The sequence below is a fragment of the Micrasema longulum genome, unplaced genomic scaffold (genome assembly GCF_059751315.1).
Source record: "Micrasema longulum isolate JH-2025_06_02 unplaced genomic scaffold, ASM5975131v1 h1tg000402l, whole genome shotgun sequence".
NCBI lineage: Eukaryota > Metazoa > Arthropoda > Insecta > Trichoptera > Brachycentridae > Micrasema > Micrasema longulum.
Window position 1 is genome coordinate 346,578 of NW_028277602.1, and position 144,179 is coordinate 490,756.

The 144,179-nt window shown below is 30.7% G+C and overlaps 1 protein-coding gene across 1 annotated transcript; it reads left to right on the forward strand.

Moving 5' to 3' along the window:
• The first annotated feature begins 19,786 nt into the window (after positions 1–19,786).
• Positions 19,787–78,944, forward strand: LOC148281876 (zinc finger protein basonuclin-2-like). The gene is made up of 2 exons (XM_088225968.1): positions 19,787–19,908; positions 74,434–78,944. The coding sequence occupies exons 1-2, from the start codon at positions 19,900–19,902 to the stop codon at positions 78,058–78,060; spliced, it is 3,636 nt and encodes a 1,211-aa protein (XP_088082094.1). The 5' UTR covers positions 19,787–19,899; the 3' UTR covers positions 78,061–78,944.
• Positions 78,945–144,179: the final 65,235 nt, after the last annotated feature.

Below are 144,179 nucleotides of genomic sequence, written 5' to 3' on the forward strand. Positions count from 1 at the left end.
TATGACTTTTCACACAAACACAATTAATTGGTTTTTTTTTTTTTTTTAATGCGCAATACACCTATACTGCCAATTACAATGAATAATATCATTCAACAATGTTTGAGTATGTCCAAATGCTTGCAGACCGGCTGGATTTCCTCCCTAGGGAGTCATTCATATTTAAATCCATGTTAACGGAGGGAAAACATTGTTGAGAAGGGAATATGGACGTCTAGGCATTTACAGGGCTTATGACCTGTCATTGGTTGTTTTAAGTGGCCACTTTACATACTGTGTAACATTCACTATTATGCCAATGTTTAAACACCCACATTTCCTCAACTCTTCACAAAAGTCAACAGATGGAATATAATGGAAATAAGTAGTTGAAGGAAAGTTATGAGGAGTGGTGGAGGATAAATGAAGGAAAGTAGGAGTGAAAAATTGCTTTTGATTTGATGACGAGAAATAAAGAGCAAAAAAAGACAAAACACTGTTTCCATGTTATTCTGAATCAAGCATGTTAGTTCTCTTCTGTACCTATTGTATGAAGTGTTCAATACATCTAGACTATTTTTTTTTTTACATATACGAGAGATGGTAGAATGTTTCCGATAATTTATTTTAATATTAGGAATATAGAAAAAATCAGACAGTATTGTTGGTCTGGAGGGGACACGGTAAGCAAGTAGAATAATTAGTTCTGGGAAATCAAACAAAGTATATACAATTTGGTAAAGCAAGATCTGGTCAAAGATATTTCTTCTGTGTATTAATGAATCAAGGTTATGAAATTTTTATGTAGCTACATAATTTGGAAAATGCAAATGAAATTTGTATTTTACTTAAAATACTGTAGAATAGAGAATATTACACTTGCAAAGTGACTTAAATCAACCAACGACAGAGCAAAAGGCCTGTAAATGCCTACATATCTACATCCCTAACAATTTTTTCACCTCTCTTGAGAAATCAAATTATTTTAAAATATGAAGATAGCTAACTCTCTACCCTTTTTGCGCTTTGTCACTTGCATATAGCAAGTATGGCCAGCAAAAAATGGCTTTTATGTTAAGCTGTAAAAATCCTGTCGAAAAGCTGTCCGAACATCTGTTTCGCCGTTTTACCTTTGTCAAACAATAATAACAACTTAATGAACTTTCATTTGATTGGTGAATAAATGTTATTCTAACGGAAACGAGAGGTTTTTTCATAATTAAAACTAATAAAAGGACCCGAAATGCACAATAAGGATTACAAAGCTCTCTTTTTATCTGCTGCCGACTGTTGTCACCACCTGTTCCATAAAATATAAAAGGTGACCCAGTGTCATTCTAATTTATTTCGATTGTGAAAAAAAACTAAAAACACAGAGATTCCCAACGTTATTTATATAAATAAATTATTTTATTTTCAGAAAGGTTTATATATCGTTAATAAAACCGTAAAACCAAATACATTTTTTTTTTCAGTTTGTTTTTTTTCGGTTTAAGTTTTTTTCATTTTAATGGTACATTTATACATGCATATAGACTGTAACCTTAAGAAAATATAATTAGTTATCTGATTAATATAGCCTAATATTGACAACACAATATTTTAATTTATATTTATTTTAACACTATTAACGTTAGTGTACACTTTTTAACTTTCCCCAACCAACCAAACCATCACGCCGTTTCCCCGTAAGGGTAGGCAGAGAGGATAGAACGCCACAACACTCTATCTTTGCATACAGATCTCGCTTCCTCTACATTCATACATCTTCTCATGCACGCGCGCCGATTATTCCGACTTTTGACATTTTAACTTTCCAATTCTATAATTCATAATTTTACCATTGTTTTATATGTACACTTATATTAACTTAGTTACATATGATACTTTAACACTTTTCTCATTATTTATATTTTCCGGGAATTCTTCAAACAATTTTTTTTCCTTTGTACATAAGGCATTTCTGGGACATCACTTTTGATTTCTTTTCCAGTCTTGTATTTTTATATTATCTTATTGCCAAGCTATGAAAAGTCTAAAATATTTTAGTTTGTTTTGAAAATATCTTGGAAGTGTAACTTTAATAATTTTGTTAATTTCAGTAGCAAAATGTTTATTGAAATCTTATAATCATCTTTTCCCCACCCGCACCTAGTGATGCAAAAGGTACTGCAATGGTACCCCACATGTTGCGTATCTTGATCATTTGATAAATAAAGGCATGATGACCAGTCTTACGCCTTTGATTCAGTCCAGGGTATTTTATGTCAACCTAGACGGAAATCTTACTCGAGACTTATTTACTGTAGGCATTAACTCTAATCAACTACGAGGCGGGCTTATCTCTATTCGGATTTATTTAGCTGAATTTTAAACTAAAAGTAGCTAATAAGTTATTAACACTCGTCCAATCATTAATGTCATTATAAGTTTACAGAATGTCGACTCTGGGATTACTGGGATCATGAACTTCAGAATGTGGCCTTTATTTCTACACAAATGTATCAAGATCTTAAAGAACGCAATATTTGTTTTATCTTATTGATATATCTGTAGCGTGGATCTATGCCATGTTGTAAATCGTAATATTACAGGAGAGTACCTAATTATTAAGCCATTTTTTGATCAGTTTGTGTAATGAACTGTTTGACGTCTTTCATAACAGATGTTAATAAAAAACATTATAATACCTGTATGTGTTTATAAAAAAAAAACATTTTTTTTTTTAAACTGTCATCGACCCTCTACAAAAAGGTTGCTTGAAAAATATGAAATCTGACAATGGCCCTTCTAGACCCAAGCCACAGATATATCTGCACACCAGATGCAAAACTAAGCACCCGTATTGTGTTCCATTTAACTGAGGCTTCGGAACTTATATTTTATTAAGTGGCAAAGTGTTTTACGCGCAGCGGTCAGTAAATGTGGAGCAGCGTAAAAGGATGCGACACACAGATCTGAATACACAGTTAACTAGCATAGACAGTTAGTCTATTTTACTCTACCACGCGTTTAGCGCGGCAATTGCGGCATGACACGACAACGCTCATTTTTAGAACATAATTTGAACCTATCGTTCTATGAAGCATCATCTCATTTAATTATACCTCAGTGCCCTGTATATAGAATATATTTATATACATTAAGAAGAGATATACAAATTATACGCTGAAGTTCTTATGATGAGCATATTTGGATATGAAATAGTCATCCCTCTGCTCGGGCACATAAATAAATTACAAGGGCAATAAATAAAATCATTATTTATGTTCCTCCCTTTAATACCACATTTGGACAAGGATCCAAGGATTTTTTTTCCCAAATTTTTTAATATGTTTCCACACAAAATAAAGTTAAATGATGACAAACAATAATTCAAATTTGAAATCAATATCTGGCTGAAGAAAATTAGGGAAGAAAAAATAAATAAATAAAATATTTATTACATGTGAAATATACTTGAGAAAATTAAATAATAACATTGTACAGTCTCTTAAACTAATTTCGGCTAAAACAGTATTTTTAACGTAGCATATTAACAAAAAATAATAAAAATATAATGTTTATTTATACGTGATACATCGTATTAAAGTTTGTTATTCGAGGTTTTACCGACTCGTAAAATATTGAACGATTCTATTCTATATTTTCAACAAAAATAAAACACCCCGGGGCTGATATGATAAATTATATATGTAATACGACCGAATAAATACCAAAAAATGACAATTATGTCCCCCCGTGGCGCCTTTTGTTTCCATTTTAAAAAACTTTTATACCTTGTTCGAATGTGGCACGCTTTTAAAAAAAATCTAGAACAATATGTTCATCGTAAACCTTTAAAAAGAGTTAATTAATCAAAAAATATTTTTACAAACAATACGACCTTAAATTATTTGAAGAATTTTAATATGTTTTATTATAATAAATGTTGGGAAATATTTGTATGCAGCCACTTACCGATTTTTCTATGTCTACTGATTTTGAGACGTACCCGTCTCTTCTTCAGGACACTAATTACTCTAATATGCTAATTTAACTATACACCTTCATTATTGTAGATGCACAAAAATATAAAACCAACGTGCTGAAAAGACTCATTTTATTAGTAGCTAACACCAACTTGCAAATATTTTTTTAACATATATGTTTTATTGATATAATTTAATTGACCAAGTATTTCAATTTTGGGATCATTTTCGTCTAGTAAATAGTCGTGATAGAAAATGTGAAACTAGTTATTTAAGAACAGGTTTCGAACCTCAGACCAATGATTCATCAGTTTCGCGACGGTTCCACGGGACCACAATATCTCTACATTACAACAGTGAAACAGAAATCAATCTAAATCATATTTTAATAAATATGGACAACATTTTTACCATCCATGCGCTCTGTAGCTGCAAGACGTGCTGAGATGTGTATTTATTGTACAGCACCCTTAAGAAGATTTTTACAAAAATTGCGCTTTATAAATTATCCAACTATAATAATTATTATAAATCATATTTAAATATCTACGTAGGTACTAAAACTTGATTGATAAAATAACCACGAGAATCACCATCTCCTGTAAATACACTGATAATATATTAACGGAGTTTGACAAACATTTATATTTTATCTATTAAAGAATACGGTTCCGCGTGTGCAATAGATCCAGAATTCTGGACGAGTGCTTTCGACTCGATGGCTGCTCTCAGGTCCGGGGTTCAATTCTTAAGAGGGTCAATATGACATAACTGTTTACAAGTTGGTTTTTGCTTAAGTATTTAATTGTTCCTGGACTTCACTGCATCCGGGGGCGGGTATGTCAAAATATTCCACTTGTCTCCGCGTTTCGGTAATCTTTGATTGGACCAACCCTTAAGTATTTGTGTAAAAAACTCTTCATCTCTATGAATGCTGATCTGTTTTGTTTAATAACTTTGTAAATATTTATGGTGTTTTATTTTTAAATATGTTTCAATAAAACTGTGAGGGAGACATTGATGAAGACTACGGTTGAGAAAGCTGGCTATTCATTGATTACCCGCTCTTTCTGTCCAAGTTTTTTTATTAAATTGTCTAGTAAAAAATAAATTAATGTATATTGAAACTAAATTAAGTCCCCGAGGAATGCAGGAGAAGGTTGATTTTCTCCCTCAGTATGTCTCTGGACTGATTCCTGAAGCGTAAGACTGATTACCTTACCTTCGTGTAACGCATAATAGAGATACAATGCATGTACTTTACCAATGCTGTGGCCATTTGTATGATCAGCGGTGCTATTCTGAACCGCTCTCGCGGCCGGAGAAAACACTTTTATCTCGCGTATTTTGTATGTAAAAAAATATATTTGTCTACGGCCACGAGAGCGTTTGGAATATCACCCCAGGTGCGTATTAAAGTTCGGTAAAAACGATGAATATTTACATATATTTTTGTGACATAATACTATATTACGTTGTTATATAATTTTATATGTAACATTGTTCTAGATTATAAAATATACCGAATTATTTGTGTGGTCGGGCCCTTTGTGAAAAGGGGGCCGACAAAACCGAGGCCCCCCATGGGTTATGGGCATTGGGTCTTTTCGTCACTTGTTCTCAAACTGTTCAACCCTCAACATTATTGTAAAATTTCTCCGCTCCATTGGCAAAACATTTTGTAAATAATGATTTTTTAATATACTTGAAAATATTTAGTATAATTTCCTATAATGTTGATGTTTTTGTACATAATATACTCTCTATGAAATTTTACTTATTTTGGTGAAAAAATTATATCTGTAATCTCTCTATGATAAAAAAACGAATCAAAAATATTTTTAAATTATGCACTTGTGTTCATAAATATTTTTTTTTTAAATTGGCAATTTAGATTTTTCGTATTATGTAAATGAAAATTTCAACACCTTAGTTTTATTTTTCATTTAATTTTATTTTATTTTATTCAGAAAACATACAGTCATACAAAATAAGTATTAAAAACAACATTTTTTTAACATAAAAAGACCAATTAAGACCAATTAAAAAGATATAAACATCAAATGTGACAAAAAAAAAGAATTTTAAGTGAGAAAAGAATAATTGTTGACATTTGCGTTTTCCATGGAGGTAATAAATTAAAATAAATAAAAATACCGAATATACACTCCGAGCCATCCACGCACACACATGAACGCACATATAAAACATACACAAACATATACATTACATGCGGCACATATACATAGCATAAACCACTCAAGATGCACATTCAGAAACTATCCCAAATAATCGACCCCATGAAGAAATTTTTTGTACAAATGCAACGTGCAGTTAAAAATGTCTACATCAATACTGAGTCCGTTATAATTTCTACAGGTACGTCTAATGAATGAATTCGAGGTATATTTTTTTTACAAGTTGGTACATAAAAAAGGGAATTTAATCTAGTATAGCGAAGAGGACAACGGAAACCAATATTTTGTAAAAGATACGGCGAATCAACTATATTATTGAGAATTTATAAGTAGTATTTTGAGTTAAAATTTATGAAGATCTGGACTGGATTCAACCTCCCGGGGAGTTGCCTAGTATGTAGGTGAAATAACTCATCTATCTTTTTCTTTAGCCTGTAGCCGTCTTCTCTTGAACGAACGCCTCCTCCATCCTTCTCCGTGCCAAACGGTCTTGGTTTATTTGGATCCGCGCTGTTCCCGAATGCTTAATAACATCGTCTCTGCAGCGGAGCTGCAGTCATTCCGGGTTGCTGCTAGTAGTTCGAGGACGTGCGACATGAGGCGTTTTGTCCATTAATTGTCTGAGCTGCGAGCAACATGACCAGCTCAGCGCCATTTCAACGTTGCAACTTTTTTCATAATGTCCAGCACTTCTGTTTTGGTTCTTATGATTTCATGTATTACTTTATTTCTCTTACTAATCCCCAGCATCGCTTGCTCTATAGCTTTCGGTTTGTTTTTAAATTTATAAGCACTTTTGTTGGATAGTGTGATGATCTCAAACCTACTATATGTGAGTGCTAGCAAAACACGGGAGTCAAACACTTGTCGTTTAAGATTGATGAGGGTTCGGACTTAGTTTTCCGAAAGCTGCCCATCTGAACCTAACCCTTCGGTTGATTTTTTTGTTTGATTTTCTTTGCCGAGTACAATTTTATGGCCTAGATATATATATTTATTTATGGATATATTATAAAGATAATATCATTTTAGTTTTTTTTTAGTTCATGCGCATTGCCACTTTTTTGGAGGCCATGTTCAGCTCTTTTAGCATGAGAGAGAGTTGCTCAGTATCCCCACTTATTAAAACTATGTCATCATTAAACCTAATATGATTAAAGTACGCTACATCCGCTAATATCTCTTTATTGTCGAGTTCTTTGAATATATAATATTCTTTGAAATAACTTAGATGATCTACACCCGCATCAATTAAGGTTTCAAATGCCTTCTTACTTCACAAAAATCAACAATTAGAAGAATCGAAGAAAAAAATCAACATAATGATGATTAAACATTTTTATTTGCTTGGTAAGTTCAACCAGTAAACAATTTTCTCCTGTGTATCGTCAGACTTGTGTGATATAAATAAATAAATAAAAAATGATCAATCAGGAAATCACACCTACATCAATAAAAACTTAATATCTTTAACTTCACTAAAATCTTCTCCGTAGTCACCGTGGCTTCCGTGGTGCAGTAGTAAAGACTCACGGACGGAAGGTTCTGGGTTTAATTTCCGGTGTCAACATAAAAAAAATTGTGATTTTTCTCAAGCCTGGATGTTCTGTGCTGTAAATTCCCACTGTAATTGGACCCCTTGGCCTGTTGTGGTGCAAAAAAAACTCTTAGGAGAACAAGTAATATGAATATTTCAATTTGGTCAGAATGATGAATTTTAGATGCACAGTGTGTAAAATTGCTACTTAAACCAGTCAATGACAGGTTGAGATATCTATCTGTTTAGTTGAATAGAAATCTTAAGAGCATTAAACTCTAATATTTGCATGGTTTTACACTGCATTATTCAGCTGTCCCTGGACTGGCACATGAAGTTTTAGACTGATAACCTTCATATGCCAAAAATAATCAAGATATGCAGTCGATGTTCCTACCAATACAGTGACATATGCAACATAGTTGCGAAAAACGGATGACGAAGATTATAAGTTTTTCCTAAAAAACCGTATAAAATATTGAAAAAGATTCCAGTGTTTTTTCTGCCCCTACTAGTTTCAGAACCACTGATATGGCAGAGGGGGGCGGCGCTATGCCCTCTCAGCGGGGCCCTGGGGAAAAGGGGCCCGAACATCATTATCGTCGATGTATCATTTTTATATATTTATAAGCTGTTCCCGCCATGCATTTATCTCTCGCGTAAAAAGTGTTTTTGTGATTCTATTGTGTGATTTTGATCACATGTCTCTTGTATCATAACGTTATCAAGCACATCTTTTAAGATCACTTAAAAAATACATTACTAATTTAAATTAATCACTAATAATTCGTTTTTGTATCAATCATATAGGTCAATGTTTATTACAATGTTTCACTAAATCTTTTCAAAATTCATTTTGTAAATAGAACCTGCAATATGTGTAATCATAAATTAAATTATGTTGATATTAATAACGTATCTTTAACTTCCTTTAAAAATTAAATTTCCAAAAAAATATTATGTCTGTACTCTTTTATTTGATTATTAATTAAAACTAATGTCTGAGCACCCGGTGACAAACTATTATTGAATAGTTCATCGAAACAAAATATTTGTCAATACTTTGTTTTCTTTATAATGTATTAATATTGTAATAATGTGTATATTTTATTAAATAAAGACACTTTGAAAAAAAAAAACTATTTTAATGTTATTAACTGTTATCATTTTGTAATATTCATCCCTTTAAATTGTATTAATGGACAATGTTTGAAATAAATAAATAAATCAAGTAAAAACAACCATCCATACTTTAAATCCTGTACCCTTCAAATTCATACATTATTATTCATACATTTTATACTTAAAGTTAATCATATTATTTATTGTTTCTTCATTTACTCCGTGGAAAAACTTTTTTAAATAAAAAAAATTACTAATTTTATTTTATTAATATAATCATTGCCCCTTCCACCCTACCCTATCAGTAGCTAAGTATTAATTTGCATATTTAAGTTTAGTTTATATTTACACCTGATGATGGATAATTCAGAATACCTGTAACCAGAAGTGCTATTATGTTAAGCTCGTATATGATAAAAAATTACAGTGTTTTATCTTTATATGGATAATTCCTCTGTACGTGTGATGTCACCGTACTCCTAAACGGCTTAACCAATTTACGTGCGGTTTTCAGAGAAATATAGATTTTTGCGCTGTGCGTGTTCGTAGATATTAAAATCTTCAATCGAATACGTAAAAAAGAAGTTAGGAGCATAAATAGAGAAAATGCATTTGCAAAAAAATGGAAAAATGTTTTTTCTTTGTGTATAAAAATAGTTTGTTTTTGAATGTTTACAAATAGCATTTGTTTTTCGTGGATCTCGATCAGATTCTTTACTGAAATTCTTTATAATTTCTTCCCATTTATTTTTTTTACTGGATTTTTGGTAACACTAAAATAATATTAAATTTAATTTTTTTTTTTAAATCGTATTCCTACATAAATAAGTACACCCTCCCGTTGGTATAAAGACCAGAGTTTGACATTTGCAAAAAGAATGCCATGTTTGAAAAAATATTTATTTTATGTTTTGGGATTCAACCATAAACAAGTTCCTACTTAAATTTAATATTTGAATTTAAACTATTTATAGTTTTGGAATTTAATCAATAACAAGTACCTAGGTATCTACTTATCAATATAAAGTATTTTTCCAAGGCAAGCCAACGTTCGGGCAGGACAACGTCTGTCGGGTCAGATAGTTTTAAATAAATTTAAAGTCAATAAATTTATTTATCAAAACAGGATGCTCGCGTTAACAATTATTTATTTGTAATATTTAAAACTCAAATTTCATATGATTCTTTCATTTGTATTTGAATACTTTTAATTTCATATCGAGATTCTTGTTCCCCGAGAACGACAATATATTTATTCATTATTTATTTATTTATTTTACAGAACCAAGCATTCGACACTGATATAATAACATTAAAAAAATACGGTTTAAGGACGGACCAGCGAAGTTTCTAAATAAAAATCATACATACTAAATTGTGGTACAACAAAAGGGTGTGTTTATGTGTATTTGTATGACAGTAAGTGTTTGGGTGTGTTTGTTTGTATGTGGGGGTAACTGTTCAAGTGTGTGTAAGTGTTAGCATAATTAAATAGTAAGTGGGATCGTATCGCAGCCAGAAAGAATCAGTCTTAATTTATTTTAAAATAAATAAAGGGGCGTGTTAAATATATCAACGGATGAAAAAAAAGCATTATATGTACAGGGTGTTCATTAAGCCCTGTCGCATCCGAAACCACGATGATCAGTATGAGCAAAAAGACATATTGGCACATTAAAATATTTTTTAGAACGAATAAATTTAAAAAAATAAAATATCAAAAAAAGCAAATGGTTGCTTACTTCTGCAGGGGTGAAACGACGAGAGGGAAGGGAGAGTCTGATACTGCGCCGCGCTCCCCTCACTTCTCCCCTGCATAAGTAAGCAACCATTTGTTTTTTTTATATTTTATATTTAAAAATTTTCTTTGTTCAAAATATTTTTTTAAATATGCTAATATGTCTTCTTGCCCATACTGATCATCGTGGTTTCGGATATGACAGGGTTTAAAGAACACCCTGTACATATATAAAAATTTAGGTTCCGTATGTTTGTGGCCGCAAATTTCGGAAAGTAATCGATGGATTAACGCAAAGTTTTTACAGAACATTACATTTAAGTAGAAAAGTGTTTCCATATACTAATATTTGGAAGTTGTAATGCAAACGAAACATTGTATGCGTTTTAAATTGACTCATAATTTGTCATAGTTAACAAGTACTGAATGACAGTTCTACTCAGTGCTGCCATTTTACCTATTTTAGCCAAAGTTACAAAGCTTAAGTTTCCGTACAATTAAGAATAAAAATAAATAGATAGGAATTAAAAATCAAATAAGGTTTATCTGAAAAATGACATTACTATTTTCAATAACTTGTTTTTTTTGCCACAGGGCCAGCGATGCGTGGCCGAGTTCAGCTAGTGATAAATAAAACATTACCAAATTTATTTTCCATTTTCTGAAATTATTATTTTTTACAAAACAGATGATAGTGGACTCGCCATGGTGTGAACGTAATTGAACGAGATTTGTTTACGCTATTAATTTAGCAGTATAAGTGAATAATTGCATACCTACTGGTTGGGCGGCTCAGTAGTTACGTGCGAGCTTTAGGCAGACAAGTACTTGGGTTCGCATCCCCGCAGGGCATCGTAAGTCTTACGAGAAAGGGTGACCAGACTTCATTTAAAGACCACCCGATTTAAGAATTTAAAATAAACGTTTACGGCCGACTCCAAGTGCAGTGGTTAGCGCGTTTTCTTACCATTCAGAAGGTTATATTCTCAACATGGTTAAAATGAAGCATTTACTTTCAATATATATAAATAAATAATTATCACAGTTTTTTATAGTTAACAAGTAACTTGCTTTTTTTAAACTCAGGTCTCAACATGCTAGTAAAAAAAAATAGTATGAATTCTTAATTTATAGATCAAAAGAAAAAAATAATATTTATCCACATTGAGAAAATTGAGATACATCGCAATTGAGATACATTGCAATTGAGATACATCGCAATTAAGATACATTGCAATTGAGATACATCGCAATTGAGATACATCACAATTAAGATACATAGCAATTGAGATACATAGCAATTGAGATAGATCGCAATTGAGATACATCGCAATTGAGATACATCACAATTAAGATACATCGCAATTGAGATACATCGCAATTGAGATACATCGCAATTGAGATACATCACAATTAAGATACATAGCAATTGAGATACATAGCAATTGAGATAGATCGCAATTGAGATACATCGCAATTGAGATACATCACAATTAAGATACATAGCAATTGAGATACATAGCAATTGAGATAGATCGCAATTGAGATACATCGCAATTGAGATACATCACAATTAAGATACATCGCAATAGAGATACATCGCAATTAAACTACCTACCAATACAGTACTCAGTGTGCGAATACGGGAATTTCTATGCGGAAAAATTATTTGCTAAATTATTTTTGAAAAAAAAATTGTTGATATCTACCTAACTTTCCTTTCTCGGAAATCGTAAATGTGTGAATGACAACAACAACACTACCGCATTCAAAAATCAAGAACCAATGCAGGACAGTAAAAAATACAATACAATGGACTTGAACACTACAATGACTTACCTGACTACTGAAAACTATATCGGAGACAAATGAAAGGTACAGGATATAAAGGATGGATGTTATTTTTTTTATGTTTCAAACGAATAATTGCATCTGACTGCAGTTCACATGATCTAAATTTCTGTTGATTAAAATTTGACTTAACGGCAGTATTATCCAAGATAAACGAACAAGAATAAAAAAATGCATGCAGAGGATAAAAAATAGATGTTAGTTAAATACTGGAAATAAAGCGATAATTTTAAAGTAAAGAATTCCATTTTAGATGATACAAAACAGTATTGGCTATTAACATTAACCGGGTTCGTTTAACCATTAAATGGTCGAAGAGGTTTAAAAACATAAAATTGTTATATCTCAAAACTTCATTTTTTGACATTCATCCTTTGTATCTTATACTCTTTAAATTGTAAGTGAACATTAAATCCACATGTTGACTATATCTAATACTAGCCACAAGTACACAACATGACTTCACTTTATAATATTTGTATCTCAATAAACCTTAATGGGCTTTTTAAATAATTAATTAACTAATTAAAAAATTAAGTCTTAAAATTCCTATTGGAATCCATTATATCTGACTATCCGACAGGACTTATAAAAAGCCCAAAAAAAAACGAGAAGCTTCATTCTGATTATGTATACGTATAACATAATTGTTTTAATTGAATATTGAATTTATTTATTTTTTGAAATGTATTATTTTAAACCCTTTGACAAATTTACTTATTGAAATTGTTCTTTTTTTAAACTATCTCAGCTAAAAACAAAAATCTGCTGACAAACCTTTCGCGTGGTTTAGATACTGAGGTATAATCAAATAGAGGTGATGCTTCTTTTTTTACATTTAAGTCAAGATTGAAATGTCCCAATATAAATATTTAATTTGTTCCTTTTTCATTCATCTTTCCTTCCCATCTCCGCACCTCTTTTCATAATATAGTGTTAATTTCATAATGTATTTTTATTTTCTAATCTTTGTTTTTAATTTTTGTCTAATATTGTTAGATTCAATATGTCCATGTACTTGTGATTTTCTCAAACTGAACGGTTTGGGTAGGTAGGAAAAAAATACCTTAAGCCAATATGCCCGCCCTTATATGTACGAGTATATAAACTGTATCTGTATATAAAGTGTTAAAATAAAAATAAATGCTTCATAGAAAAATTGTTTGAAATTGTGTTCCGAAAAATGAACGTTGGCGCGTAAACTTTGCCATGCAAAACGCGCAGTAGAGTAAAAAAGACTAAATGTCTAAGGCAGTTTATCGTAAATTCAGAACTGCAGTCACGCCTTTTTACGCTGCTTCACGTTTACTGACAACAAGTTAGGTTCCGGAACTCATGTTGAATGAAACACAAGACGGGTGCTTAGTACTGAATCTAGTGTGTACATATATGTGGCTTGAGTCTAGAAGGGACACAACGGAGTTTTAGTTCCAACACTTATGTATGGAAGTGAAACATGGAACTGGCAGAGGAAGGATGAAAGCCGAGTGAACGCGATTGAAATGCGATCTCTTAGACGAATGTGTGAAATATATGTATGACAGGGTTACGAATGATGAAATCAGGCGAGAGTGTAAATCTGAGTCAAGTATAATTGATAAGATTAAGAAATGGTCTCTGGGATGGTTTGGTCACGCAGAACGAATGGACGACGAAAGAATGGTAAAACAAGTATATATGGCAAAAATGAATGGCAATGTGAGACGAGGACGACCAAGGAAGACGTGACATGATCAGATAAACTAAAATCTTAAGTCTGGTCATGTCAAAAGCAGACAGAACCGAAGGGCATGTATGACAAGATGTATGAATGTGGAAGAGGCTAGGATTGTATGCCAGGATAGACGTGTGTGGCGGTCCATTCTCATTGCCTACCCCTACAGGGAAATGGCGTGATGGTAGTAGTAGTATTAGTAGAGTCTAGAAGGGACATTGTCAGATTTCATATTTTACACGCCACCTTTTTGCAGAGGGTTGAAAGTAAAAAAAACACACGTGAATCTATTTTATATAGGTCCACGTAAATGTCTGGTAATGTTTTTTATAAATATCTGTTATCAAAGACGTCCAACAGTTAAATATAGAGCCACAAGATTACTAAATAATTCTTGAAATATTACGTTTTATGACATCGGCTCTTATTGATCCACGACACAGATATAGGTATCAATGAAATAGACCCAATATTACGTTATGTATTTAAAGTTGGATAATTTATATAGCGCTGGTTTTGTGAAAATCACCTCAAGGGCGCTGTACAATAAATGAATATCCCATCCCGTCTTGCAGATACAGATCGCATGGTTGGTTGGAATTTTAGTTCGTCCCAATTAAGAGTATCTTAAATTATAACAAATAGGAGCTTGATTACAGCACGTCTTGCAGCTACAGAGCGCATGGACGGTAAGAAATCTAGCCTAATATTTTTTAAATTGACAAAGAAATTTAGTGTATTAATGATATTTAAAAAAAGGAGCAAGATTACAACACGTCTTGCAGCTACTAAGCGCATAGACGGTTGGGATTCTAGACCCTATTTACAAAATTTAGGTATTTTACAGTTGATAACATTTATTTATTTATTTAACTTTTTGTACATAATGTTATTTGTACATTGGCGGGCTTATTACAAAGGGCAATTTCTTCTAACCAACCAATAAAATAAAAGTTTTATTTTTATAATTCAAGTTATTAAAGATATATAAAAATAGAAATAAACGTATGTGTTTATAATTTACCTTAAATCAAAACTATTACTCAATTGGGAAAAGGAAAATAGAGGAAAGAGGAAAGGAGGAGAGATTAAGGAAGAGAAAGAAGATGTTTCTTCAGACGTGATTTAAACAGAGATAATGTAGTAACATCTTTGATGGTGGATGGGAGATGATTCCACAGTCGAGCCGCATGGACACTATATGAGTTAGAGAAGAAAGAGGAATTGTGGATGGGTATTAAGAGAGTGCCTTGAGAATTAGAACGAAGAGGTAAACCATGAACTGATAAGCGTTGAAATTTTTCACGCAGGTGTATCGGAGCGTTAGGACTATGAAGTAAATTGAAAAGAAGTGAGAGGGAGTGATAGTCTCTCCACCGTCTAATTTTGAGCCATTTCAGTTGCCTACGATAATCAGAAATGTGGTCATATTTCCTAAGACCAAATATGTACCTTATGCATGTATTCTGAAGTCGTTCAAATTTATCGAGTTGCTCACAGCTTAAATCAGTCATGGAAACATCAGCGTAATCTAGAATGGACAGTAGTAATGCTTGTACAAGGGTGCATTTAGTATTAATGGGTAAGAATTTTTGCAACCTTCTAAGTAAGTGTAGACTGAAAAATATTTTGCGGCTTGATTCATTAGTATGAGCTCGCCAGCAGATATGTTCATCCATTTGTACTCCTAGATTTTTTACGGATTTTACATTTGCGTATGGAAGCTAGATTACCAATCGTCCTGCAGCTACAAAGCGCATGAACGAGTGGAATTCTAGCAAGTTAAAACGATATCAATAACTTTACAAAAAAATAAATAAACATTGAGCCTAGTAGTAAATTTGTCAAGTGTTCATGCCAAGAAGTAAGCGATAAAAAACTAAATAAATAAATTACGGTTAACAAAATAAAAATAGATGTCCAAAGAGTAGCATTTGTACATAGCAGGTTGATACCGCTTAAGATCACAGAACATTAGTGTAGAAATAAAGGCCATATTCTGAAGTTCATGATCCCAGAAATTCCAGAGCCGACATCTTGTAAACTTATAATGACATTAATGATTGGACGGGTGTCAAAGACTTATTGACTATTTTCAGTTTAAAATCCAGCTAAATAAATCCAAGTGAAGATAAGCCCGCCTCGTAGTTGATTGGAGCTAATTCCTACAACAACTAAGTCTCGGGTTGGATTTCCGGCAAGGTTGACATAAAATACATATTAAAAAGAGTAAGTTTTATCCTTGTCTTTCATATTCCGTGGACTGGATCTAAGACGTAAGACTGATCACCATACCATTATTTATCGAACGATCAAGATTCGCAACATGTGGAGTATGAATTCAGTACCGTATGCACCACTGAGTGCGAGTGGGAAAATAATAACAACGAGTTTTCATTACAAATTTTGCTACTGAAATTAACAAAATTATTAAAGAAATAGTTCCAAGATATTTTCAAGACAAACGAATTTTTTTTATTGTATCTTAGTTTTTTTTTTGTGAATAAAAAAATCTCTAATGGATGTTTTTTATTAATTATGCAATAACACAGCACTGTTAATTATTTGAAATAGGCAATGAAAATTGAGTGTCTTAATTGATGCATGCGTGATACGTAGGTATTTAAGTATGTGTTTCTGCTTGTACTTTTGCTTCCTTATCAAAATAATATACAAAACACGTAAATCGAACTAGTTACCTTGTGTTTGGTAGTCGAGCGTGTTATCCGCTACACCGCGGCAGTCGTCACGCATAGTGCCTTTCATAATAATGTAAGGATGTAGGTAATATATTTACATATAACTATACGCACACAAAACAAAAATCACAATTATTATTTAATCACTCATCACTTCTAAGCAGGATATTATTTTTGTCAAATAAAAAAAAAAGCAACTCCATTGCGAAACGAAGCTTTTATTAAAAATTTAAACAAAAATATATTGGTGCACAAATTGTCGTCCATCTTTCAAAAAGGCGTATCTCAAATTTGTTAATTTTTAAGAATTTGTTTAGAAAATATTCGCCCTTAAAAAAATATGTCTAAATGTATTTTGTTGTTTTTTTAAACTATTTTGAGACAATATAATGCTTATTTATTTCACAAATATAACTTATTTTTGATTAAAATATTCATAACTACATTTCGACAAAAAACAAAATACGCCCGTTTGAAAGATGGACGATGAAATGTCAAGTCCATACAGCCATCTATTATCTATATAAATAAATTACAAAAAATACAGACATATAGGTTTTGTAATATCTAGTTTTTTCAACAGAGATAAAACTGTTGAGAACATTTAAGTCTAAGCCTTTAAAAAGCTTATGATATGGCTGGGTTTTTTAATGTTTTTAAAAATATTTCTTAAAAGTGTTTTCCAAAAATCTGTTTTCTTATAATTACATAGGTTTACATGTGTATAAAAATAAAACAAAATGACAAGAAAAGAAAAAAACCCACAAGCGGGATAGCCTGTGTGTGGATATACTGATTTGATCAACTTTACGTGACAGCATGATTTCATGAACAAAATAACACAAACATACTGATACATACTTGCACACACATCCACCCTCAACGTACATGTGCATATACACATTTTTTTTATGCACATATAAACAAAATGCACAATATAAATATTTTTGTTGAAAAAACCAAAAAGTAAAATATTTTTCTAGCAATTATGCTAATGTAATCAAGAACATCTCTTACCATGACCTATTTTTTAGCATTCACCCTTCTTTCTAGATTTGAACATCGATATTCCTTTCATTATTCCATCTGTTTATTTTCGTGAAGTCAAAGAGCTGTTATATCTATTGATTTGATTGAGATTCATCTAATTGAATTATTACTCCTAACGCCTCAAATCATAAACAATTATTTCAGTCTAGGCATTTAAAGAGCTTCTGACATGTCATCGGGTTGGTTAAGTGATCACTTTACACACTGTCACATTCACGATACAAAGTTTTCGGCGTTGTAATCAAAACATGAAGTTTGTTTGAATTCACATAAAAATTTTAATTAATTTGCCGTTGTGTCAAGACCTTATTAAAAATAATATTATTTTACTTTAGCCAAATAAAAATATATTATTTTACTACTGTGCGTTCAAATGTTTAATAAGCCTATGTTTATGTGTGAGTGCCCGTTCGTGAACTGATTCAACATACAATTTTTAATTAATATTAGTAAATATTTACATTTAACCGATTACCGACGTTTATAAAAAAATAAGTATCTCCCTATATTTATTCTATTCATTAAAAAAGTTAAATTAAATCTTGTTTTTTAATGCATAATTTCGACAAAATTTTGAATTCAAACAAATTCAAATAATTCAAAATAAAATAATAATTTTCCTAATAAAAGACATTGGACAGTTTTGGAGCTATGAAAAATGAGTATCTTTGCGTAAGTCTCGATACATTTAATATGGAACCCCCGGGCCCATGTAACGAGCGTAGATTGTAAAAAAGGAAAAACGTATTTCAAATAAACGCACACATTTCAGAAGAACGTAAATTTGATTGTATTTTTATACTATAATATAATTAAGAACAATTTGATTTGAAACTTAGAATTTTTCGACATCTGCTTTACTAAATTAGGAAAACATATAGAGGGTCCATATTACCACCTACTCCTCTATATTTTAAGTAATTTGATCAAGACTTGTCCCTAATTTATTAAGTATTTTTTTAGGTAGTTCTAAAAAAATAGCATCTAGGCGCCATCTATTTAAAATTTGGATCAAAGTGTGAATTTTCCCTACCCCAGCCCCTTCCTACCCCGCTCCGGTGTTCTTTGTTCACACATTTTGCTAAAAATCTCACCAGCATCCTACCCGACAAGGACACAGCAATACACGCATACGTCTTCCCGCTCATGCACGTAGCGAATTCTGTCCTTTGTCCGGGTCACACTGTTCCATATTATATAAAAACACTCAAACGAGACGGCGCTATACAGGCGGCGAACTTCGAACTGTGTCCCGAGAAGTGCGTCCCTCTCCCGCCCGCTATAAAAATGTCCAACCTTGTCTCCTCAGTTCAGACTACCGACGACCTTCTTCTCTCCCTCTCGCCGGTTATTTGACGCGTCGCATTTTCTCTTTCTTTCCTCACCCGGGTCACATACACACGCGCGAGTCAGCTCCGTCCCTCTCTGTCACTCGCCCGGACAGTCCTGTGTGTGTCATCTCCTTAACGACACCGCGACACGTTGCCGTCTCTTTCCGTCGCGCGGGCATCGCGGCATCGCGCGGCGGTGCCGTCTCGCTCTGTGTCGCGGCGATGTCCTCGCAGGCGACAAAACGGTACCGCACATAGTCGTCCCACTCCCGCGGGCGGGAAAATTCCTAGATGTCATCCCGTATCGTTATCAGAGAAAAAAATGGTTATGTTTTTGTAATTTACACTTTTTGCAAAATACTTTCAGATTCGTGGAATCGATATGTGGCACGCTTGTGTAAAAATGAGGTAAGAAATGCAGTTTTTGTTTAGATTTTGCTGTAAAAACAGCACGGTTCATTCGGTCGTCTTTATCGGTTACACTTTTCGTCAGTCGCGTACGGTTGTCTCGTTCCTTTTCGCTGGCTTTCGTATAGTCCGGCTCGCTCTGTCGCCACGGGAGGCGGGGGCGTCGTTGTCCGCGATGGTTTTGGCTCAGTCGCGCCAAGCGCTCTGTATCCGAACGTCGGTTTTCGCGGTAAACTATTGTAAAATTTTCTTCTGTACAGTTTTCTAGTGACCCTCCATAGAGGATTATGCGACATCACACATGATCCAGGTCAGTGCAGACATGTTTTAGAACGAAAGTTCCGACAAATTCCACAAAAAACACGATCGAAATTCAAACGGTTTACCCGCCGATTTTTCCTTCTCATGCCATCTGTCAAAATTTATTGGACTTTTTGTTTTCTTATTAGAACGGTACTCCACAAATCTTATGAGAATTTACTGGCAATATTCTAACTACAGAGAACTCATTTATTTATTAGAAATCTGCTGATAACGGCTTAAACATCAATTTAATAACAAAAAAAGTAGTATGAAAACAGTGAACGTTGTAATTTTTAAAAATCTGCATAGCGTTATCACTTCAAATAGTAATGATTTAGGTATTTTTTGCAATATTGCATAATTATTGACGTTGATGACACGTATGGTTGTTTGACGTAGTGATAAGCGCATTAGACCATACATAAGGATCCGCGCTCAATTCCCAACTAGGATAAGATGTATTTATTTTTAGATTTATAAAAACATTCGATTTTACAACAATGTTTCATACGCTGCACTTGTCAAATTTGACTAAGGATGTTACATCCATTGAGAGTACGTCGCAACTGTTATTTGCAGTATCCTGAAATCTGCTGATGACAGCTTAAACATCAATTTAACAACAAAAAAAAAAGTTTTATGAAAACAGTGAACCTTGTAATTTTTAAAAATCTATCATTATTTAAATAGTAATGATTTGGGTATTTTTGTGCAATATAGCATAATTATTGACGTTGATGTCACGTTTGGTCGCTATGACGTAGTGATAAGCGCATTAGACCATACACAATACATACATAAAGATCCAGGCTCAATTCCCTACTAGGATAAAATGTATTTATTTTTCAATTCGTAAAACATTCAATTTTACAGAAGTCCATATGCCACGCTTGTCAAATTTGACTAAGGGTGTTATATCCATTAAGAATACGTCGAAACTGTCAATTGCAGTACCTCATGCTCTTTTAATACGAACAGTTAAAAGGAAAAGAAGACTAAAACAACATCACACCGTTACGATTAATTTTTCAACTGTTTTTTTGGGTTGAAATTTCCGATACAAAATATGTAGGTAAAAAGCTTTCATCGGGTAGGCATTTAATTTAAAATAAAACAAATCAACAGATTCATTAAATTAATCATTATGGATTGGTACGTAAACAGTTATTAATTAACAATATGTATAAAACATGTTTAAAAGATCATTAATTATGAACCACCAAAATATAAAACATTCATTTTTGTTGGTGAAAATTCTTGGTGGAAGTTCATTGTTATTTACTACAAATAAAATATATAATAGGCTGTAACCGGTTTCATTTGTTTGGCGACATCCCAGTCTCGAAGACGTCGCGAAAGCGATGAAACCGGCCACTGGCTATTTAAAATTAGCGGAATAAAGTATAACTCGTCTTTTATTTCTATAATAAATGACAAAAACATTTTTTTTTCTCCAGAGAGAAAAGATACAGGTATTTCCTTGTCGGCAAGTTTCATATCTTTCGAAAAGCAAGCTAATTATTGGTTGTTTTTATAACTGTCCTCGCTGTAAGAACACATCAGTTACGGGTTTTGCAAATAAACCTACTTGCGAAACATTATTTAGGAACATGCGATTTCTAGTCAAGCTAATTTTACAATCGGTAACATAAAAAAAAGAAAATGGATAGTGAATTAATCAGCGATCGGTCGCAATTTGCAATGTGCCAGTGCGGTCGGAATGACGAATCATATTTCACACGACATTCCTGGCAGCGGAGCGTTTCGTGTCAGTTTCCTGGTGTCGTCTTCAAGAAAGCAGTTTTTCTTGTTCGGCCCGTATCAATATTGCGGCGTGAATATATCAGGAACCGGTTGCAATTATTATTATTGAGCGTACTCGAACACCCATAGCAGCCTACAACTTGCCGTACTTATGAATAATATAATTCCGTGACAAGGAATCATTAGGCGGTTACAATGTCTCGTAAAATCACGCTGGACCGTGGCTGTTCATTATGAGTTGTGGTTGCGTTCAAAACTCTTGTTTGACCAAAGTGACGATTATCACCGATTACTATTTTTTACTAGTTATAAATGCAGCGGTCAGACAACGCACATTTCAAGTATTGCCCTACATTTTTTCACACTGATTCATTTGTGATATTTGCAAGATTCACTTTTTGATAAAATTGAGAATTAATAACAATTGTTACTTCTAACTTGTTATCAGTAATAAATTTTATGGTTAGCGTCGCACTTTTCTCAAAAATGTTCACATTTTTTTCACAAAACTGTATGCCGTTCCAACAAAAAATCTCGTTCAAAAAAACTGTCAAATATCATCAATGACTATTTTTTCCATCATTTTTTACTAGTTATAAATGCAGCGGTCAGACAACGCACTTTTCAATTATTGCCCTACATTTTTTCACACTGTGCCATTTGTGATATTTGCAAGATACACTTTTTGATAAAATTGATAATTAATAAGAATTGTTACTGCTAACTTGTTATCAGTAATAAATTTTGTGTTTAGCGTTGCACTTTTCATTTTTTTCACAAAATTCGCCGTTCCAAGAAAAAATCTTGTTCGAAAAAACTGTCAAAATCAAAAATCAATAACTATTTTTTACAACTCGTCACGCAGTAATCAGACATAAAAGAAGGTAAAACTTTGCATTTTTCAAATGATTATGCATGTTTATTCCATTGCTTAACTGTGTAAGTTACAGTTAACATAATAAAATCTTTTTTAGAATTATCACCCATTTTTTATTTCAAAATTCGTCCTCAATAATCAATGCAGCAGTTAGACTTTGCGGTGTTACATTTTAACCCTTCATTTTTTTTCCTGTTAAGCTGTTTGTAATATATTATTATTGCAAAAAAACAGATGATTAAAACGGCAGACTATTTTTAAACCATTTTCTGTAACAAATACAGCGGTCAGAGACTGCACTTTTCAACGAATATCCTGCATTAATATATAATGTGCCATATTTAAACTGTACCTATAGTAGTTGTATCATAAAAAAATATATAATTCATTCGAATAATAATTATTGTCACCAATTACTTTTTATTCCCCACTTAGTAATGAATGCAGCTGTCAAAAGTCATCCATTTCGGTATTACACTGCACTGGTATTATTACGTTTAATGTGGATACTTTACATTATAAAACCAAGTTAGTTCAGACTGATGATACATATCACCAGTGACTATTTTTAACTCGTTCTCAGTCATAATTGCAGCGGTCAGATGTCAAAATAAAAAATAATTACCACTCATTTATTCACACGTTGCCATCGCTAAACCGTGTGCAGTACAATAACGATAAAAAGTCTAGTTGGATTAAACTAATACATGCGCTTTAATTATCATAATAAAAATACCCTATAATTTTTTCACTCTATGGCATCGTCAACCTGTACGCAGTGCGGTCAGAATATGAATACTACGGAACAGAAAATTAATAAATAGATATCACTAACTACTTAAAAAATAATGCATATTGGGACTTTCAAAAAAATTCTCACTGTTCAATTAACTTACTTTTTATCACTTTGACCATCGCTAAAATGTGCAAACTAACATTAAAGTTCTTATTGATTGATTTGATGTTTATTTTGTAGAACTCCATATTTAAACTTGTAATTAGAAATCAAACACTGATTTGAGTCTACTGAACACTGGTCAAACTGGGCGCTCTTTCTTAACTAGATATTCAGAACACGTAAGATCCTTTAAAAATAAAAATCAAGATTCTTAATTTGCCAATCACTAGATTGAAAATAATCAAAAAATTCATATCTCAAATAAAACAATTTCATTACATGTAGAAAGCAAAGGGCGTTAACTTAATATACTCGAACAATTGGAAATTAATATATATTTAAATCACCCTAATTTTAAAATAATAAATGAACAAACCAACCTCATATCTTCACCACTATTAAACATATTTAAATAGACTGGTTTTCTTCACTTTGTCCCTTTATGTACACGCTTACATGACGCGTAATTTATGTTTTATAAATTTCTTCATAATATTTCAATCATGTTTTAAAATTAAAAAGAACAGCAACCTATTATAATATTATTGATATATTTTCGACTACAATTATCTTAAGTTATAAAACTATAAAGTTTCATTGATTACTTCACAATACATACATGTATGTCAATAAATACTTAAGTTAGTTATATTTTATTCCAAAATTCAAATATAAATACCTAAGTTCCCCGTTACTTATTAAACACTTAGCCTTGCCCTTAACTATTGGTTTTTCCCTTAATTATGATTAATGTACATGCTATAGTTCATGAGATTATTTTAATTTGTTACTTAAGTACCTTGAATTATATAACTTTATAAGGACATGCAATCCATCTAATCTTCACATTCGTTTGAACATCCCCTAACAAGGCTAAACAATTGACACGAAATTTTTGTTTCTATATTTGTAAAAATAAAATAAAGTGTTCAGTAGACTCAAATCAGTGTTGGATTTCTAATTGTTTAGTGAAACCGATTCCACAAACTGACAATTATTTATCATATTTCTTCTTACTTTATAACTGCAGATTATAACTGCAGTTATAACTGCAGTAGTCAGCTGACGCTAAAATCATCATAGATTACCCTACATATTTCCTATTGGGCATCTTTTTTACTGTTAATTATTTTAATCAACAAATCGAATGGCGCTATCATTTACTGGATCAGATACTAAAAATTAGATTGTATATTACTAAAAAAATTATGCAAATAGGTAATCAGATATTTTAAACGAGAAAATAAGAATCTTCCGAATGACATCGTACTGTATTGTTTTATTATAGATGTTACAAAAATATATTTGTATTTACTTTACCAGGGTCGTGACTACAAACGCTACCTTCATCTTTTTATATTGAGACGAAATAAAGTAAAAATCTATATTTATGTACGAAAATGGGTAAAATTGTATGAAAATGTAAAGCATTTTCTTGAGTCACCTGTAATTGAACATGTTTAGAGATAAAACAATACGTTTATATTCAATTTTTTATAGAGAACACTATATTTTGTTTTGTAGATAAAATTGAAGATGGGTGTTTATTTTATTTTGTAGATTAAAAAAACATTAAACTTTGAAAATTGAAATGTGCTTCTAAGCAGTTGCCAGTAAGTGATATAATTCAGAAGAATCTCTCATACATACATACATCAATAAAGTTTAAAATGTTTAAATTAGAAATATCGAAAGACGGAAAATTTTAAGAAAAATAGATCTTTAAATATAGAGTGAATGTTACACAGAGTGCAAAGTTACATTTGAACTAGTCAATTACAGGTCATTAAGTTTCTAATTGCCTACATATTCCATTCACAAAATTTTTCACTATATTTATTGAATATCTGACAATTTGATTAAATCCCGTATTCCGTCTTCAATAATTTAAACATTTTAATATATACTAAAAATACTTATTTGGGGGTTTATTCAATGAAGGCGTGGTATTAGGGCATTTTGTTGTGATTTGTGGGACATTTGATTCCAAAATTTGATCAATTTTGAGTTAAAACTATGCCATAAAAATTCATTTAATAGCTTAAAAAAAATATATATGAACCGTTTTAATATACTGCTGTTAAGAAAAAACCAAACTGTCAATACGTTAAATGTAATTATTATTGGAATGAATGTGTATGACGAATTTAAGACCAAATATTTAATATAATGAGATTTTTTGGAGTTTCTAAGTACGCAATATTGAACACTTGTGTTTTTTTAATGTCTAATAACAGTAGTAGAAAAAAAAATGGAGCTGGTAGAACAATGCTTTGTGACACCTAGTAAAAATATTTACTAAATAGTTAGTCTGTGTAAAATTAGTTTCCATAGATAAAAAAATCATTATTTATTATTTTGATAAATATTTTTGTGCACTATTTTTAAAATAAAGGTGTTTGGTTTGATGTTATTATTAAATCACAAGTGATGACTGGATTTTTTTATATTTTTTAGAAAATAAAAAAAAAATTGAAATTTTAAATGGAATTTCCCATAACGCTTTAAATCAGTCAAAGAAAACTATTAAGCTTCACATTTTATTTGAGCACACACAATCTGCTTTATTTTGATTATTTTATTTTTACTTTTTTCGAACGAAAATTCAAAGTAATAGTGTGTCCTCTTTGGGGTAACCCGTGCCGAAGAAACTTTACAATATACAGATAAAAAACACTTTATATACAGAAAATTTATCGTGCAATATTTATTTAGGTACAAAATATCAAAACCATAATAGGTACCAACCACTGTTTTAAAACTCTTTTTTTTAATAATAAATCCTTATAAATACACAACACAATAAAACAAAGGCATACATGGCTAAATCGTGGACTTATTGCCACTGGAAATCTCTTCCAAACATAATATTCGCTTGAAAAATATTTACTGAATAGCGTTTTCCAAATATTAATTAAAAATATAACATGTTTTTTTAATAATACCACTTTTATCGGATATTTTTTTTAAACCTTTATATAAATATTTCTAATGGAGTAAATAATTCAAAATCGGTAAATTTATTTATTGCGAAGATAGATCTATTTCTTTATGTTCATCCCCTACACACTTTAGTCCCAAATTCCAGCTAAATCTCTTTAATTTTTAAGCTCTCAGACATGCCAAGGACTCTCTAGAAATGTTTTCAGACATCCCTTGTATTCTTATTCCGATCACACGCTCCCCCATCTTTTCTTTTCTTTTCTTTTTCCAATCTTATTCCCACACCACTTCTCCCCAGACACCCTCCCCTAACTAGCTAACAAACCACACGAACCTTTTTTTATTTTTTCTTAACCTTGCGGATAACTCCTGTTTCGAAGGTTATTAAAACGGTTTTAAATTTCGCAATAAAAAATAGCGTATTCTTGCGTTCAGGGAGATTTTAAATCAATAATTTATTTATAAATAAATGTTTTGACAATATTTTATGTCAACCTTTCTTAATTGTTAACCAAATGCAGCGTGTTTTGATAATCTGTTATATGAAGGTACGGTTATCAGTCTTATGCTTCTGGTGGTAGTCAATGAACAATGAAATATTAGAGTTCAAACAACCTTCACAATCAATATTTCATGTCTACCCTGCTAGGAATCAAACCCAGGACCTTGAGAATGGCAGACAAACGCGTTAATTATCAACCAGAGAGCAACTATTGAGTTAATAACACTAGTCCGTGTATAAATAAAAAGTTATATTTATTTCAAACTCTCATTTATGTAAATTTTCTGTGGGACCTAACACAATTTTTTTTTTTAATATTTATAATTTTGTTATTTTAATTTTAAGATCTATGTATTTTACAGTTGTTTGAGGTTTTTTTTGTTTTTTTTGCCTTGTTTTTGAAACATTTGGAAATATTGCACGTTTCTTACTAATTCTACCACGAATGGTAAAAGCCATAATAAATCAAATTTAAAAAAATTGTTAAAATTAAAGAAAATATGAAAGACGTCCAGATGTTTTTCAAGCGAGTTTTTTGATGGTTGTATCAATTCTCATATATAAACAAAGCGTTGTAATTCATAATTACATTGCCACATTACTACGTAACATTATAATAATATTTACCTCAACGGATTTATTCAATTTAATATCATTTTTCAAATGGATATCCTTAATGATAACCTTGTTTAGCTTAACCTAGTTAAATTTAGGATACTAACTTTAATTAAGATCAAACACGTAATCATTATTTAAAAATATGTAACACCCTGCGAAGGCGAAAAAATATTTTTCCGTACCGTTACTGACACCTAGCGGTCGTTTCCCGAAACAATAATCTTCAAGCGCTGAAAATGAAAATATTTATCCTAACCTTATGCATGTATCTACTCAAATCTTTTTATTGAAATTAAAAGCTTTTAACAATTTTGACTTCAACTGTCATTTCAATTCCTGTATTTTCGGAAAATATTTTTTTATTTTTTTATAATTACGTATACCAACTTGCAATATAAATACTTGACGTTCTATCGACCATTCGTCAGCGTAATTTTTTATGCTAAAAATAAGTTGTAGAAATTTAATATTATCAACAAAAATTTCATTTTAAAAATAGAAGAAAAAAACGTAGTTCTATAAAAAATTATTTGAACTAAAATGTGATATTTGAAATTTTACTCAGTTTAAGAAAAATATCACAAAAGGTGTGTGATTTTTCAAAAAAAAACTTGCATTATTGCATTCTTTTCAACAATATATATATATATTTTTTTTCAATCACTTTTTTATTTAATTTTTAAATCATTGGAATTTTTATAATTGAATACTTCTGTCTTTATATCGTTTATTTAATGCTGAACTATCCTAAGAGCTAATTTTTCGAAATGTTTTTTTTTGATAATAACTAAAATAATATACTTTCCGTATAATCTTAAATGTCAAAAATGCAATACGTTTTAAGTTATGCACTAATCTCCGTTTATCCTTAACAATAAACACTAAAAATCGTTCATTTAATGTATCTCAAATCCCTAGGATACTCTTGAAAGGCGATTATACTTTGAATTCTTGGGTATTGTTCCTATAGAACAATCCTTTTGAACTTTTTCAAAGATAGTGAATGGTAATTATATTTATGAATTTATACGTTTCTTAACATATACCATTTTTGTTCACTTTGCCCAGCTGTATTAAATAGTACTTACGATTTTCTTGTTATATTACTTTAAAATATTTTATTATTCTATTTGTTTTTTCATTTATTCGTAAATTGTTTAAAATTTCTACTGAATATGATACATAATTTTTAGGTTCATTTTTTTAAAAATAAATTCCGTATAATTTTTAGGTTTAATATTTTTATAAATCTTGGGTAAAAATAAATTTATGTTTTTTTTTTTTAATACTTAGCTAAATATGTAAGTATTTTTATATTTTTGTAAAAGGCAGAATTACCGTTTATGTTATTAAAATAAATAATCTCTTGACGGGATTTTCTCGCTTTTGATAATTTTATAATAAACATGCCGATTACAATACTCTGGAACGTACCGTTTGTGAAGTCGAAAAAATCGCTCTCCTGCACATTTTGTTGTTCATAATAGGAAATGTGAAGTTAGATGGATACGATCTTTAAAACTAGATATTAATGGACCAAAGGAAATATTGTTTATTTCAACTTTTTTCTTATTAAGACACTCACTCACATACGTACATATATCCTTAAATCAAACTTTTTATCTTTACAAGAACAATATGACAAAAAGACTTGATTTATTACTTCCATATGTTCGATGTTTTATTTAGCAATCACTTTTAAAATAAAGTAGGATAGAATTCATTAGTTAATTATACCTTGATAAAGAAGCTTGAGTAGATATGAATCCAATCGGTAGAAAAAAAAGTGGTTCAAATCAAAGTTGTTTTTTATTTATTTTATATTATTATGAACAACCACAAAGTAAGTGCTTCAAATATAAATTTTATTTTATATTTTGGTTAAATAAAACTTTATAATTTTTATCAGAAGTACCTTTAAAAAATATTGTTTTAGTATAATGTTCATTTGCTTTATCTATTAATGGTGCGAATGTGTAAAAACGACGTTTAAAAATTGCAAAATCGTATGATTTCCTTACTTTTTATTATACTACAGCCTCTAAGAATTTTAATTTGTCCAAATCTCTTAGATAACGAACTTTTTTATATTTTTATTAATTTCTCACGCCCATAAGGCTTTTATATACATGGAAGTTATATAAAACATGAGTGTATAAACAACATAAAATTTAAAAAATACAATATAAAGCCATAAAAGATAAAACAGTGTTCACAAGTAAATTTGGTATAAAAAAGAAGATGAGTATATAAACAACATAAATTTAAAAAAATACAATTTGAAGAAATTAAAGATAGAATCAGTGTTAAAAAGTATAGCTGGTATAAAAATAAAAATAAAATGGAGAGTGTATAAACAACATTAATTTTAAAAAATACAATATAAAGAAGTTAAATATAGAAGTGTGTTTAGAAGTTTAGTTGTATTTAAAAAAAATAAAATAATAATAATATTTTATTTTTTTCAAAAAAAGCTAAAGAAATGCAGTATGTAACCCTCGTGAAATTGCACAAAAGAAGAGAACTATCTGAACAAGGACAAATTATGTTGTACTTATACCACAATCCGTTCTCACTTTCCTTCTCTGTTGAGATATTAATTTATATAATATCTTTCTCACGCATAAAGTTTATTATTTGACGTAAGACTTTTTATTGCTTTATATGTCAGATTTAAATACACGTTTGAGAATAATTAAAATGTCGTGTTTTAAACATGAAATGAATATAATGGGCCATTATAAAAGCTATTTTTTTCATTTTCATTTAGGTACTTGCAGCAGAAAACAATTATTACCATAGTAAGTCCACACATCCTGTTATTTAATCACGACTTATGTATATAGTTTATGCATAGTTTACTAATAAATTAGACAATATAGCATAAACCCATAATTTAACCGCCATGATCAATTGAGTTTTTTTTGAAAATGTCACGCTCGCTTGATTCGCGCCAATAGCAGGTGTAAATCTTTTCAAGAAATTCAAATTTGTTCTAGAAACTAATTTCAAATGAGCCAATAAAATTATGTCGTCCCGTGACACGATCTTGCGGTTGGTGAGATTTTACTGTCGCCGATACTTTAAAAAGAGAAAGTAAAAAAAAAAACCGACAAGAAATATTTGAAATGCTGAAAACAAAGGAAATCTGTTTAAGGTCACTTTATCCTTATTCCTATTATTTTTTTCTTTCTGAATATGAGCTTAAAAACATAGGAATCAAGTTACGGTAGAGCAGAATTCGAATTTTGGACCTTTGATCCGTGAGTGCGCAACACTACCACGAGGTCACAATTCGGTTTATTAGAGTAACACTAAAAAAAGGTCATATTATTTCATAATAATGCGAAGTGAATGCCTATTCAAAAAATACAGTATTTGTGTGTTTAGAGGATCATTACCGTACAGTAATTTAAGTTTACTTTTTGCAATTTAAATAATGAAAATAATATCTTTTAATAGTTTTTTAACTTGAATAACAATTCCGCGGGTTTCTGGCACAGAAACTTAGTTGGTGGAAGTTGGTGACTTAATTTTACTAGTTGTGATTTATTGCTCTTTTAACGTTAAAGGCTTATCCCAAATCTACAATGAAAAAAAAACTTCAAACTGAATATCATATAAAAAAATATAATTCTTTGTTTTAATAAAATATGAGACATTTTATTTATTTTTTAAATAAACATTATTTGATGCGATTTATGAAGACATCTCATTTTTCCGGAATTTTAGTAGCCCACTAGTGCAGACACCCGATGAATTTCTTAATCAGCATTTTTTTGGTAATTGATTTTTCTGGATTATGTATAGTTTTCTTAACTAAGTACAACTTGTTTTAAGAGAGACATTTTTAAAAACAGTGCAAAATGACAAGACATTACTTCCTACTAGTAAATTTATTGTACAGTTTTTCATTTATTTATTCATTGAAAATTACACTCGTTCAAATATAAATGATCTTACTAAAGCTTTCTAGGCTGTGCCCGTGTAAAACCATATTTTTTTTTAAAAATATACACATATATATATATATATATATTGACATATGATGCACTAGAAAAAAAAATGAAAAATCAAGGTATTAATAATAAATAATGAAATTCCAAAGAAGACAATGGGAAAAAAATAATCAGATATAAATAATAAATTTTAAATTATACAAATTTAGATTCATACATAATCAATCAATACAAAATAAAAGTATCATTGAAATCAACAGAAAAAAAATACAAAAACACAATTGAAATTATAATTGAGATATAGTTTTTATAAATTCGCTCTATACTATAGTGAAAAATTCTCTTCATTATTATTCATAAATGTGGTTTAGTAATTCTTAAGACTTTTCTCTACCTGAATCGAGTTACCTTTTTTTGCAAAATTTAATTAAAAAACCTTGTTTTGTTTATTTAAAAAGTAAAAAGAATAATACTCGAGCTCTTATTATTTAATCAAATATTTATATTTTTCATACTATTTCCTAAAAGTCTTAAATAACTTGTACTGGAGAACTGGAAGGCGAGTTGTAGTAGAGTGAGATTTGAATCTCGAACCGGCCCGTGAGTCCACAATACTACGGGACCACAACCCGGCTATATATTGTCATTTTGTAAAATACAATTGTGCCATTTGAAACAGTGGAAATATCCGTTCCATGTTATTGTTGTCTCTTAACGTTTGATAATTGATTGGGAAGAAATCCGCGTTATCGTCACTCGGAATTGATTGAATGTAAAAGCCATAAAGGTCCATTGTAAATCTGCCCAAAGTGATTGGTATATGATATCAATGGATGAATATTTTTATAAGGCCAATACGTGTTTATTACAGCGATCCATTTTGCGACACGATTATTCAAAAGATGTTTGACCATGCTGATTTTATTATCTCGAAAATTAATACTTGTGAAATATCATCAAAACGTCAATTTTATTACGTCTTACTCATTTTTATAAATATTGATGTTTTTTCTAAATATTTATTTTTAAAACGTAAAAGCTTTCCACCACATACCGCTCTGAGGACTTAAATCTTATTGGCTATGCTCACTTACAAGAAAAAATAGATTGTTACCGAACGAGAAAATCAACCAGAAGGAACTCTCTGTGATCTAAAATGCCTTGACATATTTGCGCCGAAAGAAGTTATCTAGAAGTACATATCGTCTGGTTTCTGGCACAATTTGATAACTATAAACTGTCGATAAATGAGATTTCTTTATAACTGGCATCAATTAATTTTCGTTTAAAAAGTAAATGAGAATATGCCAGATTTTATAAATACAACGGTCAAACAATAAGGAGAGATCTCAGCAAAATGTTCGTGCGAGGTTTTTACAGAGCATGAATTATGTCATACCCAAAACCCGTATGACTTTGCTCAGAGACATCTCTCCTTCATCGCATCGAGAATTTTTAATATTTTGGAAGAGCGAATTAAGCTCTCCAAGACAAAAACAATTTTTAAGATATTAGTTAAGGACTGGATTTTCTTTAGTGGGAGGTATTTGAGTGGGAAACTCCTTGATTTTCCGAATTGAGTTTACTTTTTACCATACTGATGTGCCATTTATTTGTTTTTTTATTTTTATTATTATTATATTGTGTTTCCGGTCCTATATAATATTTGTGATGATATACTCACGTGTCTGTGTCAACTAGTTGCTCGTCCCAACTCAACACAGAACTTTTAGCCCTATGATGTTGTGACATATGTCTCAAATAATGAGTAATAAACTGTCTGTGTAAATAAAAAAAATATTTTAAAATATTCAACTTATGGTTTTATTTGAATTGTTTTCGGGTGGGCTTTTAACTTTAAAAGAGCAATATCTCACAGCTCGTAAAATGTTAGTTACCAAAAACTCAATGATATTATGTACTCTCTTAGGTTTAGGAAAAGAGGGAAGTGAATTTTTCGCTGACTGGAATAAAATGATCTACAATTTTTTTTTAACACTTTGTATCCCGAAGCCGTGTAAACACGTGATTATATAACCACGCGTTGTGTCCCGGTCCCGTGTTTCCACGCGTTTTACCAGCTGTCTATAAAAATGCATTTTGTTGACATCTAGTGACTTTTATTAGTATTTTTTTGCTGCTGGTAAACTACGTGAAAACACGAGACCGGGACACAACGCTTGGTTATTTTAATCATGTGTTTACACGGCTCCGGGATACAAAGCACAATAAAAGGAATGAGGCCCTGTATAAGTGCGAACATTGCAATGTGGCTCTCCATAAAGGCCAATATTAGCAAAACTATGATACAAAAATGATTTATTAAATTATTTTAAATAAATACGAGAAGTTTCAATTGATTTAACTTAATATTTTTATAATTATGACACTTTTAAGAAACCCTTCACAAAGCATAAAATTTCACAAAAATGGGCCGGGCACAGGGTAAATTCCATGTGTATTTTGCCGGTGCTTAAAGTGTTAAAAGCCTTTTAAATTCAATGTGGAATCCACCAAATCTTTATATATGACTGAATCTATAAAACAACCACGGATAGTAACAAGAAGCTTCATTTAGAAGGTTTTTGTTGTGAAGGGGAAAGAAACAAGACCACAGAATGTGTTCTGACGATTGATTTGTATCAACACAAATGGAAATCAATAATAATTAAAACAAGTGTTTTTTAATGAAATTTACCATTACCTGATGAAAACTGGGTAGTCCAGTGTTCAGGGATAACCCAAAAGGAATCCAAGCGCTGGCAAAAAATAAAAAACCCCTTCGTAGCGTAGTGGTTTACGCTCTTGTCTACTATGCTAGAGGTCTGTGTCTCGATTCCTAACAAGGTCAAAATAAAATAATGATTTAAAAAGCGGTTTTGCACTGCAAAATATATCTGTTCGTGGACTGATAACCGAATCATAAGACTAATTACTTTAATTAAATTTAATAGATGAACAAGGCACAATGCATATGCTTGTCATAAAATCGGGTTGTGGTACCGTGACTAGTTTTTTAGACTCACGAATCAGGGGTCCGAGGTTTGAACCCCACTCTACTCCAACTTGGTTTCCATTTTCTGATAGTAAGTTATTAACAACTTGGTTGGTTGGAAGAAATTGCCATTTGGCAATAAGCCCGCCAATGTACAAATAACATTATGTACAAAAACTTAAATAAATAAAATAAAAATGGTCACCTAAATTGAAATATTTGAGGAAATTTAAAGAACGCTCATATTTATTTTTATTTTTTTTAATCAAAAAAATATCAATGCAGTGCCCTGTACGCCATCAAGTGCTGATAAGTGAATGATGATGATCATCATTGTGAATCGAACCCGGAACCCGCGTGCGTGAGGCAAGCACCTTAGCCACGACATCACGATTGCCGCTAACTGGATCACAATAGATTCATCGTATCTTTATTCATAGTTTATGAGTCAAGGTTGTTTAGCATATTTTAATGTATGATGGGTCTGATGGGATTTATTTGTTTTAAAAGGAAACAACGGTAAATGTTTACTGATAGCTTCCGGTGTTTGATGAAAATGATATAATAAGACCGGAAGTGTGCATGTGAATACAGCACAATGTTTAAACACGCTCCATCTTGACACGTGTGCTTAAGTATTTGCATTCAATTTTCTAAATCAAGAAATATTTATTATTCTTGTTTTTGATGAAAAATATATGTTAACAAACAGTACGTATGAAAGCTTATTTTTAAAATTTTCAACCTAACCGAACCCAATCGAGATTCATCCAAAGTAATATTTTCCAACTGAAGATGCGTTTAAGAGAGCAAAAGTCATGATAGGTCAAAGAAATTACATTTTTTTTTTCATAAATCATAAATTCAGTATTTGAAAGAAATAAAGCCTAACTAATATTTTGTTTTTGTCGTTAAAAACAGTGTTGTTTGTTTATCATTTTTGTGTTTCTTATTACTCAAAAGGACTACATTTAATAGTTTATTTTTTAAATTTTATTTTGTTGTTTATATTTGGTATTGTTTGTGTTGATTAGGATTTTTATTTTTTATTTAGTTCAATAATTAACGTAGTTTTATACAATATTTACTTATTCTAACATTATTTACCACAATTGTACACTTATTGTCCTAATCTATAATACTTTACGGCCTCCGTGGTGTAGCGGTCAAGACGCTTGACTCACACACGAAACTTTCCGGGGTCGATTCCCGGTGAGAACACAAAAAATAATTTTTGATTTTTCTCAAGCCTGGGTTTCTGTGATGTAATTCACTTCTGTAATTGGGCTTCCTGGTCTGTTGTGGTGCAAAAAAATAAATGATAATAATATATTTCTTTTAATATTTAATCTGTAGCATATAATAACTTTCGTATTTAATATATCTCACCTAGTTTTTTTTTTACATTCTCTTTACATTTTATTTCAAATACACCGTTTTTGTTTACATTTAAAGAGAAATTTGCGTTTTGCGCCGTGGCGTAGTTGGTTAGTCGGCCAACTGTGAAACTGGCGTCGCGGGTTCGATTCCCGCCAGTAGCAAAAAAAAAAACCCAAAAAGATTTTTTTCTCTGGTCTGGGTGTTGTGGTGTATTTTTCATTACCTCCTTCCAAATCCTCAATCCCACCTGCTGACAAGCCTCAATAAAGAGGCTTAGCGGGTTATTCATTAAAAATAAAATCAAATATAAATTTGGCGGAAATTCGAATAAAATAAATTTTTCCAATAAAAACAAGCGATTAAATATCCAAAAAATAAAACAAATTTGCGAAATTTAAAATTCTTTCACCAAAGGTCAATATCATTTTTAATTTTTTTCTTAAATAAAATCATATAGTTTATGCGTCTCAACTATTTTGGTTTATATTTCAGGCAAGTGATATAAAATGTCCTACATGCATAAAGCTAACAAAAGATGTGAGGTCAAAACATACGAGAAAAAATGTAACAAAGGTGACAATTACTTACTCGTATATTGCTACCGTTAGCTGTAACCACAATTGAACGTAGTTATGCAGAAAGCAGCCAGTCCACAATTTTGGAAAAATATACGAAACGCATTTTGCGCAAACGCAAAAATTAGATATTGGTATTATCGGGAGCAGTAAGGTCAGTTAGGTTCAGGTCAGTAGGGCTGTTTTCTGCAAAGCGTACATCTCGGGTGGTGTGCTCAGCCAGCTTTTAAAAATCATAAAAACTGATCAAATACATAATTAAATTCTTTTTTGTATCATTGAAAAACGAATACTTACATGCATTATTTATAATTTGTCAAAGTAAAAACCTTTTCAACTGTTGTGTAGATTTGATTATTCACTTTTTTCACAAGAGCGTTTTTTTTTTAGTTTCACTTTCCTGTGGCGAGCTGCTTTTTGCATAACTAAGTTCGACTTGCCTTACCAGAATTTAATGATACTCATTTGATTAGATATTTGTTTTTGTTCGATTGCGGGTGTACCTATATTGATTAAATCATCAAAGAACCATTTTGTATATGTGATTCTATCTATATCATTCCCTTTCTGTACCCAATGGTGCATAGAGCACTGCATTGGCGCACCAACCGCAGTGTTTCTTTATCATTTTTGTCTTGATGTCCCTTTTATGTTTGTCAATGCTTCTTTTTTTTTTTTAAATGTTTTTAACTATTATTTTATTGTCATATTTAAACCCTATAAATTGTGTACATGGACAATGTGCGTTAATATTTTTTTTTTTTAAATTACATGAAGGTAAGATGATCGTGGTGTAATGGTCAGTGCAATTTCCTACCATGCAAGAGGTCTCGGGTTCGATTCCCGACAGGGTTAATATGAAATATTTATTTAATAGGGTGTTTTTACACTAAAATATTTCATAGTCCCTGGACTGGTACCTGAAGCGTAAGACTGATCATCTTACATTCATGTAACAAAAATGGTCAAGGTACGCTGTGATTGGTGAACCAATGCAGTTCTCTATGCAATATTAGGTGCAAATAGGGAATGATGATGGATGATATTGTTCAACGCATAGATAGCTCTTTCAGCAGAAATAACCATTGGCAGGTTGTTCTGTATTGAACAATCTATGTTTATTTATTTATTGACGGTTCCATGAACCTTTTACATAATTACAATAAAACCAGTGAAAAAAAATAATACAAAAAATAACATAATATTAAAAAAAGAACAAAAACCTCGGGAAGAGTAATGGTAAACAGTATTTATATATAAAAAAGAAATATTACATCTGTAACAAATATAAATATTTACTTTTATAAAAGAAAGGTAAATAAAAGAAAATACCTCTACGTAGTAATAGTAGAAAATAGTAATATGTTGACAAAAACATTATTAAACAAGCATCTCCAAAAATAGAGATTACTATACCTACTTTTATTTGAGATAACTTATACTAATTTAAATGAATTATGAAGCCGTAAATTTTAGTCATAAAATGCATTAGGGAGTTGATATCAAATATCTCTTTGTTCACAATATAAAAGTCATTTGTATATTTTTCTTTGCATGTAGGTATCAATTATGTATTTATCTATCATTCCAAGACTGATTGAAAACAAAATTTCGATTATAGAAGTGTCCACAAACAATACTTTATATTATCTAGGAAAAAAAACCTATTATTGTACTTTAAAACCAATTATGCATTAACATTTGACACAATTTGTAAAGAAAATATCACAATGGTACTCATAACTAAGGCATTTCATGATCATATCCGCTATGTTGATAATACAAATAGGTTGAAGCGAATTTGTCGAAGTAAATTCGACAAATAAAAATTTTCTTTTCGAAAATAAATTCACCCAAATACACTTTATAAAATCAATAAATAACATTTGCATTTACTGATTTATTTATTTTATTTTTATTAATAAGTAAAAATATATTAACAGTTAGTGGTAGAGAAAATTTTAAAAATCCATTCTTAATCTAATGATGCATAATAAAGGAAAGAGTTTTCTCAATTTACATAGTTTACATAATAATACAACGTTGGTCTTGTGATGTAATGGTCAGCGCATTTGCCTACCATGTGAAAAGTTTTGGGTTCGATTTTCGACATTGTTAATAATGAAATATTTATTTGAAAGGCTGTTTTCACACCAGAATATTTCTTAGTCCCTAGACTGGTACCTGAAGCGTAAGACTGATCATTTTACCTTCATGTAACAAAAAATATCAAGGTTCATTTCGATATGTGTACTAATGCAGTGCTCTATGCACCATTAGGTTCAGAAAGGGAATGCTAATGATGATGAATATTTTTATAAAAAAGCTTACCAAATGCTGGGCTTCATTTTAAGATTTTCCAAACCTTTTAAAAAACCAAATACATTAAAAACTTTATACAGTACGCAGTAATTTGGAGTTCACATTCGTTGTGTGGAGCCCACAATACATAACAAACATAGAAAGGATTGAAAATGTTCAACAAAAAATTTTAAAATACCTAGATTATAAATACAATAAAACGCTTTATTTTTACAGCCAATCTGCCAAACAAAATTGATTTTTTACCCTTGAAAATAGACGCACTGTATCTGAATTATGCTATTTATATAAATTATTAAAAATAAAGTAGACTCTTTTAACCTACTATCCAAAATTAATCTCAATGTCCCCTTTCGCGAGACAAGAAATCAGTATTTGTTCCATCTGCCAGTCTGTAGCACTAACTATGCACATAGATATATTTTACATGCTCTTTAATTTATTTAAAAATAAATTAAGACTCGTTATTTCTGGCTGCAATACGATCCCACTTACTATTTAATTATGCTCACACACTTACACACAACTGAACACTTACTCCTACACTAATACACATAAACACACATCTACACTTACTCTCATACAAATACACATAAACACACCCTTTTGCTGTAAACACAATTTAATAATATGTATGATTCTTATTTTGAAACTCTGCTGGTCTGTCTTAAACTGTTTTTTTTTTTATGCTTCTATATCATTGTCCACTGTTTGTTTCTTTAAAATAAATAAATAGGCAAAAAAAAAATTAACTCTTATTTTCGGTTATATCGGCTATCGATTTTCGACGAATTTCCAAGCCCCTGAAATATAACTGAATTGGTTCACCAGAAAAACACTACAACTTCAAAGTTTTTTTTATTTCTAAAACATAAATACGCTATATGTCAAGTATGTAAGACTTATAACGCCGTCAGTAAATCTCAGCACGCGATCCGCAAATTATTATTATTAAAGTACATAATATAAAACGAACGTAATAAAATCCCTCTTCTAGCATAGCGTGTCACGTTTTCGTCCAAATATAATTGCATCAACTCAATTAAATCTGAATTATTCTACTTTTCTTCAAGTCCACGATTTCGTTCCTTTTGCATTTGATTTGAATCCATATTAATTAGGTTTTCAGATACAAACATAAAAAATAAAACAATGTAATTTATATTGTATGTATAAAAAATTTTCACTAACCAAAAATAGAAAAAAAATAACATCGTAAGACGTAATTCCCTTTAATGTTCAGAAGAATAGCTTTTTTTATTTTACGTAATGTGAAACGTTAATATAAATATATGTCAATGAGGAAGTTTAGTGTCTGTAAACATGAACTGGAATCAGCCTCCTTGACAGTTATTTATACCAATATATTACAACTGAGATGAAGAACTAATAGAAGTTATAGAAATCTAGGCAATAGTATTGATTAAAGTCAACAGATGGAAGAATTGACGAAACGTGGATATTTAAACATAGGCAGAATGGTGAATGTCACACAGTGTGCAAAGTAGTCAATGACAAGTCATAAGCCCTGTAAATGCCTAGACTTCCATATTTCCTACCTTAAAATGTTCTCCATCCCTGTTGTAATTGATTCATCTTAGTGACTCCTTAGGGGTTGAAATGCAGTCTTTTGTTTACAAAAGTTTGGACAAATTCAAAATATTGTCAAGAATACTTTTTAATGACTCTAGTTTCATTTAATAAACATAACTGTATTGAGTCTTCACCCGCTCCAACTATTACTACAACACAATGGCAATTGCGAAAATACTTAAAAATACGTTTCAGGTATAATTTATTCATATTTGTTATGGCCTTTTCACCTTATCTCTATATTTTTTTCCTTTTATTGGTACCCATCAGTAAAACTGAAAACCTTTAATTTACCATATTTTAAAAATATATAAATTTACACAATGTTTTTTTGACACCGTGTTATAAAATACAATAAAATATTGTCAATATCTCGTACATTTTATTCGGCTGTTATAATTTATTAATCCTATACATCATTTTATATATAAAACGTAATTATTTATTAATCAATTAACGATTTTTAAAATTCATTTTTAATGCTTTTTGCGTCGTTTAATAAATTATTTAACTTGGCGGAAGCGATAAATTAATTTAAGTGCTTTATTACGTCAAGAGATTGGTGAATAAATTATTTTAATTAAGGGGACAACGCATTTCACCTGGGAACTCTTCTTGAGGCACTGGTTTTATGCCATTTAACAGTGTAATAAATTTTGAAATTATTTATTTTATTCAGAAAAAAAATTGGATAATACATACTGAAATAATAAAAACACCAATCGAGTTTTCCGTATTCACCTATGCTTAAAACAATAATTTTACTTATTTATTGTGTATCCAGACAATTGGTAGAATTCAATAGTAAAATTTGGTAAGGTATCCAAAATAAAACGCTTTTATTGAATTTAATTCTACTTTTATTTTTTTTAATGTATGTGACACGTTTCGTCTTGTTAGGACATTATCAAACACATTTAAATATTTACAAATTTTCTTTATATACTGACAATAATTGCAGTATAATGATTTAGGTGCATAAGAGTGTTAATAGTTTGTAAGGGTATTTAACGAGTATTAAGGATTTTTATAAATACTATTAAAAAAATATGAAAATTGATGAAAATTTTGAAAATTTATATTTATTTACTTATTTACTAAGGAAATCATACAGTCTTTATATAAATACAAGGTACAAAATAACAATTAAAAAAGGTAAGACCAATTACAGATTTCACACTAATTTATTATGAATGCAGGAGAGGAGAAAATAATCAGATTCTAAAAAAGTAAAAATATAAATATTAAATAAAAAGTACATAAAAGGGAGAAGACATTGTATAGCTCCAACTTTACTTTCCTCCCTCTCTTTCTGTTTTAATGAACATTTATACTTCTTCGTAAATATTCATAACCAACAATAATTAATTAGATGCAGGTAGTAGATGTAAATATGAAAAAGTATAAATTAAGAGGTGAAATAAAATTTTTAAATTAAAATCAAATGTAAAAGTTTAAATTAAAAGTTGAAATTAAGAATTATAATTAAAAAGGTAAAATTCAAAGATAAAATCAAAAGTCAAATTAAAAGTTAAAAGTCAAGCAGGAGATAATTTTAAAATGGCTTTAACAGATCTGATAAAAATATGGTATTTACAGGGTAATATGTCGATGTCATTTAAACATTCATTATAGGTAATCTGTATTCTTGGAAGAGTGCTATTTTTCATATAATTAGTCATTGAGTTAGGAATGTCGAAGAGTACAGATTGACGAGTTCTACGGACAGGGACTCGATATGAAATGCCTCTAACAATTTCTGGGCTATCAATTAGGTTATAAACAATTTTGTAGAGGAAGCTCATTTCCAACATGTTTTTAATTACGTTTCTTTTTTTTGTCTGAATAAAAATCTTCAATTCTTGCTGAATACTCTTTAAAATTATTAGCACCAGTATATACCTACATGTATCATTAAAAACAATTATTGTTAGTACATAAGGAAATTTTGTAAATATTTAAGTTAGTTTGATAATGTTCTAACAAGACAAAACGCGTCAAATATATTTTTTTTAAATGAAATTAGAATTTGATCCAATACAAGTGTTTTATTTTGGATACCTTACCAAATAATTTCACTATCAACAATATTTTGAGTGTGTCCATATCTGTAAACTAATAGTATTAAAATTTCTCCGTCTTGGAATTATTTCTTTCATCTTCAACGAGTTGTACATAACTCATTTTTAGAAAATTGGAATCATCTGGAATAAAGGGAGGCTCGAACTTCGGACCTCGGATCCGTTAGTCCTAGACACTACCCACGGGACTACAGCCCGGTTTCAACTAAATAGACAAAAATCTGAAGTGATATAAAGAAATCATTAGGAAATCTACGCTTATGATCTGTCGTTGGATAATTCAAGTAGTCAATTTACTCACTATGTGACATTAACTATTTTTCTTCATTTTTGCTGTGATTTCCACATCTCCGCAATCAATTATTATTTGTGTTTACCAGTATCGGGTTTATCATATTGTATTGAGTGCAGTAAGTAACATTAACTTAAAATGCGCCTATTTTTATAGTCAATTTCGTTTCTTAAAAAAATATATTGGTAAAAAATCTATGCATGTTTTAATTGAGAAATATTAATTAGAGCGTTACAATATCTAAAAATTGTGCGCAATATTTAAAACAAAAAATATAAACCGTACATTACCTGTAAGCAAGACGTTTAGATTTACAGGGTGTCAAAAAAATCATTTGAATTTTTTAACACATATACATATATTTTTTTTTATTTTCAGTCTATCTTTTTTCAAATTTTTTTGTATTATTTTTGTGTATTTTTTTTTGAGTGTTGTTTTTCAACAAAAAAGACGTATTTTGACACACCAACATGTCTTATTTTATTATCTTACTTTCTATGTTTATATTTACTATCTTTTATATATACACATACATATGTATATATTAAATTTGATTGTTATTTAACATTAAAAAAATCTTTTTATTTTGTACACATTTTAAACTTTTTTGTTTAATCTACTTTCACGCATGTTTCAATAAATACTTATCATTTCTTTTTTTTAACTTGTCCTAACTTTTTTTATATTGGTACACCTATCAATTTAGGAACTGCTGTTATGATATTTTTTCGTTTAATTAATATTTAAAAAGTTTTTTTTCCACTTATTATGAATTTCTTTAAAAGTACAATGCACTGCGTCCCACATATATTAGTAAATAAATATAAATATTTTATTCATTTTCATTCCTGGATTATTTTCCTGTCTCCTTGTTACCTTATCCCACTTCTCATCTCACCATTTCCCATCATACAGGTATTTTTAAAAAATCAATTATACGTGCAAGCGCTCTTTTTCCACTAAAAAACAGCTCTGATATGAAAATATTTTTTAGAAAATGCAAAGTATAAATTTTAATTTTTACTAGTCAGTTTAGTTTTTTGGTTGGCTGAAAATTTTTTGTTTTTTGCAATACACCCGCCAGAGTAAATACATAAATATTTTTAAGAAATTTTAAAAATTAATAATGCTTTTTGCTTTATTATTATACAGCTATTTTTGTCCACTGCTGAACATAAGCCTCCTCTATACTCCTCAATACGTCTTACGCTTTATGTATCCAGTCACCAGCAATTCTTTTTATATCATCTCACTATTGTATATAAGGTCACCTTTCACTTCTTTTGCCTTCATGAGGTCTTCGCTCGACTACCTTCTTAGTCCATCTTTGATCTTTGAATCTGGCAATTACGTTTTACTATATTCAGTGACACAAGCTCCCGATACAATTTCCCAAACTCATAGTAAAAGGGGCAATAAAAGCGGTAGAGTTAAATTCAATTTAAACTGTAGTGCGTAAAAAAATATTTTTTAAATGTAACTCGTTTATTGACCAAAAAAACATTATTTCTTTGTATGAAAGAAACTGATAATAAGACATTTATCTTTAAAGTGATTTTCGGGTATGTGGGGGGAAGAAAGTGCTTTCACTCTACATTAATTAATAATAATTTACATTTCTTCAAATATTAAGTTAATAAAGAAAATATTTGTATTGCTGTAATGAAAAAATTCAATGTTTTTTTAAAAAAATGTTTGTTAACAGACTATCGAACTAAGCCAATTTTTTGAGAAATATTTTTATCTGTCGTATTATCAGCGCTATGATTTTTTTAAGTTTAGCAATTTTGAAATTACTCCACGCGTAACGTCACCAGCTCTCTACGGTGAGTTCTGCTAACCAGTAAATAGGCTTCCCATAAACCGGAAATCTATCACAACAATATATATCATTGGTTGATTAACAAAACTTGTGACGTCATTATAAGTAGTTAATTTTTATGAATTTTTTCACGTATTTTCGAGCAACTTCGCCGTTTATTTAAATGTTTAGATTTTTTATTAACATATATCCAATTACCCGTAGCATTGAACTTCCTCATTGGAGTATGTACCATTGTAGTGCTTTTATACACAACTGGATGCGGAGAAGGAAATTAGAATGAAAATATTTATGAATCTCTCTTAAATCGGTGATACTTGTTAAATTAGTACCTACACGTCTACAAAGATTTGGATACTCTGGAAATATACCTCATTAAAAAAATCGGAATACTTTAGTTTTATTGTAGTGAGTTATGATGCCCCCTGTATATTTTCACTTACGCCGCCCATCCATCTCGCCATATGTCTAAAATGGCCAAATTTAAATATCGCCTTTAATAGCGGCAATCTTAATTAAAATCCAACCGTGAAATTTCTTAAATAACGCATTATTGATGGCTATAAAGTCGTAACTGGTATATTTTTGCATTTTATTTATGTAGATGTCTTTAATGCCACTTTGGCTAACACGCGTGAAGTTAGCTGGCCGGGTAGGTATACCCGCGGCAAATGTGTCAATCGGGCCATTTAGCGTACCTACGCGACAGCCGCAAATGTCATTAAAAATAACGTTTTATTATTTCGAATCCGCCATATGTAATTAACTGTCATTTTAGAAAATTGATCTTAGATATGAAAAAGTAACGCACTATTATTATTTATCGCCTCGAGTACAATCACGGCGAAAAGTAACTAGACAAAATATTTTTATAATTTTCATTTCAATCATTTAAAAATAGCTTATAACTCAATTGTACAATATTTGTTACAATATGTTATTGTAGGATGGGGTGGCGCATATGCCAATATATTAAACCCTCTTAAAATTGTACAAAGATTAATTATTAAAGTAATTTTAAAGAAACCCTCAACATTCAATACGGAAAGTCTATATAAAATATTTAAGGTTCATCCAGTCCACACTCTTTATAAAATAAATTATTTTATACAAATTTATAAAGAAGAAAAAAAAATTGAGATGAATAAAGTCACTAAAATTCCTAAATTCCACACAAGGATGGTCAAAATAGCTTTGTCTTCAAAGGTGTAAAAAATTATAATAATCTTCCCAATGAACTAAAAACTATTAAAAATAATATATCGATAAATAAATTTAAAGTTAATCTAAAGAATTTTTTTGAACACGTGTAAAAACAACATTAAATTTTAATTAGTATGAATGTGTTATTGTTTTATGTTTTTTCTTTAAATGTCCTATGTTTTTATTTTTCTTTCGCGTGTACTCGTATTCAAAATTAAATAAACTCTTATAAATAAACAACTAAAACAGTGTAAGTCACTCTCCAAGCACAAGAGTTAGTCTCTTTTTTTGGAGAGCTACAGTGATAACATTTACTAGATGTGTAAAAGTAGATATGTTTAGAATTTTACAAAAACATGTACTCTTTATGAAATTTATTAATTTTTTATTTTTTTTAATGAATAAAAATGTACATTTTTTGAATAACAGCTATTTTTCAATTAGGCTTATAGAAATCAAAAAGAATCCTTTCGTTTTCTCGTCGTTACTTTTTTATTTTGTCATAGCTTTAATTTGTTTTTATTTTAATTTTATTGAAATCACATCTGTATATATATCTATCATATTTAAATTTGTTGCAACAAAGAGGGAAAACATTTTTGAGAAGGGCGTATGGGAGTCTGGGCATTTACAGATCAGTAACTGTGTGGTTCAAAGTACGTGTTGATTTTTATTTGGGTATAATAATAATCACCTTTATGATAATATGGCGATATTCAGATTATTGCAACCACTTTATAAATATATCGAAATAAAAAACGACGAAATATAGTTCCTTCGTTTAAGGTATTCACCATCCCTGTTGTAATTTGTTAGACTTAATTTAGCATTATTTTATTTTTACAATAGAATTAGGTAGATATACAAATTAAAAGTACATTAGTGATTTTATTGCATAAATCTATAAATCTGTTGCCATTCGATAATCATCACCATTTCCTTTTTGTATATAATAGTGCATAGGACATTGTCACATGAAAATAAGATGATCTGTGCCAGACAGATGCCAGTCCAGGGACTATTAAATATTCCTGTTTAAAAACATCATTTTAAATCATTATTTTCGTTTAAATACTGCGGACCAGCGTTAATTTAGTATTTTTAGTTATTTATTATAATTAATTACCCACTAAGTCTAGAGACTTTTCAGTGGGACACATTTTTTTAAGACAGGTTCATTTTACACACATGCAGTTATACATGTACATATGAAAAAGTATTAATAATTACCTTTTCACAGTTACTATAAAGCACTAAGGCGGTATATTTAATTTTAACCATGTCGGGAATCGAACACGAGATTTCTTGCATGGTAAACAAACGGGCTGACTATAAGACCACCAGGCGAACAGGTTTTATTTTAAAAAAATAAAATGTTTGTGTTTCTTTTAATAAACATGTTACTAGAATATAATACATTTGTAGAGGAGGTGCCTTTATTATTAATTAACGTGTTTATTATAATTAGCCTTGGTTTAAATGAGCACGCGATTTGCGGAATAAATTCACACGTGTCATAACAGCGTAGGTAATAAAAAGTTTGAACATTTATCACAGATATTTTACTAATAAACTAAAGTTTTTTCGGTCAACCTAAGCTTTCATTATTTAAAATTATTAGTAGCGATAATTGCATATTAACTTTTGTAATGAAACGCTTGAATTGCAATTTTGTACCTGTCATGTAAAAGCCCTCTGGGCGTATATAATAAACGTTTTTCCAAAACATTCATATTTTTTTAATTCAACATCTTACATGCTGTAGGCGTTAATTAAAAAATGTATATTTATCAACATTATACATTGTATACTTTTACATTTCAATTTTTTTTACAAAAAACTAAAATCCCACCAAGCCACTTTCTGTGGTTTGTTGGTGGAGTTTTATAGCAATACTAACTTATATCAAATCTCTTAAATTTATAAAAACAATGAATTTGAATATATAATTAACAGCCGGCAAGATCAGTAACATGCATTCAAGTGTGTATTCTTAATGTAAGAAAGAAAATAAATGAACAATTAAAATATTTATAAACAAGCTAGTTTCATAGCAATAATAATAATTAGCTAGTTTTGCTCCTGTTACATGATGTGTCAAATTTAAGTTATTTTGCAGGAATTTTAAAATGCCTTATTAATTAAGAGTTCTACTACCATACTCATTATATACTCGCATTTTTGGTACTACTAAACTATCTGTATTTGTGCAACAAAAATCCCTCAAGGGGGTCTTATTAAGTCAAACCAATTTTGTATAACCTATTTTTGAATTTAGCTAAGGTAGGATTGCTAAAATGAGGAGGTTTCTTTCGCGACTCTCGCCTGAAACCTACAAATGCTGATTTTCACGAAAGAATCGAAAGAAGGGTCGACCTTAAGAATCGACCTTAAAAATAATAAACTGCCTCTGGAATGTCGCTGAAAGATTACACAAATATTATCTACGGAATAATTAAATAATGTTGCTCGTTCATCACAGGACCAATTATGACACTTAGTTGCCAATGTCCAAATAACCAGACTATTTTTTCTATTCACGATCTATTCATTTGGTGTGAAGTTGACATATTTTATCAAACAGCCGTTCTAATTTCAAGTTATTTAGTATTTAGTTATCGTTACTTTTAAGTTTGAGTTTTTCTTTTTTATCGAATTACGTGTCAGCGTTCATAAATTAGGCTGTGTCTGTTAATAAACAGATATTCCTTTACTGCCCTTGAAACAAAAGATTCTCCATCTTTTCCCCAAACTATCGGAGAAACGGCGTGATGGTTTTTTGTTGTTGTTGACAAAATGTATCTCTATAATAATGTATAAACTTATATGTATGTATATGTATGTGCATGTATGTGTATGTGTATGTGTATGTATATATATGTATATGTGTTTGTGTATGTATGTATGCATATGCATGTGTATGTTTTCAAAATTGTGTAAATTTCAAAAATTTCAAAAATGTAAATTTGTTAAATATTTTTCTATGTACCCATATACCTATGTTGGTACATTTCCTTATTTTTACTTACTATTGTATCTTTTAGTTTTTCTTATGTTATCTTTAATTTTAACTAAATTTACATACTTATGTTTCACTGCTGCACTTGAATGTAATTTCTAATATATGTAAAAGCCCGTAGGGCGTGTAAATTAATAAATAAATAAAATACCAAAGTTAAGGGAATATGAGAATCAGCTTCCTATAATATGTAAAATGATAAATATTAGGTACTCAGTATGTCAAGTGCTCATCAGTTCATGGTTTACCTCTTTGTTATTATTCTTAAGTAACAATACCTTATTTTTTTCTTACGTATATTAAGGTCCATGCGACTCGACAGTGGAATCATCTCCAAATATGCACTACAGTAGTAGTTTTATTTAAATCACTTCTGAAGAAACGTCTCTTGTTTCTTCCTTGATCTCTATCCTTTTCATCTCGTTTTATTTCCTTTTCCCATTGAGGATTAGTATCGATATGAATTAATTTATACACCCATATTGCCAGTTCTATTTTATTATTTTTGTCGTATACATTTTAAAACTAAATTATAGGAAAAAAACCTTTTATTTTCATGGATTGCGGGAAAAAATTACCATTGAAAGCCTCACCCACTTACCCGGGTTCGTTTTCAAGGTCTTGTAGCACTTTTTCAGATCCGCACAAGGTAAAAACATATTTTATTTACTTAAATTTATTTTTCTTCAAAAACTCTTTATTTACAGATTCACGTTTTTTTTAGAATTAACATTTACTGCTTTCAATGCCCCTATCATTATCAATGAACTTCAGTGTATATAATCAATTAGTTTATCACTCTCAATCTAATTTTTCTAATTCTTAGGGTGATAGGGTATGTTAGTTCATTAGCTTGTTAGTAAACTGGAAGAAACAAGTCCGATCGAGACAACCAAAACCGTCACAACCCCTCCACCGGCAAAAAAATTCAAACCTATTAAGCCCAACAGAAAATCATTGTTCATCTATAACTAGCACCATCCTATTCAAAGACAAAAACCTTTCATCAATCTATTCAAAACTTGGCGTTATCCTATTCAAGACCTATCAACCAATCTACCAACTTACCTTTCAACCAATCTTATTAACCCTTATTAATTAAGAACGCTGTCCTAGTATGTAGGATTTGTTTTTTATATTGCGTGCGAAAAAATTAAGTAATAAGTTGGCCAATGTACTTTAATCTTTGCTCATTTTACTAACGAAAAATATTCCCCTGAAAGTATAGTGATTTTGTGCTGTAGTTGTTTTTAATTTTGGAATAAATATATATCCACCTGTTCTAGGTCGCGTACTTACGTTTTGTTACCTAGAAATGGTACTATTTATTTTATCTTTATGTATTTGAAGCAAACAATTATTTTTATATAGCAATTTTACATCTAATACTTTAATTTTTTTAAATAATTGAACAGTAGGAAAAGTAGACGGTTTTTTCAAAATAGCTTTTTTAATAATTTTTTGTATTTTTTCAACCGGTAAAATATTCGTTTTAAAAGCACCACCCCACTTATATGTAAATATAATTTATTACATAAAAAAATAAATAAAAGAATCATTTAACCCAGCCGATGACAGATCGTAAGCTCTGTGAATGCCTAGACTTCCATAATTTCAATAATTTCATCTCCGTTGAAAGGATACTGTTTTTATGATGAATTAATTACTGTGTCTTTGATAAATTAATAGCGTGCAGTTTTTCGTTCGGCGCGGGCGTTGCGTCAAACAAAGATGATTTATGCGATCGCAGCGCACGACACCTGCTTTTTTTCTTCCAGATTAATTATTTATCTCCCGTGCACTGGCTGAGCTTTGCTCGCTGCCCCCTGCGCGGGATTAGGCACTAGACGATCTAGACTTAGACAAGAGGCAAGAGAAGAGACGAAACAATGGCGGACCATTCTCTACAAGATGGCGACTGGGAGCCGACATTGCCGCGGGTTACCAACCTTTAGTGACCGAGTATGTAGGGTATGTGTATTACATTATCCAATGCAGCTAGGGCTTCCAGAACGGTTTAACGGTTTTTCAAATCGTTTGGAAATCAGTAGCTCAATCACAAATAACTATCTACGGGCTAATAGGCGACGTGATAACAATTTCTCACCATGGTTGTTTATCGTATTCGCGATCACAGTGGAACATCCGTGAACACTTAATATTAAAATAATGATGAGCATTGTTTTGTATGTTCCTGATAATTACCTAAGACAGCGTCAGCATAATTTGTTTCATTTTTTAAATATTTATACTAAGTAAAATAATTTCGCAACACAAATTGGGGTCTGGCCCCGTGCCTGGTGTCACGGACTCACGGTTCAGTATTCCTAGGTTCAAACCCCACTCTATCCTAACTTGATTTCTATTTTCTTTTTAAAAGTTATGTTTATAACCAAGATGCAAAACTCGTTGAAAACGGCCACTAAAATTGAAATATTTGGGTAATTATAAGTTAATTAATAAAAATAAGAACGGAAGTGGTTACATACTTAAATATAACAAATAATGCCTAACTGCCAAATACGGCCATAACACAAGATACGCCAGTAGGAATATGATACTAAGAGAAGGGAACACTATTCTGTCATCAAGGCAACAGTATTTTCAAAAACACATACTTAGGCGGACGTATTATCAAAAACAATATCTTCCAGCCAACTAAAAAACATACTGGTCAAAATAAAAATATGTACTTCATACATAAAAATATGTTTTTCAAGGGGGAGATAAAACTTTTACACATTAAATCATGAGGAATATAAGATCAGGTAATGAGTTTAGAAGAAAACAGGACAGAACCAGGATATATGGCCCAGCCAGCTCCATCGCCCTGCCGGATGACGGTTGTTACCGGAGGTTTCTGCGTCCTTTGTCTTATTTCTACATTATTTACAAAGTCATACCATCATACACCCAGTATACAGTAGGACTCCGTTTATCATCATCCAGTCATCCAGATTGTTGAATATCGGGATCGTTATTACAAAATGAAAAATAAAGATATTATAATCGATCAAGAAGGTCGGTGGCGGCCGGCGCGTTTAGCGTCAAAGCAATTGATTTTGCTAGATATATTTTATGAAGTTTTTATTTAATTACATCTAGCACTCATTAATCTAGATAATTGGAGTTTGACTGCACTGTAGCTAAACTTTTATTTCCATATATAACACGTGAACGCAGATAAGCATACATAAATATTATCGCAAATGATTAAAAATGTCTTAGCTGTGGGCACATTGAAAAGTCTGACACAAGTGTTAACTTCAAAATTTTTCTTTAATGCTAAAGTCGATAATATGAAAAACCTTATAAAGCCAATAAAACAATTATTTGTTCTATCATTTACTTACACATTTTTTAATTTCCATTGATATCACCGTTCTCAATTTTCGTATAATTTTGTATGGAGCGAACCGAGTGAATATTATTTTCAGTCAAACGAAAACTTAGTCTTTAAAAATTATGTTTGAGATAAACACCGGATTCGGATGATCGTCGTATCGCTAAAGGTGTTAATGAAAAGCTAAAAAATACCTTACTCACGCCTGGTCACTGGCCTACTCCCTCTCTTCAATAGTGAGCGACGACAATGCGTATATTTATCAAAGATGTAAAAAATATTCTTATTTTCGATTGCGCATAAAAAAGAAAAACGATTTTGTTAAATTAATGTAATAATTCTAATGGGGAACAAAACTGTTCCATCAATACAAAAAAAAATATTGAAGAAAAAGAGAATAATCGTTCACTTTTACCAAACAAAATGTCGCGGACCATTTTTTCGTAGGTGTACGTGAATTTTGTGTCTATCTGTGACAATTTCTTTTCTTGTGTAATTCTATTTTCTACGTGTATAAAAACATACATAAAAAACATTTATTATAAATTTAAGTGGAGTAAATATTTAATTCTTATAACCGGTTTAAACCGGTTGGCCGAATTAGGTGGTTAATTGGAAACCCTAAATGCAGTGCTCACGGCACACGCCTACCTATCCGTCATGTCGGGTCAGATCTCCACATTTAAATAGTCAGAGATGTCTGAAAATCGGTGGAACCTAATTATAATTAACTTTAAACGAAGAGGTCGCTCAGTGATTTTGCAAAGAAAAAAACCGCCAATTAACTGGCGTTCAGTTTCAAACTGAATTTTGCGAAATTGCGGACAGGATGACAATTCTGTTATTTAAATTTGTGCTTGTAAATATCCGTAAAAATATATAATTTCCGTCCACAGTTCGAGCTTTGTGTGGACTCTTTTTTTCCTTTGTTATGTTTTAAACATGGCTCGAATATTCATTTAAAATTACTGTCAGAAGGCAAAATATAAGTTTCATATGTGCATTTTAATCTTCCCAATGAACTAAAAACTATAAAAAATAATATATACATAAACAAATTTTAAGTTAATCTATTGAAATTTTTTGAACACATGTACAAACTACATTAAATTTTAAATAGTGTGAATGTATCATGATTTCTGTTTTTTCTTTATATATTCTATGTTTTTTTTGTGTTGTACTCGTATTGAAAATTAAATAAACTCTTATGATAAACAATAAACAACTACAACAGTGTAAGTCACTCTCCAAGCACAAGAGTTAGTCTTTTTTTTTGAGAGTTACAGTGATAACATTAACTATATGTGTAAAAGTAGATATGGATAGAAAAAAAAACGTGTCCCTTTAATGAAATTTGTTAATAACAAAAATATTTAAAAATCTGAAATTATGTTCAGGTTCCTTAATAAAAATTTTAAATCGATTCCTTATCTATTTAAAAAAATATTATTGATTGAATTGTGCAAAACTATTTTTTTTTATTTCTGAATAAATATTTTCATTTTTATGATTTACCCAAATATTTCAATTTTGGGACCAGTTAAATTTAGTCGTTAATAAGCGTGTTAGAGAATGTAAAACAAGTTGTGGTGTTTAATTAAAATGTATCACATGGGTTAAGTGCTGAATACAATACTTAACATAAGCTACAAATACTGAATACAAAGAGTAGAGTAGTCAATAAAGCTTAATGATTAATTCATTTAGCATCCTTCATGTAATAAACATTTTTTTTTATAAATTTGTCCTTGGAAATAAGCTATTAACAACTTACAAGAAAACAACCAAGAAATTCAGGCATTTTACATTTGTAATTCCAACCCGTATCAAACACACAAATTACGGCGTCAATCTTGCAAAGTTAGTTAGAGAACGAATGCGCTGATTATTCAAATAAACAAGTCGTAGGTGCACCGGTATATTTCATTCATAGCTTACAAAAACGCCGAATATAATATAAAAACACCGCCGTATTCCGACAAGAATATCAACCTCTTTTTTCATTTTTTGTTCGTAAACCCAAGATTACACAGCCCTTCTCGGGGTCACGCAGAGGTGCGTGCAGAAAATAGATACATATCGTCCGACTATTGCAAACTTCGGCACGCAATCTTTTTGGAGATATTTATAACTATCACTTATATACCCCTGTGCAAAATTAACAACGCGAACTTCGGGGTAACACCCCTAATAACTACCTGCTGAGACTCTCTCCCCTTTTTGTTTTTCTAATGGTTTAATTTGCCCAAACTCGTATGTATTTTAGTTTCATTCATCCAAACAGCTTGTTTTATTATTTTGTTTTAAATCAAAAGCGTTTACCGATATGTTTTTATTGTGCTCCGTGTAGACATCAAATCGACTTCGAAAGATTGTTGAATCTCTACAAAAACAGCTGGTATAATTTTGATATGTGTTTATCATTTTACGCTCTGGCATCATACATACTTTAGAACAAATTTACATTAAAAATAATTGTATTATTTCCATTTTTTTTAATACTTTTTTTTTCTCCGAAAAGAGAGATATTTTGGTGATGCACACAACAAATCATATAACTTAAAACACTAACATAGCTGTGCTGGACTTCTCGATAGGAATCAACCCTGGTATATTAGATGTATTATATCGTACGAATTAATCGATACACTACAGACTACATCTTCATGTTTGTCATAATTTTATTTTAATTACAGGTTTGTCATTTATATGTACCTTACACTTTAGTGCACAATACTGTATAAATATTTAAAATCCAATTAAATGCAAGCCTTAATGCTTCTTAAAGCGTAAATTTGTTTACATACACTAAAAATTTGTTAAAAATTTTACTGTAAAGGGCGTGTTTACTATTAAAAAATTCCCGAGAGATCAAAATTGTTTTGTTTATTAAATTATTACTGCATAATTTCAGCGTTATGAACATATCAAACTATTATTTTGTAATTTTCCACACAAAGTGAGGACAGTTAATGACGTGTATCGTGAAATTAGCCGAAATTCGGCCAATTTCCTTACAGCCATTAGTGTTCCTTGTCCTGTCCTCGGAGACCTAAAGGTATGCACTTGACAAAGTACTTATCCTAAATCCAAATTTGATATCCCCAAATGATGGTTAATCCCGCGTAGGAGTACCATTCGTCATTATGTTAATGACACCTTTTGTCTCCCTATAAAGCCGCGACCATTATAAATTTGATATAATAAACGTCTATAAACTCTTCCGATTAGTATGAAATTGAAGGATTTAAAGGCATGGTAATTTTAAAATTACAGTGTCCACCGATGACCCGTTCATCGATACGATTTTAACGCGTCGTAAAATCTATGCATTTTCTTCAATCCAAAAATAATGATGCAAAAAATCGTCATAACCATTCTCTTTTCCGCGCTCGCTCCGTGGCGCAAAGGGCACTGCATTTATTAACCAAATGCAGCGTGTTTCGATCATCAATTACATAAAGATAAGATGATCAGGCTCACGTTTCAGGTGCCAGTAACAATGAAATATTTCAATTCAAATAACCTTTAAAATCAATATTTCATGTTCAGCTTTCTAGGAATCGAACCGAGGACTTGAATGCGAAAACCATTACACAATGAGACAGGCTTTTTTGTCGATTTTGTTATTCAGATTTTTTATCTGAGAGCAGCCATCGAGTCGAAAACACTTGTCCAGGGTGCATAGTAAAGGTAGCACTGATTAAGACATAGCAAGGTAGAGTGATGCATAGAGCATAAATCGCAGCTTATTATTATTATTATGCATAACTTACATAGCGCCATTTTCGTAATAAAATACCTCAAAGGCGCTTTACAAAGTGATTATATAAAGATATTAATTTAATTCCAACTTTTTAATTTAAGAAAAATAAACAACAACTAAAGAACTTTTTGAACAAACTAAACAATTAAACGTAACTGAACTCTTTAAACTAGAATCTTTAAAATTTATTCATAAATTAGCCACTGATGTAATTGTAGACGAAGAATTAAAACTTGAAAAAAATTGTAGTAAACATGAACACAATACGAGAATTTCAGAAAAATATCATATACAATCTTTTAAAACGAGAAAAGGACAATCGAGACTTATAAACCATGGACTGAAATTATACAATAAACTACCAGACAAAACTAAACAAAAGACTCAGGCAACCTTTACAAAAGATGTTAAAAATATTATTATTAACAGTAGAATTTGAATTTTAAAAGTGAAAACATTTTGTTAAATGTATGTAACCCGTAAGGGTTTATCAATAAAAAAAATTTAAATAAAAAAAAAAAAAAAAATAAAAAAAATAAATAAAATTAAGTAGATGGAAGTCATAAAAACATTATATATGTTAGTCTGAAAAAACGTATAAAGTCTTATATCCAAATCACTTCAAATAAATACTGTATTTGTTAATAGACTAAGTTTTTCCACAGACCTTTCTGCGATAAAATTGTAATTTAAAAAATAAAATCTACTTTCGTACACAGCTAAAAAATCCTCAATAAAAAGTTGACGTAACTTAAAAAAAACATTTGTTATAACCATTTTATTTGTCATATTATAATACATCCATATTTTTTTAACTTTTATTATCATTAGAAATTTATTTAACGTCTGTTTTTATTTGATCTAGAAACATTGAATCGGGTTCGGTCCGTGGTCCGTGGTTCGAATCCCACTCTACCCCAACTTGATTCCCATTTTCTCATTTTCTTATAGTGAGCTATTTACAACTCGTTGAAAATGGCCTTCAAAATTAATAATTGAATTAATCATAAGAACGCAAATATTTATTTTTTTATTAAAAAAAAAACAAAACAATTGATATTATTTTCTACTTAGTTGTATAATTAACTACTAAAAAAATGTAAAAAATACTAAAATATTTTTAAAATATTTTCTGGACACAAAAAAAAACAATAACAGAAACGAGTGAAACGTATTTCCTTTCTCAAATACTATTTTTCTATGCTCATATCTAGTAAAAGTTTCATGCAATGGTTATAAATTTATTTTGTTTTATTGTAAATTAATTTAAACGTATATTTTCATTAGTTATACTAAATAAAAATAAAAAAATCGCGCATTTTTCTCATATTTATCTTTCGATAACTACAGCAGAAAAACTGTACACATTAGGGTGGGTTGTGTTACCAACACTGACAAATCAAAACTCTTTCCATCCTTTTTCTATTAAAATTATAGTCTCCAATAATCGTTCGTTTAATTCCATTTTGTATAAACACAGACGGTACCCACGCGAGGGACATTATTCACAACAAACACAAAATGAGACCTTCAAATTATACTAATAACATAGGACTGCACCTGTTAGTGCTAGAAACGGGTTAAATTGTAGTGTTTTCTGTAAATGCATGTCTGGCGGATAGGTCATTTCTACTCCCTTAACCCTTGGTTTCTGCTCAAGGTTCTCAACATGTCTGGTAGGCAATATTGTCACTTCAAATTGTAGTGAAGAGGAGTTCTTGGTGTTTGACCATTATACCCCACAAAAGGTGGGACACGGGAAGTTTAGAGACAAGCTTGGACTTGCCCTTGTCTCGAGCTGTGCTTGCGGAGATGACCATCATTCGGCCGAACACATCCTGTGGCACTGTGTGCCGTTGGATGATGCCAGAGATGAGATGCTGAACGTTTTGACAGGGGTCATGCGACCAGCGTGGAATGTGGATCTGATGGCCAACAGTTCGAATTTTACACTCTTCCGTCGGCTTGTCCGGACTTGGGTATCGCGTTGGAAGCTCCTCAGATGCGCGGACGCCTAGGTGAGTAAAATATGGTGGGACAGGCAACTGTTCCTGTGGGATGCTCATTCAGTTGGGACTGTGCTTCCTTCCGAGTGGAACGCACACATCCTTTTGTTTTGTTTTCCCCTTACGCGGGTAGTATTCAGACCCTCTGCCTCTGACCACCCAGGGAGTCCTTCTTTATTCAAGGCTGTTCTCTCATTGTAAATATCCGTGTCTTTAATTAAGATGACGTGTTGGCCTCTGTATATATATATATCTCCGCTTATACATTCTCCTCCCCCCTCCTTAATCTGCGTAAAGTTTGTATTCCTTAGGAATATTTATAATAACTTTCCTCCATGCGCAGCTGACAGAGAGTCCTCCAGGACTCTATAACAGCTGCGGCTCGATTGTCGACTTAATGACCTCCTCCCAATGTAGTGAAGAAGATCAGAGTACCTGTCTACAAACAATTTTTTCACTGTGTCTTGATTAAATTGTTGTAGTTAATAACATTTAAATAGGCTGTGCTACATGCATGATAATGGGATTTATCTTTTGGTGACTTATATGAAGGGAGTCGGAGTTAGGAAATTTTTGAATAACGATAATTATAATCTAGTTTAACGTTATTGAATTGATAAAATTAATATAATGAACATGGGCTATTGTGATATAAGTCAATACAGTTTTTTCTGCCATTCGTGTTTGTAATATGTTCATGAAGATTAATGACAATATCCGATAAAGTTCCTCCAAATAATTTGACAAACTCACAGTGAAAAGGTCAATGGAAGCAGTCGAGTTAAATTCAATAAAAATCGCGATATATGAAATCGATAATTTTAAAAGAGTATCTCGTTTATTGACAATAAAACATAGCTTTTTAGTATGAGCGAAAACGATAGGAAGACCCAAGATCTTTTAAATGGTTTCGGATATGCGGAAGCATGTGCTTTTACTGTTCCGAAGTGGATATGCGAGGTAGAACGATTTTATAAATCAGTGTTTAAATATAGTTTTTCGGTCACATCCTCGCCGATGCCTCCCCAAATACTGTGCAAAAAAACACAACTGCACGTCGGACTGATTATACCTTAATAAAATTGCCAAAATCGAAGTCTCGTATACCCGTTTTCCACACCCCAAAACTGAACTGATTTGGGTTTTTTTAAAGAAAAAATATAAAAAAGAAATTTCTGTTTTAGCACGTTTTGTTTGTTTCAAGAATGGTTAAAATTTTAACATACCGTACGTCCAAAGACGGCAGATAATACTGGGGTTTTTGGATGGCTCTAGCTCCTATAAAAGATAACTTATCAACAAAAAAAAACTAATGCCAATGGTCGATATCGATAGTACATAAAAAAACTCGCTCTGGTGCCGAGAATAAAAAAAACTTAGACCGCGTATCCTCTTAAGCACCCGTTATAGCTAGAAATGGATTAAATTGCAGTGTTTTCTGTAAATTATATGCATGTCTGGTCATTTCCACTTCCTTAATCCTTCTGTTCTGCTCAAGGTTCTCAACATGTCTGGCAGGCAATACTGCCACTTCATATTGTACTATGCGACCTGGTTTTAAATCTTCTTCTTCTTCTTCTTCACGTGTCATGTCGGGTCCTCCCGACGTTGACGATCACTTGGGAGAAAGCTTCTCTATCCTGAGCAGTGCAAAACAGCTCCTCCACAGTTCTTATCCTGGTCCATGCTCGAATGTTTCGAAGCCAGGAAAGCTGTTTTCTTCCGACCCCTCTACGTCCCTCGATCTTCCCCTTCATGACAAGCTGAAGTATGGCATATTTATCACCTCTCAACATATGGCCAAAATATGAAATCTTACGGAGCTTAACAGTGGTAAATAGTTCTCTAATAGTATTGGCTCTACGTAATACTTCATTGTTGGTTATCATATCGGTTCAAGATATTCTTAACATTCTACGGTGGATCCATATTTCAAATGCTTCAAGGCGGTTTATTATATTAACTTTTAGAGTCCAAGCCTCTACACCGTACAGTGAGACAGACCATATATTACATTTGACCATTCGTTGTCTTAGTTTAAGGTTTATATTATCGACACAAAGAAGATTTTTCATTTTGTTAAATCCTTAACAAAATGAAAAATTATGTACTTAAAATTCGATCATAAGGCTCGAAAAAATCGAACCGATATGTGGTCTCGTGGCTAGTGTCGTGGACTCACCGGTCAGAGATCTAAGATTTATTTATTTTTATTTGTTTATTTAAAACTTCAAGTGCTGAATAAGTACTTTACAGACTTACTGCTAAAAGCCATATCTTCCAGCCAACCAAAAAACAAACTGGTCAAAAAAAGAGTTAGTCAAAATTTTGAACTAAAAAACAAAAATATATATATAAAAAATACATTAAAAAAACTTTATTTATTAGAAATAACAGCTGTTTTTTTAATAGAGAGATAAGGCTTGCAATTATTAACTTTAATAAAAGTACATTATGTGATACATATAAAAGGATAAAAAATGTGATATACGATAATGAGTTTGGAAGGAGAGGAGAAACCAAGGAAAGAAAATATATATTTTAAAAAACAGTTAAATCTAGGATTCTAGAGATATTAAGTAATTTTTCAGGTGTTTCTTAAAGGTGGCTAGAATGAGAGCATTTTTTTTATTTAAAGAGATAGCTTATTCCAAAATTTAAATTTTACCCTATCTCATCCTGATTTCCGACTGTTTGAAAATGACCCTCAATATTAAAATATTTGAGTAAATCATAAGAACTTCAAATATCTCTCCTTTTGCCCTTAAGAAATTTTTACTAGATAAAAATTCAATAATTTTTTGTAATGTGTCCAGATTTATAAATTATTTCAAGCTCTGTTCTAAACTATATAAAAACGAAAGTTTGATTGAAAAACATGGGTAATGTAATTTTTATACCTTTTTGAATTTCCACCAATTGATTTTAATATGTTTCTCAGAAAACACGTTCGAGTAAGCGATTTAAAAATTCTTTATCAAAAATGTGCCCTCAAAACTATTAGTCTTTATTTGGGGTAGATATATGATATAAAATGTTGGCATGTAACTATCATATACAGGACTACTTAATAATACGTTACAGATAAACGTTTTGTTCTTAAATAAAATGTTCTTTCTGAGAATGACAACTTACGCGGCAATCTTTTTGGGGACTAAGTAATAATGTGAAAATAATTGACAGATTATTTCTAATCACCTTGTATCTATCGCTGTTTAAGTACATTTTGTTACCATACGAGTATTACTACAGAGATGGAGAATATTATAGAGAAGGGAATATGAGGAATTTGGTGTACAAATTTAGTGCACTATGCATTAAGGGGGAATAGTTTTAATTTATTTTTTATTCACAATTTTATGACACAAGTATCAACTTCATGGGACTAAAGTCCCGTGTTAGGTTGGGAAGAATTAAGTTCTGCGATATTTTCATATTTTTTTATATTTTAATAGACTATCAAATTAACCGAAATTTTTTAAATAATATTTTTATGTATCGTGTTATCAGCGGTATGAAGTTTATAATTTTGGAATTACTCCTCGTTTGACGTCACAAGTTCTCTTCGGTGAGTTCTGCTGAGTAGTGAGTTGTTCATTCAAAGTTGTTCGTTTTCATAAAAAAAAATTTCGTACATTTACAAGAAACTTCGCAGAGCAATTTATTGCTTTAATTTTTACCGCGTGTAAGAAAACAGTCGCGGGAAACAGTCAAAAACGGGAACACAAGATCTCAATTTTATCAGTTTTAGCTAGGCATAATCAGTCCGTCCTGCAATCGTCTTTTTTTACACCGTATGCAATAGAGTGACAGAAAAACTATATTCAAATAGCTAATCATCAAACCGCTCATTCGCCACATATTCTCTTAATACGCTCTATGGAGTGATGATGATGATAATATTTTTTACAAACCTACCATTATTTCAAAAAATATATACATATATACTATATAAACATCCCTCTCCTCCACTCCTACACTTTATTCCTCATCCCCAACCTTAAAACAGAGCTCTTCTTTTCTTATTTATTTATTTTTTTTCAAATTTATTAGATGATACATTTTTTTTTGTACTCAAAGTATAAATAATATTTACATGAAGGTATGGTAATAATAATAATATAGTAACAAGTAATAATTTGTACATAAAACTAAAATAAGATAGCAAGCAAGTATATAATACAAAGAAATTAAAACAAATCATAATAAAAATTCATATTAAACATTTACGTATAGTAAGAAAGAAATATCGAAGGAAAAAAAAGAACTTAAAACTAAATTTTATGTGTTTTATTTTTATTGTGTAAAACATTTTATTATTTTTTATATAACGTCTGTTGTTTTACCCAATAAAAATAAAATAAATAATTTGTACATACCTTTAAGGTTTTTAGGGGTTCAAATGCACTGTGTTATTTGAATAATGCACACAGTCCAATTTTAATTTGAAATTTAGCATAAATAATTGGCACCCACGGTGACTAGCGGCTACCGAATCGTCGAAACGCAGCTGTGACGTCATTATGACGATTGTAATCGACATCAATCGGCATATTGCGTGCAGAACTCCGATTGATATTAAAAGTCTCGCAATTTGATATCGATTATATAGTCTGGACGGCACTACCTACGTATTTACACAATAAACGATTAATTGAGGATTCTAAATTTTTATATTACAAATGATCACTGATACCAATGCAGTCCCCTGTGCACCATTTGGTACGGATAAGGATTCTAAAATAGAACTAATATTAAAACGCCTTTTTTATTAGACCTTCGGGCTTTTTGTGGTGCAAAAAAAACACCAATTTTGATTGATAGGTACAACAGAGATGACATAGGTACTTTTTTTTTTGAAAGTGGAATATGAAACTCTTAGGCTTAGGATCTTAAGCTTAATAAATTATTATAAAAAACTTTTGCATTACTCATTTTTACTTAAGTCTAAGGATGTTTTTTTAAAAATATTTACATACTAAGAAATACATATTCGAAATCTGTTATATAAAGTTCGTGCTGTTGAAAAAAAAATAGGGCGTAAGATGTAAGTACTTTTGACATCCTTTTATTTTATTTATACATCAACGGTTCAAAGAACCTTTTATAATAAAATGTTTTACAGAAATAATCACAGCAGTGAACAATTTATAATTTAATTCAAAATTTTCATGAAATATTATACAGTAATTAAAACTATGTAATTGAGTAAAAATAGCCCAACTTTGGCCTTAATTCTCCAATGACCCGTCTTTGTCGTGTTGTTAACTCGAGACAAGATCTTGACTTTTTTTATTTAAGTTTAAATCAATTTAAACGAGCACTAAATAAATAGCCCAGATCTTGTCTTGATGTCCGTTATGTTTGTCAATGCTTCTTTTTTGAAAAAAAATATTTTTAACTAATATTTTATTGTAATATTTAAACCCCATAAATTGTATAAAAGTAAAATATCCGTTAATAAATAAAATAAAATACGAAAAAAAAGCAACAAGAAAGGAAAAATAACATAACATCTCCAAATAAATAACCGTTATAATCAGAAAAAAATGTGTTCCAAAGATAAATATAACAAAGTAAGGTTGATAATAATAATACATAAAAATAAAGTGGTTAGTGTTTAACTAAGTAATAAAAATATTGTTTTTTTAGAGTAAAACGAAATCTTAAATTATTTAAATAACACCTTTATTTTTTTCATTTATAACACCAAATATCAAAAGTAATACACAATTTTATCTGACATCTTAATCGAAGTAAAATAATAATAATCAGAAATTTTAAGCGGGAAACATGTGTCTGATAATAACAAACAACATTAACAAGAAGCGGATACATTCCTTGGTACCTACACTACGCACACAGATGCGCATCTATTATCATCTACGAGGGAACAGGCAAATGTGAACCAAATGTTTTTACAGTTATTTACTAGGAAAAGGACAATAGATCCTGTAAACTGCATACCAAAATAAAACAGGGACTGTTTGAATAGCGTCTATCATCATGTTAACCTTAATAATAAGTAAAGGAATGCTATCTTTGTCTAGTTTTTAATATTTTACTTTTTGTGCTGTTATATGTTCACTTAATTGCCATACTTACTAGTTCTTTGTTCGATGTATTATTATTGTGTTTTTTTTAATTTTTTTATTGTTAACTTTTTTAAATCATTATTTTATTGTTGAAATTCCATTCGTCGATACGTTTTGTAGCTGCAAGACTTTTTGTGATGTCAGCTATCATATTATTTTTATCATATTATGTAAATGTTATCAACTATCAAATATCTAAATTTAGTAAATGGGGTCTAAAATTTCAACCGTCCATGCGCTCTGTAGCTGCAAGACGTGCTGGGATATTTATTTACTGTACAGAGCCCTTGAGGTGATTTTCACAAAAATGGCGCTGTATAAATTATCCAAACATTAAAATGCATATATTTGTAAAGTGTTAAATAAACAAATACATATTATAATTATTTTGGGGCCGTTTTGTTTCGCTTGAAGATAACCGCGTAGAAAATAACTCTTTTCTTGGCAATCAATATATCCTATGGCCTATGGTATATATATGATCTTATTTTTTCTCATCAACTAATACACAAGTTAAACAGCTTTTACTGAAACTGCTTAACCACATATTCCATTATTAACTACATTATAACAATTCATTTTAAACTTAAATAATTTAAACCTAAAAATAAAAAGAAAATTGTTTGGGATTTAGAAGCGTTTTCAGTCATTAAATGTGTAAAAATAATGTTTAAATCTGCCCAGATAAAATTGAAAAAATCGTGAACAAGTCATGTTAGGACGGGATTTGAACTGCGATCCTTCTGATATGGAATCCAGAACACTACTCGCGAGACCTCAACCCGTCTTATTATTCTTTTTAGAACTAATAATTCATTGTATTCACGTGAAACTAATCAAAATCGTTTTTTAATTCAATTTTGGTACAAGAGAATACATTTGTCTGTTTTATAAAGAAAATGACCCGAGGCAGGTTTACCGTTGTTGACAGTTGAAAAATAGTTTTTAAATTAAATAAATCTTTTTTACGTGCAATTATTTGGAGTTAATCTAAATTTTGCCCTAATTCAATATGTGAATAAAAAAGGTAATGTATTTTACCTGGCGAAAGGTGTCATTTACGACTAACTGTTTATTCCATGTACAATTAATCAGCAAGGCCATTTTGCTTATTATATTTACATTTGTAAGATAGTTTTAAAATATCTGTATTTGATATAAACACTTATACTATTACTGTAATAAACATAAAAATCAAACTTCACAACTGCACGAATAACAAATCAAATCAAACCATTATTGCGTATTGGTAAAGAAAGCTAATGGGTACAAATACCATTTAAAAATTCTCTAAATAAGGTTTATCAAAGTTATTCAGCATCGGGACACTTCGGAAATCCTAAAATTTTTACGGAAAACTCAACTTATTTTTAAAATTAAGTAATTCATAATAACAATAGTAAATACATCTTATTAAAACTTATTAAAACAATCCAAATAAAAGTATCATCATCTTCCGCGCCTAATAGTATATCAGGCTATGGTATCAATCTCTTTTTTTAATTTTTTTGCATGTACAACATGGAGGTAAAATGATCAGTTTTACGCTTCAGGTACCAGTCCAGGAACTATGAAATATTCTAGTCACTCTCTTTCCGCACCTAATGGTGCGTAAGGCACTGCGTTGGTACACTAATCGTGGCGTATCTTGGTCATTTTTGTTACATGAAGGTAAGTTGATCAGTCTTACGCTTCAGGTACCAGTCCAGGAACTATGAAATGTTCTAGTGTGAAAACACCGTTTTAAATAAATATTTCGTTTTCGGGAATCGAACCCGAGACCTCTTACATGGTAGGCAAATGCGCTGATCATTGCACCTTGAAGCCGACAGCATTATTATTATATTTAACATTTGAAGACCCCCGGTCTTTAAAACGTTTTTTTCGGGCATGCGGAGGGAGTACTTTTACAACGAACCCCTACAGGGAAACAGTGTGATTATTTTATTTTTTTTTAAATTGTAATAGATTTTTAAAATTACGAATGTTATGAGTTCTTCCTAATTTTTGGAGACAAGAACTCAATTTTACTTTTCAGATCAACATATTACAACTGAGATGAAGAACATTTTAGGGGGGGGAAATGTAAATCTACGCATGTTCAAGGCTTACGACCCGTCGTGGCTGGTTGAATTGGTCACTATCGGCACTTCAAAATTAACAGATGGAAGAATTGAAAAAAATATGTTTGTTCAAACAAATGCAAAATGATGAATGTTACGCGATGTGTTAAGTGGGCAATGTCAATGATAGGCCATAGGCCCTGTAAACGTCTACACCTAAATTAAGTACTAGACGTAAATTAACATTCCGAATTTGTGAATAATCCAATAAAGATTAAGTAAATCAGAGATTAATGATTGAATCTATAGACAATCTACATCTAATATATTATTATAGTTAATTTATTGTGTTTAGTTATTTTTTACATATTTTTGTGGGTGTTTTTTCATCGAGTAACAGGTCTTTATATTTCTATATAATTTGTTCATTGAAATAATTATTACAAAAGAATGGCCTGGGGTCGAGATCGTTTATGCTTATTTAAAAGTGAAATTCACACGTCCTAAGTAGAAAAATTGTGGCCATGGATCTATGAATAAATACGTCATAATACAGTCAATAAATCCGCTTAGCTGGTGGTGCTATGTATGATTTATAACAATTACTTTTTTGGAATCAAATTGTGAACGTTTAACAAAAAAGAGATTTAATTTCAATACATTTTCCCCAATTCCCGAAACATGATCACTCGTTAACACAAAATTCAAGCGTTCTTACATGCCCCCATAAACATAAAAAACATCGTAAACGACAAAACATCATTTCACAGAAGAATATTTCTTATTCCTTATTATTTAGGAATATGCCTTGAAGATCAAATTTTGTTTCCAACAATTTGTTTTATGTAGTTTTCAAAGCGTATTCCTTAATAATTAAGAAAATGAAATATTTTTCCGTAAAATATTATTTTTGTCGGTTGCGGTGTTTTGGTGATCATGGCCCGATATTCTGGCGCCCACACTTCCACATGCGCACACCCAGAGACACATCATAATTCCGTGTCCATTTTCTTTTTGGAGCATATGATGTCCACAAAGAGCCTCCAGGCATCTCTGTTAGCTGCCTGCTTCTGTGCACTCTCCCAACTCAGGTTTGCATCCCGTAATTCTGACGTAATTAGAGGTCGACCAGCCTTACGTGGCAGTTGACTAATTTTATAACTAAAATCCCTTACACCACCCCCCTTGCCGCTCCCCGCACCAGGCAACTTAGTTGCAAACAGTCGTTCGGGGTGAAACATTGTGATTTCTATATTTACTTCCTATTATTCATTAAATAATATGCCGCGATCATCTAAAGTAGTGCGTGTTGATGTTAGAACAATTGCTTACGCAGTTTTACAATATTGTGAAGCAGAAAAGTTGCAGAAAGGGCCATTAACCGCCTTTGAAAATTCGATAAGACGAGCTGCCGCCATGAGAGCTTTGTTATTTGATTATTTAACTAAGTGCTTTAACTGAGTGTTTAATTAACCCTTGTTAGTGATATTTTTCGGGAAAAAATATAAACCTGCGTTTTTCATTTTTTATTTCATGTTTAAAAAAGGATTGTCAATTTCTGTTAAATTAAGTATGAAAGTATTTTAATATTTTTTTTATCAAGTTTTGTATTATTTTAAATAAATTATGTTTGTTTTATAAAAAATAATTTTTTTTTCTATTTGGTCAGTTTTTATAATTTCTATTGTTCTGTTTTTTCAACACTTTTTTATTTTATTTTTTTAATTTATAAACTTTATCTAGTAAATATAATGTGCTTTTTTTAATGGCAGTACATTGTTCAATCAAACAACGCTTGTATTTGTTATTCAACTAATATTTATTGATAAACTACTACAAAATATAATAATAATATAATAGTGAACGAGAATAAAAAAAAGTAGTCGTTTTGGACATGTCGAACGAATAGACGGCAAGAGAACGGCTAAAAGGATTTACAATGTTAATATTGATGGATGCAGAAAGCGAGAAACACCGAGAAAGACATGGCATAATCAATTCCATAAAAAAATATAATTACAATAGTTCTTGAATTCACATGGACAAATTCAATGCACAAAAATCCATAATTAAAATAATACTCAAGAGTCCCGATACAGACATCTACTGAAGAAATATTCTACAAATTACTACTAATGACAACAAAACAATTATACTCTGAAACAATACTAACTATTCTTACTAAAATGTAAGACATAACCCCTACAATACATCACATTCAAATAATATAATCACTAGATCCTCAACACAAAGGCAACTTAAACAAATACAAACTGATACCACTTTCGGACAAAGGAATTTTGAGTATTATTTAATTATAATCTATAACCTACTTCCAATATCTATTAAAACAATAAGTAACGAGAAAGTGTTTAAAAAGACCATAAAAAATGGATAGTGGAGCTTGGCAGAAGTTAAATGGATTGTCTCATTCGCCCAAACCAACATTGAATTAATTGCTCCACAAGTGTATTGCTTATGTTAAGTTTTTGTTCTTTCATTGTGCGTTTTGTAATATAAGTAATATAGATGTACCTAAATAAACTATTTTATTCTATTTGGGAAATCAACAGTTCTACATATATATTTATAGTAAACCAACAGATATAGTGTATAAACTCAGAACTAATAACAGATTTCCACTAAGTATACAAAGTTAGTAAAGAAAATATATATCATATTAAATAAATACATATAAGTTTATACATATAAAAATATTATTTTCATGTACTCGTAAATTTTTTTCAATAATCAAAGATTTTTTTTTTTTAAGAACAGTAAGTTATTGTAAATTGGGCGGGATTAGGACAAGAATGCTTGATGAGAAGATAAGGAGGGGAAGGGAGATGTACATATTTATTATTATAATGTCTACTAAGTTACATAATACATTTTTAGTGTAAATTTTAAATCTGACAGAGTGATGTTTGTGTAATCTATATCTTTAAATTTTGTATTGTACACTGAAAAAGTACATATAAATACATATAAACATAAATACGTAGTGTTTATAACTGCCTGAACGATCCGTTAATTATCTATGTTTATTAAGTTAGTCTTCTTTGTTTATTCTCAACTGTTATTTTTTTTTAAAGGTACATTGTTTAGTATCCTCGGCACGGGTAACTCCAGTTAGGTCACATTATTTTTATTATTAATTATAGTTTGTAAGAGAAAAAATATGAATAAATAAAAAAAAATGAAAAACTGTGATTATGTTACAAAAATGTCGTATGTTTTGTTTGTGAACAACAATAAATTAAATAAGACGATTTTTGTTGTACGGAGCTTTTTGGTGGTCGTTCACGCGTGAATATCTCATACATTTGGCCAATATTGGAGATAGCCCGGAGTGGAATATATATTGTAGGAACGGTCAACTGCAAATTGTATGTAATATTCCATCCGAATTTTGTCTCTCGTCTCTCTATACCCCGTGGCTATCTCACTCGCCTTGATGCTGTTGCGACAGCTACTTTTTGTGGCTGGAAAAATCATATTTGCTTCGAAATGAAACAAACATTTGTAAAACGCATCATTAATTATAATCAAATGAAACAAAGATCGGTATAATGTATTTCATTATTCTGTCAACGAATCGCCCACGGCTTTTTTGGCCGGATTCGGCTAGGTATTAGTATATTTTAGTGTGTGTATACGTGGTACAAGGACATTAAAACAACAGAGGTCACCTCGAGTGGCTGCCATTCTATACCGGTGTAATGGCGATTCGCTTTGTTCTTCTTCTTTTCCAAATCTTCATCCTAAATGCATAAAATCATCATCTAATTGTAGGCACAATTCATATTTATGGCGAACTTTTAATAATTTTAATGTAATAATTAAATAAATAATTTAACATAGATTTATTTGCAAATAATTTTAATAACGTACGGCGTTTGCTTTCAAAATAATTCGTGGTAGTTTTTCTTTTTTTTTGAATTTACATTAAATTACTATTCATTTTATGTTTGAGAATCTTTTTTAACTTACTGTGAAGCTACTTGTGAAAACCTGTAATTGGCTTATTTGTTATTTATTTTGTTATATATATATGAGATAATTATAGCTGTTAGTTATGCAAATAAATAAAATAAAATATTAAGCTGTATTACAACAGAAATTGCGGTATATTTACAACAACTTAATCAGAACTCTCGAGGTCATCATAATAATATTTAAAAACGAAAATTATTTTTAAAAAAAGATCTTTTGCAGCCTTTAATCTTAATATCCTTTCTCGTGAATGAGTTTTTTGTAACTTTTTCTTAAAAAATAAAGTGAAACAATGTTACGCATTGTTTTTTGTATATATTTGTTTCAAACTACGTTACTTGATACTGTCGCAGATTTCAGATAAGAGGTCCGTTCTCTCCCAGCTCTAACGCGAATTAATTCCCATTTTCTTGAACGAATACTTACCGCTACGAAAAATTAAAATATTTTGATATTTTATAAATCAAATGAGCCAAAACCATTGTTTTTTAAAATTAAACAATTAATAAAAAAAGCTACCACACTATTTCTTCGTGGGGGTTCGCAGAGAGTAGAGAATGACATTTTAGTCTATCTTTGCATTCAGACCTCGTTTTCTCTACATTTGTATTTTAACATTTCTGTCTTCAACTATTTATTGAATTTTGTCATGCCATGTTTTTTTCGGTCTTTTTCGTTATCTGTATCTATTAAAATACGCTTCGTCAATCCTTTTAGCCACTCTTTCGCAATCCATTTACTCAACATGACCAAAAAATGCAGCCCTCATTTCTTTATATTATTGAACAAACTTGCCGTACACGTATCTCACCATTTGTATATCATACTCAGTTTAACTTAAAAAAATATTAATCATTTTCGATAGTTTTATTTACAATAAAATAAAACATAATTTTAAAGAAAACACATATCCATGTTCATTTTTTTTTTTTTTAAATTCATGGAATAATCGCACTAAAAATCATAATCGTTGCTCGAAGCTGTAATAAAGCACTAATTAAGGAATATAAATTATACAGAAATCCTGTCCTTCAGTTAAATCCTACTCTAAATAGCAGGAAAGTAAATTGAAGCATTAAAACATGTGAAGGATAATATTGGTTACGAGTGGTATTATGACTGTAGTAAAAAGGGGCGTATTTTTCACAGGAAGGTATTAATTTCAAAAATCAAAACGAATGAAAGAAAAGTAAGTAATTAACAATGGAATATATTTAAACGAATTGAATGACTTGTTCAGTCATATTTATAGACTACCATTAATAAATTATCATTACGGCAAGTATGGCGGCCTCCGTGGTGTAGTGGTCAAGACGCTTGACTAACGCACGGAAGGTTCCGGGTTCGATTCCCGGTGAAAACACAAAAATAAAAATGTGATTTTTCTCAAGCTTGGTTGTTCTGTAATGTAATTCATCACTGTAATTGGGCCTCCTGGCCTGTTGTGGTTCAAAAAGAAATAATGAAAAAAAAAAAAATGAAAATAATGATTTTTTTTACATTTAAAATAAAAATCGATTAATTTTTTTTAACTTGCTTAACATTTCAATGGCATCCGGCAAATGTAATTTAGATTGACTAGAAAATATTCATGGCTTGGGCAAAAAGTGTAAAATTGTTTTTGTTTTTGTCAATTACAAATTACAACTATACGTGTAAAGCAATTTGTAATGATTGTCATTACATAAACAACAATATCATTAACAATACGTCCGTTAATTCAAACTTGAATTCCGTGGGAGATAGACCAAATATAATGATTTTAACTATGCGATTAGTTAATCAGCACACTGTATACCCAAAGGGTATTAATGGTGGCAAGACATCAAATACCAAACACTTTTGGAATCATTCCGGGACTTTTAAAATATGATTCAATCTTCCCCTGACGATACCTATGAGGTTTCCTCGTGAAAAAAAAACGCGGAAGAAAATATCGAATAAATATTTTCTAATAACCTTTTTCATAACTTATCATTTGAAATTTGTGGCAATTAATATTCATTTCTCAAGTTTCCTTTTTTTTTACTATTACATAAAAAAATACGTATTTAATACCAGAGATTCTTTATAAAACTAGTGAATTACAAAATGAATACGGAGCGTCCTCTGGTTAGGATAGTTTTCATCTAACATGGCTCAGCTTGTTCTAAAATTAACCTAGCTGAATAAATGTCAAAACTACGATGGAAAGATATGTTTTTGTATAGGCCATTAAAATCATTGACATACCGTTGACAACGTTTTGAGTATTTCCGAATCTTTGCAGACAGGCTGGATTTCCTCCCTAAGGAGTTATTTACATCTAAATTTGTTTCCACAGAGAGGGAAAACATTTCGAGAGGGGAGCATGTAAGTCTGGGAATTTACAAGGCTTATGACCTGCCACTTTGTAACATTCACCAGCTGCGAGCTCAGCTCTTTTACTTCACGAAAGTCAACAAATGGAAGAATTGACAAAATGCGGAGGTTCAAACATATGCAGAATAGTAAATGCTACGTAGTATTTAAAGTGGCCACTTAAGTCAGCCAATGGCAGGACATAAGCTCTTTGAATGGTTTTGATGGATGGGGTGGTGCACATGCCAATATATTAAACCCTCTTAAAATAGTACAAAGATTATTTTTAAAAGTTATTCTAAAGAAACCCTCAACATTCAATACGGAAAGTCTATATAAAATATTTTAGTTTCATACAGTAGACACTCTTCACTGGCGGCTCCTGACCGAAAACATTGGCATTGCATTTCTTTGCATTTTGTCAACTTGTGCATTAAGTTTAATAATATTCTGACAGGTCTGACGTCATAAACAAGCAATAGTCTGACAGATGACAGCCCGCGCATCGGAACCAGGAACGCTAAATTCGCCTAACATTATACGCACGTTATAGGATACTAAATCAACTAAATTCGTACTAATATCATGTCATTACGCATGTTCAAAGTGACATTGCAAACAAACTTCAAATCTGCGCATGCGTTGGCTAAGTCCGAAGTATGTATATTATCTTCTCCCTCTAACGCACGATTCACCGGTATAAAGCGTTGTCTATCTCGCTCAAATGACGATCTTAGGAGAAATAACATATTTCATACAAATTCAGGGTAAAGAATTGTGCAAAACAGAACATGCACAGGGACGACTGTGCATGCGTAGACAAGATGAGAAAACCGTCCGCTAGAGTCGATCTCGCTAGATCATTTGGCGCTAGTATTGACTGTTTCTTTGTACCTATAACATATTTTTACTATTAATAATATTACTAATTTATTTCCACATATTTTAACTTGGCAGTGCACTGCACTTATGCACATACTAAGGAACCGCCTCTGCTTTTTAGAGCTATTTTCAACGACTTGTTAAAAACTAGCTATTATAACGTGGTAATTAAGTTGGGGTGAAGTAAAATTCGAACTTCGGATCTCTGATCCGTGGGTCCGGGACCACAGCCAGGTACTTTTTTACGATACTTCCAATATTCACCCACCGTAGAAAGTTTATCTGACTTCACGTCGCACGGAAAAAAATATAATACTGTTACGATGATTTTTTCTACAGATTTAGAAAAAATAACTAATGTTTTTTTTTTTAATGGAAAAATCCTATTACAAATGGACGCCTATCGTACACAGGCGTATTGCTACACACTCGGGACAGTTTCTATCGTCATAAGCAAAAAGGCAGCTCTTCGACGAAAATCACAAAACGAGTTCAATATGAGCTTTTTGACAGCAGTCACGTCACGTTCATCATTTTTAAAACAAACAATGTTTTCACACGTAAGGGTTTTATACAAGTGGACTCTATTGTGTTTGGCTAAATTTTCCTACCATGATAGGCACTTTTTTGCTAGGAATGATTTTATCTTGTCATTAGTCTGTTCCCAGCTCACGTACCTACTTAATTTATTGCATATTATAAACTCAAATTTATCTCATAGTTATATACCTATTATTTGGTCTAAAATTACGTACCAAGTTGAAATATTACATTTATTAATTATTTTTTTAACGGAAAGCTTGACGCAGCATTGTCTACAATAACCCATGACCTATAAAGCTATAAATAGGTAATAAATTATTTCATAAATTATATGTTTGTGGATTTAAAAAAATAATTTATTGCATCTCATTGTTCTTCAACGGTTTAAATAGCTGATATTTCCTGGTTAAAGCTACCTTTTCTTAACTGATAATATTATTACATAATGTCAAACAAAAAAGACTTACTGCTTGGTGTCATTGACTAAAATATTAAAATAATGATCTCGATTATTGGATTTTAGATTCTTTAAATCCTATCTTTTTTACAGTAATGCAAACAAAATACCTTAAAACGGTCATTATGTAAAATCAAATCCCTCACATGGTAATATTGTAAAATATACTCATTTTAATCTTATTTTTTTTCTTTTCAGGAATCACAAAACGGCGGGCTGGACCGCCTAGGGTACTGCCGCCCTGATGGGCCGCTCGTGGTGCGGGACCTGCTGAGAGGTAGAGGGATAACGGGAGCGGGGGGAGGCCTACCCCCTCTTCCCCCTCCAGGCCCGCCCGACCCACGACTTCTGCACCAACTCCAGCTAGAAGCTGAATTCAGGAAGCTGGCTGAACATCGCCAACAAGCATTGCATGGATTCAGATCCTACCTTGGATACCCTCCAGATCTGGATGCTTTTAAATACTTTAGAGATCATAAGTACGAACAGGAAAAACTGCAAGAGCAGAAATATCATGAACGAAATCAAAAACACCTCCAAGAAAAAAGAAGAGCCCAAGTTGAATCTGCTAAACGAAGTTCTCCTAGTAGAAGACAGTCATCTCCCGTACAACTCCAGGGTCCTCAGCCACCACGATTCTCCGTTTCTTCACACTCTTCAACACCCCAAAGACACTATAATAACTCAAAATCTTCGATGTCTAGTCCAACTCAACATCCTATAAGTATAGCTGGTTCTCCATTGAATCGCCTTCAAAATATGCAACCTTTCGATTTCCGGAAAATGGGATCAAGTTTGAGCCCTTTTACAAATTCACATTCTCAACAAATAAGTCCGGATATCAACCAAAGTCACTACCACAGAAAGAGACGTACTTCTGATGCATCGTCCGATAGCGGTCATAACTTGATGAATCTCAACATGAGTAACCACATGCTTCACCTTCCTCCCCCAGTTCCAATGCCTCCATCTTCGGTGGCCATGTCATTAAGTAACTCGTTCAATCATCACTCAGCTGTCATGGCGGCAGCTGCGGCCGGTAATTCTCTTGCAGCTGCTAGTTTGGCAGCATCTTTTCCGGGCTTAGTTACTTCTACAGGACGCAAATCACCTTCTGCGTCAGCCTCTGATTTTATGAGCATTACTGGAAGCAGTGATTTAGGTTCTGAAGACGGTCCATCTGAAGATGATGAAAACGCATTAAACTTAAGTAAAGACGCAGTTCCAAAAGTACCTCGTGTAAGTAGATCGACAGCGACATCCAAACCACTCACTCCTACAAAAAGACATTGGGGTTCATCACAGTTTCCGTTAAACCTTGGAACGCATTTTATCAATCCAGCCACTGGAAAAAAAAGAGTTCAGTGTAACGTTTGTTTGAAAACATTTTGTGATAAAGGAGCGCTAAAAATACACTTTTCAGCAGTCCATCTTAGGGAAATGCATAAGTGTACCGTAGAAGGTTGTAGTATGATGTTTAGTTCTAGAAGGTCCCGAAACCGGCATAGCGCAAATCCTAATCCTAAGCTTCACTCTCCTCACTTACGAAGAAAAATTTCTCCTCATGATGGTCGAAGTTCTCAGTCGCATCCAGTTCTGATACCACCTCATGCAGCTGGCCTTGGATTACCGAATTCAGGCTCTCTTGGTTCATTAAATCCTTTTGGAAGTTTCCCACTTTTGACTCCACCACCAGAAATGAGAAATCATCATTCGAGCTTACCTCAGTCTATGGACTTTAAGCACAATCTAGATTTGAGCTTTCAACAAAGATATGAACGAGCTCGTTTACTCCAAAGCCAAGCGCACGAAGAAGCAATGGCATTAACGTCTTCGGGTGCCGAGTATGATCACGGTGATGATGATGGTGACGATGACGACGACGGTATAGTAGTCGTCGCAGGAGATGATGATGATGATGAAACTGATCCTATTGATCCTGCTGATAATGTTGAAGAACCGAAAGAAGATCCAAAACCAGAAATAATCGAAAATTTATCTGATGAACCTGAAGATTTTAGTATGCCTCAAAAACGGAAAAAATCATTATCTGATGTGGAAGATGATATAACAAATACAAGTTTAGGAAACCGTGAAGATTCATTAAGCGTACGCGAATCCAAGAATCCAAAAGAAGATATTTATCCTTCAATAGCAAGTAAAAGAAAACGGAAAAACCAAAATCCTATTAGATGCGCAATATCTACATCGCACATGGAAAATCATATGTCTGATAATGATAGTGGAGATGATATCCAAATTCCGATAGCTACAGGACTCAATGATAAGGTTTTAGATTTAAAACGAGTAAAAATTGAATCACCGAGTCTTCCTGAAAAACCTCCACAGGAAGATGTTTTTAAAGTTTCTATTAAACCAGAACCTTTTGAACAAGACAATGTTATTGAATTTCAATGTAATGTTGAAAATTTATCTCTAAAGAAAACACCTTTACAAAATCAAGATTTAAATGCTAATGAAAAAAATATTCATATGAATTCTGAAAAAGCACCAAATAGTTTATCTGTCATCAAAAACGAGCCTGAATCAGAAGTTAATAATTTAACGAAAAGTAAACCAACTGAACAACTTCCTATAAATGACGTCGCTGATTCAGAAAATGCTTTGCAAAAACTAGAAAGTCTTTCTCAAGCCGATTTTGGAGAAATCCCGTGCAAAATTGGTTCTAAAACAAGTGGAATTCCAAACAATTTTCCAAACATGGGATATTCTATCAACGATGTCGCACCTAGTCCCGTAAGATCTCGTTCTTCTTCTTTAGATAGTATGAGTGACGGAAACTCCGACGATAGTCAAAATGAAATTTACGGCCATTTTGACAATGGAGTTTTTATTAGCACAATGGATGTTCCAATAGACAAAGATAATCCACGAAAATGCACCGCTTGTGGGAAAATATTTCAAAACCATTTTGGTGTAAAAACACATTATCAGAATGTGCACTTAAAGCTTATGCACAAATGCAACGTAGATGGGTGCAACGCAGCTTTTCCATCAAAACGAAGTAGAGACAGGCATAGCGCTAACCTCAATTTACACAGAAAGCTTTTATCGACTTCATCTTCTGATAAACCTTCAAATTTTATGGACAAGTACCCTCTAGCTTCTCTTCTTGCAAATCCTCAACTTCATTCCGAACTGCTTGCCCGGTTATATGCAGAAGGTCATCGGCTACCTTTTCCCGATTCTTTCGGAAGTGATTTTTTACCGCTGGAAGCCTTGAAAAACTTACCTGCTAAACCAGAAGATTTGAACTCCAACACTCCTTTGAATTTCGAGATGCTGAAACCTCATCCATTATCAAGTTTAACCGAGCAAATGATAAATGGGCGTGATATTCCTCCACCTCCACACTTTATGCTGCCACATTTTGGGATGTTACCAGGTTTTCCAGGGCTGCCATTTGGATTGATTCCTCCTGAGTTAAACGGAGCATATAAAAAAGGGTATACTGGATCTGAGTCTCCTCATTCTAACTCCTCTCTGAAGTCTCACAGTCAGGTAGAAAGCTGTCCACCATCTCCTCAAAGCAACTCTTCGATTATCTACTGCATCGAAGACGAGGCTCCTAATCCAGACCACGAAGGAAAGTTTCCTTGCAGGAACTGTCCGCTCAGGCTAAAAGATCTCGGGTCTCTAAAGGACCACTGCGAAACGTGTCACCGTTCGGAATTGTACAGATGTAAAGTCGAAGGTTGTCCTAAAGCGTTTCTTTCGAGGACGAAAAGGAATTCTCATATAGAAAACCAATCAGCGCATTCCCACCTATCGCGCCAGCGTATCACCGACAACAGTCATTCGTGATCATTTTAATATGAGTGTTAATTTTGTACTTACTAATAACAATAAAATAGTGATTATAATTATAGTGATAAATGATCGTTAAAAGGCTGGTATGATTTCCAATAAATATGTGTAAGTCCTTGCTTGTAGAATACTCAAAGTTATCCTCCGAAGATGTTTATAGTAGATATAATTTAAATTAATAAATATGTTTGGCAATGTAATGATGTATAGATTTAATTAAATCGAATAAACTTAATCTCGTACCTTTCTAATGTATTTTAATCGTTTTATACGTTAAAGCCAGTACCTATAAAATACTCTTGTAAATTAAATCATAAAATTAAGATTATAAACATGTCGTTTAAAACGATTTTTTTTTTATCCAGTGACTAAATTAATCTAAAATAAGTAGATACATTGATAATTATTGTATAAATACTTTGTTGTAAATACCGTCATGTAATTTGCTTAAATAACGAAATATTCTAGTTTGATTGAATTAAGATTGAATAAGTGCAATAAACCAAATATGTATTTTGGGGTTTCTCATACCAATAATAGTTGTAATTTTAAAATATCATCAAAATAATATTAGCAAAAATGGCACTTCAAATGCCTTGATATTAATAAAAAACGAACTAAATATTACTTTAAATTCATCGTTCTCGTACAAATTTTGGTAATTTTTTTTTTAAAGAATTATAAATGTTTCAAAGAATTCAGATTTTAAATAACAACTTGTTTTACTTTGAACTTTAGATACATAAAAAAAATATCCGAAATATGTGAAAAAATATCTAGACAAATTTTTTGAGCGAATTTATCAGTATATTTTAGTACTTATGAGAGCTCATATTTACGATTCATCAGACACATTCGTGCTTCAATAAAGAGGCTACAAAAAAAAAGTATAATACAGTTATTTAAACTATTCCAATAAAACCAGGTTTATAGTGAAACTTGTGAAAATGAACCTTTATTCTATTTCCCGCCTCATTTATCATTGATAACAAAAGTGACACTACTCAAAAGTTAGTTTTACCACAACATTTTTTCAATACAAAAATGACAAATAAAAGTGGCCAAAATATGAAAAATCATGTATTTTTCGTAATATGAATTATTGCGTATAGCTTTTTGATAATGACAAAAAATCGCTGAACAGTAGAAAGAGGGCTATTGTTTTTATTGCGCCTGTTTTTTTTTCAATTTCTAAAAACCTCTTTTTGTAGCGTCACTTTTCTATCAATATACAACATAATCAAAATTATCCAGACCACACAAATTATTTGTAATGTATTTTTTAAATTCTTCATTTGGCCCAAATTCTGAAGGTTGTAATAATGTGCACAACGAATAATTATTTTTACCGATAAGTTAGATAAACAAAATCCCTGTTTTTAAGTCAATATTGTAAAAATAAATTGAGAAATCATTTCAAATGTAGCAAACCTAAACCTAGTTGATTGTCGAAGTATAATATTGTATATTTCCCATCGCTTGCCTATAGTTAATTCTGTAATATTTATAAATAAATCATTTTTAAAAAACACTGTCAAGATGTTAAGCTTTTCTTATGTAAAATAGTTAGGTATTAGAAAAATGTGATTGTTATACTATAAACCCTCACAGTATTGTTGTATTTATTGTAAATATTTTAATATGAAAACTATAAGAATTTTAAGATTAATAAAATATTATGGAATCAAATTTCATGTTTTATTTAATATTAAAATAAAAGGACTTACTGAAAAAGAAACAGATTTTGTATACAGCGGTAAAGTTTTACATTTCACATTCAAAATACTTAAACAAATACTCATACAAAAAATTAACATACTTAAAAAACACCTAAATTAAACTTTTCTTACAGCCCAAGTTATATGTGGAAGTTATTTTATCTACTTTAAATAGTGACATAATATATATATTATGTACCCCAATACCAGCACTTTTTCTAATTGGTAATATTTTATAAGAATAAAATATGAAAAGTAGATAAATTCTTAAACCCTTAAATTATGGATCCTTTAAAGTAATTAAGACCTTCAATTGTTTTGTTAATAATATTAGCTGTATTTGGTCTAAAGTAAAATAGTCTTTAAAAATAGACTTATACGCTAAAAGTAAGAATCCACACAACACGCGTAATTGTTTACTAATAAGTGTGTTTGCCTGACATTCAGTGAACATATTTTAATAAAGCAATAAAAATAAAATGGATTTGTGCGATTCGTATGAAATAGGTCATATTTATTAAAAATTAAGTGCCAAATAAGGGTTCGAAAAACGTATTGTTACTGTGAGCAATTAAATCATGAACAAAAATTTCAAAGGAGCACAAACGAAAATTAAATATAACATTATTACTATTAAATGATTTTTCAACGGAGACAAAAATAAAAATAAAGTGTATTATTTATGCATTCTTGTAAAACACCACAAAAAAACTTTTTTTTTTATTTTCTTATTTAAGAAAGATTACATCTTGTCAACTGACTATATTGCAAATACATTTAAAACGACCCATGGTAAGTAATAGATTTCTGGCGTACAAGTGATCAAAAAGTGATGTCTCCAAAGTTATAAATGATTATCTATCTATTAGTCTTTTTTTTTAAATGATTGATTTTTTTACTTAATTCACATAAACTTTTAGGAGGCTTTAACATGAAGAAAAAAATACGAATTAAAGATAAAGGTTTTTGAAAAATTAAGGAATAAAAATTGTTTTAAAAAATAAAAATACATGGGATATGTTGTTACATCATTGATAATAACGTTCTTTCCTCTCGAATAGAACGAAAATTCGCGTTTAAATAGGGAGTTCGTTTCACATTAATTTTTATTTTCTGAACAAGGGCCTTAAAATGAGATATTATTTTCTTAAAAAAAACACAATTTTCTACTGAATCGAGTTTAGAATTGGGTAAATATCGTGTGTTTTTTTAATTAAGATTGAAATATCAATTTGTTGCTTATTAATAAGCCATTATTATTGTTATCATTAAAAAAGGAATAAAAAATAACTTTTGGTACATTTAAATATGAGGGTAGGTTCCGATGTCTTGCGGTTTAACTTAGATTATATTCTGTTTGCGTTTAATCTAAAAAATTAAAAACACTAGTATTATATGTGTATTTATCACTATTACAGATCCGGTCATTGCAAAAAAATACGCTTTATTAAAAAATATTATTTGCCTTGAAAATATTTGCTTTATTTAGAATTTACATTTAATGCTTTCAATGCCCTTATTTCTGTCAGTGTACCTCCCGTCAATCTAATTTTCCCGATTGTGACGGTGATAGGGTAGGTTAGTTCATTAGCTCATTAGTAGACCTGGTGAACAGAGTCCGATCGGGTAAACCAGAGTTGTGACTCCTCCGCCAGACATTCTATAACAGCTCGTACAGAATAGCCCTCTCATGACACTGCAGTTTAAAAGATACCCTGATGCATACATCTACCAAATGAAATACTGCAGTTTAAAACCACTATGAAAACAAATATTTTATGTCAACCTTCCAAGGAATTAAAAACTCAGGACAACAAGCGAACCAACAATACACTACAACACGAACTTTTCATCGATCAATTTCATTTTTAAAGATTTTTATCCTGAAAATAGCCATCAAGCCAAAAACACTCGTCTTGAAATCTTGTCTTATTTCACAACAGAATGAGAATGTTCAATGGTGTTTTTTATTTTTTTTTAAAAGACTATCAAACTAAGGCAAAAAAAAATATTTTTAGGTTTCATGCCATCAGCTGATTTTATTATTTTTTTTTTTCTTTATTTTTCCATACATATATTATTCACATAGAAATATAATTACAAAAATACACTTAAGAAAAATACATCTTAAAATTAAGCTATAACATGAATTTACTCCACTAGTGACGTCTCAAGTTCTCGTCAGAGAGTTCTACTGATCGACAAGTTGGCTTCTGGAGATTCTGGAAATCTATCATAACACTATCATTGGTTTACCCGAGTGAACTTGAGACGCAGTTCATTTTTTTTATTTTTTTCACACATTTTCGAGAAACTTCGCAGTACAATAAAATGCACTACGTTTTACCTGCGCAAGAAAACATTTTTATATTCAATTTTCCGTAGCACCGAACTTCATCTTTGGATTTTTATTCACCCGAACGCAGACTTAAATTCTACTTAACACCTAGGAAATCGAAAAATCTTACTACAAGAGGGCGGTTCGAATTTTTTAAATGTCGATACAAAAATTTCATCCGGTTTTATTAGTAAAAAGTAGGTTTATTTTATATTAATGAAAAAACTATATTTTCGTTCAAATTTTCGTTAGGGAAATTCAAGATTTACCATATCGACAAACATCGCCAAATCTCTTACCGTTTTAGTTTCACGGTGATGCGGGTCCAGATTTACTAACGTTTAATTACAACCATTTATTCATTCAAAAGATGTATTATTTCAGTGTCCAAATATTTTCAAAGCAAGTTGAGATCATTTTTATCTACTAATGTCCATTGTTGATTAGTACAAAAAGCACTTTGAAATTATTACGAAGAATAAAAAATGACTTCCATTATGGCGGTTATGAAAAGAGGAGTTGAAAACTTAAATGGACACTTACAAATACCACAGGCACCTCCTTACAGATTAATATATTCTTAGTATGTAAACTTACCTTCCTCGGGTGGTTCTCAAACTGTGGTCTGCGAATAAAGAAGTTGCAACAATTTTTTTTTAATTTTGAACTCAAATCCGATCATTGTTAATCTCTTGTCCGCACTTATTATTAGTACATTGTATGTACTTCTGGATTACTTTCTTTCAGCACAAAGATGCTAAGACTACCAGAAAGCTTCTTCGGGTAGCTTTTCTCGTTTGACAACGAGCAAATTTTCCGTGTATGTGAGCACCGCCAAGGAGACTTATGTCCTCAGATACGGTGTGCGGTATGTGGTGAGCAAGCTGTAATGGCTCATAATATGGCACAGTATTTTTTTTTTTTTTTAATATCAATTAAAAAAACATTGTAGCGTGCTTTAAAACACATAAAGATATTGTCGAAATTGTAATTAGTTGTACCTTGATGTCTTAACCCATTTTCGACAACTTCAATGTATTTATATATATTTTTTAATTATATGCATACATACTCGTACGTATATAATACAGGACAGGCGCTATGCTAAGTGGCTAAACTAGACGATTAAAATTGTGTCGTGGATTCGATTCCCGCTAGTTGCAAGAAAAAATCCAATAAGTATATTTTTTTCAATTGGTCTGGGCGTTGTGATGTTAATAAATTAAAATACTTGGGAGATCACATAACAGAGGATGATGAGATGTACAAAAAGCTTGTGACCCGCCTAGGAATTGCTGGAGTAACTTTAGCACCTTGCGTTACTGTTTGGAACTCTTGGCTCTACTTGCTCACTTAAAAAATTGCAGAATTTCTTGCCAGTTAATATTACGCAAGCATTAGTCCACAGTTTACTTCTTCCACTCCTTGATTATGCAGATTTATAGTTTGTTGTCCAGATGATAATTCTGAATTGCTTGATAAGTTGGAACGATTGCAGAATGCTTGTATACTTTATTTATTAAATCTTCTCAAATTTGACTACACAGCCAACTATCGAACGCAACTACGCTGTCTCAGTATCAGGCATGGAAAAAACACTCACATTTTATCACTTTTTTACAATATTTTAAATAATCCCATTTCGTCTGTTTATCTGAGAGAGCTCTTCCAACCTCTATCACAGCATGAGCTATCTCGTCATTCTAGCAACGAGAGAACTTTTTCACCATAGAAGCTGCTTAATTGTGGAATAATCTATCCACTAATGTCAAATACTCTCCTCCTTTATTCATATTTTAAGCACGATTAAAATGTCACTATCTGAATATTTGAGTTTTTCCTCTCTCCTGTTTCTCCATCCTCTCATCATAGTATATTGTAGGTATTTAGTTAACTTTTGTTTTATTTTATAATCAAACTATTATAATATACCAACAATACGTTCATACACCACAAGTTTCCTCAAGTTAAACGGTTCAGGTAAGTAGGAAGAAATTGAGATGAATATTAAAAATAAGGTATTTCGTTTTTATAACAAAAATTGAATTCGGAGAATAAACGCAGCAGCCTCCAATGACGTTGGACCTGACCAGAACATGAAGTGGGGATGCCTCAGGGGAGCTTTAACCCAAGTTGCCTCTTTTTCACCCATGCGGGCTTCTACCATCCTGAAACGCTGTCGATGACTATCTTTCTGCTTTATTCGACGGAACTACAGGACGTCGGATTGACGTGAGAAGAGGCGATAGTTCTGGCTAGCTATAGGGTCTCCTAGATTATCTGGTGATGTCCACATGCTGCACTTACGAGTGGATGTGAAAAAAGAACAAGAAGACGTTGTGTTGTATTTTTCATAACTTCTTTCCACATCTTCTTTCTTACCTGGTGACATGTTTTAAAAACTTGAAGCTAACGGGTTATGCCTTTTAAAAAATATGTATTAATATAAGAACGTTTGGTGGCCCCATTGCGTAGTGGTGAATACGCTTGCCTTAAGCACGCGGTTCTGGGTTTGATTCCCGGTGAGTTGTTTTGTGCTGTTAATCATTCTTAGAAATGAAGTCGGGCTTACTTAGTCATATGAATTGGGTTGTGGTTTTGTGGCTAGTGTCGCGGACTCACGGATCAAAGGTCTGAGGTTCACATCCCGCTCCTCCTTAAATTGATTCCCATTTTCTAAAAGTAATTTAATAACTCGTTGAAAATGACATTTAAAATTGATTATATTTAAAGGAATCATAAGAACGTTAATGCATCTTTAAAAAAAAAAAAAATATCAAAAAATTTAGATAGATGATTTTACAAAACTGCTTTAGAATCACTGGTCCGTTCTTCTTTCAAAACTCTGTCACGACTGTGGTATTATTTTTTAAATAAAAAAATCTTAATGATCTCAACAAAATGTGACCCACATAACCAGTGATTCTAAAGCTTACAATTCCGTCTCACGACTTCTTGGACTTACGACGTTTCATTTTCAACTTTCAACAGTTAAGAAAACCTTTGACATTGATTGATTTTAGAACACTTTGATTTGTTGAAACTGCGTCGTGTTTATGTACCCGTACGATCGAAACTCTAAATGTCGTAAGAGACTAAAGGATTTATAGGGAGATTTGTCGTTTTAATTTCAAGCTTGTTGATAAAACATATCAAATTACACAACGATTGAAAAATATATAATGCATTTAATATATAGTAAGTATATAATATATTACTATGGTTATGTTAGGCGTTTATAATATTTTTTATATAATACATAAAAATATATATGGGTATACATTTACTTCCAGGACGATGAAGAATACAGTTCTCTATGTAAAACGAAACCAATCCTGGACGATTTTTGGCTCTATGGCTGTTCTCAGGTAAAAATCATGGAAAAGGAAATCGTAGTGGTGAAAAATCCACCTCGTAATGTAGTGGTTGGTGCGTTTGCCCACCATGCTTAGGGTCATGAAATCGCTTTTTGGGAAGGTCAACATAAAATATTCGTTTATAGGGTGGTCTTTACTGAAGTGTTTCATTGTCCCCGGACTGGCACCTACACACTTCACGCAAAATACGACCAAGTTAAACAGCAAAAAATATACATTTAAAGCACTAACTTTGTGGTTATTTATTAAAATAAAATCAATTTAAAAGATGACAAAAAACTTGACTTCTTTGCTCCATATGTTTTGATTAAATATTTAGTAAACACTTAAAATAAAATACGATAAAAGATAAGAAGGAGAAGATTGATAAAGAAGCTTGTGTAGCTTTAAAACCGGTCGATAGGGAAAAAAAGTTGGTGAAAAACAAAGCTGTTTTATTAACATATTACAACAGAGATCAAGAACATTTTAGAGAAGGCAATATAAAAGTCTAGGCATCTACAGAGCTTATGACCTGTCGTTGGCTGGTTTAAGTGGCCACTTTACACACTGTGTAACATTCACCATTCTGCCCAATTTTTAACATCTATATTACTTCAAGTTGATTTTTGTGAAGTTAAAGAGCTGAAACTTTTATTTATGCGGGTGAAGTTCATCTAATTGAATTATTTCACCTTCATACTTGGCAACGCCTGAAAAATCTTATTTTTTAATTTATACGCTTCTTTTCAATTTCTATATGGACCGGGTGGATTCATCAAAGCTGTTTTTTTATTTATTTTATTAAGTTACACAGTATTTAGTGTACCAATGCAGTGTCCTATGAACCGTTGTGTGCATATAAGGGGTGATAATAATGACTTGCTCTTATAGCTGCTCTAAAAATAGATGGTTTATGAAATAAATATAAACATTTATTGCAATTTATTTTAAAACCACAGCAACATTCATAGTTACTGTACAATTTTTTTTTGTTATTCTGCTAAGTTTGGTAAAAAGTTTTAAGAAAATATTTTTCGAACCCTGTACAATTAACTGCTAAGTAAAATCAGACCTAATAAAGGACGTTAATTAAAGTTAAAGGACTTTTTATTAGAACTTATGTTAAATTTGCAATTTTAAAACAGCGTCGTTCTTTTAAAATCGCACAATCGAAAAAATAAAGTAAATTAACGTTATATATACTTTTTTTTTATCAGAAATATCTTGAGAAATAATTATTTATAAAAAAATGTATACTTAATAGATATTACTACGGTATAATTACTTTTCAGCCGGAAGATTACGCTTCTTGAAATTTAGTCTTCAAGGTACATTAGTACTCATATAAATACTACCTACTTGAGTAAAATTTGTTCTAATAATTTCAAGATAATAAATGAAAATAAATATCATTTGAAAAATAACTACAATTACTGAAATCTGTGATTGGTCTTATTTTGTTAATTTTTTATTATTTTTTCGTACAATACTTACTGATATTAGTGTATAAATTTTTTTTAAATTAAAAATATAATTATGTACTATCAAGCAAAAACTGAAAAAAAATGGACTTCAAAATAAAATAGGGAAAAGAGCGATTTATCAATACACAACATGATAATTTATGTGCCCTGTAAATATGTTTATATCAATTTTAGATGTTTATCTCTATTGAAATACGTATCCTTAAAACATGATAAACTCTCTTGAGGGTTAAAACAGTAGCTTCTTATTTACAAAGACTTTGACATTCCTAAAATACCGTTTAAAAATCAATAGGTTTTTTTTTATACATATTTTATATGTGGGTACTATTTGCGAACTCGGCAAAATCCATCTTTTTTTATTTTGAGCAAATCACAAAAAACTGGTACAATACTTAACTTCAACTTTTTTTCCAACTTTAATTTTTTATTATAATCAGTAAATATTTTATACGTAAGCAATGATGACATAAGCATGGTAATGTCAAGAAACAATAGTGAAATAATAAATTTAATTTTATACATTCCAACTTTACAATACTCAAGTAGAGGTTACCATGTTTGCATCAAACCCGATAATTTAAAAGTAAAGTTCTTTCAAATGAAGCCGTATTTTTAACTGACAGTGTTATAATTATTGTAAAAAATTGTATTCTGAATAGGATTCAATAAATATCTCACTTTTTTTAGATTTTGGATTTTGCCGGGTTTGCAAGTAGTACCCTCATATGTACCTTAAAGGATAAACCACGGGAATCACATTAAACTAAATGATCGTCAAACTAAATTTTGTGATTGCGCAATTTCCAAAACATGATAACTCTCAAACCAAATTAAATAGTTTCAAACTCCAAAGAACTTTCAATGTAAAATAATGATTATTTTGATCATAAAAGGCGCAATTAAATAAAGTATCTCGGACTACTGATGCTTTTTACATCGGACTTCAGATTGATAAGCTAAAAAAAGCATCTAAATTTGTTGCAACAGAGAGGGAAAACATTTTTGAGAAAGGAATATGGAAGTCTAGGCATTTAGACTCAAACATTTGGACATACTCAAAACATTGTTGAATTTATTAACTGGTAAAAAAAGAAGTATAAATTTGTAAAATGGTTTTCAAGTGTTGCCCAGTAGGTGAATTGCTTCAACCGGATAAATCTCACCCACGTGATAAAGGTTTCAGCTCTTTTGCTTCACAAAAGTCAACAGATGAAAGAGTTGAGTAAATGTGGATGTTACGCAGTGTGCGAAATAGCCACTTAAATCATAAGCCCTGTCAATGCCTAGACTTCCATATGTCCTTCTTAAAAATGTTTTCCCACACCGTTGCAACAAATTAAGATCTAAATAACTCCCTAGAGAGGAAATCCAGCTAGTTTGCAAATATTTGGACATACTTAAAACATTGTTAAAAAAACATTTTTATGATGAAAGTGGACTTCGGTGTTTTATGCACTCTAGTATAAAATAGCTTATTGCAATATTTTTTTCATTTTCAACTTCAAAACGAAAAAAAACTGAACTTTTTTGTTTTATGCTCTAAGGTATAGATAAACGTTTTATTTATAAATGGGTACATGTGCTCTTATAATAACATATTATATCAATACATATATATTGAAATAAAAATGTTTTTTTTTTCTTTATAAATGTTTTTTCCCATTATGAGGAAGGTCGGTTCGCTTGAACTGTTGTTTTTTGTACGCGGTATAGTGTAATTTATGTAACAAAAAATAGGTACTACTTAGAATTATTTTTGATTGATAGGGACCTAGAATTTGATACATTTAATATTACGAAAGAAAACCTTGCACAAAAATTATAATTAATACGAGTCATTTAGCCCGAGTGTCAGCCGTCAACAGGTACCGAGTTATCCCAACACCGCTCTGCTTACCCCGGAGGGGTCACGAATCATTGTATGGGGCAAGCCTAATGCGAGTATCATTTACCCCAAATATTAGTAAAACGGAGGCTCTCAAACTTTTATGTTTAAGTTACAGTATTAGTTCACGGTAAATATTATTCTGCCGTCATAAGCATAAAGGCAGCTAATTGCAGAAATCGTATTTTAAGATTTTAAACTTTTTGGCATACATCACCTTTGTGAAAATTATTTAAAACTGTAATTAATCATAAATAAAAACTTAGTATGTCAATTGTTTCCAAGTACAAAACCAAATAGTAATATATATATAGCTATGTCGCCGCCAAATAGTTAAATCAGCCACTCAATAGAGCTGCTATGCTGTTATTTAAATGCCAGCATTCACCTGAATGGCTAGGTCGTTCGTTAAATGAGTTAAGATAACTCATCGTTCAACGTTTTGACTGGTTGTAAGCTAGCCCTTTGGAAGCGGCCGAACTAAGCTGGCAGGTTAGGTTAGATTAATAATAATTAAACTAACCTAACCCAACGAATACAACCTCTTAACCGTACAAAGACGGAGTGTGCTAAGAGTCATCTCAACCTACTCAACAGTATCTGAGATGGCAACGCCTGTAGTCATTGGTATTGCTTCAATAGATTAGAAATTAAAAAAAGGTGATTGTGCTGACCATGTGTATTTGATTGATCACAAACTGACAATACTGCAGTGAGGGGTATAATGAATGTTTTTAAAGTTTATTTGTTTTGTTATTTTCGCGGTTTGATTGTAAAGAAATATTAAATTTACGCTTAATTAGTTTTGAAAAAAATTGATATTGATATGCGAAACTGAAGAAAGACTTGAGTCTTTATGAACAGTTTCGGGAAAGGGGTGGATGCTTTCATTGTAATACTCAACTAGAACTATATTTTTTTACCTCCCCCTTATTTTAATTTTTTTAAACAATTTTACTATTTTTATCTAAACCAATAAACAGGTTAATAAACCCTCTTGGATTGGTATGAAAACAGTTACGATTGAAAAATTATGTTCAAAACAACATTAAGTTACATGTTGTAAACTGCATAATACTAGATAACAACGAAATATACCAACACACCACAACAGAAATAAGGAACATTTTAGAGAAGGTAATATAGAAGTCGAGGCATCTACAGCGCTTATGACCTTTCATTTCCTGGTTTAAGTAGCCACTTTACACACTGTGTAACATTCAACATTCTGCCCATATTCAAACATCTATATCAATTCAATGCTGTCATCTGTTGATGTTTGTGAAGTTAAAGAGCTGAAACCTTTATTTATGCGGGTGAGATTCATCTAATTAAATTATTTCACCTACATACTAGGCAGCGCCTAAAAAAATTTTTTTTTTAATTTTTATGCTTCTTCATGGACCAGGTGGATTTATCAACAATATTTTGAGTTTGTCCAAAGATGGCAGAATTGAAGGAATATAGATGTTTGAATATGGGCAGAATGCTAAATATTAAACAGTGTGTAAAGTGGACACTTATACCAGATAACGACAGGTCATAAGCCTTGTACATGCCTTGACTTATATATTATCTTCATCTCTGTTGGGGTGTGTTGATATTAGCAGCTCCTTAGGGAGTTAAATCCAGTCCTTGTCTACAATCATTTGAACAAATTAAAAATATCATTAACGAAATATATAATTAAACACTTATTATCTCAGAGAGACAAGAGACAAGACATTGACCTGTCGGTAAGTTTCATCTATCGAAAATTGAGTTAATTATTTTTTTATTTTGTATAACTCTCTTCGCTGTAGGAATACATCGACCGAGCTGTCTTTGGACACTTCATATTACAGCCTAAGCATTCTTGGCATTAATGAAAAGAAACCGGTGTGGGTACTGTAATTTAACGCAGCAAATAAAACAGTTTGAGGACCAGTGCGCTATTGTTTTGATTGCATAGTCCTGATCTTGCGGAATGCGTCAAAAGGTGAGATTCAATTTACCGATAGCGATTCCGAGGCATAATTTGACGCCAGTACCTATCTACTATGTACCTCGAGTAACCGAGTCGTATTAAATGTGTGGGTGTGTTCATGATTAATACACGCGTTAACCGATTAATCCGCGGCACTTAGCGAGTTATGAGATTTACCTTACTAATCTAACCGCGTATACAATACAATATACATAGATACATTCAATTTTCATATCGTAGGATTGATTGTAAATGGTTTAACGGCTAACGAAACTGGCGTCGCGGATTCGATTCCTGGCAGTTGCAATAATAATAAAAAAATCAAGTTTGGTACGCACATTTAATTTTATTCGAAAACTATCACACAATAATTAAACCAAAAGGTTATTCAGTAGTCAGATGGCAGAAGGGACCATCTGTAATTTTCAAAAATATTTAGGAGAGATGGAATACGAGTCAATTTCAGGACTTCAATCCACAAACTAAAATATTTTAGTGATTACTTTTAATAATAAATGACCATTCTTAATTACATTTTTTATGTTTTTTTTCTATTTGTATTTACTGAAATATTTACTACAACTTTTAAATACTGAAAAACAGAAAAATTACAAATGGTTTTTTCTGCCATCTAAGTTCCGAATTATTATAAATAAATTTCATAAATATTATTAATATTTAAAGCTTTAACTTTGTGGTCAAACATTTTACTAAATATTATAAAATATTTGTATTTAACCAATTACCGACTTTTCTATGTCTACCGGTTTTGAGACGTACCCGTCTCTTCATCAGGACACCAATTAAACCAACATGCAAACCAACATATTAAAATGCATGTCGCGTTGGTTATATATTTTTTTGCACCAACTATGGTAAAGATGTATTGTGGGTTTTGCATGTTGGTTTGCATTTAGTTTAATTGGTGTCCTGATGAAGAGACGGGTACGTCTCGAAACTGGTAGACATAGAAAAGTCGGTAAGTGGTTATGTACAAATATTTAATATCATTTAGTAAATTTCATAAAGTTTAATAAGTAGAGAAAAATCGCAAAACTTACTTAAAAACATTCTTAAATAATAAATGTTACAATTTAATATTGTAAAACTGTATAATAAATTAACTAGTAGGTAGTCATGTTATGGTTTATTTTGCATAAAAGTGTCTGCCTTAAAACAGGTTGTACCTAGTTAAGCAGACTAGAAATAATCTAGAGAAATGTATAACCTAGTTATGTATGTAGTAGATAAGGATTTTTTTTTTTTTTAATAAACCATGATTATTATTATTATTGTTAATTAGGCTTATTTTCTACATTCCACAGTAAGTAACATAATATATCTGTACCTTAAAGCAGTGTTCTACTTTAAAAAAAATTAGTACGCGACCCTTTTACGAGTAGAAAAATAGTTGACGAACATATAATTTTTTTTAACATAATTTTGTAAAAGGTTCTTTGAACCGTCAATAAATAAATGTTATCTTCTCAAAGATACTCTGCATTTCCATTCAAAATATTAATCAACCAATTAGCTTTTTCCTTTTAAATAAATTAAAATGACATTTGATTTTTTTCTTATACATAAAAACACATATCAAATCAATCGGAATTTTATATGAAACAATCGAACTCAAGGCATTTACATGTTAATATATTTTAACGATTTAAAAATTCCGCTGTAAATTTCGTATTAAATAAAATAAGTCGAATTTGCATTCAAATGTAGAATACGTTTAGTAAAATATTCGAACAATTTTCAAATTCCTAATGCAAATTCGTTTCAACATTTATGTCGTTTAAAATATTGGCATAGGAATTCAGAATGCACCCAATTATTTGAAAAATTCTAAAATCCGGATTATTCAAATGCATAATTCATTTTTGTTTCGGAATTTCCCCATAAAAATGTGGTATGTGTCTCGTGTTCCCATGGTTATATTGTCAGCCATGGGCAATATGCCATCTAGGAATACCATGAGTGTGATTATGGACGAATTAGGGCGGACTCACTTGACATCCTGGGGCAATCGTGAACAGGGTCAAATGAGAACCATGTTTATTATTTAACCATTTTTAATAATCAAAATTGTTTTAATCAATGACATGCAGTATAAATAATAATATACAGGTATGGTGTTAAAGCTACAGTACGAAACAGCACAAAAACATATGTACTCGTATTTAACATTTTAAAAAATTCGTATTAAATAAAAGACTTTTTTATGAGTCCACTTGAATTTATTTTCTTATTCCAGAACCTTCCTTGTTCTTCTTTAGCTTTATACTCTCCACTGCTGGACAAAGGCCTCTTCCAAACATCACCATTCGTTCTTATCACCCGCTTTCGTTATCCGTGTTTTACCGTCTATCGGGGCAATGTCATCGACCCATCTTTTTTGTGGCCTTCCAACATTTTTTTTCTCAACCCATGGTCTTCACTTTATTATTCTGGGTGTCCACCTGCCATCATTTTTCCTCGCCAAGTGTCCTGCCTACTTCCATTTGAATTTTGCTTAGATCCATAATGTCAACGACTTTATTTCTAATAAGTCTCTTAGACATACACCGAGCATTTGTATTTCCATGAATCGTTGCGTCCATTTTAGTTTCTGGCTACTTTTTATGTCGTCACCGGCAATATACACGATTTATAAACTTTTATTTTTCACAATGTCTTGTCTTGTCTTTTTCACATTTCCACAATGCTAATGCCGATTCAATAAATCGTTTAAAAAATATAACTCCTTTATCTTTTCTCTATTTTTATTGAATTTCTTTTTTACATTTGTGTATGAAAACATTTCTCCACAATATCCATACTGATTTCGAAAAAACAATTAACTATTCTAAATCCATTTCATATATTTTTTATCGGTATTCTTTAATATTAAGTGATATTTCCCTGTTACGTATGTTCGGTACTATGTGTTGTACCATCGACAGTATTTTTATATAACTGGATTTTTTAAATTCATTGAATTTCTTTTTAAAAATTTGTTGCATCAAATTTAAATATGAAAAACTCCCTGGGGAGAAAATCCAGCCAGTCTGCTAGCATTTGGACATTACTTAAAAGATTGTTTCATAAAATGTATTTTATATTTTATTTTGGTTAACTTTATTATTATTATTATATATAAACGTAGATGCATTTATATTTAATTTTTATTTGCATTTCTACATTTCTAACATTTCTCAATTGTTAAATTACATTTACTAAAATACATATTCTATTCTATGCTATTCTATTCTTTTCTATTCTATTCTATTCTATTCTATTCCATTTTATTTTATTTTATTTTATTTAGGAAATCAACAGTTCTACATTCATATTTACAGTTAACAAAAATAAATAGTGTATAAACTCAGAACTAATAACAGATTTCCACAAAGTATACAAGGAAAGTATATTACATATTAAATAAATATGTACATATAAGTTTATATATATAAAAATGTTATTTTCATGTTCTCGTAAATATCTATCAACCATTAAAGAATTTATTTTTTTTTAAGAACAGTAAGTTATTATAACTTCGGCGGGATCAGAACAATAATAATGTAATTTGGATGTGGTAAATTTATATTAACTGTTTACAATTTTAGTTTCTGTATATTCTTATTTTCTGTATACAATATTCATAAAAACAGTTTTTTTTCCAAATAAATAAATAAATCTGGTCCTGTTAGGTGGAACAAGTCCACCAATGACGTGTTTTTTATAATATTCCACATGTCGTGCTATACCAGCGAGTGCAAACAAGATGGAAAGTGGATAGTGTGCTTGGATATGAATGTATATATTCTCATATTAAAATGCGTGTCTTTTCCCCTAAGGGGAGTGATTAAGATGCAAGATTTCATCCCTATTTATAATTTATGCATTTATGAAACACTCGCAGGCCTATAATCTATACGAGAATCTCATTTTTCGTTCTTGGTTGTGTCACTATAAGATGTTACTTCGCATTTCTTATTAATTATGTTATATTTGTTTAGTTCTATGATTAATCATAGTCAATAAAATTAAATTGTTTTTAATATTAATAAAACATGTAATAAATAAATAACAAATTACACTCTCCTAGTTATATAAAATAGCTTTTAAGTTTGTAAGTGAAAATTCTTGATGGAAGTTCATTGTAATTTATTATATAAATAAAACACGAGTGATAAAAAAAAAATCATATTGCACCTAAAGGCCATAAACTTGACAAATTAGAAATTCTCGAAATTAAAAGATTAAAAAATAAACCCGACGTAGAATTACTTAATGAACAGATAACACATGTGCATTCTCCATTACTTTACCCATTGTAATATATTTTTACTAATGACTTTTTACCCTTTGTTTTTCAGAAATCATTATTTACAAAACCACACTCACGAAGGATGGGACACTAAAAATAAAATAAAATACTTAAACTCATTAAAATAGCATTACATCAACTCATTAGTTAACCCGAAGAATTTTTTTTTGATAATAATCCTTAAGATAAAAATAACTTTATTTAATTTACTTTCATATAATTTTGAATTATCTATCTTTACCTCTGTTTTGTATAAATACATTTAACTCTTTAATAAAGATACCAGTCTCGAAGATGTCGCGAAAGCGATGAAACCGGTCACTGGATATTCCAAATTTGTGGATTAAAGTATCACTCGTGTTTTATTTATATAATAAATATAAAATAGCATTTGGGACGGTACATAATAAAATTTTTTTGTGACGATACATATATTTGGGGCTAAGACTTTTTATTATTTGTATAAATGATATTATTAAACGCTTTCAAAATTATCTTTCGAACTTTTTGCTTAAAATAGATTTACATCATATATCAGTTACAACAGAGATGAAGAACATTCAGCCACTTAAACCAGCCAATGATAAGTTGTAAGCCCTGTAGATTCCTAGACTTCTATAATACTTTCTCTAAAATGTTCTTCATCTCTGTGGTAATGTGTTAATATTAACAGGTCCCCAAAAAAAAATTGGACCAACTCAAAATATTGTCGATATAAAGAAATTAAAATGAAATGTTTCAAAAAATAAATACATGATAGTAAGCAATAAAATAATTAAATAATACAATAAACCAAATATTCACGGGAAAAATATTGATGAAGTAAAAGAAATATAATATTTAGTGGTAATAATAGATAACAAACTTATTTTTGCATCATATTTTGAAAATATGTTTGCCCTTGAGGTAACATATTACGAAAACTGCGCTTTATAAGTTATCCATAATTGTTAATTAATATTATAACAACAAAATTTCTAAAAAGATAGGATTTTTTAATGGAATAAGAAAAAATCTCAGTTTAAATACAAAAAAAATATTTTTTAAGGCAATTGTTTTGCCACATTTCAATTATTGTTATAGTATTGTCTTTTAAGCACTGAAAATCGATAAAATTTAATGCAGACAGCTTAGAATAGGGAAATATAGATAGACACCTTCTTTAAAAATAAAATGCATAGGTCTGCAAATAAATTATGTTTTCGTAATATCAGAATATGTTAATTTTCTTTTTCTTTTTCTTTTCGTTTCTTTTCATGGTCATATCATACCATATTTATATGCTATAAACTTATTTATAATTAAAAAAGGAATGGCCCACGCTCAGACTTTGAAGTCTTTGTGGGCATTTTTTTCCAATTTATGCTATTGCTTTATTTTAAGATGTATTTTTCTAAATTGAATTTTTTTAATTATATTTTTTTTTTTTTTTTTTGTGAGAAGAGCTTTATTTATTTATTTATTTATTTATTTATTCACACTCTTTATCAAAATACAATTCCATATTCACTTTGCCCAGCTAACAAGGGTACATACCCCGTTCCAAGCTAGGCAATTTCATTTTAATATATTATAATACTTAACAAATTAATATAGAGCACAGGCAAACAAAATATAAACTTATTCGAATACACATTTTGATTCATATACATACAGACATACACATATATACACACATGTATATATAAATATACACATATATACACATGTACATACACACACACGTACATACACCCATGCGCATACACATACATACATTCATAAAAACATAGACAATTTATTTATGCGAAACTTCATGGTTGTCATCTAAAAAAATATATTTTTTAAATTATTCTTTATTTTTTATATTTTATTTTTGACATCCAGTAAGGTTCTCCAATCCTTTTCTGACTCCCTACGACCAATGTCATCATTTATATAAATATATGAATGCAAAAAAAAACAAATAAAAAAAATTCAAATTAAATAAGGACAATTTTGAGATGTGGCAGATATACAAAAATTCAACATATTATCTTGACAGTGCTAAATTGTTAAATAATTTGTTGCCCGAATACATGTTTAGTGATGTTCAGCGTAATACCGAAATTCATCGCTATCCTACGAGGGGAGGTAAAGGTGTCAGACTCCCCAAAACGAGAATCCTGGCAACTCAGAACAATCTGTATCATAAAGTTTTTAAGATGTTCAATGAGTTGCCAAAAGAGATTTGGGATGCTGGGGCTATCGCATCGTTTCGTGGGATGGCGATGATTTTTGTTAAAAGAAAAATATCCATTTGGTAGATAGAGTGTCATCGAAAAGCGTCTGGATTTTATAACAATGTTTTGTTTTTGAAATTATTTTTGTTTATATATTGTTTATTAGTTACAGTATAACGTAATGTTCAAATTTGATTTGTAAAACTATCTAAAATAAATACATTACAATACCTAATATTAGTTAACTTCTGACGATTTTCGTCTTCTCCAAGCGGACATATCTAATATATCTGAATGGGGAAGGCGAAACAAAATTAGGTTTCATGTTTCCAAGTGTTCGGTCACGTCCTTCACTAGGGCTTATGTATTATGTATTTTTGTTAATTTTAATTAAGTACGTACTATTATTTGGCATATGATTTATTGCTCCTATTTCTTATATTTCTTACTATAGTATTGAGTGAGTTTCTAGAATTTATATCTCAATTATCATTTCAATTATGTTTTTATATTTATATTTTTTTTTTACATCTTCTAAATATTTTTTTTTGAAAGCATCAATTATATGTACTTTTTTTTCGCTCCCTATACCTAAGTTAGTAGTAACTATTATTATAAAACCATGTAGGACTATCATATGATTAATTGTAAAGGATCTTTACCGACAAGCCATATTCATTGGCTTGGTGAGTCCTGTAAAAAAAAAATTTTTTTCAAAAATGTCTCAAAATAACTAAAATGTAATATTGTATGTAAATAATAAATAAATAAAAATATTCTTTTTCTGTTGTTTTAAATGATACTCTTATTTTGTATTTTTTTTAATACTACTATATTTTACTATTATTCTGTTGATTTTAATGATACCACTATTTTGTATATTTGATTATGTGTGATTCTTAATTTATATAATATATATTTTAAAAATTATTTCTGATTATCTTTTTTTGCTTTGTATTCTTTGGAATTTGATTATTTATTACATTTACCTTTTTTTACTAGATTGTTATTCTATGTCATAATAATTTGATCTACTTGATTTTACTATGTATTTTTATTGTTATTTATTGTGGCTTGACACGGGCATAGCCTAAAAAGCCTTAATTAGTTCATAAATATTTAATTTTGTAATTTTGAATGAATATTTTTTTTTTTTTTTTTTTTAAATAAGTACAATTTATTTAAAAATATAATTTTAACACATACGTATGACGGAAGTAGAACGAAAACCTTAACCCATAATTTATTATATTAACAGAGATATTAAAGTTATTGGATGTAATGTGTAATGTATACGTGTTACACATCACCGTGAAGGGAGAGTTAAGATTTACAAAATACTCCTACTATCAAAGATAGCTCGATTAAAAACAAACTGCACCCAATGTTTAAAAAAAATCACATACATCTGATTCAAATATTCAAATCGGATCCAAATTTCCCCGAGGCTTAGATATGCACAATTTCCATACACCATCTAAAATTCATGTGTTGCAATGGTGTAATGACATGGTAAGCCATTAAGTCTAACCCGCCCAACCTTCCGGCTGCGATCCTATTCAAATTCTATAGGAAAAAAAATCGACGCATAAAAACCCATTGCGAAAGTAGCTTTAAACCATATCCCATCAAAGTGCTTCATTACGGCATGTATCAATTTTACAAGGATTCTTGGGGCCATAATTATTTTCAAAATTGTAACATGTGATCATAATAAAGCGAAATTTCAAACAGTATGCAAAACGAAATGTGAAATAAATAATAAGGTCAAGAACCCTTAAAAACAAATCATTATTTCCCTATACGAACCCAGTGGTGCATTGGGCACTGCATTAGTACTCAACTTGCAAATAATCTTAATAATTTTATATATATGAAGTTAAAATGATCAGTATTACGCTTTTGAAACAGTCGCAGTACAGGCATTATGATGCATTACCATTTTTTTTCTTTTTATTACGTAATATTACATTCGTGTATCAACGAATACACTAATTGCAATAGACTAATTAATAGATTTTTCTACATTATTACAAAAAACAAACAAGTTTTCTTTCACTCTTCGTATTTTCAGTCACCTCAATATTCGATTTTAATCCTTTAAACGTTAGAGTTTTTAGGGAATTTGATTTTTCTCCTTTATTTCATATCGACCTTGCAAGGTTATGGGTATAAGCTCTGATCAACCAACAAGCAGACTAGTCTCCACTCGATTTACGTTTCCAAAAGTTTTAATCTAAGAGTAGCTAAATGTTTAAGCCATTTTTTAATTTATCTACTTATTAACTTTATTAAATAGCGTTGCATTAGTAGATTGTACATTGTACGCCTCCACTCGTTTGTGCAGTCTAGTCCCCACATTACATTACTCACATTAATTTAATTCAATCTGTGTAAAAAAAACTTTGTAAACTAACATTTAAATGTAACCTGGGCAGAACCCTTCAGTCTTATGATCAGCGCCTAGAATATTTTGGCCTAGATAAGTTGGAATTTAAAAGACAAATTTTAGACTTGATGTACCTTTATAATAAAATCATGTTTTAGTTACATTTTATTTATTTATTTAATAGTATAATTGTACATTTTTACAATAAAAAAAAATTCACTTGCTATATTTTTACTAAAAATCCCACCAAGCCACTTTCTGTAGCTTATTGGTGAAGATTATATTTATACTAACTTAATAATATTATTTACATTTTTGAAAAAAAAACAATGAATAACAGACAAAAATTAACATCCGGAAAGATCAGAATATACATGTATATAGTACAAGTAATAATATATAAATTTATTTTTAAAATACAAGAAAATACATGAAAAATTAAAATATTTACACATAAGCTACTATTCATTTATAAACTTTTGATCGAGCAGTCAGTTAAATTTTAGTTCTTTCAGCAATAAATTAAAAACGCTGGGTACTAAATATTTGAGAGTTCTATTTCCATACTTATCACATATTTTTGGTACTACCAAACCATCATTTTACGTGAAGCGTGTATTATGGTTATGATTATGTTGACTCTACGTTTAGTTTAGAAAATGTACCTCTGAATGTCCCCCAGTCGGCGATTGAGAGCATACACTACATTTTAACTTCCAACCTTCAATAATAATATGGCGCTGTTGAATGCACTATCACGTATTTTAAGATTATATAGTTATGTAGAAAGTAATGCTTATATTGATATCTTTAACAAAATATTAAATAATTATAGGAGAATTGTAACGCAATTCATAAAATCAAACAGTTCCTTATGTTAGTTAGGTACGATTATTTGTAATAACCTGTTCGTATAATTTATTGTAATAACTTTCATAATATTGATAGAAATTAATTAAGCTTGTCCATTAAAAAAAAACAGACATTTTTTTTATTTATTTGTACATGTTGTGCTCACATATAATTGATGAACAATATCCAACCATAACAAATTTTCATTATTATTCCAATCTCGTAGGTCTGTATTTTTTATTGTTTGTGAACCATAATAAATTAGATGAAATAAAAATCAATGAAACGACAAAAAAAACATACCCCGAAAAAAATATATCACGTGAAGAATTGAGTCAGAAGTAAATTAGTATCCAAATCATTCCGGGCGAGTAAAAAATTTACTTTCAGTGTTGTATTTTTCTCAAATATTTTTAAGGAATTCTTCTGTCGCTGAGGGGACAGACAAAGAACAGATGATCTATAAGTAATCAATATTAATTACATATTCTTGATGTTTTTTTTGTCGAATACGTGGATATGTAAGTCAAACAGATTTTGAGTTGACAAATTATTTTTTTCTCTTTTAAAAATAAAGTAATAATTCATTTTATTTTAGTACTTACCTATCAGCAAACACATCTTCCTCCCAGAATCAGGCGCTCAATCATAGATGCTATCACGTAACCAACACTTATTCCATAAGCAAATCACGTCGGAAGTTACCGGCAAGTGCGGCCATTGTGACTGAGCTGCAGGTAGAAAAAAATAATAGTATTAAATAAAAAATTGGCAGGCCACAGCCAATTTTACTTACGAATACAATAATTCTGTCGTAGTATTTATCAAAGAATTTTCACTGCATTTATTTGAAAAAATCTTTTTTTAAAACTATACTAGGTTTATACTTTAAGAGAATTTTTCTTAAAAATTAAAATACACTTGGAAACACACCTTAAAGATTTAAATAAATATCTAAAATAAAAAGATTCCTCTTTATGCTTTATCTAAAATTTCCAAGACGTGATTATTATTTATAGTTTATTCTTTGATTTCATGTCTACTGCAACAGCCATTTTTTTTTAAACATAAAATTTATAATATTAAAAACAAATATTATTATTAAATTTTTTTTGCACCACACCAGGCCGGAGGCCTTATTACATCACAGAGCACCCAGGCTTGAGAAAAATCACATTATTTTTTTTTTGTTTTCTCACCGGGAATCGAACCCGGAACCTTCCGTGCGTGAGTCAAGCGTCTTGACCACTACACCACGAATGTCTTACCTGACTACTTGAGTATTTACATTGGACACAAATTCAAAATTCAACTTTAAATAGCACATGATAACAACTACACTAAGCAGATGAGGCATTACATGACATGACCTGATAATATTTGGCTTGTATCTAAAAGGGCCAATGTCATAAGTCGCAACAAAACAGGACGGAAAGTTTTTAGCTATTTTGTGGCGTTATAATAAACTGTTTTACTTGTTTGATAACGAATATAAATAAAAAAACAGTAATACTAATGTATGTGTATATAAAATAGTTTATTGTGTATATTTTTTAATGACATCAACCCTCTACAAAATGTTGGCAAGAAAAAAAAATCTGACATTTGGCTTTTTATATCCAAGCCACAAATATGTTTACCGTAAAAAAATAATGTCTTTTAATTTGTTTCTTTTATTTATTTATTAAAGTTAATTAATCGCTTGATAATTACAAGAGAACTCTTATTTGGCAATTCCAGCCTGAACTGTATGTATTTTTGTTTTTTTGAATTTAATACAGTTTTATTTTTAATAGTAACAATGCATTTTTTAAATAAAAAAAAAACAGTAATATGTAAATAAAAATATATAATTTAATCTGTACCTTAAAAGATAAACCACAGGAGTCACATTGAACGAAATGTTCAGTACCTCAATCACAATAACTTTCGACGTGCTAATAAGTGACGTGGTAATAATTTCTCACCACGATTGTTTATCGTATTCGCGATCACAATGGAACATCCGTGAGCACCTAATATTAAATGTCAAAATATTTACGTTTCGCGACGTATAATCCTGTTGCGCAATCACACATTTGCATTTCACCGATGTAAATATGGAAAATATTCCAAAACTGCTATTTCCATTTATTTATTTATTTATTATTTATCATGCTATTTATTGCATTTAGCCGGCGGTCGACAAGCCAAATGACAAGAAAAGCAGTCGCCATAGTAATTTGTAATTTAATTTTAACTTTTTTGTATGAGATACTCCGTACTATTTTGCAAATGCAATATAATATATTATATTCTTTTTTATAATAAACCTAGATTTTTCGGCAATAAACTGTATTTAATTACGAGGAAAACAAAAAAACAAACCGACACAAGCGTTGGCTTAGAGATTACACACGCGTTGACTTATGACTGCGATAACTTAAGCATGTTCATTATTGTTCATTGAGATCGTTCAAATGCTTAGCATGTTTTTAAGCACGTCGATAGTTATTTGTGATTGAGCAACAGGAAACAAGATTTTTTTATTGTACGATGTTTAAAACATCATAACTTTGTGATCAAATGAGATGATTACAACTATAAAGAACTTTTAATGTGAAATAATTATTACAATATTTGAGTTTGTCCAAATGTTTGTAGACAAAAGACTGGATTTCACCCCTTGGGCTATGTATAGCGTGTGAGCTCGCCAATATATGACAGTAAAAATTTTATTGTCTTTGAATTTCCTAGAGTTTTAACCATTGAAAAAAAAGAAGATTGCAAATAAAATCAACAGACAATGGAAATTTGATGTGTATTATTTTAATAGATTGTTTATAACAGAAAAATACATAGAGAAATATGCATTTTTATTTTTTGTAATAAAACAGTCTAGTAAATTCGAATAAATAAAAATACGCTTTATATTAACAATATTAATCAAAATGCAAAAATAACATTGAATACTTGAAAAATAAATATTACTGAGTGTTACAAACATAATTTAAAAAACGGATAGCGATTAAAAGTAAAAACTATCTTTAGTTTAATTCTTATAGCGATAAATACATAAACATTATAAAACAGGAGTTATACAAATACAAAAATAATATTGTAACTAGGCGGCTACCTACACGGTTAAATTTCGAAACACCACGCAATTTCTTATCTCGGCTACGCTATGTAAAATAAAAAAAATATTTAAATTAATAATTTCATCACGTCATGAAGTCGCCCCTGGGTAGCGCCTGCTAACGTCAATCAACAAAAACATCCTCGTTTTAATTACAATATTTCGGCTACGCCATAAATCTCTTTTTTTAAATAATTTCTCACGCCACAAAGTCGCCCCTGGGTAGCGCCTGCTAACGTCAATCAACAAAAACATCCTCGTTTTAATTACAATATTTCGGCTACGCCATAAATCTCTTTTTTTAAATAATTTCTCGTCACAAAGTCGCCCCTGGGTAGCGCCTGCTAACGTCAATCAACAAAAACATCCTCGTTTTAATTACAATATTTCGGCTAAGCCATGAATCTCTTTTTTTAAATAATTTCTCACGTCACAAAGTCGTCCCTGGGTAGCGCCTGCTAACGTCAATCAACAAAAACATCCTCGTTTTTATAACAGTATTTCGGCTACGCCATGAATTTCTTATAAAAAATGTCAAAACGTCACAAAGCCACTCTCTGAGTGTCGCTACTGACATCATTTACAAAAACATAATTATTTGTGCTTTTTTCAGGTACGCAACATTTTTTTTAAATACACCTACCTAACCGATAAAATACTATTAGTAATTAAACCAAGGTGTGCTTTAAAGTTCCGTATGGCCAAATAATATTATTTATTATTAGAATATTATTGACATGTAGTTCAAGCATTGCTGCATTCACGTTGCTTTACTTCTGAGAGCTCAACTGCTATGTTTTTCTATGGTTATGTTAATGTCATCTGTCATGTATTGGCGAGCTCACAGGCTATACATACGCCCACCCCTTCGGAAGTCGTTAAAATTAACATAGGCAAAATGGTGAATGTTACACAGTGTGTAAAGTAGCCACTTAAACTAGCCATTGACAGGTCATAAGCCCTGTAAATGCCTAGACTTCCATATTTCCTTCATTAAGGTATTCTCCATCCCTGTTGTAATTTGTTGAAATAATTATTGTTTTGATTATAATAAAACATATTCTAATTGCGTATCTGGGACTTCTAATGTTTTTTGCATTATTAACAAAGTGAACTTGTGGCATTTTTATTTAAACTTTATAATGCATTTATATTAAGAAAGTTGATTCCGCAGTTTTATTCGCGTATAAAATAGCTTTTTGCAAATTTTTCTGTATTTTTAACTTCGTACCGGGAAAAATGGACTCCCGTGTTTTATTTTCGAAGGTACAGAAATATAATCATAAAACTCTTTAAAATTATTTTAATTTCATTTAAATTGTAGTCTACAAACAAATATTGCACCATTATGTCGCAATACCGCGAACATATCAAAAATGGTTATGCTGCAGACATTTCATGAAATCGATGAGTTTTAATATCTTATATTTTTTTAAGTAAATATAAAGAATTCTACTGTTCACGTCAAAAATGTAAAAAGCAATTTTATTAAAGCACTGAAATTTTCATTATAGCCAATATTTTCAGGACCGTCAAGCATGGCGTCGGCATCAATGCTTGTAAAGATTATTATATTCAATTAGTAAAATAAATCATTACTCACCGGAATTATCACTATTTTCACTGCTGTAGAGCTATTTGATAACACACACACACATCACTTTGTCATTTATCACACGAATTAATTGAATTATATTTAAAGATTCACAAAATTAACCGGTAAATCAATTAACTACTTTTCCGGCAGTCACCGCGGTGAAGTTTTTCGTACTGAACAAAATTGACAGAGAATGCAATGTTGTTAGAACGTCGAAAGTATTGTCACAAAAAATACAAAATACGTCATTTATATAAAATCTCTTTTTGAGAAAAATTGGTTGTAGGTAACCTACCTAAAAATATTATTCGTTATTAGTACTAAGAAAATATTGTGAATTGCAATATTTTGTGCATTACGCGTTATTCAGGAAAAAAAAATAACTTAAGGGAGTGACCTCTCAAAATGAAATAAGTTTTAGTGGCCTAAAATACAAATTTCATTTTAATTCAATCAGTGAATTTTCCGAGTCCAGGTTGATGAAGAATACAGTGCTGTGTGTGAAATAGAACCAGAACCTAGACAAGTGGTTTCGACTTGATGCACTCAGGTAAAAATCCTGATAAAGGACATAGAATAAAGATAAGTTCATCTCGTAGTGTTGTGGTTGGCCAACCATGATTGATATTCCGGTTTTGATTTCCTGTAGGTTTTATACGAAATATTTCTTCCAATTGTAATTTTTCACTGAAATAAACTGAGGAATTAATAGTCCCTGGACTGGCGCCCGAAGTGTGACTGGATCATATTGGCCTTGTGTGTATTACAAATACTATTTTATTGCAGCAGCAACGCTGTATTAAATTCAGTGTCCTTAGCACCATTTTTTGTAAATAAGGAAATGATGATTTTAGTGATTAGAGCATTAATTTTAATTCCATAATTCTTTATGCATTTAAAAAACGTTCTTTTGAACTACCCAAATATTTTAATTTTTGAATCATATTTTTTTAGTCGTAAACAACCGTATTTTGAGTTTGTCCAAATTTTTGTAGACAAGGACTGGATTCAACTAGTATGTATGTGAAATAATTCAATTAGTTGAATCTCACCTGCATAAATAAAGGTTTCAGCTTTTTAACTTCACAAACATCAACAGATGAAAGAATTGAAGGAATATAGATGTTCAAATATAGGCAGAATGGTGAATGTTACACAGTGTGTAAAGTGGCCACTTAAACCAGCCATTGACAGGTCATAAGCCCTGTAGATGCCTGGACTTCTATATTACCTTCTCTTAAATGTTCTTCATCTCTGTTGTAATATGTTAAGTAAACAACCGTGTTACAAAATGGGAAATAAGTTTTGATAGAGCGAGGTTCGTGCTTCGGATCTCCTGATCCAGAGTCCATGACACCAGCCACGAGACTACAACCCGTTAGTGTAATTAGTGTCCGGACAAAGAGACGGGTACGTCTTGAAATCTGTAGACATAGAAAAATCACAAGTGGTTATATACAAATATTTACAATCATATTTTTAAATTTTTTTAAGTTATTACTAATTCATTTATTAATCTTATTTATCACAACATACTCGTATGATTTTAAAGTTTAAGCATTTTCAGGAATCATACCTAATTAAAGTGATCATTTTACAGACGATACAACACTTACCTATCTGTTTATTATTCAATATCCAAATGTATTAATTCTTTTTACATCTCATTTTTTTGTTTTGTTATTCATTTATTTAAAAATAAGGAACTTCCCTTCCTTCGGAATATTGTATACAAATAATGTTTTCTTACGCGTGGTAAAAATTAGAGCATTAATTTGAACAGCAAAGTTTCCTGAAACGTACAAAATGAATTTAAAAAAATATTTTGACGAAAACGAACTGCATTGAACGACGTCACTAGTTCATTTGAATTAACCAATGACAAGAGAGTTGTGGAAGATTTCCGAAAAACTTACCGTTAACGGATCAATCGACAGAACTGACCGAGAAGAAGTGGAAGAGAACTTAAGACGTAAAATGCAGATTAATTTCAGAAATCCAAAACATTTACAAAATACAAAAAAATTAAAACGCTGATAATACGTTAAATATATTTTTTTAAATTTCAAAACACACTAAACTTCCTCATTATATCGCAAATCCGTTTTTTAATACTTCTTTTGACCCTACAAAGCTCAATGTAGACGATTTGCTACATACCAATTATCAGTGTATAAAAGTGATTTCAAACATGTTTATCACTCGGCGACTAGTTTATTATATTATATACATACTAGTCATTTTAATTTATCTTCAAAATCACCACCAGGGTGTAAAAAAACGATAAAGTTTAAAACAAAACGACAGTAACAGTTGGTATTATGTTAAAAGTATAAATTAGCTAAAGTTCAAATGGTGATTTCTGTGTTTTTTTTTTTTGGATTTGAAGTTATGATTGTTTCCGCAACTTTCATTATCATATAAAAAGATAATCATAAGAATCTTTATTTCTTGTTTTTCTTATACTCTTGTATTTTTTAACGTTTTAATGCCCGATGTAGCATTCTGTCCGCATAAACTTAAATATAAAATTAAATCTTTTTTTTTCTTAATTTTTTCCCAGTATGTGCATTTAAGAACAGACATAAAAAATATTTTTAGTTAAAATTAGAAAAATTGGGCAATGAGGGGTTGGTTATTTGTTTGTTTATTATTTAAATGTCAAATGAAAATGAAGCGCAATGTGTTTAACTTAACTAATCATAAAATACAAAAGGACCCTTTCTTCATTGATCATGTATTTGGGCGGTAAGTGCATATTAAGTTCAATAAAAAGCCGTATCGACCATTCATTGCACTTAATAAATTACAGCATTTAATCACAGCATTAAGTCTCAATTATGTACCAACAAACTTCGTGATCCGGCGTAATTTCGGTTATAATAGTGCGGTGATACCTTTAAACTACAATTGAACGATTCGATTATTTTTTGTTGAGGTTATTTAATTATTTATTGTATTTATTGAAAAAGTCAAAATACACTTACTCAATATTTCTTACAGGAGTTAATATACTTTTATTTAACATAATACAACAGAGATGAAGAATATTTTAGAGAAATAATATAGAAGTCTAGGCATCTACAGGGCTTATGACCTGTCATTGGCTGGTTTAAGTGGCCACTTTACACACTGTATATCATTCACAAAGTATTATGTTAATATTAACAGTTCCCTAGGGAGTTGAATCCAGTCCTTATCAACTAAAATTTGAATAAACTCAAAATATTGTTCTTTAATTTTTTTCAAACTGGTTTTTTATCTTTTGCTGTTTATTACTTTTTTAATTGAATAATCGTTTGTAAAACATTTCATCCTATAAATAATGAGGAAGTTCAGTGCAACGAGAATTCGGATATATATTTTTTTAACTTTCACAAGGTAAAAATTAGAACATTTAATTGTAGGGCGGCTTCTCTAAAATGTATGAAAAAATAAATAAAAATGAACTACTTAGACCGACGTCACTAGTTCTCCGAAATCAACCAATGACAGAGTGTTATCATACATCTGCGGTTACCGGGAAGCCAACCTACCGATCAAGACAACTCACTGTAGAGCACTTGTGACGTCACAGGCGAAGGAATTTTAAAATTACGAAACTTTAAAAAATCATAGCGCTGATAATACGATACACAATATTTTTAATTTTGGCTTAGTTTGATAGCCTATTAAAAAATGTTTTTTTTTTTTTTAAACATTGAACTTCCTCATTATAAAGGGTGAAAAAGATGGGTCGATGACATAAAACATGTATTAAAAAACCGGGTCATATGAAGGAATGGAGACGTTTTGAAGATACATTTATCCAGCAGTGGAAAGAACAGGGCTAAAGAAGAAGAAGAAATAAAAGGTGATGGTTCTAGCTACATTACGCATCTTTTAGGTAATCTATATTATGAATTTATTTATCAAGTATTTCATTGATAAAAATACACATTATTAGGTTATAATGTTTTCCTCACAAGGAAATCTCATGCCGAGGAATACATTTTACAAGTATTTTGACGAAGTGGGTACTTTTTTATTTTATTTCCATGTTTGTCTATCATTGTTTCATCATAAAATAAATAAAAGAATATAATCAGACATATTATTAACATATTACAAAATAGTATGTAAGTCTAGGCATTTACAGAGCTGATTGCTTGTCATTGTTTGATTAAATGGCCATTTTACGCACTGTGTAACATTTAAAAGATTTCAGCTCATTAACTTCACAAAAAATAACAAATTCGTAAACATTCGTATTTTCAAACATGGGCCGAATAGTGAATGTTACTCAGTGCATAATGTGGCCATTTAGCCATTTTGTAAGAATATGAATTATCGATTTTTTTTTATTACTTAGGTCAATCGGTTATTTATCCAAACGAGTATATACCCATAAACGTATCGTTTTATTTACCTAATTTATTTTTAAAAATTGTACCAAAACAGGCCAGGAGGCCTAATAATAGTACACCCAGTTTTAACATTTGATTTTTGTGTTCTTACCGGGAATCGAAACCGAAACCTTCCGTGCTTGAGTCAAGCGCCTTGACCACCACACTATGGAAGCCGCCTTATTAAAACAAATACACTATTGCAATGAACACTCTTTTTAAACACCCTTTAGGTATTCATCATCATCATAAATCCCTTTCCGCACCTAATGGTGCATAGGGCACTGCATCGGTACTTTAATTGCAGCGTATCTTGATCATTTTTGTAACGTGAAGGTCAGATGATCAGTCTTACGCATCAGGTACCAGTCCGGAGACTATGAAATATTCTAGTGTGAAAATACCCTTTTGAATAAATATTTCATATCAACCATGTCGGGAATCGAACCCGAGACCTCTTGCATGGCAGGCAAACGCTCTGACTATTGCACCACAAGGCCGATGGGTATTACTTAGTTATAACACTATTATATTGTTTACTGGGTTATTTATGCAAACCAGTATTCATATATTTCTCCATCGATTATTTTTTTATTTAGCCGATGCTAAAAATAGGTTTTTTTTTTAAAATTCAACAACATTTAACAATCGGTTTTGCACATCACTAATTTAGTATACCTGCATCATTTTTATACAATGTTTATAAGTTTTTGATCAGGGTACTTCTTGAGGTTTTTTAACAGAGAAGTTAATAATTAGGTAAAAAAAAAATAGGAGTTTAGTTCAAATTGGCACTTAAATTAATTGGGCGATTTTATTGATTTTTTGATGTTTTTCTTAACTAATTTTCACTTATTTTCATTATCGTTTCTTTATCGTCACGTAATGGTGCATAGGATACTGCATTAGTACTCCAATTGCCGCGTATTTCCGTTCATTCATTACGGTTAAATTAATGATATGGAGGCCTCCGATGTATGAGAGTGAAGTATGGACTAGGAAAGACAGAAATGAAAGTTAGTTGAATGCTCTCAAAACGCGAACTCTCAGGCGAATGTGTGGAAAAACTATGTACGATAGAAGCACAAATGTTGAGATCCATACATTTTATATTTTTTATATCTTTTGTATGCTGATATACATACATGTATACATATATTTTTCTTGTTATTTTTCTTATTCTTTTTAAACCCAGGTTTTAATATGGTTGTATGGTTTTTTAATTTTTGTATATCTCACAAACTCATTATATTATATTTTAAAACGCACTTGTGCCATTTAATAAATAAATTTTAAAAAATAAAAAATATATAAAGCTGGGATAAGCACTATCGACAAAATCAAGAAAGGAGCTCTGCGCTGGTTTGGACATGTAGAGCGAATGGACGGCGAAATAAGAGCTAAGAATATTTACAATGCAAATGTTGATGGATGCAGAAATAGAGAAAGACCGGGAAAGACATGGCATGACCAAATTCAACAAATACTTGAAGATTGACATTTGAAAATTCGGAATAATCTGGGCACATACATGAGAAGGTGTATGAATGTAGAGGAAGCAAGATCCATTTACAAAAAAGAGTGATATGGCGTTCTATCCTCTCTGCTTACCCTCACGGGGAAACAGCGTGATGGTTTATGTGTGTGTGTTATATGATAAACTTGAATTTCGTGTAGGAACGAGTAGCAATGCACTATCCTATGTCCAGATGGAAAAATGATGATTATAATTTAAAAATATAATTACCTAAATAATATTTCCGAAAAATGCAGACTTTAATTCCATGAGACTTGTTTGTTCAAAAAACAGATTATTGTTACAAATTACCTTCTTTCCGTTATGAATCATATTTTATTTGCAGTTGCAATAGAGGTCTAGGTCGGTAGATACGCGAGTGTAATTAATACTAAATAAGTTTTCTATTCGATTTAAATTATTGATTGACAATTCTTGATAGGATTCCATTGTAATGATATACGAACTTACATTCAAATATAAGTTATTATATTATGTTTACTATTGATTGTTCATTGAAATCTAATACAAAAATCAATTTTAATTTAATTCGTTTGAAAACTGTGTTTAGTTTTGTCTAGTTAAACACAAACTTACAACACAATATCAGAAATCGGTTAAAACGCGTGTGCTGCATTTTTAATTGAATTCTTGATTTAGGATTTATCGAAATGTGTCTCTTAATTTTTTTTTTAAGTCTTTTTGTTTTGCGTTGTTACAAATTACGTTCACATTGCAATACGTCAATCGTCCAGTTCGTTAGTAAAACATTTCCAAATAGCATGTTCAGAGGTAATTTCAATAATTTTGATTATCACATAAAATCGAATCTAGTCGACTTTTGCATAATATTTTATATTTTTTCAACTGATTTTTAGTAATTGCATACATTGGCAATATGTCAGCTTTATTTTGAGTTACCCAGGCAATATTTTCATATAATTCTGCAGAAATTTTTTACTATAACATATTTTTGGTGACATTTTACAGTCACCTGAAGAGTGCATCAGATAGAGGAAAAGTTTACATAAAACTGCATACGTACTGAACTGCAATTTCCCTCTTTCGGACTTGTCTGACTAATGAACTTAAAACTGAACGATTGACGTATACTTATTAAAAATCAGTATTTACGTGCGTAAAAATGTAATCAATTTGTTAGTGATGTGGTCGATCGAACTGTGAATTTGTGTCTGAAAATACAATGTGATTTTTCGAACTTAATCAATCGGTAAGTACCTATTATTGATATCTTTTATAAATAAAATAAACACATTTATTTATCAAAAACACACAAAAATTAAAATACAAATTATCAAGTCAGCAGGTGTTTCTAATATATATCTATTTTCTTATCTCTTAATTTCTATTACATGTAAAAACTCTTATTACTAATGAAACAAAAAGGAAATATGTATTCCCATGAGCATCTAAAATATGTTACACGTAGAAATATATTTTTTTTTCCAAATATATAAGAAAAATACAAATAAAAAATCAATATAAAAAAACACGTTCTAAAAGATTTTCAACATACGTCTGTCTCTTGAGCCTGATAAGTATTTTTGTTTTTAATATTTAATGGGAACACATCATACATTTTTGATATATTGTACTCTAGTGTTCTTTTCCTGTATTTATTATTGGATTTGGGGAGAGCTAGTCCATCTACACTAGTGAACCGAGTATTATATACATGCTCCAATTTATTTCTATATTCAGATAGAAACGCATGTTGAGAAACCATCTTGAACCATAAAAAAGCTCAAACGGATAAAATATTTAAAGATTTATTAAATAAGGATATTGAAACATTGTGTCGCTGATAGTACTTTTTTTTTTAAATCAATAATTTGGTAATTGAATTTTGAAAGCTCTGAACGAGGTTTATGTTTGTATTACTGGAAAAAGACCATGAGGTTACAGCGTATCTTATAATTGATTCGGAAAGCGACAACATCACATGATTTAAAAATGCAGAAAGAAAGAGCTTTGTTTATGAGGAAGTTCAGTGCTACGGGAAATTGGATGATAAAATGTTTTCTTACAACCGGTAAAAACTAGACCATTTAATTGTACTGCGAAGTTGCTCGAAAATGTATGAAAAAATATTGAAAATGGTTTTAATAAAAACGAACTACTGTGAACTACCCACGTCACACGTTCTTCAGAATCAAACAATTAATTAAAGCGTTGTCATGTGCTGTGATAGATTTCCAGCTTCCGTTAGCAGTTTTGTTAATGTTTAGTATATTTTCACGCTACTTGGCTCTACTTTTAAATGTCAGCAAAACTCACAGACAAGAACTTGTGACGTCACGGGCAAAGTTATTTCTAAGTAACAAAACCTTAAAATATCAAAGCGATGATAGTGCGATACATAAAAATGTATATTTTTTATTTTTGCTGAATTTTAGTCTTTTAAATTTTTTTTTTAAAAAACCAACTGAATTTCCTCATTGATTGGACATTTTCTACAAAACCGTCGGACAAACATTTTGTAAGAATAATATTTAAAAATACATAAGTAGACATCTCAACAGAGATATAGATTTTAAAAGTATTGTGTAAGTCTAAGCATTCGCCGAGCTTATGACCTATTTACAATATTTGAATTTTGTATTTTGTATTTTGTATTTAGCGCCGATGTTTCCATTCAAATTGCACTTAGCCACATATTTTTTCTTGTTTTAACCCTTTAATGACTAGGTGTATGTTTTATACCCCACTGCAGATGCAAAGCCTAATGAATGCATTGAAGAACCCTTCACGCGTCACGCAATGTCTGTGCTTAGGGCACAGGGATTAATTTGAGCGGCAATATTCAAATTAGGACGATTTTCGGTAATCTACAATACTGTTTTTTCTATGGTTGCCTGATGCAAAGTGGTTAGCGTCGGTCGGTAGTTTGATAACAAAATCACCTGCCGAAATTATAATTAAGCCGAATCAAAACGATATTGAACTTATCAATTTACTTAATGCACTTTTCAATCGTTTTTTACTGATTTTAACGTGGTGTGGTGGCAAAAATTATTATTAACTCTTAAAAGAATGCTTAAAACTCACTCTTCAAACAGTGCTATAATAGCGTGTTACATAAAGATAACTCTTTTTTGAATAAGTGCCCACAGGTATTTAATAAAAAAACTTAACGTATATTAACCTAATATTCATATAAATTAAACCTGTTATAGCAAGAAAAGAATTCATGTATTTTTTTTTTACAACAGATATATTTTCTAGTCTTGTATTCCTCGAGTGAAGACTCATGTGACATTAAAGCCACACAAGATTTGAGTAAAATTATCAAAAGGTAAGCCAACAGATTTAAGTTTTTGGCCAGTCATTTGATAAGTTCATGTATTCGTGGATGCAGGCAGAGAGAAATAGTAAAATTTACTGAAAAACATTCTAAAATAATAAATTGTATAAAGCAATATTGTATAATAAATTAACTAGTAGGTAAGCATGTTATTGTTTATTTTACATAAAAATGTCTGCCTTAAAACAGGTTGTACCTATTAAGGCAGACTAGACATAATCCAGAGAAATCTATTACCTTAGTATGTATGTGGTAGACATATGTATTTAAAAATAAAAAAAACACGATTGTAATAATTATTATATTTTTAAATAAAGCATGAACCGTAAGTATTTTGTGTCGCCATGCTTTGAGTTTGTGCCCATATCACTCGGTCTACCACTGTTTTCAAAGATCGCTCTGTGTTTTGTGCCCAATTAGTCAAGTGTTAAATAAATATTTCACCTTGATATTCTCGGGAATTGAACCCGCGACCGCAAGTATGGCGGGAAAACTCGCTAACCACACCACAAGATGTATTGATCTCTACTCGGTTTTTTTTTTTACATTTTTGAGGCCTGAGTCGAAAGTTCAAGATTCTGATTTTATTCAGAACTGTATACCTCAACCGCTAGAATACGAAAAAAAATAGACAAAAGCATTTTGAGTTAATTAAAAAAACAGCCGCTTGTATTTTTGATACCTTAGTGTAAGGACATATTTTTGAACGTCAATAATGTTTCAAGGTCGTCATTTTGCATTATTTAAAACGCAAAAATATTCTTGAATTCTAAATTTACATCGATTAAACGCTTGTAGGCGTAGCTAAAATCAACACGTGGGCATTGAGGTATATAACTAGAGTAAACATGAGCATTCGAAATATGGTCCCTTAACCTGCAGCCAATTGGCATATGTTTGATAGAACGGACTTTAGTATGTTGCGAGCATTCTCCGTCTACTTTTGAGCTTTTGTCTCCTTGCAGTTACTAAAAGGTCAACAAATCAATCTGAAAAAGATAGAAAAAACGATGGTTATAACCTTTCACCGGTAAGTAATGTTTTTATCTTAATCAAAACTTGTTTAAAAGAGCTATTTTAATGTAAAAAAAAAAATTATTAATATGTTACTAGTATTAGTCGTAAGCTATCTCCTGTCTCTGTCCTGCTCAATTAGTCGGGTGTATAGTGAAACGATAAACAAAGGCGACGCGTATGCAGAAGGGAGCAACATACTGAATAGAACATGCAGTAGACCGATGTAAACAGTCCGTGATTTTTACTGTACTACTTGTTTTGCTTGCCAAAGTCGACGTGATATGACGTGACGACACTCGCTTCTTCCGCTGGTCATTCCCATTCCATTGGGAACGACTTTTTAGCTCAGATTTGTATGGAGTGTCATCTCTTTCTATAATATCTCATTGCATGTGGGCATGTTTTTTATGGTTTGAAAACTCTATGCATCTCATAATATTGTGAAATGAACAAATGCGTAAACCATTTGAATCCAACAAATCAAAAATGCAATATTGCTAGAAAACAAAGCAAATGCATTTTTATTTTCATCGATTCATCCCAGAATAAGAAAAACGAATCACAAAAAAAAACAAATCAATCACTCTTACAAAATTGTTTATAAAATCCTAGAAGCGTTAGGTAATGCAGAGAATACAAAATACTATAAGGGAAAAAACATCAAATAAAACCAGTAACGGATATCCACAAATGTACCGTAAATATTAACAAGTCTAGAATGAATGTGTGTATTTGTATGTGAGGGTGTGTTTGTGTGAGTGAGGGTAAGCATATGAGAGTAACTGTTTCTGGAGATTAAATTTTTTATTGTAGATAAAAAGTGTCAAAAAACTTTTAAAATTGGAACCAATAGTAACAACCTACTGTTAATGCTACCAATTTTCGTAGAACGTTCACAATTCGAATCGGCAGCAGTCGATAAAGTAGTAATTTGTTCCCTTATTCCCTTTTCCGACCGAGACAGTATGATTGCGCGCCAATTCGGAGAAAATGGCGCGTGCTACGCTCCAAATTCAAGATTCAATTTGAAATTAATCGAATTCAAACAATTTCGTAATGCCCGCAGCATAACGCACGTATTCTGTCAGAGTTATTTCTTCAAAATAATTACAAATCATCACGTGATATCACAATAAAATACCATCAGATGTGGGTGATTGGAAATCTGAAAACGAATCTCAAGATCAGAAGCTAAATGACGTCTTGATTTCGTTCGTCCCAAATTTCAATTTACTACGGTACACAAATCCGAAGATAAAATTTTACAAATTCATGAAAATAATCTAATAACAAACCATAGGTACATAAAATTTGTTATTGAGACAACATAATATTTTATTTTTTTTCAAATAAGTAAAAAAAAAGTTAGCGTTTTTTTTTATATTTTCACATGATAATGACAAAACATTATATTATAATGTACAGTATTTTTAATTTTTACCAATTTGTATGTATCTACAAGGACTGGATTAACCCCCATAGGGAGTTATTAGGATGAACAGATCGGTAGTCAGATGGCAGAAGGGACTATCTGTATTTCTGTCTATGTTTTAGTTTTCGAAATTAATACTCGTATTTCAGTAAATACAAGCAGATTTTTTTTTTAAATCAGCGTCATTTAGAATGGTAATTTATTATTAAAAAGCAACACAACAATATTTTAGTTAGTGGATGAAAGTCGAGACGTATTTCAGCTCTCCTGAACATTTTTGAAAATTACAGATGGTCCCTTTTGCCATTCAACTACCGATATTAGAACTGAAGTGAATACATTTTTTTGAGATGGGAATATTCAAATCTTGGCATTTACAGGGTTTACAATCTGTCATTGGCTGGTATAAGAGGGTACTTGACACACTGTGTAACATTCAGCAATGTGCCGATGTTTGAAAATTAAGAGCTAAATAACTCCCCGGGGAGGAAATCCAGCCTGTCTGCAAACATTTGGACATGCACAAAATATTGTTGAGGCAACTGACTGGTAAAATAAGAAGTATAACAATCGGATAATTGTTTTCAGGCGTTGCCTAGTAGTTAAATTGGTTCAGCCGGATGTATCTCACCCACATGATAAAAGTTTCAGATCTTTTACTTCACAAAAGTTAATAGATGAAAGAGTTGAGGAAATATGGATGTTTAAACATAGGCAGAATAGTGAATGTTACACAGTGTATAAAGTGGGCGCTTAAACCGCATGACGTTCATTAGCCCTGTGAATGCCTGGACTTCCGCATTTCCTTGTAAAAAATGTTTTCCCTCTCTGCTGTAGCAAATTTATATCTAGTAATTACTACTTCTTTTTTTATCATTTGACATAATTCTTGGCTTTACTCAGTAATATTTACTTTTATATTTAAGTACCTTCACGAGATTTTCTCATCGAAGCTCTTATTTTTTATTTAATAATACTTTATTTTTATCTTACTGTTGCATTCCACTTTGTATACTTTTTTATTTTACAATCGTTAAATCGTTGTTTTGATTATATTTTAAACATAACATATTTCATATTATGTATTAAATTACAATTTTTTTCACTGCTGTAATTACTTTTGCCTTACAATTTTTGTAAAAAATTCCTTTAACCATTATGAATAAATAAACGTGTCTGTAAATGCCAAGACCTCTATATTCCACTTTCTAAAACGTTTTTTTTATTTTTATAAGTAACATGTTAAACCTTTTACCGAGGGGGTGAAAATATTGTTGATTGAACCAACTGGTTCAAGACGAAGAATAAAAATTGTAAAATATTTTCAAGCGTCGCATAGTAGGTTTGTATGAGAAATAAATCAGTAAGATAAATTTCAAACGCATCAATAAAGGTTTCAGCTTTTTAACTTTTAGATGGAAATAATGATAATTTATAGCCGCAAAATTCTCAGTAAATAAATAATATGAATCCTCAAACATAAAAAGAATAACATAAACCTCGTCTTTTCTAGAATTATTCTATAGGATATTAATTTTATACAATATTTTATTTTCTTTGTGTTTTCCTTCTTTGTTGCGCATATAAAAAACAGATATTTTTTTTTATAATCATTGATCAATAAGTCCACTTATATTCACTACACACTCTCGCATACACACAATACTCACACACCCATACACATTTACACACACCCTTAATATATATACTCACCCATACACTAAATAAATAAGTACGCGTTGTTTTTTATTATTTTTTTATTATGTTATTGTGACTATAATTATTGATAGGTATTTAAAAAAAACTCATTACTACTCCGAGACTTTATTAATTATCTAGTAAAATTATATTCGATTGTATAAATTGCATTTATCTTAAATTAAATTTTATTAAAATTCATCTTATTTAAATTCCAATAAACTGCTTTATTGACATATAATGAAAACTAAATTTTGGTCTGTATTCAGTTTCTTTTGTGGCTATTGGTGTTCACATATAATTAGTGAAAAATGTTTAGTGTTATTATTTTTTATTTTATAAATTGTATTTATATTGTGATATCTTTTACTGTTTGTGAACTGAAAATAAATAAATTAATTAATATCAAATTTTGTAATCTGACTCCTTAGAGAGTGAAATCCTGGCTTTGTCGACCAACATTTGGACATACTTCAAATATTTGGTACTTTTACATTTAACAGTATTTTGGAGAAAAAAAAAGTTAAATTGTTGGGGCAAAATGCAGTGGCCGATAGCATATATCACAATTTGCATATAATTTTGCCAAACACGGATTTTGTAACAAAGAAATCAACTTATTTGCATTTAAGAACGCCTACATAATATGTTTAGCTACCCCATTTAAGTAGCTCTGTTTTTTGTATGTCTGTAGCCTGTACATTATATTACCAGTGGCGTGTGTGCCATATGCCTAAGGTATTTTAAAGTAGTCTGAAAAATATTGTAATTTAATTCTGCATATTTTGTTGAATCTCATGTACTTTTTGGAAGAGTTTAAAAAAACCCATCAACCTGAAGAGAAAAGTATTAGAGGCATGTGTGCTACCGGTTGCTACATATAATCACCCCAACTTGTTAAACTCTCAAGTCCACAAATCGCATCTTTAGGACGAAAACGACTTAACTCAAAAAAAGCTTAAAATGCGTTAAGATCATAAAACGACTTCAATGAACATTTTCCATCTTTCAGCATTTAAAAAAACGCAACCTTCGGGTGGGAATAAGACAAAACCGGTACATCGATCTCTTTATCACTCAAAAAAATTAGATTTCGTGTCAGTACGGAAGCGACGCAATGAATGTTGTTTACATTTCTGTGTGAAGGACGCAACGCCGATAAACATATTGTGACCGAAAGCCGGTTGAGTCGATTTTATTCCGATACAAATGGCATGTTTACATTTTTTTTCTAAATACTAAAACGAACAATTTAGTTTTGTGATTCTTTCGTTCCGACTTACCTCTTGGTCATCTTGGTGGCTTATTTAAGTTACTATAATTTTTTTAATTTAAATTATCGATAATCTTAGTGACTTATGTACGTTTATGTCATTTTGTTAATAAATAAAAACATGTGTTTGGTGACCTGATTTGACCTCATATAAATTATGTCGTTATCTTATTTATCAAAGAGACTTAGTTTGTTTTTTTTTAATCTAATCATGACTCAATAAATAAATGTCTTGATTAAACTTATAATAATTTATTTTTTTACACTTTTATCATAGATTCATAGATGAAAGCTTTCAGTATAATTTTTAACTCAAAATTTGGTGCTTACTTTGAAAAATACGAAACAATCGACGTAATAATACGAAGATGTCACAATTTACATTCTTCTTTTGCAATTCCCCTATAAGTTGATTTTTTGAGTTGAGTCGTTTTCGTCCTAAAGGTGCGAAATGGTCAAAAATTACATCGAATTGTGGTCCCGTGTCTAGTTTTGCGGACTTACGGATCAGAAGCCGTGGTTTGAACTATCATGTTTCTATCCCAACTTAACTCTCATTTTCTAGCAGTTAATTATTTACAACTCGTTGAAAATGGCCCAATAATTGAAATATTTGGGTAAATCAGAAGAACGCGTACATTTCTTTTTACTTAATTTTTTTTGTATTTATTTTGGCGTTTTTTGTTACCACAAATAATATGTATGAGTGTAAAACTTGTTTATTCGCACTGTGTTCCAATCGTGTCAGCCTCCAGGTGTAGTGTTCGGCGCGTTTGCCTACCATGCAAGAGGTCTCGGGTTCGATTCCCGGCAGGGTAGACATAAAACATTTATTTAAAAAGGTGTTTATACAATATAATATTTCATAGTATCTGGACTGGTACCTGAAGCGTAAGACCGATCATCTTACCTTCATTTAAAAATATATATATTTGAATACAAATTTTAAAAATAATCAAGATACACTGCGATTGGTGTACCAATCCAGTGCCCTATGAACCATGAGAGGCGGAAAGGGAATGATGATGACGATAATGTGTTCCAATATATATTCTTTTACAGATAAAATTTCGGTACTGAAGTAAAAACTGTTTTTACTATCCCCTCAACAAAAGTAAGTTTGGGACTTTGCCTTATAAGACAGGCCAACGATATGTTCAATAAATTTTAAACAATTTTATGGATAGTCCTTATCTTTTAGAGTGTATTTCAATAAATTGTCTCGTAAAGTCAACACGACAAGTTATTTTTTTTTATAATCCATTGCCAAAAAAAAATATCTTCAAAATTCGATTATTTATCGTAGCTGCTCCAAATCCAACTTACTTTGTCCCCATTTAAATATTTTTAATAAAAAAAAAATTAGCCTTTCAAGTAAAACTTTTTGGAACACTCCAAAATAAAACATTAATTTGTCAGTGTGTAATACGTTTATGTACCTTTAATTATGTTCATGTTATTATCATATCAAAATTTTAATCGCTCAACTATATTATGAAAATCCCTTTCCTCCACTCCTTCACTCTATGTCCTCATCCCTTAACCTTCTTAATATTTTTTTTCTTTTGTCTTTTGTAGCAAATTATTTTTTCTCTTTACTGTGTATCATGTTCTTTCATTATATATGTAAAAAAAACTGGATGAATGTACATTTTTTTCATATTTTATTATTTATTTATTTATTTTAAAGAAACTAACAGTCGACAATGATATAATAACATTTTTTTTTTAAATATACAGTTTAAAGATAGACCAGCAAAGTTTCTAAATAAAAATCATAAATATTATTAAATTGTGTTACAACAAAGGGATGTGTTTATGTGTATTTGTATGAGAGTAAGTGTAGATGTGTATTTATGTGTATTAGTGTAGGAGTAAGTGTTCAGGAGTGTGCATCATTAAATAGTAAGTGGGATCGAATCGCAGCCAGAAATAATAAGTCTTAATTTATTTATTTTTAAATGAAGGGGTGTGTAAAATATATCAATAGATGAAAAAAAAACATTATAGTTAGAGGAAAGAGTGTTGTGCATAGTTAATGCTACAGACTGGCAGATGGAATAAATACTAATTTCTTTTTAGGCGAAAGGGGACATTAAGATTAATTTTGGAGAGTAGGTTAAAAGAGTCTACTTTATTATTTAATAATTTATGTTGAGACCATAATTCAGATACAGTGCGTCTATTTTCAAGGGTAAAAAATCCATATTGTTTGGCTGATTGGCTGTAAGTACTAAGCGTTTTATTGTTTTTATAATCTAGATATTTTAAAAATTTTCGTTGAACATTTTCAATCCTTTCTTTGTTTTTATGTATTGTATATGTTTATGTTAAAACTGTTGGTTTTCCAAAATAAAATGGTTATACTGTACAAACTATTGACATATGATAAATACATACATATATATATATTTTTTTTTTTTTTAAAAACCTTTATTTTAGCATAAATAAACAATACATTCAGTAGAAAAATGAAACACTTAAGGTTGAACTTGCCAAAAAAGAGTCTAGCTCTTGTGTTTGGCAAGTTTACAAAATAACATAAAAATAAAACATAAGATGCAAAACAAAATAATAAAATAAATAAAAAATTAAACAATTTAAAAAATTGAGAAAATATAACACTAAAAAAAAAAATATATATATATATATAAAAAAAAAAAATATATTAAATAAAAACACGAAATTTGTAAACACGGGCACATATTAAACACACATCTCTTTTTTTAAAATACAGTTAATGTTAATGTCAAGATGTCAAGAGTTATGTCAAGAAGCTTTTCTTTAATCTATCCTTAAATTTTTCGTAATTTATTTCTTGACGTAGATTTTGAGGTAAATTATTGAAAAGCTTCCGTCCTACGTAAGTATAATGATGTTTGTACATTTAGATAATTTATAAAGCGCCGTTTTTGTGAAAATCACCTCAATAGAGTAAAATATTATAAAAAGTTGTGACACGAAAACGTACCCATAGTTACTAGTCACCTAGTAAATGTGTGTGAAATAGAATCAAAATTCCGGACGAGTGTTTTTGACTCGATGGCTGCTCTCAGTTAAAAATCCTGAAGCCTCGTAGTGTACCTAGTGCTTGGTGTGTTCGCCGACTATGCTTGAGGTCCTGGGTTCAATTCCTGGAAGGATCAACCTGAAATGTTTGTTTATATGGTAATTTTCTCTAAAACATTTCGTTGTCACTGGTCAATGAAATATTTCAGTAAAATTATTTTACTATTTTACAGTGCTGTGCCGTATGCACCACCGGGTTCCGAAAGGGGTTTGATGATGATGATAAACCTATTTTCTAATCTATATAAAAAATCGCTACCAGTTGCCGCTGGCATGCGCCAACCGCGCATGCGTGCTTCTGTTCGTCTGTTAATGCCAGTAGGCGAAATCGGTCACGTGCTCTACCGTGATCGTTTTCGCCTACAGCCGATCACGTGACGTGTAAGCAGTACTATGATTGGCTGAGTGCGTGACCGAAGGACAATATGGCAGGCGGGTGCTCCAAATTTGAAAATAAACGTTTGATCAACTTTAAATTCAAAATCTAGAACGATACTTATCGCATTATTTTACCTGGAATAAATATCTTGGAATTAATTTTTAAGGGTTCATTTAGAATCTAAATTTTAGATATTATTTAGTTTTATTTATTTATGTTTAAGGCATATATAATAGGTACATAATACTTATCGTGAAATATAACCCATTACATACCCAATGAGGAAGTTTAGTGCTACTTGGAAATTTGATTTTAAACATGTTTTCTTACGCGCGGTAAAAATAAGAGAATTGAATTATTTTATAGAACAGCGAAGTTTCTCTAAAATGTACGAAAAATAGGACTACTTTAAATGACGTCACAAGTTCTTTTAAATCAGCCGATGATAGTGTTGTGATAGATTTCCGGTTTCCGGGAAGCTAAAAAACAGCTCGCCGAAGGGAACTAGTAACGCCACGCGCGGATTAGTAAAAAAATACAAAACCTTATAAAAGATAATGCCATGTACAAAAATAAAAGTATTTTTTTAAATTTAGTTTAAAGTCTTTTAACAAAAAAAAATAGTTGATAAAAAACCACTGAATTTTCTCATTCATAAAATGCTACATATACATTTATGAAGAAAAGAAAATTATATTTCTTTATTAATGTCAACCAAGTCAGATTCAAGCCTCAGACCTCTTGCATGATAAGCAAACGTGCTGACTAATGGACCACACGGCAGACTTTGGTGCGTTAGATTAATATTCATACACGGAAATTGGACTGGCTACGTTTTCCACAGAGGGTGAAAAACAAACTATTTGACTTACGAATTTTTTAATTCTTTTTTATTTTTATTTTTTATTGATAAACCTTTACGGGTTTATGCATGTAGCATTTAACAGGATATTTTTACTTTAAAAATTCACATTCTACTGTTAATAATAATATTTTTAACATCTTTTGTAAAGATTGTCTGAGTCTTTTGTTGAGTTTTGTCTGGTAGTTTATTGTATAATTTCAGTCCATGGTTTATTACTCTCGATTGTTCTTTTCTCGTTTTAAAAGGTTGTATATGATATTTTTCTGATATTCTCGTATTGTGTTCATGTTTACTACAGTTTTTTTCAAGTTTTAATTCTTCGTCTACAATTACATCAGTGGCTAATTTATGAATAAATTTTAAGGATTCTAGTTTAAAGAGTTCAGTTACATTTAATTGTTTAGTTTGTTTAAAAGTTCTTTAGTTTCTGTAAGATAGGGTAGGTCATATACTAACTTTAATATTTTATTTTGCTGTCTTTATAGTCTGTTTATGTCATTTTGATTTCCTCTACCCCATTCAGTAGCATATAACATATTTTAGTTTTTACATAGGCTTCATACATTTTTTTCCTTTATTGGAACAAAGTTTTTGATTTTAAAAAAAAGACTAGATATTTTTTATTTTTTTTTTATTTTAAAATTTTTATTATTTTTGTATTTATAAATCATAAAACACAAAGTATTTTACAAGAACTTTGAATACATTTAATTACATTCCCAGGAATTACAACAACTTAATTCAGGACATAAATAATATTAACATTTAGAAAATAACACATATTGAGAACAACAAAGAATCAAAGCAAGTTTAGCACCTTTATAACTAAATATAGCACAATACAAACGCCAAAAATCTTTTCTTACACGAACAGAATAAATGTATATAAAAAAACGCTTTTAAGAAAAAAATAAAGTAGTGAATCTACTAAGGGAGAAAGAATCATTAACATCACATGCCATGCAGATGATGCTGCCATAGTGATGATGAGAACATATCCATCTCAGTTAGTAAACATCTGGATGCCTAAGAAATGTCGTATAGTATAATGAACACATAATTATTGGAAACATAATTCGGATACACAAAACGTGTGTCAGACCAAATCATGGTGTATACAATGTCGCCAGTTTGCTAATCAAAGTTATATGTAAGTAAATACATATAACTTTTAACTATCTATCCTTACCTCTGTTCTGTATAAATACATTTAACTCTTTAATAAAGATACCAGTCTCGAAGATGTCGCGAAAGCGATGAAACCGGTCACTGGATATTCTAAATTTGTGGATTAAAGAATCACTCGTGTTTTATTTATATAATAAATTACAATGAACTTCCATCAAGAATTTTCACATACCAACTTAAATGTTTTACAATAATTTAATTTATGTTCAATATAATATATGTAAAAGAAACGAAATGAAAAAATATGTATATAATTATAATAAAGTTAAATATCTGCTTCTCTCAAAATTTCTATAATTTTTTACCAAAATTTACATACATTGTCACAAAAAATATCGGCCTCGGTAAATATATTGTTATATTGGTCGCATATTTTAGGTATTGCAGATTGTTTAAAATAGTTTGTTGACGCGTTTTCAGTGTAAAACAGAAGATTTTGTCTTGTCGGTCTAGATGGCACATAAACTATCTCTATCTCTATCTCTAATAAAAATAATCATTTAAATAAAGTAAGAAAAGATTATGAGTCTAATAAGAATCAAACAACTCATACACGTGGTTTCCTTGAAAGAAACTCATAATAAAAACAAATAATAAAACGAAACACCTAATTCATCTCGCTCCAGTCTTCAAAGTGTCAACAGGCCACGCCCCTTCTTGGTGACATTTGAAAAACGTCATCTGTCTATACTGCTGACTCTCTCACTCTTGCGAGATTCCGCGCATAAGAATGTTCTCGCTCCTTCTATACCTGGTGACAGTTTCGGACTGGCCCGCGGCAAAGGTATAGATGTCCCTCTTTTATGCGTTTGGATTAGTATTTTTGTTTCTCTCACTCCGAAACTGACACTCCCACCTGGCGACAAAATTATTTGAAAATGGGCAGGCAGATTTAATATATGTGTATATGCTTGTTTATATATGTAGTTAGATATAAGTAAAACAGATAGATATTCCAATATAAGAATTGTATAAATTTGTAAATATTTATTTTCCGTCAAGGCTTTATTATAGTGTTAGCTAATGAGGAAATTAAGTTCTACGGGAAATTGGATATAAAAATGATTTCTGACTCGCGCGCGGGAAAAATTAGAGCATTTGATAATGCCGCGAAGTTTCTCAAAAATGAATGAAAAAATAAATAAAAGTACGTTTTGATAAAATGACCTACTTTAAAAGCTTAGAGAAGTTTAGAGAAGCCAATCAATTATGAGTTGTGACAGATTTCCGATTTCCGGGAAGCCATGATTGGCATGTTTTCATACGTACGGGGTTCTCAAATATCATATACTAAAGTAAAAAACATTTATTACAAAATCGGTTAATGTTTTTATTTGTTGAGAAGCGAACCCGGGGCCTAATTTATTCGTAGTTGCTAAACATAACATCGCACATTCGATTAAATAGTCTTAACAAAAAGAAGCAGAATTTCCAGGGGAGCCTAAATCCTAAAATAACATGCTGTTTTTTAAGCATGCTTTGTTTATACAGTTTGTTTTTAATTTTTACCATTATAAGTAATTCCGATGTGTCATTTATGATTAGATCGCATAAATCACGTTGAATCCGTACAACATCGCTTGCTTCGAAAAATAGCATGGATGCTTGGACTAGAGAGAGATTATTATTCTTATGCTGATATAGAGTCAAAGTTAAATATTTCAAGTCTACATAAACGTAGAGCTAATATTGATTCCATATATATGTTCGGCATACTAAATAGTACAATCGATGTTCCATCATTACTAGGCCAAGTAAAATTCAATATTCCGACTCGTAGGTTGAGAAACAATGAAGTACTGTTCATCGATCAGCATAGAACAAACTATGGCCTAAATTCTTTGTCGTATTATTAACTCAAGACAAATCTGGACTTTTTTGGTTTAAGTTTACAACGATTTAAACGAGCACTAAATAAATAGTCCAGATCTTGTCTTTATGTCCCTTATGTTTGTCAATGCTTCTTTTTTTAATTTTTTAAACTATTCTTTTATTGTAATATTTAAACCCTGTAAATTGTATACAAGGACAATGTCCGTTAATAAATTAATAAATTAGATTAATCTCAAAAAATGCTTTTACACCTTTTAAAGAAATCTTCGATTTTTAATGTATAATACCTGTAGGATACTTTGAGAATGGCCGCGTTCAAATAAGTATTAATGTAAAAGTATGTCACGAAGATATTAAATGGTAAAATCGTCAGGATAGAATTATGCCTATTTTATAGTACGATGTTTGCTCGGAGACACTTTTCATGTATAGCTCCAAGAATGTTCAACGTCTTAAATGAACATATTAATTTCTCCAAAACAATATCAATATTTAAGATGGATTTTATCGAGGGGTAGAGACCACTGTATAAGATTGCTTCGGGAATAAATATATAATATCGATGCTGTCTCCATTATTATTCATATACGTACCTATCAGGGGCGAATGCTCCTTATAATCGATTACATGCAGCTTACCATATTTTTTTCACATCGTAAGTAATGTTTTATAATACTGTAGTATTATTAGGAAAAAACACATCACCAAAAAAATATATTACTTTTCTTGGGTAAGTAAATTTATATATTATTCCTTTATTCCATACAGCAACTAGTTGAACCTCTATTGGCCAAAATTATTACTGCTGGATTACACGAGATTACTCTGCTCACTTCAAAATCGTTAATTCAAATACGTCTTTAACCTAAAACTTTAGAATCTCGTTCGAAAAATTACACTTGCGATTACAGTAAAATCTTGCAGCTTTCATTAATGCAATTTAGTCTATCAATACTTTTTCATAAGGGCTAGTATTCTTTGAAATACATCAATTTGACTTACGGCAGTCTAAGGGAGGTGACAATATACGCACTCGTTATGTGTGAGAAAGAGATAACGAATATATTTTGTGTGTCTTAACAGGAAAGTTACAATAATAAGTAAGTAATTGATCATACTTATGCTTCGGTGAAAGTAAATTTGCTTTAAAATAAATTAATATACTAATATTTTAATCGAAACGAATTGATATTTTAATCCATAATATAGTATAAATCCTTTAGTGGGTTTTAAAAAAAAAAAGATTCGCTTATTGTTTTTTGATTGTAATTCGTTTTTGTGCAAACGATGACAGTTGAATATTGTAGGTTATTCTTCAGTATCCATTTAAACTTTTAAAATTTAGTTAGAGTAATGATAAAAACGTTACTAGTGTATAGTGTTAAGAATAAATATATATGAAGAATTATAATATGTATAACTTATGTCGTTTTGTGAATAATAATGTGATATAAAAGTCGATGAAACAATGATTCTTAAAACGTAATTTATGTTTTGTTTGGTGAACTATCATACTCGGTAAGGAATACTTTAAAATTATTTAAGTATTATCATTTATTAAGAAATAGTGTTTTATTTTAAGACAAGGTATAATAGTCTGACTTAACCAAAGATGCACTGGTGCGCTAATGAATTATCCAGTTTATTAATTACTTTTTCGACACTTAGCCCAAAACGCGAAATAGCTGCGCAGTTGGGTTGTTGCTATCTAACGATGAAGGCGGGGGTTCGAGTCCACAGGGGTTTTTTTTTTTTTTGCAATCATGTTTTTTTAAATTGTATTTTTTAAATCAAATGTTTGTGCTACATTAGAAAATATTTTTACTGAAAATATTAGACGCTGGAGCCATTTGTTAGGAATTATTTATTAAATATAAAATAGACTTGTTTTTTATATGCCATACTACCGCTATGGAGATTTTATCAGAATTTTCATAGCTTACCAATTTAAAAACTCACCGCTCACCACTGGTACCTATATATGTATATCTTCTTTGAATAAACTTAATAGCGATGCTTAATAATTTGTGAATACCTATATATTTAAACTATTGCTAATCGAAGTATAAAATTATTTGTTATTCTGTTTATTAAATAACCTAATACTCTTCCGTATTATTTTGTTTTTACTTTTACTATCAATTTATTGCCGAATTGAATTATAAAATTACTATTAATTAATAATTACATACTGCCATGTATGTATTATTAAATAACTTATCAGCATTTCATTTCTTGGAATGTATTGATTTTTACTATGTTTATTTTTTTATTATTATTTTGTATATTTTTTTTATTGTTATTTTGTTTAAATGTTTTGATTTATATATTGAAGAGTTCCGACTTAACACAGAAGTGGGGACCTTAAAAAAATATAATTGTTCTATGAATTTTTAAATTGACTTAAATTTATTGTCTTTTATTTTATTTAGAGATTCTTCTCATTGTTTCTTTGAATCCCTTAAAATGTGTTTGTATATATATGTTTTTCCTTTTTGAAAATGTTTTTTTGTTTAACATTCTTTATTTTAATTCTTACCTTTTAATTACTTTTACAAAAAAACTTCTATTTTTTAAATATTATTTCCATTGGTAAATACTAACTACCAACTTTTAAATAACTTTTTTTACTTTGATTTTTATTTTTAAACAACTTCCATGTATGTTTTTTTTCCTTCTCTTTTTTTGTATTAAAAAAAAAGTTCATTGATAACCTTAGATATGATTATAATATAATATGAAAACTTCACTGGTCCAACAGAGTTAAGTCTAACTGTGTAAAATATAAAACTATGTAACTGTACTGTATGTTTCCTGAGTAAAAGAAAATATTAAAAAATAATTAAAAAATGATAAAATTGTGTATTGTGTGCATTAAATAAATTAATAAGTAAAGAGATATTTTTTTTCATAATTTATTCTATGTTCACATAATTTAATAATTCATAATTAAAAGATATTATATTTAACTCAAAATAAGTTTTTTTTATGAATTCTTTATCGGAGGTGAGACATTAATACATGAAGACTCCTGTTCATCGAGTTCCTGTTGAGAGACATTTTAATAAAATTGAACCCAGGACCTCGTATTTTTAAACTAAACTTACAACTACACCACACGGCGGATATGACGCATTTTTGTATATTTTAATTCAGTCCCGGCTTTAAGTAGCTTCCTTCTCATTGGTCGTACAATAATGTCACAGCTGACTGCGACACCGCTGATTGGTTGACTAGTGTTCTCCGGAACGCCTACTCAATTACGAATCTAGAAGACATTCTTTTGTTTTGATATCATAATCGTTTTGATTAACATGACTTTGTAATAAACACAACAAAATATGTGGGTAACTAGATTTTCTTTGAATACATCATCATCATTATCATTATTCCCTTTCCGCACCTAATAGTGCATAGAGCACTACATTGGTACACCAATCGCAGCGTATCTTGATCATTTTTGTTACATGGAGGTGAGATGATCAGTCTCACGCCTTAGGTACCAGTCCAGGAACTATGAAATATTTTTAATGTAAAAACACCTCCTTTTAAAAATATATTTCATATCAACCATGTCGGGAATCAAACCCGAGACCTCTTGCATGGTAGGCAAACGCGCTGACCATATTACCACGATGCCAACGTTAAATAGCTACTTATTAAATATATCTACTAATAGACGCTTTATGAAATATAGTTTAGTGATAAAAATGAAGGTATTAATAATAATTATTATTTAATTCAAAGCATTTTTTTATCTATTTGTTATACATCGATATTAATTATACCTACGCTTAAAAACGTATTTTTTCTCGTATTTAAGATACAAGACTATTTTTTTATTGATTTATATGGTTAGTATTGAATTTTGAATACGTAATTAACAAATTTGGTATCACATGAAATTTTTCATCGAGCTTCTGCTCACAAAAAACTAAAATGCACTCAGTGCTTGGCCATAGTAGCGAGCGTTTTGCAGCGCGGCGCGGAACGGAGAACTCAAACAAATGGTAACAAGTGTAATGTCCATAATAATCGCGTAATCGCAGCAAGGTGCCGTGTACCGCACTCCCACCGTGCCGCAAAACGCTCGCCACTATGGCCAAGCATTAAACCTAATAAAAACGTATTTTCATATTGCAGTCAATAAATACCTAAATAAATATGTATATCTTCTCCATCGACAGAGTTATTCGATTAAAGAATTAATCGTTTTATTGTTATTCATTTAGAATCGAATAAAATATTTTGTCTAATAGTATAGATTCGTTTGTCGGCCTCGTGGTGGAATGGCAGCGTATTTGCACGCAAGAGGTCTCGGGTTTGATTCCCAACATGGTTGATATGAAATATTCATTTTAAAGGGTGTTTTTACACTGAAATATTTCATTGTCCGTGGACCTGAAGCGTGCGACTGATCATCTTACCTTCACGTAACAAAAAAATATCAAGACACGGTGCAATTGGTGTAACGATTCAGTGCCCTATGTACCATTAGGTGCAGATAGGAAATGATGATGCTAATGATGGTTAGATTTGTTGGGTATTATCTCATAAAGGTTCTCCATCTCTGCCGAAATATTTGTTTAAATACATTGAGCATGAGTATTTGAAGTTTGTGATCATTAAAACTACGAAAGACTCGGGTTGTAAAACAAAACGACTGTGAATACTGAAGTACAAGTGGGAAGTACCAAATAACCACAAAACGGAACATTTGAATTCTTTCTACTCTTTTATTGACTTCCATAAAGTAACCCTTACTTACTTGAAGGGTTGTGAAAGTAAAGTGGCGTAACAAAATCTGCATACAGCCGTGGGGTGAATTTGCAATGCAAAGTATTTATTTGTCTGAGGAAACGACAAAGGGATACTATTTGCATTTTGGGGTTACTTTGAAACGGTTGTCATTGTCTTTGTTCAATTTTCTACACTCTCAGAAATTGGTTTCACATATTTTTTATGTATTTTTTTTTGTTTATAAATTATTATATGTGGATATTGTAAAGGAGACGGAGTTTTTTTAAACTTTATTTTCTTTCCTGGCTCTTCTTTTTATCTCCTTCGAAACTCATTACCTGATCCCAATTTCCTTATCATATAATATGTACCTACATAATGTGTAAAACAAAATTATTTTCAAATTATCTTTATGTATAAAATTCTTCTGTACGTGTGATGTCACTGAACTCCTCCTAAACGGCTAAACTGATTTACGTGCGGCTTCCAGTTAAACATAGATCTTTGCACTGCGCGTGTTTGTAGATATTTAATTTTTCAATCGAATTTGTAAAAAAAAGTTAGAAGCATAAATCTTTTTTTCATCGACCTACCAGGGTTGCATTCGATAAGAATGCAAATACAAAAAAATGGTTTGATGTTGTTTTTATGTGTCTAATAAATAATTAGATTCTTTCCTTTAATTTCTCATAATTTCTTCCTTTTTTATTTTTTTTACTGGATTTTTCGTAAAACTGAAATAATATTAACTGACATTCGATACATTTTTGAAAATCGCATTCATGAATAAAGTGCACCCTGTTGGCGAGAAGAGCCGAGCTTGATATTTGCAAAAATAATTATATTTTTCAAAATTAATTATTTTATGTTTTGGAATTCAACCATAAATAAGTGCCTGGGTGCCTACTTATCAATGAAAAGTATTTTTCCAATGTAATAGCAGGCAAGCCAACGTTCGGGCAGGAAAACGTCTGTTGGGTCCGATAGTTAATTTATAAATTTGTTTAAACCACTTTAACTGTTGTGATATACACCGACCAGTTTTGAGGTTACTTTCTCATCATCAGAATTTGAAGGCAAGTCCTGGTGATGAGAAAATAACCTGGAAACCGGTCGACGAATTACTCAAAAGTTGAAGTAGTTAATACAAATTTATAAATAAATAAGTGAAAAATGTGATTGATATTTTAAAAAAATTGCATGTGGGTATTTTATAATAAGTTTAAATGAAAAAGCTCTATCCGTCCATTAAAAAGAGACATAATTCGAAAATATATATGCATATAAATATATTTTTAATAAAGCACAAATAAGGATAAAATTTTTTGACCAGTCTGTACTTTTACCAATATACCTACCTACCAAAGTGCATATTATCATTATCATCATTCCCCTTTTCGCACTTAATGGTGCATAGGGAACTGCATTGGTTCACGAACCGCAGTGTATTTTGATCATTTTTTGTTACTTATTTTATTTTATTTCATTGGAAAGCCAACAGACATTTATAAATTTATAAGATACAATTATATTATAAATACATATCATAAAGTCAAATTAGAGGCTTTCACATAATATTGTTATTGTAAATGCTGTCACTTAAAAATTAAACAAAACATAAAATAACTAATTATACAAAACTTATAATATTACTAAAAATGTACATGTAAATGTAATACCTATATGTTATTAAAAATATATCTACTTTTGAATATTGCTCTCAATTTTTTAATTGTGTTCTTGTACCTTGATGTTGTTGAAAAGACTATAATTTCCATAATGAATAAATAAATAAGACTTAGCCTGTAGATAGACTTTATTTTGTTTTTTTAATTAAGTGCATACTCGTATTAAGTACAGCGCCCTTGAAGTGATTTCTCACGAAAACGGCGCTCTCAAAATTGACGAAATTAATTATTATTTATTATTATTATCATATTTCATTGTTCATTTGTTTATAAATTTTTGTAATTCTACTTCTCAAAAGGTTCTTTGAACCGTTTATAAATAAATAAATACGTCACTAATATGATTTGAGTTTTATACACCGTAAAATACTCAACATTCTGCCTATGCTTGAACATCGTATTCAATTAATTTTTCTTTCTCTTAATTGATCAACATTTTAGCTTTTCTCTTACTCTCTTACACAAACAACACAACACGCAATAAGAAAAAATATCATTAAACAAATTAGTATTTTAAAATGTATTTAAGTGCATCGGTACCAATTTCAGCAAATCTTTATCATCGGCACACCAATTTGTATTTTTCCTAACACAATTGACGGCGAAGAAATGCCTTCACATCCCTTGGATAATATTTGATTCCTTTAAAAGTTTCCAGTAGATTGGATGATTTCTATTGTACAGGAGGGGTAGAAGTACTACAAAGCTACCCCTTTATTTGTGCAGAAATAAAATTAAGTAGCCGATGCGTTAGTCCGATTGAAATTCGATTCTTTCAAAGAATGCGATAAAATTCAACGTTCTCTCGCAATCCCACTAAGTGTGGTTTGCTGCTGAAAGACCAAGGTGTTTTTTAATGTTGATTGTTCTTAATCAAATAGGCTTTTTTTAATGTGGGTATCGTTAAATTTTTATCATTATTTTTTAAAATGATAAATTTAATCCTTATCTTGCAAGTATGAAAAACAAGTATTATTGAAAAGGCCTCAGAATCCTGAACTTTTTTTATTTTTTTTTTATTTAAAGTTTATTATAAATTTATTTATTGATTTATTTATTTACATATACGCCCAAAGGGCATTTTTATGGACACATTAATACATAGAAAATTATTATAAAAAAACTAGAAAGACTCAATGGTTTATAGTAGACTTTGTGGGAGTGATTTTGATTTAAAGATCGTTTGAAAGAAAAAAACTTGTTATCAAAGAAATCAAGACTGGTATATTTGTTGGCAGACCTAAGAATTCGGGCATAGGGGAATGAAAACCATAGTTAGTCCTATGGTTATCGGTATGAAAGAGTTAGTTTTGTCTGAGGTTTTTAGTTGGGATATTTAATTTTATTGAGCTGAATTCTGATAATGCAGTAATAGCTTGCCCACCACATACCACGCACCGCATCTGATGACATAAGTCTCCTCGGCGGTGCCCACATACACGGAAAAGTTGCTCGTTGCTGATCAAGAAAAGCTGCCCGAAGGAGATCTATGTAATCTGGTAGCCTTAGCATATTTGTGCAGAAAGAAGGTAATCCAAAAGTACATAAAATGCACTTCCTTGGATTGAGAAAAGAAGGAAGTGAATTCTTCACTGACAGGGATTAAACTGATTGGACATGAACAATTCGCCGAAATGATCACAAAACTTTTTAAAAGCCTTGAAATTATTTTTGGAAGCCATCAGATCTGTTTATCTGACAGGACCTATAACAGGGCCACGGATAGTAGCGAGAAGCTCCATTCGATAGTCATAGAAGGAGAGAAAGGGACAAGACCACAGGATGTGTTCTAAAGGCTGATTAGGATATCTGCAGCAGTACGAAGGGGAATCAACTATAATAAAAACCAATAATTTGTCATTAAATTTACCATGACCTGATAAAAACTGTGTTGTCCAGTAATCGGGAATTACCCAAGAAGTGCTGACGGATTGAAGGAAAAAAAAGAGTTGATAAGTTACCACCATGATATACTGCAATCATCAATTCACGATGCTTAATTAAGCTCCAATCAGATGGGGATAGACATGCATTATAAATGCTTATTATGAACATTCCCTAACATCGACTTGAACCAGATTTTATATTACAAAAATAATTTATTCTCCACTCTAACCCTCCCTGAAGGGAAGATTCCCATCGGGATTGCCAAGCATCAAAAAGAGCATTTAAAGACCTTTTTTTATTTGATGGTGACATTCCTTCAGTTGGGAGTAGACGGACGCCGCCAATGACAGAGGAACGCTTTCTTGTTAAGTGGATTTTTTTTAATGCAATAATACTGAAAAATGTGGGTAAACCGTCTTACCTGAATTCTGTTTTACTTTTACTGTCCATGAGAAAAAAATAGATGAATACGAGCATAAAAATAAAATACTATTTCCAAAAGTTACGGAATGGTAATATCCAGTCTTTTGTCTACGAACATTTGGACAAACTCAAATATTGTAATGAAACCAACTGGTCCAAGAAGAAGTTTAAAAATTGGAAAATTGTTTTCACGGGTTGCCTAGTATGTGAAATAATTTAGTCAGATGAATCTCTTCACAACAATAAAGGTTTCAGCTCTTTAACTCCACTAAAATCAACAGATGGAATAATTGAATACACATAGGCAAAATGGTAAATGTTACACAGTGTGTAAAGTGGCCACTTAAACCAGCCAATGACAGGTCATAAGCCCTGTAAATGCCTAGACTTCCGTATTCTCTTATTTAAGGTATTATCCATCCCTGTTGTAATTTGTTGATTATAAGTTTGCGTTTTAGCTTTTGATTTAATATTTTATCAATTAAGTTCTCATTTTATCCATTATTGTGAGTATTCCGTTTTATTGTATTAAGTTCTTTTTAAAATTAGTATCATCTAGTGAAAAATTATGTAACCTTTGTATCATTGAATAGAATGCCGAATTTTTATGAGCAATTGGATGGTTTAAGGCATTTTGAATAATTGTGTCTGTATATGTTGGTTTACGGTAGATATCGAAATATTTTATTTTTTTAATGAATAATTAACCACAATGTTAGTGATTTAAATGTAAAATTTACCATATATTTTAGTTTAAAAACCAACGAATAACTAATGAGTAAAAAACACTCGTCCAGGATTCTGGTTATAATTCACATGCAGAACTGTATTCTTCATCCACCTGGACACAGGCAAAAGATACAAGGTACAGACAGATATTACAGGTTCCGAATAAACTTTTTTCAGAATTTAAAAAATCAAATCTAGGTATTAATTTATCACTGTCAACCACAATTTTACACGGTGTTAAAAAATAAATGTTAATACATAATATGTCATCGGTATACTGATAATAGGTACCTTCTAAATTACAAAATTTTCGAAAGCAAGTTAAAAATGCACCTATATGCCATGCTTCGAGATTTATCAACGGATAAATTCCTTTGAATCATCCGAGGTTTAGTTTCAAAGTTAGCACACTATAAAAACCTCAGAACAACAAACGTGTAACGGATATTTCCGGTTTGCACTTGCAATTCTCGACCTGAGTACCTACGGCCTGTTAAATTGCCGTAAACTCTATCTAACTTCGTGGTTGATAATCATAAAATAGTTTTTGTTCGTATGGGCGACTGTATTAGCCAGTGGCTTTAAGATAAAAACCTACAAAATAGTTTTTTATTATTTTCTGGTAAAAAACATTAATCCCGTTTACTAGACATTTTTCTTCAAAATCTCATCTATTGATACAATTTAAAGGAACTAAGACGGTTTCATGAGTATGTTTATTATTTTTTCATTTATTTAACTTTTTGTACATAATGTTATTTGTACATTGGCGGGCTTATTGCCAAATGGCAATCTCTTCCAACCAACAAATAAAATAATAGTTATATTTTTATAATTCAAGTTACGAAACATATTCAATAGAAAATAAAGATTAAAAAGCTAAAGATATATAAAAATAGAAATAAACGTTTTTGTTTATAAATTACCTTAAATCAAAACTATTACTTAATAAGAATAAGGAAAAAAGAGGAAAGAGGAAAAAGGAAAGGAGGAGAGATTAATGAAGAGAAAGGAGATGTTTCTTCAGACGTGATTTAAACAGAGATAATGTAGTAACATCTTTGATGGTGGATGGGAGATGATTCCACAGTCGAGCCGCATGGACACTATATGAGTTAGAGAAGAAAGAGAAATTGTGGATGGGTATTAAGAGAGTGCCTTGAGAAATAGAACGAAGATGTAAACCATAAACTGATCAGCGTTGAAATTTTTCACGCAGGTAAATAGGAGCGTTAGGACTATGAAGTACATTGAAAAGAAGTGAGAGGGAGTGATAGTCTCTCCGCTGTCTAATTTTGAGCCATTTCAGTTGCCCACGATAATCAGAAATGTGATCACATTTCCCAAGACCAAAAATGTACCTTATGCATGTATTCTAAAGTCGTTCAAGTTTATCGAGTTGCTCACAGCTTAAATCAGTCATGAAAACATCGGCGTAATCTAGAATGGGTAGTAGTAATGCTGTATGTGTCATTTGAGAGGCGCTGTGGAGCAATTGGTTAGACGGTCAACTGTGAAATTGGCGTCGCGAGTTCGATTCGCGCCAGTTGTAAGCAAAAAATAAAAAATAAAATATTTTCTTTATTGGTTTCTCTTCCTATCTACTGACATCTACTTTTTCTCGCCTAATGGTACATAAGGCACGGCATTGGTACACTAATCACAGCGTATCTTAATCATTTTTTGTCACATGAAGGTAAGATGATCAGTCTTACGCTTCAGGTACCATTCCAGAGACTATGAAATATTCTAGTGTGAAAACACTTTTACATGCATATTTAATAGCAAGCACGTTGGGAACCGAACCCGACACTTCTTGCATGGTAGAAAAAAGGAATGTTTTTTTTACATTACACCACGATGATCTGTATACCGACGATAAAATGATTTTTTTTCAATATCGAAAAGTTATTCAAAGATCATAAGAAATTCAGGTCATGATTTGGTCCTTCGAGCCGGATCGGGGCAAATCCCACATTACTCGCGCGTACAGTAGGAATGATCAATCTTGGTATTCCTCGGGGAATTGACACAAAGGCCCTTGTAATATGGACCCTCTGTGCTGCGGAGATCGGACAGATGGCACAGTGGTGTGTCAACACCATAGCTGGTGAAATATTGGTTTAGATTCTTTAGCCTTGATAAAGGTTAGGTAAGGTGAAAAGAGCACAAAGGGGTAACATTTATCATCGTTATAAGATGACGAATATCATTTAAAATCATTTTCATTCATTCGTCAAAATGTGATGATCCAATGTGTATTTTTTATTTCTTTTTATTTACTTTGACTTCAAAACTCGCACATTTGGTTTGTAATTATTATTCACCAAAAAATTAAACATCTGATGGTGTATTTTTCTTGCCTTTGTTTTTTATTCGTACGCGAAAATTCACACTTTTGGTTTCGAATCATTAAAGGGGTTTTGTCTTTACCTTTCTTACCCGCCCCAAATTATAAATAATCTTTATAAATATCATCTGTAATATTAATGTGGATTTCAATTATTATTTTTTAACTAAATCCAGTAGATATCAGTGTTCAAAACTTAAGATTAAGAGCTAAAATATTATAAATTAGTAAATAATTTTGGTTCGATCGCACCATTTGTTCACAATCGTTTGTGGGATTTTTTTAGTTTTGTAATTTTTATTTTATTTTCTACATTTAATACCTCATTTTCTTCAGACAGATTTTGATTTTAAAATATCGTTTGTTATTAGTTAACTTAATTTTATGTGAAAGCATATTAAGAAAAATAATCCTTGCGCCTTTGTCCAAATACTGTGTTGATTATTTTGTAATTACAGATATTATCCAGTAGTCAAGTACAACTTATCTTGGAGAGGATAATATATTTTTTTATATTTTTATTGTAAAATAAATAAATAAAATTGAAAATTCAATTATATATACGAGTAAATGAAAATAAAATTTTTATATGTACAAATTTATATGTATTTATATATTATGTAATATATTTTCTTTACTAACTTTGTGAAAAACTGTTATTGGTTCCGAGTTTATACACTTTATTTGTTTGTTTACTAGAAATATGTATGTAGAACTGTTGGTTTTCCAAATAAAATAAAATAAAATAAATATTTTCGTTCTTATGATTTACCCGAGTATTTCCGTTTTTGGGCCTATTTTCAATGAGTTTTAAATAACTCATTATTAGAAAACGGGAATCAACTTGTGGTAGAGGGAAGTTCGAATCTCAGTACTGTATTTTTTATCTGCCTGGGAATACCATAGTTTATTATAATTATTATTCCATACTGATGAAAATATTAAAACTATTGTAATTTTTTAATGTAAGTACTATTTTTGTCTATCGTCTTGTCCTATCAGATTACCGAATATAGCTTCTCGCTACTATCCGTGGCCCTATTATAGATGCTGTCGAATAAACAGATCTGGTGGTTTCCAAAAAGAATTTTAAGGCTTTAAAAAAAATATATATATTTCAAGGATTGATTATGTCCAATCAATTTAATCCGAGTCTGTGAAGAATTCACTTCCCTCTTTTTCTCGATCTAATAAAGTACATAATATGTCCTTCTGGATTACTTTCATTCAGCACAGATATGATAAGACTACCAGGAAACAGAGAGCTCCTTCAGGCAGCTTTTTTCGTTCGGAAACGAGCAGTTTTTCCGTGTTGCCACCGCCAAGGGTACCGCCAAGGAGACTTCCTCACTCAGATGCGGTGTTGCGTTATGTGGTGGGTAAGCTGTACGTACCATTGTTAATATTATTGAAGTTAGTCGTAAACTTTATAGCAGTTTGCGCTCACATAAAAGATTACAAAATTTCTTGCCAATGAATGTAAAGCAAACATTAGTCCAGAACTTACTTCTTCCACTCCTTGACTATGCGGATGCATACTATCAAGATGCTAACTCTGAAATACTTGATAAGTTAGAACGATTTCATAATATTTGTATAGGTTATTTTTTTGAGCTTCGCAAATTTGATTACATAACCGAGTATCGCACGCAACTGCACTGGCTCAGTATCAGGCATAAAAGAAACATTCACATTCCATCACTTTTTCACAATATTTTAAATAATCCCACTTCGCCTGTTTATCTGAGAGAGCTCTTCCAACCTCTTTCATAACACGGACGATCTCTTTGTTCTAGTAACGAGAGAACCCTTTTAATACCCTGTCATGACTCTAATTTTCTTGCCTCATCTTTCACAGTAGTAGCTGCTTGATTGTGGAGTAATTTACCCACCAGTGTTAGAGACGCCCCTTCTTTATTTACATTTAAGTCAAGAGTGAAATGTCACTATCTAAATATTAAAATTGTTCCTTTATCCTTCTTCTTTCCTTCCCATCCCCCCTGCTCTCTTCATAGTATAGTGTTAATTTTTTGTATATTTTTATTTGGTTAATCTTCGCGTTTGATTTTTGTATAAAATTGTAAGATTCAATATGTCTATTTATTTGTAATTTTCTCAAACTGAACGGTTTGGGTAGGTAAGAAGAAATTGCCTTTAGGCCATTTGTCCGCCTTTATATGTATATATATTGTATATGTATATAAAGTGATAAATAAATATTATTGTATGTTCACAAAAATATAAGAAATTTTTCTCCAATAAATCGTACCAAACATGTGGAGTTGGTATTAAAACATACTGTTAATTAATTTGCCTTTTCAGTCATATTGCGTGTCTAAACATTCCCCTCTTCATTTTATAAAGTAATAAAAAGTCAATATCGTTTTCCGGTGTAAAATTGTGCTGTTCAGGCTTGTCACAATCCATCACCTCTTAACGGGATTCTTTGATAAACTTAATTAAATAGAAGATTCAACTAATGAATTAATCTTATGTTTATATCAGTTAATTGGAAAGGCTGTCAACTTAGGCGAATTGCTTTAATTACCATTGACATATGACTAAAGATACTCGAGGTGTATTATCCTGAGAACAAAACGTATTATAATGTTGCCAAGTATGTAATAAAGATAATATTTTTAGTAATATGTAGATAGTTATTAAATAAAGCAAATTATATATGCCGGGCGTATAAATACAGTTCTGAGTGTGAAAAATAACCAGAATCCTGGAAGAATATTTACTCGATAGCTACTTTCAGGTAAAAATCCTTAATAATCGGAAATTGAATGGGGATCCGCCTCATAGCAGGGGTGAGCTCACCCAATAACCGATTATTTGCAGATTACCATATTTTTTTGACATCAAAAGTAGTGTTTTATATTACATTATTATTAGGAAAAAATATATCACAAATATAGTAATAATAATAATGCATTGCATTTCTTGGGTTAATTAATTTACATCATATTCCATACAGCGAGCAAGCTACACCTCTATCGGCCAAAATTATTACTACCGGATTACAGAAGCTTGCGTAGCCAAAGATAAAACATAAATTTCATTTCGTCTCCAAACTCCAAATTTCAGATTTTCCTTAGAAAAATTTAACTTACGATTACAGTAAAATCTTGCAGCTTTCCTAAATGCAATTTAGTTTTTCAACACTCCTTTATAAGGGCCATTATTCTTTAAAATAAAACTGCTTCATTTAAGACAGTGCAAGTGAAATAGTATTATACGCACCCGTTATAATGTGAAAAGGAGATAACGAATATGTGTACGAGTATATAACATAAAACTTAGATTAGGATAATACTTAAGTCCTGTTCGGTGGTTTATAAGTTAATTTGTTGTAAAATACATAATATTACGGATTGACATTTTAATATTTAGTATCAGTGTGAATACTTTAGTGAGTTTTCAAAAATAAAGATTCGCTAAATAATAATATAATATACATGATTTATATAATGTTTTTGACAGACGATTACATTTATAGGTTATTCTTCAGTATCTATTTAAACATTTAAAATAATGTTTGAGTTATACTAAAAACGTTTACTAAGAAAATTAAAATTGAATAGTGTCAAGAGTAAATTATGCATAAAGAGTAGTTAAATGTATAACTTACACAGATTACACATTACAATAAAATATTTGGTTTAAAGTTAGTTTTATACTGTAATATTTCACTGTCCTTGGACTAGCACCAGGAGCTTAAAACTGATCACATTATCTTCCCGTAACATATGATTGAGAAACAGAGCATTTTGTTTCCTAATGTAGTGCCCTAGGCACCACTGGTTGCCAGTGGTCAAATTATGAGAGATGATATAAATTACTAAAATTAATTGCAGTAATTGCAATTTTCAAAGATTAAGATTTGACCATTTGATATTTTGAATGACATTAAACAAAAAAGAAAAAAAAAATTCTGAAGTTTTCCATCAATTTATCAAAGTATGTTCTATATAACTTTATAAATGCTTTATCAAAATATTTCAAAATATATGAGAGGAGTTTTTTAAGGGGGTATTGATGTCTAGGAGTTTGACAAGATGAATACAAAATATTTATTTGTAATTTCGTTTTTAACTGCAATATACTATGATTTCTATATTGAGATCTGATGTGTAAGATTGATCATCATACCTGCATGGTTATGAATAAATTAATGAAGTTGTTATATGCATTATCAGGTGCAGAAAAATGGTCTTAAAAAACGACATCACATTCAAGTATTATTTTTGTATGTAATAAAAGTTTAAAAAAATATTTTTTTTAAACTTTTATTGTATCCATTAATTATATAACTATCATTGATAGCCCAGTTGCCCATCTTTGTATATTCAGGAGAGTAAATATCTTATTTGTTTATTGTAAATAATTTTTCAAATTATTTTATGAAGATAATCGTATGCTTTACAATCCATTATTTATCCAAACATACTTTTTTGCTATGATTAATGATCATTTTGAAAAAACGGGGATGTGATTTTTTTCATGATTGACCGTCTAAAGTGTTGCTTTTGATAAGGGAGATAACTTGAGTAGTATCATATTATATGAAATTCAATTTCTAAGCCCTTTTGGGTGACAGGTCACAACACTTACTTTAGTAAATGTATGTGCGTAGTTCGTGGGTACTTAATATTTTAACTTTATCGCTTTTTTGTCTAAAATAAATATATCATATATTAGCTTTTACTGGTGGCTTTACTTACGTGGTATTAGGAATAAATTAATTTCGTTTAGCAATAAAAAACATTCCGATGAAATAATGTATTTTTACGAAACATAAAGCAGCTCATATTGATTGGTCTTGCCTTGAATATAAGAGCTGCTCATATTGATCGGTCTTGCCTTGACTGCATTTTGTCTACAAACATTTAGACATACTCAAATCATTGTTGGTTAAACTAATTGGTCTAAAAGAAGTATAAAAAATGAAAGGTGTTTTTAGACGTTGCCTAGTAGGTAAAATAATTTAGCCACATGAATCTCACCCACATCAATGAAGGTTTCAGCTCTTTTACTCCACAAAAGTCAACAGATGGAAGATTTAATTAAATGTGCATGCTTAAACAAAGGCAG